The sequence below is a fragment of the Rhamphochromis longiceps genome, linkage group LG6 (assembly GCF_057381845.1).
Source record: "Rhamphochromis longiceps isolate RC_006_pf linkage group LG6, R_longiceps_female_GT1.1, whole genome shotgun sequence".
In the NCBI taxonomy this organism is placed as follows: Eukaryota; Metazoa; Chordata; class Actinopteri; order Cichliformes; family Cichlidae; genus Rhamphochromis; species Rhamphochromis longiceps.
The window spans coordinates 6503011-6643322 of record NC_140562.1 but is presented as its reverse complement, the minus strand read 5'-3'; the positions used below and the strand labels follow the sequence as shown (position 1 = coordinate 6643322).

The 140312-nt window shown below is 41.2% G+C and overlaps 12 protein-coding genes, 1 long non-coding RNA gene and 1 pseudogene across 18 annotated transcripts in view; 5 read left to right on the top strand and 9 right to left on the bottom strand.

Annotated features, from left to right (window-relative positions):
• The window catches only part of akt3b (v-akt murine thymoma viral oncogene homolog 3b), a 29023-nt gene extending 28062 nt beyond the window's left edge, over positions 1–961 (bottom strand). The window contains exon 1 of the mRNA XM_085409064.1: positions 621–961. The gene's annotated coding sequence lies outside the window, so the exon portion shown is untranslated. The remainder of the gene's footprint in view (positions 1–620) is intronic.
• A 13890-nt stretch (positions 962–14851) lies between these two features.
• On the top strand, positions 14852–16821 carry LOC146667362 (lysozyme C, milk isozyme-like). Its single transcript, XM_085409061.1, has 5 exons — positions 14852–15092; positions 15848–16048; positions 16233–16296; positions 16508–16552; positions 16681–16821. Exons 1-5 carry the CDS (start codon positions 14870–14872, stop codon positions 16748–16750), a joined length of 603 nt encoding a protein of 200 aa, XP_085265187.1. The 5' UTR covers positions 14852–14869; the 3' UTR covers positions 16751–16821.
• Positions 16822–17742: 921 nt separating this feature from the next.
• On the bottom strand, positions 17743–21459 carry smim28 (small integral membrane protein 28). The gene is made up of 2 exons (XM_085409063.1): positions 21331–21459; positions 17743–19964 (listed from the first exon to the last, which is right to left on the bottom strand). Exons 1-2 carry the CDS (start codon positions 21427–21429, stop codon positions 19551–19553), a joined length of 513 nt encoding a protein of 170 aa, XP_085265189.1. The 5' UTR covers positions 21430–21459; the 3' UTR covers positions 17743–19550.
• An 18334-nt stretch (positions 21460–39793) lies between these two features.
• On the bottom strand, positions 39794–43016 carry LOC146667360 (E3 SUMO-protein ligase KIAA1586-like; annotated as a pseudogene).
• ifngr1 (interferon gamma receptor 1) lies at positions 42989–53326 on the top strand. Of its 2 annotated transcripts, none has more exons than XM_085409060.1 (7): positions 42989–43297; positions 47927–48032; positions 48265–48449; positions 48540–48685; positions 49576–49762; positions 50831–50961; positions 51079–53326. In XM_085409060.1, exons 1-7 carry the CDS (start codon positions 43234–43236, stop codon positions 51445–51447), a joined length of 1188 nt encoding a protein of 395 aa, XP_085265186.1. In that variant the 5' UTR covers positions 42989–43233; the 3' UTR covers positions 51448–53326. The 2 variants fall into 2 exon arrangements, with proteins under 2 accessions (XP_085265186.1, XP_085265185.1); XM_085409059.1 differs by having other exon boundaries at positions 50828–50961.
• A 1612-nt stretch (positions 53327–54938) lies between these two features.
• On the bottom strand, positions 54939–64076 carry ltv1 (LTV1 ribosome biogenesis factor). The gene is made up of 11 exons (XM_085409058.1): positions 63908–64076; positions 63039–63170; positions 62514–62705; positions 62331–62418; positions 61280–61406; positions 60562–60790; positions 60302–60429; positions 58512–58654; positions 57125–57177; positions 56501–56701; positions 54939–55813 (listed from the first exon to the last, which is right to left on the bottom strand). Exons 1-11 carry the CDS (start codon positions 63908–63910, stop codon positions 55703–55705), a joined length of 1407 nt encoding a protein of 468 aa, XP_085265184.1. The 5' UTR covers positions 63911–64076; the 3' UTR covers positions 54939–55702.
• A 2154-nt stretch (positions 64077–66230) lies between these two features.
• On the bottom strand, positions 66231–77961 carry capn9 (calpain 9). Its single transcript, XM_085409057.1, has 20 exons — positions 77694–77961; positions 76766–76835; positions 76557–76675; positions 75736–75869; positions 75402–75570; positions 75213–75296; positions 74791–74876; positions 74124–74201; positions 73413–73573; positions 73062–73216; positions 72247–72455; positions 72021–72057; positions 71853–71933; positions 70368–70425; positions 68919–68983; positions 68577–68645; positions 68400–68478; positions 67652–67768; positions 67475–67533; positions 66231–67235 (listed from the first exon to the last, which is right to left on the bottom strand). Exons 1-20 carry the CDS (start codon positions 77865–77867, stop codon positions 67209–67211), a joined length of 2031 nt encoding a protein of 676 aa, XP_085265183.1. The 5' UTR covers positions 77868–77961; the 3' UTR covers positions 66231–67208.
• A 2325-nt stretch (positions 77962–80286) lies between these two features.
• Positions 80287–87458, bottom strand: taf5l (TAF5-like RNA polymerase II, p300/CBP-associated factor (PCAF)-associated factor). The gene is made up of 5 exons (XM_085409056.1): positions 87085–87458; positions 86470–86611; positions 85829–85933; positions 84525–85285; positions 80287–83303 (listed from the first exon to the last, which is right to left on the bottom strand). Exons 2-5 carry the CDS (start codon positions 86606–86608, stop codon positions 82506–82508), a joined length of 1803 nt encoding a protein of 600 aa, XP_085265182.1. The 5' UTR covers positions 86609–86611; positions 87085–87458; the 3' UTR covers positions 80287–82505.
• A 410-nt stretch (positions 87459–87868) lies between these two features.
• Positions 87869–104834, top strand: nup133 (nucleoporin 133). Its single transcript, XM_085409054.1, has 25 exons — positions 87869–88137; positions 88318–88433; positions 88623–88726; positions 89127–89360; positions 89698–89868; positions 90318–90473; positions 90595–90665; positions 91777–91924; positions 92235–92385; positions 92978–93132; positions 93344–93435; positions 96037–96200; positions 96411–96505; positions 96764–96988; positions 97067–97189; positions 97352–97451; positions 98270–98524; positions 98973–99106; positions 100595–100753; positions 102099–102234; positions 102580–102698; positions 103038–103118; positions 103221–103285; positions 104003–104091; positions 104588–104834. Exons 1-25 carry the CDS (start codon positions 88010–88012, stop codon positions 104722–104724), a joined length of 3408 nt encoding a protein of 1135 aa, XP_085265180.1. The 5' UTR covers positions 87869–88009; the 3' UTR covers positions 104725–104834.
• LOC146667355 (uncharacterized) lies at positions 90613–91755 on the bottom strand. Its single transcript, XR_014912047.1, has 3 exons — positions 91617–91755; positions 90804–91583; positions 90613–90749 (listed from the first exon to the last, which is right to left on the bottom strand). It is a non-coding gene; the product is annotated as an uncharacterized LOC146667355 (long non-coding RNA).
• Positions 104835–108715: 3881 nt separating the features above from the next.
• acta1a (actin alpha 1, skeletal muscle a) lies at positions 108716–113483 on the top strand. Its single transcript, XM_085409053.1, has 7 exons — positions 108716–108873; positions 110010–110149; positions 110352–110676; positions 112093–112254; positions 112406–112597; positions 112710–112891; positions 113003–113483. Exons 2-7 carry the CDS (start codon positions 110021–110023, stop codon positions 113144–113146), a joined length of 1134 nt encoding a protein of 377 aa, XP_085265179.1. The 5' UTR covers positions 108716–108873; positions 110010–110020; the 3' UTR covers positions 113147–113483.
• A 963-nt stretch (positions 113484–114446) lies between these two features.
• Positions 114447–124652, top strand: ccsapa (centriole, cilia and spindle-associated protein a). Of its 4 annotated transcripts, none has more exons than XM_085409050.1 (5): positions 114447–114552; positions 116870–116957; positions 118304–118698; positions 120165–120514; positions 120906–124652. In XM_085409050.1, exons 3-5 carry the CDS (start codon positions 118332–118334, stop codon positions 121083–121085), a joined length of 897 nt encoding a protein of 298 aa, XP_085265176.1. In that variant the 5' UTR covers positions 114447–114552; positions 116870–116957; positions 118304–118331; the 3' UTR covers positions 121086–124652. The 4 variants fall into 4 exon arrangements, with proteins under 4 accessions (XP_085265176.1, XP_085265173.1, XP_085265175.1 ...); XM_085409047.1 differs by having other exon boundaries at positions 120162–120514; XM_085409048.1 differs by having other exon boundaries at positions 114471–114552; positions 116893–116957; positions 120162–120514.
• A 478-nt stretch (positions 124653–125130) lies between these two features.
• cdc6 (cell division cycle 6 homolog (S. cerevisiae)) lies at positions 125131–130163 on the bottom strand. Its single transcript, XM_085409046.1, has 12 exons — positions 130007–130163; positions 128695–129072; positions 128231–128494; positions 127915–128114; positions 127522–127670; positions 126888–126994; positions 126619–126758; positions 126431–126531; positions 126179–126246; positions 125904–126082; positions 125598–125738; positions 125131–125463 (listed from the first exon to the last, which is right to left on the bottom strand). Exons 2-12 carry the CDS (start codon positions 129059–129061, stop codon positions 125371–125373), a joined length of 1809 nt encoding a protein of 602 aa, XP_085265172.1. The 5' UTR covers positions 129062–129072; positions 130007–130163; the 3' UTR covers positions 125131–125370.
• A 2642-nt stretch (positions 130164–132805) lies between these two features.
• LOC146667350 (uncharacterized) lies at positions 132806–139544 on the bottom strand. Of its 2 annotated transcripts, none has more exons than XM_085409052.1 (5): positions 138482–139544; positions 137899–138216; positions 136970–137062; positions 134859–134945; positions 132806–133983 (listed from the first exon to the last, which is right to left on the bottom strand). In XM_085409052.1, exons 1-5 carry the CDS (start codon positions 138573–138575, stop codon positions 133919–133921), a joined length of 657 nt encoding a protein of 218 aa, XP_085265178.1. In that variant the 5' UTR covers positions 138576–139544; the 3' UTR covers positions 132806–133918. The 2 variants fall into 2 exon arrangements, with proteins under 2 accessions (XP_085265178.1, XP_085265177.1); XM_085409051.1 differs by having other exon boundaries at positions 137899–138219; positions 138482–139543.
• Between the last annotated feature and the right edge of the window lie 768 nt (positions 139545–140312).

Here is a 140312-nt window from a genome sequence, read left to right as displayed (position 1 = left end):
GGTTGGCCTGTGATGGCTCGGCTGGAGGATGCGGGTTAGCCAGGGATGCTAGCTGGGGAGGGTGAGGGGGGTGATGCTAGTGCTAATCTTAGCCGGTCAGCCAGTTCAATGCCTGGCTAGCATAGCTGGCTAACTGACAGTCCGGCAGTCAAGCTGTTGGAAGTGGTGTTATTTCTCAGATGAAACCACTCCGGTATCTATCATCTGCGATTTTTGTTTGTTCATCCTGAACTGAAACGAGAGTCTGTGGTTTATGAAGGCGGGGGGCGCAACGAAGAGAGGTGGGAGGGGGGGAAACGGGAGGTTGGGGGTGTAGTTCATAAGGACGATGGGCCGAAGCCAGACGGCCGGTACAGTTACCATTACTGGCCCTCCCCTCCCTGCTGCTGCAGCAGCGGCAGCATCCCAGCGCCGCATCCTTCCCAGCCCGGCGAATGACGAAGCAGCAGCAGTCCGCTAACTGCAGCTAGCTAGCGTGCTAACCTCCGCTCCAGGCTCGAGAGAAACCCGCTGCCCGTGCCCAACAAACAACGACTCCCACTCCCCCCTCCTTATCACCCTTTTCACACAAACAACCCAAGCGTCCACCCCACACACATTATATCATATAATTATTTCACCTGGCAGTCGAAAAATGATAGGGATACCCCCTCCTCCTCCTCCTCTCCTCTGGGCACTGGAGCATCCGACGGAGTAACGTCGCTCAGTGTGGATAACAGGAGGACATCGATGGGTCCATAGCCGTGGATGCCGTCTCCAGACCGTTGAAGCCGTAAAGATGAGTTTTCGGGGGTGTATTGTTTTGTTTTTATATCCCAGGCAGACAGCGACTGCGGCGGCGGATAGACACACGAACAGACAGACAGACAGACAAACCCGCTCAACTCCGCAGCTCCGCCAGGAAACCTCGCTCGGCTCCGAGTCGGCTCGTCACGTTCAGCCAGATCTGACTGGGAGGACTCCTGCTGGCTTCAAGGGCTGTCGGAAATGTGATCTTTCTAAAAACGGTGACAAAAAAGTCGCAGCTAATCAAATAATTTGGGGTACTTTATTCTCGCCATTTAGTCGCAGCCACATTACTTAACTTGAATCAGACAATACTGCTTATGACATGTTGTTTAAGTGGGGGACCAAAACGCAATTTAAAACATAGATTATATTTCAGGAGCTTGGCTTATTTACTTAATTCAAATAGCTGCAGAAAAATTACATGTGAGGTTCAAAGGTAATTATTTATTTGGCATCAAATAATTTCTTCCTGTACTTTATAAGTATATGTGTTCAGATTCATTTAAAAGCTCAAAATGCTGCTTTTATGCAATATTTTTCCACATTCCACCTGCCTTATAGTTTATATATATTAAAATGCAGGTAGAAACAAGCTTTTACTCAAGTCCTAAACTTACATTTTAAAGTATTTATCAACAAATGGAGTCTCACTATCCATTTAGTAACCAATTATAGAATTAAACTCATAAGAAAACGGAAAATGAAACGTTTTCTTAAAGTTGTAAGTGGCATCTATTGGCTAAAAAGGGGCCATTCTTGGTGTGATTGAATCTCTTTGCTGGACCCTTGTTATGAAACCGTGGATAAACTCTAAAGGCGCTAAAATGATTTGAATCCTATTCGAATGATGGGGATTACGTTGTGGTTACAAAAACGTTTGTGGATTTCCACTGAGCTATTACTCGTAGTGTATTCTTCTCAGTACTCTAACTTTTTCTGCTTTATGTCATCTTTACCCTTTATTTTTATCTTGTGAAAACCCAGGTGTTTCAATTTTTGTTTTTGCACTTGAAAGAGACACTCGACTTTCCACGTTTGTTTGTTGGCTACATGTGTATGTGGTAAAAGAGACTTTACGAGGAACACGTGAATGCAGCATCTGTCTCCTCATGGCATCCTAGGCTTTTGTTGATCCCTGGCTTTTGTTCTCTCTCTCCCCTCTCTCTCTCCCTCTCTCTCTCGCTGTGTGTGTGTGTGTGTGTGTGTGTGTGTGTGTGTGTGTGTGTGTGTGTGTGTGTGTGTGTGTGTGTGTGTGTGTGTGTGTGTGTGAAGCGTTTGTATCTGTCCAGTTTCAGTTCAGTTATAATTCATTTCCTATGATTCACAGCAGATATAAGTGTCTTCTTTGTGTGTATATTTAAGTGTATGTTTTGCCCAACACAAAATATGTATTTTCGGTAATGTTTTGTTGTTTGTTTGTTTGTTTTGCTTTGTTGTGTTTTAAGAAAATGTATAGCAACCCCCCCTCTTTTCCTCCCCAGCCTTCCACTCAATGGCTGCTTTGTTTAAGGATCCGGTCCCAGTCTGGCTGTGGGAGTGATGCTCCTGTTGCTGGTGCTGGTGCTTTGCATTAATCAATTGGTGTCTGAAAGAACAATTCAGTCTCAGTCTCTGGTCTACAACGTCCATGAGGTAGTTTAAGGATATTGTTCAAAAATGAGATTTATTAATAGATGTAAATTCATTGTACACGTTGATTTTTTTTGTTTTTTATTGTTAGATCTCAGCACTTGATGCCATTATTATGATTGTGATTATGATGAAGATTGTTATTGTTATTGTATTAGCATATTTGTGAGCATATTTTAAATATTTTTGAAACCTGCTACAGAGCAGGTTAAGATCCAGATTAAAGATCAGCAGGTATGAAATTATCACCTACTGACCAAATAAATCTTCAGAAAATAGCATCAACATTCCTGGAAGGACCTCCAAACACAGAATACACAGCAAGGATACCTGTTCGACCAATAAAAAGGATTTACTTTTGATCTGCGACAAGTTGAAGCATCTCCTTTATTAGGCTGTGTGATAGTAAGCTTTAATGTTTAAATGGATTCAGTCTGAACTGCAGCCATCACATTACAAATAATAATCTGCAGTGAGAACGCACTTGGTGATAAAACTATTAATTGGAATTAAAATATTTATTGTGTGCACTAAATCGCCAGAATAACTAAAACATTTTCTGCAACATTTATCAGCATCATTTTAACAACAATATTGTATTTTACTGGTACATTTTTGTGATCTGTAGAGATTTATATCACCATTTGATAATATTTCTGCAGCAGGCGCCACTCATTGGGATCATTTTTTGTGGAAAACAAGTCATATGATCTGTGAAACATGCCTCTGTGACTGGTTAGATGATGTCAACCAATTACTTGGGTAAGTTAGAATAAGTGAAACCAGATAACACAAAGATACCCTAGGTATGTTGAATTCTCTTCGTCTGAACAAGTGTCAACTTCTGTGTTTGTACGCTCCAGGTATTATTCCTGTTTTGGAGATGTTAATATTAATTAAACTGAGGTCAGTTCAGCTCAGTTCTTTTAATGTAGCACCAGCTTACAGCAACATCCTTTCAAAGGCTTTATAGGGTAAACAGTGTGATAGCCTGTTGTCAAACTGTAGATAAGAAGAAGGACCAGAAGATATTTTCATGGAACCAACAGATGCTCTGCCATGACTGATTTGAGTAGAAAGAAAACAAACCGAAAAAAAAAGAAAGAATGAAAGAAAAAGTGAGACTAAGGACCAAACAGAAGACAAAAGTTCTGCCATTATAGCAAATAATCAACTGGAGTAGAAGTGCTTAGTGGACTGTGGGAGGTCCCAGCCTGTGTCTACAGCAGAATCTGATATTCTTTATGATAACCAACCCAGTCGCCATAATGTAAAAAAAAAAATCGAACCTCTGAACTGAAGATAGAAACATTGTTTTACAGGAATTTGAAGTTCTGGATGAATGAATGTGTGTATGCAAGATAAGATGTCCCACATATTTCTCTGTGCAAATTACTAGCAGGTCAAATTGGAACTACAGGTGTATGCATGTGTCTGTGTGTGAGCAAGTGAGGGAGTGAGAGAGGCAGAGAGAGATTAAAGTTGCTAGTATCAGCTTTCTTTGTTGCCAGAGCACTTAGTGTTGGGTTTCTCTGTCAGAGAAGAGAAACATAGGATAGGAAATAGTGAGCAGAATCGAGTGTATCTGGTCTCGGGTTGATAGGACGAATAGATGTGATGACTCTCTCATGTTAAGGTAAGGCTGCACGTCCTCCGCTGCTTTTTCAATTAACAAGGCTTTTCTTATGTAGGAAACATATTTCAAAGCCAAAGTTATTAAATAAATGAATTCATTATATTTTTCCTATTCTGTGCTTAAACTCACTAATGTGATTGTTTTTATATGCAGGCTTTGACTGCATTTCTTTTGCCTACAACTATACTTGGATTAAATATGCTGTACAAAATATAGTTATTAGTATTATTATTAGTATTATTAGTTAGTAAAATACTATATTTATATATACTAAAAATACGACACTATGAACATAACTAAAACAGTAACTTCTCACTAGCAACCTCAAGTGGTCAAAATAATCATTACCCATCAAAATATATTAGCACATGACACCAGAATACTGCACACATATATTACTTTAGAGGCTCAAAGATGACTGTATTTCTTAGGGTTGTCATTAGGCATGTTCACAGATTTAAAGGCTGACTGATGATATAGAAATGCATTATTCAGCAGAGATTATTGTGTCTCCTGTGTTTTCTTCAGGAAACTCTCAAACTTGAACTGTGATAGTGGATTCATTGTTGACCTTCACTGGGATCCATTGCAGACATTAACTTGGACAGTGATGGCAGGATCCGGTGTCGCTGTGAGGCTGCATGAGTTCAGAGAGTCTCACAACTCCAAAGAGCTTGTCTCACCAGCTATGTTAAAACCAAAGTGAGTGGTCACTCTCTCAAACTAAATCTGGATAAAGTTCTCAAAAAACACTCTGACCTTTTGCTTAAGTAAAAGTATTAATGCCATAATGTGTAAATACTTTGTTACAAATAGCCCTCAAATTTACTTATGGTATAAGTAATAAATGTAAATTATACTGCTACAAAATAAAAGAAAGAAATAAAAAAACTTGTTAAAAAAAAGTCATGCTTATATCTATACTGAACTGCGCATTGTGTTAGGAACGGCAGGATGGCATCGTTTGATGGAAATTAAAATGATCAGCCTACAAAGGGCTGAATTCACACACAACCCCTTAATTCAAAATGAAATTCTGATGTGGCAGGCTGGATCATTTTGCAGAAATTTCATTGCAACAACATAAATAACACTCAGTAGTTTGTCTGACCCTGACATGCTTGTATGACAAGCTAATAAGATGGCAGATGGTGTCCTGGTGATTTCTTCCCACCACCAAACCGGTCATGCTGAACCATGTGACAGGGAGCACAACGTTTTCCACAGTTTCTCCAGACCCTGTTACATCTGTCTTAAAGTGCGTAGGGTGAGCATGCGCTTATTTGTGAAAAGCACAGGATGCCAGTGGTGGATCTGCCGATTTTGTCTTCATTGTCAAATGCCAATTGGTCTCCACACTGCCGTGGATTGAGCACAAGGCCCCCAAAAGAATGTCAGGCAATTCTTTTTGAACAGTGTAAAAGTGTATATATGTAAGTTTCAAAATTGAAAGGAGAAAGACTTCAAAAAACCTTTCACATCTATCCTGCTGCAGTAGTGGAGTAACTATATATTTGGCTAACATCAGATCATTCTTGTCATAAAAGTATTACATTTACAGTAAATCCCAAATATATGCAGAAATCCAAGTAGAAGCAAATGCAGTCACTGTACTCGGCAGATAGCTTGGATTTGATTTCTCTATCTTGCTGGAGCAAAACTCTACTAGCCCACTGGAGAAAGAAATAACTACTGGCCCTATAGTTAGCTTTCAAAAATGTATTAGAAAAGTCTGTAACCTTATTGATTTCATGAACTTTCATGTGATCAAATGTAATTTTATTATTTTATATTTTTGGATATCATGATTAATGAAGTGTAGCAATGTCAGGAGTAAGAGCAAAAAGTTTTTCACACAGAATTTTGTTTCTTTTTCTCTACAGAAGATCACGTTTGGGGAGGAATGTGCATGGATTATATCCAGGACAGCTGGGCAGAGTACACACTATCCACTCCAAGGCCTGTGGGTAAGCTGGTTTTATATGAATCTTTGCTGTGGCGATTACAAGGGGTTTTTCCTGTATTTCATCAGTGATTTACCTTGTTACAGCTAAAAGATAAAAAAGAAGGCATAAAAGCTTAAAATGTAAAAACAGATGAAAGACCATTTCTGTGTTTTTTTCTGTCATTATTTGCAAAATAGTTATACTTACATTATTTATCATTCTTTTTTGTACAGCACTTGTATATAAAACATACATGTTCTCAGTTTCAACAAAAATAGGAAAAATATCAAATGGACAAGCAAACATTCGATCCCAGTGGTAGGTTCTAGTTGACAAACACATGGGAAAAACATTGAACAGTGATTCAGCACAAATATCAGAAGATCAAATATTCTTCGGTTGAAAAATCAGTTACACTGTTGGCCTCAGATCGGAGGAAAAGGAAAAACATAACAAAACAAAAATATTTGAGGTATTTTGAAGATGTTCATTTGTTTCTGACAATAGCTCATTAAAATGATAATATTTTACTCTTTTTTTGACAAAAGTATTTCCTTTTTTTGGCTCTTTTGCCATCAGAATTATTGTCTAAAGGCGAAGAAAGATGCCCAATGGATTTACTTTATCAAATGGACCATCCCAGCCTTGCTGAATGGTCTATTTGATTCACCTTTTATTGTTTATTTTATTTTCACTTGCTGAATATGGGACAGATTTGACTGGGGAAAAGAAAGGGGAGAAAGAAAGGGAAAGAAAAACAGCGGAGAAGAGGGACGGGGATAAAGGGAAAAAACAAAAACAACAAAATAAGCAGAAAAAAAATGCATATATCAATCACCTGGATCACCTGTTGAGAAAGAAAAAAGAAAACAAGCAGAAGAGAACAAGAGTAATAGAATAAACAACATCACAATGATATATGGGAATATGACAGTAAATACCAAATATTAAACATTATTGTGCAGCACATAAGATCAACAGAACACAGTGTGCTTTGAGGTAGGAGCCAAAAAGGGTGTAGTTTGTGGGTGTGATCACCCGTGTGTACACCTGTGAGCATGGACGCGCTTGTTTTTTTAAAAGGTTCCTTCATGTAATGATCTGCTAGAGGGTGTGGGGGGGCCACAGCCCCGTCCCCCAGGGCATGAAGCAGGTATGGAGGAGATCAAAACTCCAGACATCCAGAGGCCCCCAGAACACAAGAGACCAAGGAAGACCAACAGAGGGGCAGCCGCGCCACTGTCCCAGAAAGAGCTGAGGAGAGTCCCAGATGAGGGCTCACTCAGCAGCCGCGGAGCAGAAGCCAGGGGGAGTTGCAGTGACGTGCCCGTGAGCTCCGCCGGCAGCCAGCCGTGCCTGAGTGACCGAGCCCCAGGCCGAGAGGCCGAGAGGCCGGGGGCACCCCACCTCCGAAGTGGCCCGAGCGAGCCCCAGGCTCCAGGCCCCGACAAGCAGCCACCAAGGAGTGAGCCGGTGTGTACCTGGACGCCCATCCCCAGACACAAAGAACCACCAACGCACCGATGTCTGAGGGCGTCTGCCACTGGCAGGGGAAGTGGTGGTGGGGGGAGATAGACCTCCATACCTTGGAGGGCCTGAGATGTCCCCAGAGAGGTGGCGTCTGATACCCAACCTGACATATAGACACAGACATACAGGCACACACAGATACAAACATCCATTCCCACCCTCATGCTCTCATATGCACTTACTCCACACTCACCCAACGTGGAGACAGACATAAAGAGACGCTGTACACACGATCACACTCCCCAAGCGTACTCTACGAACCGGGTCTAGGTACCCTTGCCCCTGGAGGGGGGAACTGCACCCAGACCCAGGTAGTGTTAACCTTTTCCCTGGGGTGAAGAGAAACAGACCGCCCCGACTCCGCAGCAGCAGCAAGGAGGCCCCACATTCCAGACCCCAATCGGACAGCCAACTCCTCCTCCTAGCCCCCCCGCTCCAGCAAGGCTGCACACACGGGGTGTGTGAAGACTCCAAACCTCCCTCCACCCGCTCATTGTAGTGTTGATGCATGTGTGTTCTAAGGTGCATTTAAAACCCAGGAGGGCATGGAGCTACCTGCCAGAGAGCAGCAGGTAAGCGCATGGTCCCTCCTGCTAGCCCTCAATGTCTACGTGTATTTAAAATTGAGGGGTGGGCAACGACGCCAGGGGTGAGACGTACACCCTGATGGTCTTTTGGATTCCGTGTAGCGTGCCCACCCCCAAGATCCTATATGTATGTGTAATGAGAGTGTGAGTAATGTGAATGTTTTGGGATAAAATTGAGGCAGAGGCAGCCAGAAGGGGACAGAGGGGGGGATGCCTCCCCTGCACCCTGGTGACACACCTTTACCCCAAGGCCCTGCATGTGTGGGTGATTGTGGTGGAGCGGGAAGAGGGACAAAAGTATTCCTGAATTAGCAGACTATTTCAAATCCCCACATCTTAAAGTTCAAAGTTCTGTGTATTTCTATAGAATTAGTCCTCGATGAAACCCTGAAATCTTTTTGAGCCATTATATGGTCAAGTTTCTTGCATTATGAGCCCTTATTTTTCAGCATTCCCTTCAGACAGCTTTTTATACAGAAAGGTTAGGTTTAGTTATCTAGCTGGTCATTGTCTTTATTCAGCTTCAGTCTGTTGTCTTTTTATATTCTTTTTAGAAAGCACATGTTTTTCTGGCATGCCTCCCATGAAGGGTCCTGAAATCTTTAGATTCTTAGAGACATCAAACAGTCTGCTCTTGAGTTCAGTGTGTCTGACATAAACCACTTGGAGATGATCTTGCTTAGAGTGGAATAAATATAGCTGCCTTTTTGAACATAGCATTTTTGTTAATACTGTTTAAAAGTGTTTATGTATCTAAATATGTTTTTAAAAGGCCAACATTTTACATGTGATATTTACTTTTGCAGATGATTTATTTCATTAATGCAAAAGAAACATGTTCAGTTTTCACTGTTAGTGATTAAACTACTTCAGAAATATATAACTTTTATACTGAGCAATAAGTAATTTCTGCTACATGTATTTTCTAATGCTTCCATGCATGTAGTCTTAGTCAGGTAACTGTTGTGGTAGTTCTCTGTATAATGCAACTTCTCAAGTAACCCCTGCATCTTGAAAATAGACTCCAATTCCACCCTCTTGGACAGCATCAGGTGACAATAGTCGCTCTTTTGCTTTCCGTGAGACTGGAGCTAATGTGTCACCCCAACCAGAACCAAACATGGTGGAGAAAGGGGCCATTGCCTCCAGGTACACACCCCACACGTAGGGTGCAAAGAATTGAAAGGACACGCTAAAATCTGCTCAAAATGAGACCACCGTCTCAACTGGCCAGCTGTAGTCCAAGACCGTGGAGTCTGGACATTTCCACCTGAGCGGTCAGCCTTTGAGACAAGCAAAGCTATTATCAGTGACTTTAAGGTATTAATGCTTGTGTTCATGCTATTTTTCACCATGTAACAGCTATGAACACCACAGTGAACAGTCTCAGCACCTCCGTGCGTCTCCAAACCATCAACAGGAAAGCTACCAGCCGAGCTTTGATATTTGCACTCTGAGAGCTTTGAGTGTCCTTCGCCACAATGCGGAAGTCTGGGAGCAGCACCTTCCTTGTTCAGCCTGCCAGGATCATTTTCAGCTGTAGTGTGCCACTTTTAAATAACATCTAACTGTATTTTCTGCTCATTCATATTGTAAATGTGATATTCATGAATATGCAATCTTAACTTTACATGTCTGTCTTTGTTTTAATCCTTTTCTCCTGTGGATTGCAGTACATTACCATGTTTAACATTAAAACAAACTGAAATCATTCCAATAGACTTATTGCTTTTACTGCATTTTTGTAATTGGTGGTAATTGAAGAGGGCCACAGGTTTTGTTTTTCATGAAAGAATAGCTTGCACAGAGAGGATCACAGCATGGAGCCAAAGCAGGTAACTGGACAGCATTTCACTGCGTGAGCGGAGAGGTAAATTAGTCCAGGTAAGTCTGTCAGAAATGCTGTCAATGTTACTCCGTGATACTGGATTGGGAGGTGAGTGGAACAGCTTACTTTACATTGCAGAAGAAGAATCCAGGTGATGAAGCGGATGACCAAAGAGCGGGAGACCACGCCTCCATCCAGAAGCAGAACCATGCATGCCCAACCCAAGCCAGACCACGGAGAGAGTGAAACCACAAAACACAAGAGCAAACCAGAGCCCTATTCCAGAAAGCAGGTTTAGCTAACAACTCTGAATTTGTCAACTTAACCCTGAGATGAGGGAAAATCCAGGCTTTCTGTTCATGAAAGACAATTAACTTCAGCTGGGGTTACCGGGGTAACTGATTATCTTCACATGCCAGCTGTCTGCTGACCCTCCCTCTAACTTAAAATCAAATTAAAAATAGTTAAAAACTGGGGAACATTCAAGCAGATTTTTATCCAGTAATAGCAGAAACACTTTGTATTTGTTCAACTAAAGTACATTTTTATTTCAAATACTAAACCAACGCAAATTTTTTTCAAATTCAAATTCAAATTCAAATTTTATTTGTCACGTACACAGTCATACACAGTACGATATGTAGTGAAATGCTTGGACAACTGCTCGTGACCTAAAGAGAACAAAAAAGGAAAAGGCTATGAATAAGATAGGAAATAAATATGAAAAATTAAAAAGGGTAAATTTAACTAGGAAGGAATAAAATATAAATTAAGGTTAAAAATGAAATAACTGTACAACACAAATTAGAATGAAGGGTAAATTTAACTGGGAAGAATAAGATAAAATATATAAATTAAAGTTGAAAATAAAATAACTGTACAACAAAATACACAATATAGAACTATATAAGAATGTATGAAGAAATATAAATAAATATATACACAATAACAGCAGCGTGATTTAAGTAATGAAGTGAAACAATGTCCAGAAAGTCCAGTGTGTGTGTAAGAACTGTATGTGTGGGTCAGTACTGTGTGGTGGTGTGATTGAGAGACCGTATCGCCTGCGGGAAGAAGCTCCTCCTCAGTCTCTCTGTGTTGGTCTTCAGGGAGCAGAATCGCTTTCCTGACCTCAACAGAGAGAACAGTCCGTTGTTGGGATGGCTGAGGTCCTTCACGATCTTCCTGGCCTTGGTCCAGCACCGCCTGCTGTAGATTGAGTGCAGGTCAGGGAGCTCGGAGCGGATGGTGCGCTCAGCTGATCGCACAACCCTCTGTAGAGCTCGTCTGTCCTGCATGGTGCTGTTCCCGAACCAGGTTAAGATGTTTCCCGCCAGGATGCTCTCTATGGTGCACGAGTAAAAGTTCCTGAGCACCTTGGAGGGCAGTTGGAAGTCTCTCAAGCGTCTGAGGTGGTAGAGACGCTGTCGGGCCTTTTTCACCACGGTGTTGATGTGACAGGACCATGACAGGTCCTGCGTGATGTGAACTCCGAGGTATTTGAAGCTGTCCACTCTCTCCACTGGGCACTCGTTGATGACGGGGGTCTGGTAGTTCCTCTCCTGCTTAGTGCTGCTTAGTCCACTATCAGCTCCTTTGTCTTACTGACGTTTAGAAGGAGGTTGTTCCTCTGGCACCAGTTCTCCAGATTCCTAATCTCCTTCAGGTAGGCCGTCTCGTTGTTATCAGAGATCAGGCCCACCACGACGGTGTCGTCAGCAAACTTGATGATGGTGGTGGAGCTGGTAGTGGCCACACAGTCATATGTGTACAAAGAGTACAGCAGGGGGCTCAGAACACACCCCTGGGGGGCTCCAGTGCTGAGAGTGGTGCAGTGCATGAAGTCCTTCTCTGAGCTGCACATTCTCTCTGATGTGAATCAAAAACGGAAGCACTATGATAACACGTCTGTATTCTCATCAGGTCATTGGCTCAAAAACCTGTTTTGTTTTTAGCAATCCAGGTATGTGATATGTTCATACATGTACTGTCTGGCATGATCCTTATCATTTCTGGCATTAACTACTTACATAAGCACAATATCTTCTTTAGTGCAACAAAAGCCCCACATGATCCGTCCACGAGAGAAACATGTGCACTTCTGCATTCATGCTTTAGAAATGGATTCTATCATAAGAAAACACTGCAGGAAGTTACGTGAATCGCTTGTAAAAAAGCCATACAAATACAAGAAGTATTATATGTTTTACCTCTCAATATGCTGCAACTGAAAATACATTTATTTAGGAACTTTTGAGGCTGTTTGTTGATGGTTTTACGATTTGGTAACATTTTCATTTATCTTCCGTCACTCAGTTACATTTCTCAGGAGCAGATTTTGATGGCTTTCTTTGCATTTATTATATCCTCTGTTTGTAGTTTCTGTTTATACTCAAGTTCATCTTCTTGGTTCTGTAGTTTGAGTTGTCTCCTTTTGTAATTCCATTCTGTTCTTTCTATCCTGTCTTGCCTGTTTCTCTTCTGTCTCTCAGGTTCTCGGGTTCGCGTGTCTTAGTCTGGTTCTCAGTGTGTGTGTTAGTTTCAGTTTTATTTAGATAATCTCGTGTGCTTCATATTGAGTTTTATGTCTCCATTAACATTATTCCTGATTTTTTAGCTGAGTTCCCCGGTGTTTCACGTTACCTAGTATATATTAGCTCGCTCTTCACTCATCCATCTGTGTAGTGTCCATGTTCATATCTATGCCTCTTGTGATTCCTAGTTTTGATTATTTAGCGCCAGCTCATCTGACGTCCTTGTTTTGTGTTTGCTTTGAGAGTTTCTTAATAAATCTACCCACTGATTTTGCATTCCATCTCCTGAATCCCACATGGGGGTCCTTTTCCTGTTTTCCACGCTTCTGAACCAAACCAACATATGTATATACAGTACATATTATATAAATGTGGCAAGTCTGATATCTGCAGAAGTGCCTCCTGTCCAGAGGAGGTCGCTCTTTCTGTCCTAGTCAGGACAGGCCAGTCTGCTTTTACATCAAACTACAATGGAAAACAACCCAAACAATAAACACCATATACAGCATATAAGGCAAAACTGGGGCTTGTACAATTCCAACCAACGTGAAAGTCAATATTTAGTATGGCTGCTTTTATTCAGCACATCAACATTCAACACAGTTTTTTTCACACAGATCACCATTCTTTAGCTCAGTTTTGTAGTGTCATTCACACAATACTTTCATCAGCACTTTGCACACTTCCCTGAGCTTCCTTAAAAAAAAATTGTCTCTCTCTCTCTCTCACACACACACACACACACACACACACACACACACACACACACACACACACACACACACACACACACACACACACACACACACACACACAGCCTTTCCTCTCAAAACAATGTGCATATTTAATCATTCATCCAAATAACAATTTTACACTTCATTTATACATTCACACATTTATAACAAAAGACTGCCACTGACTGCCAAGGTAAATTATTTCTATTACCATATCACATCTTCACTTCATCTTCAAAACCTCAGTACCTAACTTTTCGACTAATTTAAAAGCCTCTAAGGCCCAGGTTTGCCCACCCTGCTGGTCAATTTTACCCGCTTCGGGAACGCCCTCACCGATAGCAGTCAAATTTCTAGGCCCTAATTAATTTATAAGCACTCCCCGCAGCTCAACAGGAAGCTTTTATATTTCATGCACTTATGATTGTAGAATAAGCCACTGTCAACCTATATAAACAATAAATTAACTTCACTTTGTGTGCAGAGTAAAGGTGAGAAAACTTTCAAAGACTTTTAAGCCCTTTCTAACATCGTACATTGACTAGGCTATTTTTTAGGTTGACTTTGTGTAGCTTGAATTTATCTGTCAGATCATTGTTGCTGTTTCGTGCGTTTTGTGGAGACATAACCGTGATGCTTGCAGTAAATTTTACAGTTTTCACAGTTGACAGTTTTTTCCCTCACTTGTTTTCTCGCTATTATTTTTAACCAATGACTTCCTTGTAGGCTTACAATGATGCCTGGGAAGAAATTATTGAACAGCAAACTGTGACTGTGTTCACGACAATCTGCTTGAAGGTTTCTTGACAAATATTTCAAATAAGCTTATTTTGTTTATCATGATAATCATCATCAAGCATTAAAACGTACTGCAGTTAAAGTCGTGAAAACCTGGCAAGCTTTTGTAAATTCGATTTTGGATGTTGACACATAAAGTGCATTCATTTTTGTTTCCTTTAAAGTTTCACTGACTTTAAAACAACTGATGATATTGTTCGTGTTATTTGGTCTGTTTACTGGAGGTAAGTTCTGCACAGCAAAATACACACAGGTCAGGTACCTGAATAAATATGCAATCTATGTCACGGTCCTGAGACTTTGACCCAGCATTTTGACTTTTGGACTGTGGAATATGAGGTAATGTTGCAAGTCAAATGAAGATGAGCACTGCTTGTATAATGTGTTGTACTTCTGGTTTCTTCTTTTTAGTCTCCTTCCTGAGTGAAGATGATTTGCTCTTCTTATGTTGCTGTTTTGCTGGACTTGTTATTGTTCTTCTTTTTGTTGGATATAAAATGACAGCTGCACTCAGGAATCAGGTGGCCTTATATTTAATACATTCTGTGGTTACTGTAGTAACACTGTGTGCTCAAACACCTGATCCTCTGAAATTATGAATCCTGATAATGTGATAATTCAGCTTCACCTCGTCTGTCCTTTACACTCTCAGCCAGGTCTTTTCAGCTACATGAAGGCATGCCCTATAAACAAGAAAAGAGAGTTTCAGGTAGACATATCATTTTCTTCCCACACCCTCTTTTGAGCTCAGAAGCCATGTGATATTGGCTGCTGGTGGGGATAACTATTGTGCTCCATTCAGGGAATGGCATTTATCTAAAGTGAACAAGAGATGGCCTATTGCCAGCGGCTCTGCAGATGATATATTCTAAGTCACGTATGCTCTTTGAGTCAGAGACGACAGATGAACTCAAGATGAGGGTACACAGAATATTTCTCCTGGTAGTGCTGGGCTGCAGCTGGGCCGGTGGACGAATTGTGCCAAAATGTGAACTGAGAGACCAACTGATCTGGGCAACCAGCAGCCTTCCACAGAAAGCAAAAGATTCAGGACTGGACAGTGAGAAGTTCGTGACCAAGAGTAAGTGGCAACGATGCACTGAAGTCTGCTTAGAAATGAAATAGATTTAATTTAATGGATTTATTGTATTTTAGGACTTCGATTTTATATTGATATTTGTTTTAAGTCTCGTATAGAGTCTTTGAAAGCTGATGAAATCAAAACATTAGACTTGTAAACAAACTGGCAGTATGACAAGAGTCATGCCTGACATCTTTTTTCTTGTATATCTTTAATATAAACAGTAATTTGGTGTTCACTTTAAATGGCAAGCTAGCCCAACTCACTCTTCTATCTTGCTCTTATGCTTTAGTTTCATTATTAAGGTACTTTAACTGTGGGCTCGACTCTGTTTCCTCTCTGAAATCCCATTTTAATGTGAACAACTAAGATCCGACGATTCACGTGAAATGACAAAGCAAACTCTCAGCAACTTATTAAGCACCACTGTGATAGCAAAGAAACATGCCAGATGGCAGCTGCTTTGTCATCTTTGAGAAGGATTCATATTGCAACAGGATAATGATCCCAAACACAGATAAATATTCTTCCTCCAGATCAACCAGATTAGTGGTAAAAATGTTAGGTGAAACTGGTTCGGGTTTGTTTAAGATATGTTAAAAGACATGTTTTGAAATGTTGGTGGTGCTAGGAAAAACTAAGTCATGGAATTATTAGCAACTTCTAGGAGCCATAAATATCCAGAGGAAATTAAACAGATATATGCCCAGTCGTTTGAAAAACATTTGTCAGTTTGCTTCTCTTTTCTTCTCCAGTCGTCTGTTTTGTGGAAAACGTATCAGAATTTAACACCAGTTTGGTCAGTAACGGGCTGAGAGACGATGGCATTTGGCAGAAGAACAATTCTTCTGGGGACTCGGACGACACACTCTATGGCATTTTCCAGCTCTGGGATCAGCTGGTCTGTGGTAACGGCACAAATTCATCACCAAATATTTGTGCGATAAACTGCATGGGTGAGTATCATTCATTACAGGCAAATAAGTACGTTTGTAGATTTTTAATATCTTTCACTTGTTATTTTCTTGAAATTTGATGGATAGAATATCAGATGTAATTGTAGCGTCAAGCCTAGACAATGTAAATAAACAGAATCTACATCTGAACTAGAAAAATGTTTGTTTCTTTTTCTCCTTCTAGACTTGATTGATGATGACATACAAGACGATGTCCGCTGTCTGATGAAGCTCTTCGTCGATCTGGTGTAGGTCTTTCTGTCTTTTCTATGTAATTTGTCGGTATGATGTCACAGGATGCAACGAACCAGCAAAGATCCACGATGACAACTGAGAGATTTTGTTGTGATCAGATTAGAAAGTTGAATGTTTTGTTTGCAACTACACCAATTATTAACAGAAGGAACCGTGAGTACTCAGTGAAATTCACTTCAGTGCCTATTTTCATGATTTCCACAGTGAAAAAGGTTTTGGGGCAGCCCATTGGAAGGAGCTAAAGAAAGAGTGAGTTATGTCTTTATCTGTTTTGAAAACATGACCTTTAAGATGAACTCGTTGCTCAGTGCATATGCTATTCCTAATAAATTGCAATATTTGAATACATAAACTAATGCAAATCTGTTCTCTTGCAGGATTAAGCTCATCTTGCAGGATAAGTGCAAAGATAAGCAAGCAGCTGAGTACTTTGCTGAATGCCATTAGTAATGAATCTTATGTTAACAGGAATAAAGTGATTTGTGAAAATAAAATAAAACTAAAGCATGTAAAGTAAAGATTTAGAGTTGTCTGGAAGAACTGAATTGAATCTAGGAAATGTGGATTAAGATGAGCAGTGTGAAGAGGAGAATACAGAAATGTTAACCAGTGACTTAGATAAGTAGAGATAATAATGTCCTATGGCACAGGTACTGCCATGGAGCAGCTCAAAGCACAAACAAAACAGTGAGACCACACAGATAATGGAGTTTTGAATAGCAACAACAAAACAATCAAATTCAATTACCATCAAAATATATGTGATGAGTTCATGAATGTGGTGAAGGTGTTAAAAGGAAGAAAGATGCTGTTAGCATCAAGCCATTTTTAAAACAGTCAGCCAGTAGGTGTACTTCCTTTAGGAACTGCCTCGCACACCCTGCCTGTCTCTACACAAAACCAGAAAGAGGACAGAGCAGGCAGAGTGGGAGCACTCATCACCAGTGTGAGGTTGATTACTAAACTTTAGCATCAGGAGACACAATATAGATGTAGGATGTACTCGACAAGTAAGATTCACTTTCAGCTTTGTCAAGAGCCCCAACAGTTCTAGCAGGACGGTGCAGAGCTATCCAACTTGTTCTTACTGCAAGGTGTCAAATACAGTCGGAGGCTGTTGGCCTCACAGAGACGAACAAGGTGTCCTTTAGTGTCAAAAATCCAGAACCATTTCATGTTTTTATTCACCCCAGTTGCTTTAGAAGCGCCAGTTAACTTACCCCTATGCATGTCTTTGGACTGTGTTAGGCTGCTGAAGTACTGGATAATATGCAAACTCCACACAGAAAGGTTGATCCCACCTTGATTCAAATGCAGGACCTTTTTGTTGGCAGGTGATAGCCCTTCAAGGGCTGTAGTTTAATTATTTTTGATCCTCAATAATGAAGACATCTTTTTGTTCAAACATGATATATGACGCAATAACAAATGCTAAAAACAATTCTGTGCTTCTTTCAGCCTGGCATAGTTACAAATAATACCGCTATCATGGTTTCATGTGCAGTGTTGGGAACATAAATCAGATTTCTACTAAAGATTATGACCATAACATGTGATCGTGTACATCATACAGTGTATTAAAACCATATTAGAGTAAGCAAATTTGTTGATGTTGTCATTCTGGCTTGTTACCACTAGAGGTCAGTCTTTGATGCAGTTTCTTTAGATTCTTCATCCTGCACTTCTACATTTGTCTTTCTCTCTGTTCCACTCTGTCCTTGGGGACAAGTCACACACATGTCACGGTCACATGTCACAGAGGGGAAAGAAAATCCGAAACAAGTTGAGAACACAAACAAGTGTATTCACACATGCAGTAAATGTCTTGATGCATGCTCAATCGTTCAGGTATAAGGAAATCCCAGAAAGTTGATTCTGTTTATCTGGAAGTAGCGTTTTCAGTGGGCGAAACATTTCATCACTCATTCAAGTGACTTCTTCAGGCTCCAGGTTTCCCCAATCTTATAAACACCACATCCAGAACACCTCGGATTTTGACTATAGAGGCAGATGAAGCAATGGTCTGGTACGACGTTACATCTCTCTTCACTTGTGTTCCAGTTACTGAAGCAGTGGAGGTAGTTTGTAAGAGATTACAGGGTGACCCCAACCTCAGCAACAGGACCACTCTCTGCACTTACCACATTTTTTTGCTCTTGGAACTGTCTTCATTACACCTATTTTAGAAATAAGGGTCAGTACTACAGGCAGAAACATGGCTGTGCCATGGGTTCCCCAGTTTCATCGATTTTGGCCAACCTGCAAATGGTACAAGTGGAAAAGGGGGCTTTGTTATCCTACCATGGAACACCAACAAGCTTTGGATCAGGTATGTGGATGACACCTGGAGAAAATCAAATCTCAGGACATACCACAATTCACTGATCACATTAACACGGTGGGTAAACACAGCAAGTTCACCAGGGAGGATGCAAAAAATGGCAGGTTGGCCTTCATAGACCGTGAGATTTACAACAGTAATGTGGACATTTAAAAGCTGATGTGTGCCTTAAACCTACGGACACGGATCAGTATTTAATGTCTGACTCTCATCATCCACTGGAGCACAAACTGGGTGTCATCAGGACGCTACAACACTAACCCTTAGTGATCCCTTGTGTGTCAGGAGAATCACACAATCACAATTGAGACGCGTTTTCTCTAAACACTGCATCTCTCTGGCTTTTAACTCTTTCGTCCTGACCCCAAAACAGTTAGAAATCCATAAGTTTCAGGTTTTCTAACTGTTAAACTGGGGTTAAACTGACCTCCCAGCCCACTGTTCATTCAGTGGTGCTAGTTTCAGTCGTTGTGCAAATGTATTGTTTATAAGGTTGTGTAAACCTGCAGTCAGCTGAGACTGAAGAAGCCTGGATAAATAATGAAATATTTCTCCCACTGAAAACGCTACGTCCAGATGAACAGAATCAACTTTAATAAAGACAGTAAATAAAGACCAGCATGCAATTCATATCATTTGTTCCCTTTAAGTCCAGTTTGGCTCTTGAACAGCTAGATGGTCCTTTCCAGTATCTGTTTACACTGGCATGTGGTGTGTTTGCTTTATCAGAGATTGCTACTGCCCTCTGCTGCTAGAAAAGATATTACATGTAGTGTTGAGGAAAAAAAACACACAAGACTTGATGTGTACTAAGATCAAAACAGGAACCAAGAGAAGCTAAAGTTTTCTATTGCGCTGGAGAGTTGGATGATAGTTAAGTTGGCTGGGTCTGGTTTAGGACAATTGTCACCCAGTGGATTTGAGCTCTGGACACATTTTTGCTTCTATATTTTCTATTTTTATGGACTCTACATCTTTGGAACTGGATAGGCTGGCAGCTCTGGTGATCTTGGTGAGCGTTTCCTCGTACGGTGGAGGCAGGTAGACCATAACAAAGACTCCATCGGATCCATCAGAGCTGGTGCTGGCGTGGCGCTCGGCGTTCTTGGTCAGAGAGGACAGAAACTCAACGCTGCTCTCTGCATCCTCAAGGTCAAGAGTGATGATGTTAGCCAAGCTTAGTTTACTGTGTGAATAACAGCAGTATATCAGACCAACCAGGACAGCCAGCAGGAGGACGGAGACAATTGGAAGGATAATGTAAACCACCAGCTCCACACTTTCTGGAAATCCTAATTCGAGTCCATAAAAACTGTTGTCCTAGAGATCAGCAAAGAAGAATTCATGATATATTTGTCAGCACTGTCAGAACTTCCATAGTCATCTATAAGCACATTCATGTAAGAGATGTGCAAATTAATGCAGATTGCTAATGATGTACAGGTAAGCATATAACCTTATACCCCCCCCCCCCCTCCCTCCCAAAAAACCCCAAAAGATTTTATTCACAATAAAACATTAAAAACAAATCAAATGTTTAAACTGAAAAAATGTACCATTTAACCAAAAAACAGCCCTCATTCACTAACAGTGCATAAATTATGTGTCAGAATGTTTCATTTACAAATTGTTGAATTATTACAGTTTGTATTTTATGAACAAATTTGTACAAACAAAAGGAACCTGGCTGTCTCGTAGTAGAATACTGCTACTACTACAACTGCTGTAATAATCCATCCAGCCAGCCATTCTCTTCCACTTATCCTTTTCAGGGTCGCCGGGGGGCTGGAGCTTTTCCAGGGCAAGAGGCGGGGTACACCCTGGACAGTTAGCCAGTCTGTCACAGGGCTAACACATAGAGACAGACAGACTTTCGTACTAAGATTCACACCTGTGGGCAATTTATAATAAGCAGTAGCTGTTTCTGCAGTGAGATAACATTGATTTCATTTTAGATTAAGCTGTCCCACCTGCACATCTGCAGTGCTGATCACTCATAACCCTGAGACGGTTTGATCCAGAAACAAAGGGTGATTCTACAGCCCTCCAGCTTTGAGGGAACAACGTGTGAAGAAACATGTTCTTCTTACGTCCACTCATAGTGTCCCTAATTCCTGTTGCCTCACTTTTTCTAGCAATTAGTTAATGCTGCCTGGATAGGCAACAGGAAAGTGAGGCAACTCTGCATTTCACAGAGTTACATGTTGGCGCTATATAAAATAAAATTGAATTCAATTGAATTGAACTGAACATATAACAGGTGAAAATTAAATCAGATTAACTGAAAAAAAATGAGTTGACTTAAATAAAAAAACCTTTAATTTAACTGTAGCATAAAAGTATTTATTAAACATAACAGCTGCAACTTTGAGCTTAATGTAAAAATCTGTTTCCTTAACAACCAACATCTGCTATCATCAAAGCAGCAGAGGAGCCAGTAACTCATCTTAAGGTGTTATGGTGTTATTCCAACAGATGTTGGCTCTGCAGCATCAGTGCTGGAATAACTCATATCTTAAAATTATAACATTTAATTTAAAAACAAGGATACACAAAAATAAGCTAGGTGAGAAATGTTTCTTTCATTCATTATTATTATTATTATTAGTACGGTAGTAGTTGTTGTTGGGGGAGCTTTAATATAAAGGATTAATTTGTCAGATTTACACAGCTGAACTCTACACACCTGCTGCTCTGATGTTGAAGGAGATCCTGTCACCCAGTCATACGACTCTCTGCCTGCTGGTCCAAACCTCATCCAGCTGCTATCCAGTAGCCCCCGCATGATGCTGAGGTGTGTGTGATTGATGTTGGATGGTGAAATATATGTTTACAGAGTAAAGACTGGCTCGAGCTGTTGGTCCGGATGTTTCGGGAGTAAACAAAGCTGAGAGCAGGGCGGAGATGGCTGCTGATTGGGGGGGAGGAGGGTGCTTGGAGTCCGGTGAAATGAGTAAAACTGGGGTCAAACGGTTGGTGGGAGGGGCCACATGCTAAGCAGCTGCTCACATGCTCGCACATGCAGGCTTTATACTCCAGCCGGCCTTATAAGAATATTAAGTATGAGCGTGTGTGAAAAGCTTGGTTACATAAAAAGGCGGGGCTTCACTTTACATCAAACCTCAGACACATGGACATAATCGAGAAATAAATCAATCTGAGAGTGAAGTTACACACCTGTTACAAACTATTTGTGTATTACTATTTATTGCTACAAAATGATAAAACATTCATGCATTTATCCATTTTCTTAATCATTTGTCCGAGCCAAGGGGTGCTTTTAGAAATATTTGCTAATTTAGTTAAAGTGTAAAATAGAATTCCCTTATTCCAAGTTTTGTCAGCCTTAATTCAGCCATTTTTACAGCAGTTACAGTTTTAAGTCTTCTTTGACAAGCTTTGGACGCCTTCATGTGGGCGGCATCGACACCAGCATCACATGTGAAAATCCTCTCAGAGTCTGTTTCAGACTTCACAGATGATAAGAAGTCTTGTGTCCCCTGGAGATGAAGCCTGACTTTCAACCCAGGTTTATAAATCCGCAGACTCGTTGCTCACTCTGGTTTAAATCCCCAACAGGCCTTCAGTCAGGGGATATAAAGCAGCCATCAAGCTCTGACTGATGATGGTGCTTATACAGATGAGCATGAGAGTGATCACTTTGAATTTAATACACCTGAGCTCTCTTTGTTCTAGAATGTCGTGCCTATGTGTTTATATACAACTTTTTTGGAGCAAAGTATCATTAAATATTCTGTTTCATTTTCAAAGAGATTTTCCTAGTCTGTCAATTCAGTTGAATTCAACTTTATTTAAACCACAGTCATTCACAGTTGCCTCAAGCCAGTTTATACCGTAGATCCTAGCATGATGGATGCTACAGAGTTTAATGAATAAAAACTTGGCGACAGTCTGTAGGTCTCTTCAGTATTATTAAGTAGTGAAAGTTATGAATTACAAAAGTATCCCATTACATTGTTACATTGTGACATTACATTATTATGCCTTTGTGTTGTCTCATATGCTACATGAGTACTATAGCATAGGTATAGAAGTACCACCTATGTGATAGATATATTAATAGATTTTATGTTAACTCATTCACTGCCAGCCATTTTCAAACGTATGCTTTCAATTGACGTCTATAGACGTCAATGGCAGTGAATGAGTTAATAGATTAAATATCCTAATACTTAAGTAAAGCACCTCAAGTACATAAGTAGGAGACTTCAACCTTAAAAACTCACCTGTGGACTCTGAAGTAGGAACTGACTTGGATTGGCAGGTTAATATTAAAATTAATATTAATATTAAAATTCAAAGTGTGTAACAAGGTCATCAAGAGGCAAGACTAGGAAATGGAGTCAAAGTTGTTCACACCTTCACTGATGTACATTTTTTCTTGCAAAGTGCAAGCACTTAGGGAAGTGTATTTGTGTATGTTTCCAGTTTCCTTGAGTATTAATCTTTCTGTTGGCTTACAGGAAGAAAGTGTTGCAGTCTGACACTGGGGACCTAAATACTTTAGTCCCTGATGCCAGATGGCAGGAGGCTAAAGAGTTGGTATGAGGCATGTGTGGGGTTGTCCTCAGTGCTTGTGGCTTTTCAGATGCAGTGTGTGTGAAAAAGTCTGCGATGGAGGGGAAAGTGACTGCATAAAGATACAACAAAGGAGGCACAGAACTGAGTGTGAAAATATTCACCTAACATACGGGTGTCTCATTTTTAGTAAACTCGTTTTGTTTGTTGATTGTGAGTGCTGTAGATTAAACAATACTGCACTCAATTACATTTTTTTTTTCACTTTTATTTGAATGGTGTATTTCTTTTCATTTAACAAATAGCACCCAGTAACATCGGCTGTCCCGCTGTAAAAAAAAATGCAGCTCACAGTGTTGATCAGTGATTTATTTACACATCTGCAATCCAGCTGTAACATCTGTGTAGAGGGAACCCGATGGGATGCTCGATGGCTTCTCTGTCGAAGGGTTTGGGGAGTTGAGGGTGGGGAGATTTAGCAGCGAGTAGGATTTGTCACAGCTGGATTAGTGATATGGGTGTGCAGAAGGCAGCTGTAATACAGGCTCACGTGGAGTGCCGAGTGGTCAGAAATCCAGGAGGCTGGGTTCATGCCTACAGAGGTGGAGCGAACAGTCATGGAAAGAGTAAGACCTGTTGTGACTGACACCACAGATTTTTATTCTTTTTGCCAACTAAATGTTACAAATCTTATTCTTTTTAATACAAAAAGTACAAATTTTACAGTTTTTTCTCAACTTCTTTAGCACAATTCTCACAGCAGTAATGTCACTCTCATTAATCTTAGTGAAGCTCATAGATCAGTTAAGGCAGTCTTCATTTATTAGGCATGTCTGTTCAGCTGCTTGTTAAGACAAATATCCAATCAGCCAATCAAGAATGAAATCAAGAGATGGCCAAGAAACCCTGCTACGTTCAAACAGAGCATCAGGAAGAAAGGTGAGATGTGTTGTGCTTTCAGTACATAGTTTGTTTGTAATGAGTAGTTATTTGAATTAGTGTTGCCTTCCTATCAGTTCTCTTATGACATCAACAAGGTACAGTCCCGATCAAAAGTTTAAGACCACTTGAAAATGGGCAAAAATTCATATTTTGCATGGTTGGATCTTAACAAGGTTCCAAATAGAGCTTCAACATGCAACAAGAAGAAATGGGGGTGAGACAAAACATTTGAGCCTGCAATTTATTTAAAAACAAACAAACAAAACAACAACAACAATTAAACTGAAATGGGCTGTTTCTACAGCTGATCAAAAGTTTAGGACCACACCTCCAACAATCCTGTTAAACGCAACAGAAATCAAAGTTTCAAACATGAACTCAGTAATCAGTAGCTCCACTGTTATTATTGATCACTTCAATAATTCCTTGTGGTATGTTTGTTGCAAGCATTTCCATGAGGTGAGTGGGAACAAGTGGTGAAGACGGTCGCACAAAGGGCATCTACTGTCTGGAACTGTTGTCCATTTTTGTAAACTTCCCTTGCCATCCATCCCCAAAGGTTCTCAATTGGATTTAGATCAGGGGAACATGCAGGATGGTCCAGAAGAGTGATGTTATTCTCCTGGAAGAGGTCCCTTATCCTGCGGTCATTGTGTACTGCTGCGTTGTCTTGTTGAAAAACCCAGTGGTTACCTCACAGACGAGGGCTCTCTGTCATCAGGGATGCTCTCTGCAACATCTGGACATAGTCACTGGCTGTTTGACGCCCCTGCACCAGTCTTCAGTCTCAGTTGCCATCTGATGGTTACGGGGCTGCAGTCGGCACCCAACAGCCCGACAGCCAATTGGATACTCCGGCTCAGTGCTGGTGAATTTTTTTGGGTTCTGCCAATTGACTAAGCGAGGCTGAAACCGAAGCCGGGGCTGGACTAGGCGAGGCTGAAACCGAAGCCGGGGCTGGACCAGGCGACGGCGTGGGTGTAGCTGAAGCTGGAACAGGCGACAGCGTGGGTGTAGCTGAAACTGGAACAGGCGACGGCGTGGGTGTAGCTGAAGCTGGAACAGGCGACGGCGTGGGTGTAGCTGAAGCTGGAACAGGCGACGGCGTGGGTGTAGCTGAAGCTGGAACAGGCGACGGCGAGGATGAATACACAGAGGCTGAAGCTGGACCAGGCGAGGTTGAATACACAGAGGCTGCAGCTGGACCAGGCGAGGATGAGGCAGCTGATGAAGAGGCTGCAGCTGGACCAGGCGACGCTGATGAGGATGCTGAAGCTGGACCAGGCGACGCTGATGAGGATGCTGAAGCTGATGAGGAGGCTGCAGCTGGCGAGGATGATGAGGCTGCAGCAGGCGAGGACGAAGCTGCTGCTGCTGCCGGCGGCGTGGATGAAGCTGCTGTTGCTGCCGGCGGCGTGGATGAAGCTGCTGTTGCTGCCGGCGGCGTGGATGAAGCTGATGTTGCTGCAGGCGGTGTGGATGAAGCTGCAGCTGGCGGCTGGACGGGCTCCTCGGGCCCTCCAGCTGACGAGGCAGAAGGCTGGACGGGCTCCTCGGGCCCCCCAGCTGGCGAAGCAGGAGGCTGGACGGGCTCCTCTGGCCCTCCAGCTGGCGAGGCAGGAGGCTGGACGGGCTCCTCTGGCCCCCCAGCTGGTGAAGCAGGAGGCTGGACGGGCTCCACGGGCTCCACGGGCCCCCCAGCGAAAACAGTCTCAGAACCAGCAGGCACGTGGGCCCCTGGCACACACAGGACTGAACCAGCAGGCACGTGGGCCTCTGGCAGGCACGGAACAGAACCAGCAGGCTCGGGGACCTCTGGCAGGGACGGAACAGAACCAGCAGGCTCGGGGACCTCTGGCAGGCACGGAACAGAACCAGCAGGCTCTGGGACCTCTGGCAGGGACGGAACAGAACCAGCAGGCTCGGGGACCTCTGGCAGAGACGGAACAGAACCAGCAGGCCCGGGGACCTCTGGCAGGCACGGAACAGAACCAGCAGGCTCTGGGACCTCTGGCAGAGACGGAACAGAACCAGCAGGCTCGGGGACCTCTGGCAGGCACGGAACAGAACCAGCAGGCCCGGGGACCTCTGGCAGGGAAAAAACAGGTAGCGCTGGCTTCTTTACATCCAGGGGGCCAGAGTTAACTGAATGCTGACATCTAACCTCTGGGGAGGCCCTGGAGAGAGCAAAAGTCTCAAATTTAGCCAGGTCTTGAGGAGCAACAAAAGTCTGTGTGGGGCTATCCTCCTCCTGAAAACAAGTGGGTGGAGATGGTGGCTGAGGAGCAGGCAGTGCTAATGGCTGAGGTGCTGGCAATACAAGAGAGTGCACTGAACTCGACTGAGTAGGAGACTGAACTGACTGGAGAACAGGAGGAGACTGAACTGGGGACCGTCGGGCAACTAACTGAGCTTCTGGCTGAAGAGGTGTTTGTAGCAAAACGTAAAGAGGGTGGTGGCCTATGTTCTCCTGAGCCTCCAGAGCACAGTTTCACCCGCTGGATGGGCTCAGAGAAAACAGTTTTCCTCGGGTTCCCCTGCTCTGAGTGGGCAGGTAAAAAACAGTCTTTAGCAGGCAGGCTGAGCTCGTCTGGGCTCTTAGCAGAAATAGGAGGCAAAGACCACTCGGCTGAGCTGCCAGTGGGGGGAAGAGCAGGCTGCACTAGCCCCATAGGGTCAGGAGACGCTAGTTTAGCAGCAACAAGCGCTTCTCTGGAATTTTTAGTCTCTGAGTTAACCTTCGCTTTATTGGGTATGGTTCTAAGCTCCAAAGGAGTATGAACAAAGTCCTTTAAATCCCCTGAGAGGGAACAGCCCCCCTCAGACGAGACAGAAAAAGTGTTCTTGTTACTCACCCCAGCCGGCTGCTCAGAAGTTCCCGAATCCAGCTGAGGTAAGGGGTGCCGGCGGCGTGAGCGGCGTTTCCTCCCAGACGAGGGAACAGAAGTGGCGGAGGGATGACAACTTGCTCCTCATCCTCTGACCACATCGCTGCCAAGAAGGAGGCCGGTGAATTTGGCTCGGAACAGCACGCGGAGGAATCCCGCGGCAGAGGAGTGGAGACGCCTCTCCCCTGTGACCGTCGCTGCTCCGTAGCGGGAAGCTCCGTGCTCCGCGGCTGCTGCTGCGGTGGCTTCAGGTTGGCAAACTGGGAGCGGGCAAAAGCCGCGAGTTCGCAAGCTTGTAGCACCTCCTGGGCTTCGTGCAGCTGGTCCATATAGCCCATAAATCCTCTTAGCTGGCGCAGGTGAGGATTTCCCTCCAGGATGGCTTTGATAGCGTTAATCCCAACCACCATAGTCGTAGTGTCTTTGGTGTGGGAAATCCGCTTCATCAAACCTTGGATGCGGGAGAGATCACACTCCCGGGACGAGTCCGCTGGGTCCTGGTTGTGGTCGCATCGTTCTGTCATGTCTGTGTGTAGGCAGGCAGGAAGAGAGGACCCAAAATGCAGGACTCACTGAGGCGGAAGTAATTCAAAACACACAGCTTTATTGCTGGTAAGAAGCAGAACAGAAAAACACTAACTAAACTGGAAGAACCGAATGAGTAGGCAGGAAGGCTGGCTTGCTGGCAAACGGAACACACAGAGGAAGCGAGGGTGAACAGACGTTAACGATGTGACACCGAGTAGGGGAAGACACAGACACTAAATACAAGAGGTGAACAGAGCGAAGAGGAAACAGCTGGGAGGCACGGCTGACGCTGATTACACTGACGAGACAGGGAGAGCACAAAGCTGAACGCACTGACAAAGGACACAGACCTACAAAATGAAACAGGAAGCACACGCCAGACAGAGACAGACTCGTAAACAGGCATAATGACGTCATGGACAAACAGAGGGACATACGGGCAGAGACGACTAAGCACAGGCAACCTAAACTAAACATAAGGGCAAGATAACAAAACCTAAACCAGAAATAATCATCATCGTCATCAACATCATCATCAGATAACTAAAGAATCAGAATATAATCGTAATCAAAACAGTACCACCAGAGAATAACTAATCCATAATGCAAAAATAAACCAAAACATAAGAAACTCAAAATGCTGGGTCGACCCGACCCAGGACCGTGACACTTTCAAAGTGTCTGACCTACCAACTAAAACATCCCCGTCTTAGCAAGTCACTTTGTCATTTGAAGACCTGGTTTCAGATACTGACACCCTTTTCAAAAAGATTATTTCACCAAACTGTGATTTTTTTGTAATAGGTAATGTGTTTAAATTGCAATGTTTGAATCTTAGATATGATCAACCTACCTCTATGAAACAGCTATGCACAACGGGCATCACTTGACCTAGCTGTCTTAGCTAATTATAGGCCACACCCCAATCTTCCGTTTACCTCAAAAATTTTTGAAAGAGTAGCTGTAAAACACCTGACTGATACTGTTGACCATAATAATTTATTGCAGTGAGGACTGCATGCTGTAAAGGTATTAAAGGTACTGCAATGCAGTGGTTTGATTCATGTCTATCTAATAGATTCCAATTTGTGCATGTAAATGGAGAGTCCTCTTCACACACTGAGGTTAATTATGGAGTTCCACAGGGTTCAGTGCTAGGACCAGTTCTGTTTACATTATACATGTTTCCCTCAGGCAGTATCATAAGGAGGCATAGCATACATTCTCACTGCTATGCAGATGACACTCAACTCTATCTATCCGTAAAGCCTGGTATAACACACACTAATTAGTTAAACTACAGGAATGTCTTAAAGATATAAAGGCCTGGATGGCCTCTAATTTTAGTTTTTTTGTTTTTTGCTGCTAAATTTAAATAAAACTGAGGTTATGGTAGTCGGCTCCAGAAATGGGCAACATGGTATCAAAAGTGTTGCTTACTCTTAATGGCTTTTGGACTCCATCGTATCTTGATCACCTTGTAGTACCATATCACCTCAGAGCACTTTGCTCTCAGACTGTGGGCTTACTTGTGGTTCCTAGGATATTTCAAAGTAATATGGGAAGCAGAGCCTTCAGCTTTAAGGCCCCTCCTCTGTGGAACCTGGAACACTTTCCTTTTTGACAAACCTAAAGTCAGGGCTGGATCAGGTGACCCTGAATCCACCTTTAGTTACTGCTGCAATAGGTCTAAGCTGCTGAGGGCTTCTCATGATGCACTGGTTGTTTCTCGTTCTCTCTTCTCTTTTCGCTCACCATACGTTTATACATCACTCTGTATTTAATTATTGGTTATTATCAATCTTTGACTCTCTTCCATAGCATGTCTTTGTCCTGTCTTGCTCCCCTCACCCCAACTGGATACAGTGAATGGCAGCCCCTGCCTGAGCCTGGCTCTGCTGGAGGTTTCTTAAAAGGAAACCCACTGTCGCCAAAGTGCTTTCTCACAGGAGGTCGTATTCTTGATTTTTACTCTGTTTTCTTTGTGTTATTGTAGGGTCTTTACCTTACAATATTAAGCTCCTTGAATTGAAAGCCTGTTTACTTTCTTTTAAACAGCAGCCATAAATGCTCAGTGGAGTTGGGTGAAGACTGCAGGCAGACCTCTCCACTCTCAAATTCTGTAGTCTCTAACAAATCCTGCTCTGTGGTGATGAGCATTGTCAGAAGGATAGAGTTCAGTCCCAAAGTTTGACAATATGGACTGCTGTCATGGTCCTGAGTCTGAGGACTCGATGTTTTGTGTTTCTTTATATTCTTCTATATACTTGTTTATTCTGCCTTGTCTTTTGTTTAGGTTTGCTATGTGTTAGTGTGCTTGTTTCATGCCTGCCTGTGTTCCCTGTCTGTCCATGGTGTCACTGTGTCTGCTCGTGAGTCTGCCTGCCAAGTTCAGTGTCCGTTCTGGTTCTGTCTGTTAGTTTCCTGTTTTGTTCTGAAAGTTCATGTCTCATGTCAATGTGTTCAGTTTTACCTTTCTCCTGTCTCGTTAGCCTAATTTCTCCCAGCTGTGTCTCCCTCCTGTTGCCCATTTCCTAATTACTCCCCTGTGTATTTAAGCCCTGTGTTTTCCTGTGCTCCCTGTCGCGTCGTACCCTCATGCTGTGTGTTTCTACCTGTAGCTCCCTGTGTGTTTTGTTAGAGTCTTTGTGTTCAGCAATAAAAGCTGCCATTTTGAGTTCAGTCCTGTCTCCAGTGAGTTTGCGTTTGGGTCCAATTCCTGCCGGCACACAGCCGTACTATGACAGACTGCCATTGGTTGCAGAATAACATCTCTATATCCCTCTGCACTGAGATTGCCTCCAATGATGAAAAACCTTGTTTTCCAGTGAAAGTGATGCTGACCCACACCATCACACTGCCACCAGCCTATTGGCCAGCAATCAGAATAGTGTTCTCTGTATCTTCTCCACATTTTGACTCAGCAATTCAACTGTCATTGGCAGAATCTGGACACACAGCTGAACCTCTCTCCACATGTTCAGGTTCCAGTGCACATGTTGCCAGAATCAGCACACCACCAATGGGCCTGACGGTGAAGGGCAGCCATTGCAGTACAATAAGACTGGAGGTTTGCTCTGTGCAGTCTTTTCAACCGACCTCTATTAAACAGCTATGCACCACGGGCCTTGAAGCTGGCAGTAGTTAAGCCGTTGCTTCAAAAGCCATCACTTGACCTAGCTAAATAGAGAGCCATCATCAATATTATTCTGTAAACCTTGAGTGCAAAGCTTTAAGAGACTGCCTGTGGTTCCTAAGTGCTGACAGGGTAAGGAAATGGTCTTCTTGTGGTGTGGTCTTTTTAAGATGCCCAGTTCGTGGCCTGTCTCTGATCTCCCATTTCCCATTAAATATAACGTGTCCTTCAATTTGGGGATGGTAAATAATGCTGCATGCTGAGTGAGGGAACAAGGACACACTGTGGAAGAGAGTGAAAGATTAATAATAACTAATGATTAAGTGCTGCGTTGGTTTAAACAAAGGATGTGTCTAAGTTGTCAACCAGTCAACTAGTCATCACCATTGCCATTAGTTGGTACTATGCCTAATAACTGTTTAATCTAATTATTTTACATTTTAATTGATTGGTCAATAATAATAATAATAATAAAATTATTTATAAAGCACAGTGAAAAACCAAGGGTATACCAAGGTGCTTGACAAAATAACATAGGAAAAAAGGAGATGGGAGAGGGAAAAGAGAAAATACCCAGCACGTATTAAATATGAAAACCATAACAATCATAATACATAAAAGTAGTTAACAAAGCATAACAGATAAAAATGTATCAACACACATCAAATACTCACAAGAGATTTTATATCCTGTTTATATCCTGTCTGGACAATTTTGGCTTACATCAATATATGGACGTTCCCACACACTCCAAAGGACACATTTTGGATCTTGTTTGCTGTATTGGTGTCACCCCTAAGAATTGTGCTGTATTGGACATGCCTTTTTCAGACCATAAATTAGTTTTATTCAATGCTAGTTTCCCACTATACAAAAATAAACAAAACCGCTCAATTACTTTTAGAAATATTAGGGGCATTGATCTATCAGCTCTTTCCCATGGCATTAATATATTTACCTACCACTAATGCCTCAGCTTCCATAGACGACCTGGTATCTCACTATAACAATGAACTTAATCAACCTCTTAGATACATTGGCTCCCCAAAAAACTTGAACTGTTTCTTTCTCTCGCTCTGCGCCATGGTACTCATCTGAACTTCGCCAACTTAAAGCTACTGGACGCTGCCTGGAATGTCTCTCCAGGAATACTATTCACAAGGACATGTATCTCAGTCATATACAACATTATAAAGAAGCTATTCATCATGCTAAATCTGCTTACTACACCTCTGTTATTGAATCCGCTGAAAGAAACACTCGCACTTTGTTTTCTACATTGCATAATATTGTTAAACCCCCAGATACCTTTGCCATACATGCACACTCTGTCGCAGTTTGCAACAAATTTATGGACTTTTTTTACACCAAGATTGAGAATCTTTACCAACAATTGCCCTCGTCCTGTGTTATGGTCAATTGTTCTATCTGCATTTTTTGTCCTCATTCTCTCTATCCAATTTTGAACTTCCCACAATAACTCAGCTATCTTCCATAATTACTAACTTAAAGTCATCGTAGTGTAAACTTGATCCACTGCCGACAAATCTTGTTAAACTCTCATTCCCATCTCTTGCCCCACTGATTGCTAATATTGTATACAATATTACTCATCTCTTATATCTGGTTCTGTTCCTTCTTCTCTTAAAACTGCAATAATAACCCCAATACTGAAAAAGAATGGTTCAGATCCCTCCAATCTAAATAATTTCAGGCCAATTTCAAATCTCCCTTTCCTAGCAAAAAATCTTGAAAAGATAGTGGCTGCACAGGTTCATCGTCATCTTACTGGAAATAACGTGTACGAACAGTTTCAGTCTTGCTTCCGTTCATGTCACAGTACAGAAACAGCCCTAGTAAAAATCACCAATGATCTTCCGCTTGCAGCTGATTCTGGACTTATATCCATCCTCATTCTCCTTGACCTTACAGCAGCTTTTGATACTATCTCCCACTGCATCCTCCTTCACAGATTAGCATCTATTGGCATGGTACAGTACTCGCCTGGTTTATTTCTTATCTCTCTGGCTGCTCACAGTTTGTTCAATTACTCCCTCACAGATCAGTATCTACTCCAGTTAATTCCGGTGTACCCCAAGGCTCTGTCCTGGGTCCTTTACTTTTTATCATCTATCTCCTACCCCTAGGTAATATTTTTAGGAAGCATAACATCCAGTTTCACTGCTACGCAGATGACACCCAGCTCTACCTATCCTCCAAACCCACAGCTACTCTCGCACCCATGGGTGCATCCATTTCAACAGTCAGAAATGGATGTGCACATCCATTTCTGACTGTTTAAGTGAAATCAAGGTCTGGTTTCCTCACAACTTTCTTAAACTTAATGGCAATAAAACAGAATTCATTTAAATAGGCACCAGATCAAAACTGACTACAGTTCCAACCAGTCTTTCGTTATCCATTGATAACTCTGGTGTCACACCCTCCCCTCGGGTTAAGAGTCTTGGTGTCATCCTCGATAGCACTCTGTCCTTCACAGCACATATAAATATTATCACTCGGTCTTCCTACTTTCATCTTCGTAATATTAACCATCTTCGTCCCTCACTCACACCAGACAGTACCGCCATACTTGTCAATGCTCTTGTCACATCTCGTCTGGATGACTGTAATTCTCTTCTCTATGGTTTACCTCATAAATCCCTCCATAAATTGCAGTTAGTTCAAAATCCAGGTGATCATATTATGTTCCACCTGCTCGTCTGACTACCATTGGACTTAGAGCCTTTAGTTGTTCTGCCCCGAGACTTTGGAATTCACTTCCACTTGCTCTACGGACCACACACTGTCTCACCACTTTTAAATCACGTCTCAAACCTCATCTATTTAGAATTGCATACACCTGATCTGTCTTAGGCCATTTTTACCTTGCTCAGTTTTTATATTTGCTTTTATACTTTTATGACTGTTTATGTCTAAATTTTATCTTACCATGTTTGCTATTTATACATTTTTCTTATGTTTTTTATGGTATTGTTTACGTGTTACTGTAAGGTGACCTTGAGGGTCTGAAAGGCGCCTATGAATAAAATGTATTATTATTATTATTATTATTATTATTATTATTAAATAGCTAGATGGCAACGCAAGATTAAATAAATGTCTTTAACCGTGATTTAAACAATGACATAAAGTCAGACACCCAGATAGCAACAGGAAAATTGTTCCATAAGACTGGGGCAGCTACAGCAAATGCAAGGTCGCCCCGAGACTTCAGCCGAGAACGAGGTTGCTCCACCTGGGTAGTTGGGTAGCAGATCTAAGTGCTCTGACAGGAGTGTGTAACCTAAGAAGTTCATTGAGGTAGCTCGGCGCTAAATTATTAATAATTTTGTACGTGCAGAGTAGTATTTTAAATTGAATACGGTACTTAACTGGCAGCCAGTGCAAGCCGGCAAGACCAGGAGTGATGGAGGGAAATTTCCTGCTGCATTCTGGACAGTCTGCAACCTAAGGAGAAGGGAGGAGGAAAGGCCAATGTAAAGAGAGTTGTAGTAATCCAACCTGGAGGTCACAAATGCGTGAATAAGTTTCTCCAGGTCTTTATGAGGAACATAGTGCATAGCCTTAGAAATAAGGTGCAGCTGATGAAAACTACACCTCACTACAGCAGACACTTGCGTGTCGAATTTAAACGAGCTATCCAATAATATACCCAAATTACCGGCATAATCAGAAGAGGAGCTAGCAAAGGGCATCAAAGCAGCACACAATTGGTCGCGGAGGATTTTACTGTCGAACACCACAATCTCTGTTTTCTCTTTGTTCAAGACAAGAGAATTACTCTTAAACCAATCTTTAACCCCACGCATTCATTCACGAAAATAATGAAAAGACACAGCAAGATCGTCAGTAATCTCAAAGTAAATCTGTATGTCATCGGCACAGCAATGAAAGGTAATATTATACTTATCAAAAATTGCTCCAAGAGGGAGCAGATATAATGAGAAGAGAATAGGGCCTAATACAGATCCTTGAGGCACACCACAGCGTACAGGTACCAAGGAAGACGAGAAGTTGCCCAAATTAACCGGGAAGGACCTGTCAGCCAGATAAGATTTAAACCAGTTAAGGGCAGTGCCTCTAATACCCACAGTATGCTCAAGTCTTAGTAGAAGAATGTTATGATCCACCATATCAAAAGCAGAGGAAAGGTCCAATAAAACCAGGACCACAGAGCGTCCAGAATCAGTGCTTATAAGAAGGTCATTGAGAACTCTAAGCAAGGCAGTTTCAGTGCTGAGCCGTGGCTTAAAGGCAGACTGAAATTTCTCTGCAATGTTGTTTGCGTCTAAATACGCCCGAAGCTGAGAAAGAACTAGTTGCTCCCGGATCTTGGACAGAAATGGAAACTTAGAGATCGGTCTGTAGTTCAAGAGATCATAACAATCAAGATTCTTTTTTTTTTTAGAATAGGCTGGACTACAGCATGCTTAAAGGCCAGTGGGATGGATCCAGAGACTATTCTTAAATTATTAAGAATAGAATGCTTGGTCCAGTTACATCAAAGCAGCCCTTAACAATGCGTGATGGGAGAATATCAAACATAGTATTGGTGTTTTTCAGTTGATCAACCAGCTGCTTGAGAGTCAAAAGTACCACGGGCTCAACTCGATGAAAAGTTGAATTACACCCAGAGGAAAAAACAGGACAAGAAGCAGATGAAGAGGAAGACTTTCAAGATGAAACCTTATCTAAAAAGAGAATTTGAAAACGCTCACAAAGAGCTTGTGAATATAGTAAAGGAATATCAGAACAGGGATTAACAACAGAATTAAAAATTTTAAGTAACAAAATTTTTTACTTAAAATTTGTTACTTAAAAACTAAGTAACAAATTCTGGCTCAGCATTAGGTCATTAGCCATTCTGCTCAGTACTAATGGTTAATGACCATTAGCCAGAATGACTTTGGGAGAAAAAGATGCTTTAGCCATTCTAGCAGCAGTTTGAAAATTTGAGCGGCTAGTCCGTAACATATCATAAGAGACCTGAAGTTTACCTTTTTTCCACCTTCTATCATCACAGCGACAAACACGTCGTAAGGCATGCGTAGTATTATTTAGCCAGCAATGAGAGTAGGTTCTAGAGCGCTTCATTTTGATGGGAGCAGGAGACTCAAGAATAGAAGAACAAAGAGCTAACAAGATATTACCATAACCATCAACCGAGCAGAGAGAACAGCAGTCAGGTACAGCCAAATCAGGGGTAGAAGAAAATAATGATAACAAAATATTAGCATAACCATCAGATGAGCGAATTGAGCAGCAGTCAGGAATCATAAATACCGAATCCAAAAAAGACACAGCAAACTTTGACACAGCTTCAGAGCTGAGTATATGTAGCAGACAAGAGGGAGCTACAGACTGCGGTCCCACGGCAGATAAACCAATATCAAAAATAACTGGGAAATGATCATTCCAGCGTCATTTATATCCTTAATACATATATCCATACGTAAAGAACAAGTCCAACATATAGCCTTTAATATGGGTTGGTCCATTTACCCACTGTAGGAGGTTAAAAGAGTCAGTTAAAGCAAGAAAGTCTTTAGCAAGCAGGTCATCCTTACAACAGATGTGCATGTTAAAATCACCAATAACAAGAACAGAGTCATATTTAATAATAATAATAATAATAATAATAATATATTTTATTCATGAGTGCCTTTCAAGTCACCCAAGGACACTTTACAATAGGATAAAACACATAATAAAACGATGACAAAATAAGAAAAATAAAACAAAAGCATAAAATAAAATTAACAAACAGTGGATTCACAGTGAATATGCAGATTTGAACAGATGGGTTTTGAGTTGAGATTTAAACTGGGGGAGAGAACCAATGTTTCTTATTTCTGGGGGTAGAGAGTCCCACAGCCTGGGAGCAGAGCAGCTGAAAGCTCTGCTTCCCATGGTGGTGAGGCGGAAGGAAGGTACAGCAAGCTGGATAGAAGAAGAAGATCAACGTGAAAGGGCAGAACAGGTAGTGCTTAACAGGTCAGAAAGGTAAGGAGGAGCGAGGTTATGAATGGCCTTGAAGGTGAGCAGAAGAAGTTTGAATATTATCCGGAATTTCACAGGGAGCCAGTGAAGTTCCTGAAGAACAGGGGCTGGAGCCGAAAAACAACACCCTGATAACGACTGTGTTTAGTCTGTTCCTTCCCATTCCATGCTAGGCCACCTGGGTTGGCTGGTAGACTGTTTACTTAGCCTGGCAGGGCGAAGGACACTGTCTCAGCTGAACTATGGACACGCATACACATACACTTACACTGATAAGCACGCACTCATCCCCCCTCCCTTCCAAACACCTTCGATGCTTGTTTCCTGCGGGGGAACACGGCGGGTCTGTGTGCCGTGCTGGAATGGTAGCGCTGTGCAGGGCGGCTGCTGTGTTCGCTTCGTATTACTCCTCACCCCCCACCCAATCCTGTGGCTTGTCATGTCTTTCACAAAGTTGTGCTGTGGACATTTATGTGCTTTTTGTGCAGAGGAGTTTTTTTGTTTCCTGTTCTCGTGCTGTCCTACCATGGAAGCACAGCATGAGAAGAGGTCTCTTTTTTTCCTCTTGTACTTTCCCATTGTTGTGTACATTTCAGTGTTTTTCTGTAACGCTACCGATCTCCGACTTGTATCCCCATCCACATAACCGTCAGGATCATTTAAGAAAATCCTAATGACTGTCTTACTGCGTCCCACCTCAGCAGCAATGGTGCGCTCTGAGAGACGCTGCTTATGCAGTTCAACAACCCGCCCATGTTCAAGAAGGAGAAGGGTTTTTGACTTTGCCATCAGAACATCATGACAGTGTGACTACCTTACAGAAAATGGCAATAAATCCACACTTTTGCACAGATTTGACCTTTTAAAGGCATGTGGTCCTAAACTTTTGATCAGCTGTAAAATAGCCTGTTTCAGTTTAAGCGTTTTTTTTTTCAATAAATTGCATGCTCATAAAAAATGTGTTGTCTCACTCTAATTTCTTCTTGTTGCATGTTGAAGCTATACTTCAAAACCTGCTAAGACTCAACCATGCAATATAAGATATTTTTTTTGCCATTTTTCAAGTGCTCTTAAGCATTTGATCAGGACTGTACATTTACCGAGAGGACTGCTGGGTAAAGATATCTTGGAACTGGATAACTGGATTTTTCTCATTTCAGACCATTCCATGTAAATGGCTGTACAGGAAAATCAGGCTGTGTGAGATTAACGATTCAATCCTCTTTCTTCCTTATTCTGATGCTCAGTATGAAATGCAGCAAGCTGTCTTGACCATGTCTACATGCTTAAAAGGCTTTGAGTTGCTGCTGATGCTCACTCCTTGGCGGCCGTTTATCGGGGCCTGGAGCCTGGGGCTCGCTCGGGCCACTTCAGAGGTGGGGTGCCCCCGGCCTCTCGGCCTGGGGCTCGGTCACTCAGGCACGGCTGGCTGCCGGTGGAGCTCACGGGCGCGTCACTGCAACCCCCCCTGGCTTCTGCTCCGCGGCTGTTGAGTGAGCCCTCATCTGGGACTCTCCTCAGCTCTTTCTGGGACGGTGGCGCGGCTGCCCCTCTGTTGGTCTTCCTTGGTCTCTTGTGTTCTGGGGGCCTCTGGATGTCTGGAGTTTTGATCTCCTCCATACCTGCTTCATGCCCTGGAGGACGGGGCTGTGGCCCCCCCACACCCTCTAGCAGATCATTACATGAAGGAACCTTTTAAAAACAAGCGTGTCCATGCTCACAGGTGTACACACGGGTGATCACACCCACAAACTACACCCTTTTTGGCTCCTACCTCAAAGCACACTGTGTTCTGTTGATCTTATGTGCTGCACAATAATGTTTAATATTTAGTATTTACTGTCATATTCCCATATATCATTGTGATGTTGTTTATTCTATTACTCTTGTTCTCTTCTGCTTGTTCTCTTTTTTCTTTCTCAGCAGGTGATCCAGGTGATTGATATATGCATTTTCTTTTTTTTTCTGCCCGTTCTGTTGGTTTTTGTTTTTTGCCCTTCTCCCCCGTCCCTCTTCTCAGCTGTTTCTCTTTCCCTCTTTCTTTCTCCCCTTCTTTCCTCCAGTCAAGTCTGTCCCGTATTCAGTAAGTGAAAATAAAATAAACAATAAAAGGTGAATCAAATGGACCATTATGGCAAGGCTGGGATGGTCAATTTGGTAAAGTAAATCCGTTGGGCATCTTTCTTTGCCTTTAGACAACAATTCTGATGCAAAAGAGCCAAACGGGACAGGCCAAAAAAAGAAAAAAAAGACAAACTGTGAGCAGCTCTGAGGGCAAAAAGGGATTTAATTTACCTACTAAAGTGGTCGATGAGTGCATGTCAAGTCAAGTTGCTTTTATTGCTTTTATTGTCTTTTATTGTGTATATATATATATATATATATATATATATATATATATATATATATATATATATATATATATATATATATATATATATATATATATATATATATATACAGTGCTTTAAGTGGCCCAAAAGAGGTGCCGGTACTCTATTTTTTTTCGCCTCCCCTGAGGTAACAACAACTATATTGAATGGGTTTTATATACAACAGTCAACAGACAACCTTATACAAAATAATAAATCATTTTATTAGTTTGTGGATTTGCTTGAGCTAGAAAGAGCTACTGAACATAAATAAAATGTGCAAAAAGGTATTGAAATTTTTTTTTAACAAAATGTACATAAAATAAATTATAAACTAATTTGTATTTTGCTCTCTCTTGAGTCACTGCTGCTATCAGCAGCAGCACTTGTAAAGTTTTTTGTTTTGTTTTTTACACAAAATGTATATAAAATAAATTATAAAATAATTTGTATTTTGCTCTCTCTCTTGAGTCCCTGCTGGTATCAGCAGCAGCACTTGTAAAGTGTACCTGCAGAGCTTGGTAGTTCTCCCATACTACTTTCACTGTTCTCTCACTTGAAGCAACCCAAACATAATAACCATAGAACAGTAGAACATAATCTTGAGTCTTGAAGATGGTTCATTTCTTTACCCCTGAAAAATATACAAAAGCAGATTCAGCAAAATACAATCACAGTACACCAAATGAAAAATGAGAAATACTGTACAAATCATTTTACCTAGAAAAGGCTCCAGCACGTTTTGGGCTCCACTTTCCTTTCACTTTGGGCTTCGCAGTTTGTGGATGCTGCACTTCTCCTCCCTAGTGCCAGCCATGTCTGCACATATGTTTGTGCGTTAAACTGATCCAAGGGTGGTCCGTTGCATTTCAGGAAAATCATATTTGAAAGCCTTTTGATGTCGAGAGAGTTTCTTTTATCTGTCAAAGTATCATTCATTGAGCTGAAAGCTCGCTCGCATTCACTTGTTGATACTGCAATGGTGTGGACAGCTGTAAGAAGCGGCTTCAGGGCTGCTGGTGTCTTGGAAGCTTTAAGGTCTTTATACTCCCTAAATCCTAGGACACTTTCCCTCTCCCCAACTCTGAATCTCTGACATAAATGTCTGACCGCTGCATCCCCATATTGAATATCTAGAGATGCAGGCCAGGAGTCAGACTGGAGGACCTTGATGTCTGAGAGGAGGTGACTATCTGTCTTTTCAGATGAGGTTTTACTGACATGCGAGGAAGTTGTTGGAGTCATCCTGCACTTAACATTTTCAGCCAGGCTATGGAAAAATTGGCCATGGTTGATTTTTATAACCCTCTGATTTTCGTGCAGGCATACATTTCTGAAGATTTTCTCCTTTTCAGCTTCAATGGCAGTTTGTGTGTAGGGACCAGGTGTGGATACCATTGACTCAAACACCCGGATTTGTCGGTCCAGCTGCCTGTCGGCTTGATCCAAAGTCATGTCCCGTCTCTGGAGCATTCTTGAGAGGTCACTGAGTTCTGTGAGAGCGTCATACATGATGCCAAGATTGACCACAAAAGAAACAGTAGTGAGAACATCATTGAGTCCTTTGTATTTTGCTCTCTCTCTTGAGTCCCTGCTGGTATCAGCAGCAGCACTTGTAAAGTGTACCTGCAGAGCTTGGTAGTTCTCCCATACTGCTTTCACTGTTCTCTCACTTGAAGCAACCCAACGCACTGATAAAACACAGCCTATCACAAGGAGACGTTGTCCAACATTGTGAGCACTCTCGGTTAACTCCCTTTGGTTTTTTTGGTGATGCATGGTAGAGGGAGTAAAGCTGATCTAAGAATATTTTAAAGTGGTTGATTCCTCCTACCTCCTTCAAAACATCACAAACTGCCAGTTCCAGTCTGTGATTGGAACAATGCCAGACAAACAGGTAAGGGAATTTGGAACAAAGCTGCGCAGCAACTCCTGCTTTCCTCCCAAGCATCACTGAGGCTCCATCACAAGCAAATGCCAACAAATGTTCCTGTAGGTAGTGAGGGTCAAAGCCATTATTATGAAGACATCCTAACAGTGCTTCAGTGATGTCCTTTGCTGTGGTCCCCTGCAGCTCAATCAGTTCAAAAAATATTGTGTCTGGATTTTCACTGGAAATAGCTGACCGCAGGCACACGACAAGCACAGACTTTCCACTTATTGTAGTGGATTCATCAATGAGCACACACAATTTTCTTTCATTCATCACTATGTCATTGACTACCTTCTTTTTCATTTCAGCTGCAATGTGATCCAGTATATTTGCACATGAGTTATTAGAGTGCAAAACTCTGCCCATCTTGACACCATTTAAGACTTGCAACTGGACATCTATTGGCATGTCTGTAAAGGGACGCCCATGCTTGCCAATCTTATAAGCTGTTCTAAACACATTGCAAGTTGAAGCGTAGTCAGCCTTTCTCATATCTTCAATGTGTTTTTGCATTGTATTTTGTGTCGCCTTCTCTTTTATTTCAACTGCTTTCTTGTGATAAATTGAGTCTCTGTGCTCTTTTATTTTTTTTCGTAGTGAGTTTTGTTGTGCAGCCTTGTCCCTTCCAAAAGACGAGATTAAGCACCCAGTCCACTCCTGCGACACTCTCTGCCCTTGCTGCATGTCCACGCGAGCACAAACTTGACTACACACACTACAACCCAACTTTTGATTTCTGCTGATCAGCCACTTGTAATTTGTGGAGAAATACCGGACTTGTGCTTGGGACCAACATTCTGGCCACTCATGCTCGCTAACGCGGCTGTTGTCATCGGTAGAAATGGTGTCATTCTCGTCCTCGTCGTCGCAAAAAGTGCCGTCGTCCGCGGCTGCGGCACTAGTGCAGCTTTCATCTGACCTGCAGCGATATCATTCTGGCTTGGTGGGGTGTCAGCCAGCGAGTCCTCTGATTCTGACCTTGTTCTTTTACTACTCAGAGTCTGAAGCCAGGAGAGCATATTAAGTGTTCATTGTTTTTGTATTTTAACAGAGCAGCTGTTTGGGCGTTTTACACAACCTCTCCGGACCACGTTGAGTTGTTGACATGACAACGGCAAAAGCGACGCATGCGCTTTTCACTTGTAAAACACATTGGTGTATGGGTAATGTAGTCTCTGCTCTCGGTGGGACGAATTAGGAAGCGTGCTTGTGAAGGGCGCTCTGAAAAGCGGCAGCGCAGCCAAACGATTATAACAGATGTGCAAATGAGAGTACCGGTACGCTAAAAGCACGTTCTGGGCGCATGGAGAGGTGGCGGTACTCTCAAGAGCTATATTTAGAAGTGGCGGTACTGAGTACCGGCGCGTACCAGCCCACTTAAAGCACTGTATATATATATATATATATATATATATATATATATATATATATATATATATATATATATATATATATATATATATATATATATATATGTGTGTGTGTGTGTGTGTGTGTGTGTGTGTGTGTGTGTGTGTGTGTGTGTCTTTCTCAGTCCGCTTTGTGTTGCTGACATGTAATTGTCTGATTCATATTTTGCATCAACGAGCTGCATATACTTCTGTGGACTTTTTGCCTGTTTTTGCACATGCACATTTGCTGTTTTGATTTCAGGAATTCTCTAAAGTTTCAAATAAATCCGCTACATTTCACTTCTATGTCTGAACTTTTTTCTTAACTTTTTTTTTCTCCACAATAGGCATTTTAAAAAAAATGGTGCCCAAGTCTTAAAACGTTGTTGGTGTTAAAATGTTTTCATTCATTGATCGGAGAGCTGATGTGAAAAGGGTGAGTCTATGTTGTGAAAAATACCTGAGTTATGAAAACTGTTTTGAGAAAAACGTGTCAAGTGATCGAGAAAATGTGTGCGCTGTCTAAAGCTTTTGTTTTGAAAATACAAGTGCGTCTTCCGTTGACGTCGCCTAGGTGTTTTCCAGGTAAATTTGGTCGGTTGTACGCGCTTAGACACATGCCGGAGTAGGAGCTGTTAATGATGTGAGTCCGCTGATATCAGCAGATTTGTGGTGAAATATAAAATATTTTTATAAGCTCGCAGATGAGAAATTACACGTGTTGTTGTGACAAGTCTGTTTCTCGATGAGGGCAAGTTGACGTTTTATTTGCCTCCTGGGCTCTGAAGAGGAAGTTTAATTTAAATAGTCGCTATCACAGCCTCGAGGTCGGAGCGATGTCTCTGAGCGATGAGTTGACTGTTCTGTTCCTTCTGATCAGCGGGGTTTCTGCTGTGATTGGTATGTAGACCCTTTTAAGTACTTATCTTAGAATCACTGTTTCTTCAAACCTTGGGTTCAATAAAATTGACAAGTTTATACACCGAAGAGTACATACAAAGTTGATCTGTTTTGCGCTGTTTTAAGGGCAATCATTAATCATACGTTCACTTAATAAAGTTTTATTTATGTCACCATGTAATTTAAAGTTCCTGGCATGTGTCTAACGAGCTGAGCACAAAAGGAGAAAAAACTGGTAAAATGTGGACATTGTTGCACGTGACAAAAACATGGTGATAAAAGTAACAATCAAACTGCTACAAATATGTAAAGACTATGACTTAAAAGTTATTACAACACCCAAACGACGTCAAGGTTAATGAAATTGGCATGCTAAAAGCATAGGTAACGTGTTTATGCAGTGTGCTGTCACTTTTCTAATACATTTGAATAATCAAACACTTTATCCTCTTTGAGGTGAGACATTTGACCAAAAATCTAAAGGAAAATCTTTTATTAAATGAATTCAATTTAATTGAACAAAATGTTACACTGGTCTTTAATGTCACCTGTTGGAGTTTTGGACCTCTCCCCCTTGATTTCTAAGATGTTTGAGGGTTTTCTTACGTGTGTTCTCCTTTCCAAATTTCCCCAACAGTGGGACTTGTGTTGACCAGGCCATTCCATAACCCTGAATGTATTTTTTTTGTTGTTGTTGGGAAATTAAAATGGGAATTTTGTGCTGTTCTTGAGAGCACCTCATCTATTTGACAGGTGATCTCTCATTATCCTCAAACACTTTCTGACATGATGTATTCATGGTTAAGGGAATGACTGCAAGCTGTCCTGTTCCTAAAACAGAGCATTTACAGCCCTACCTTTGACTCGTCTGTCCATAGCACATTCTGTCACCACACCTGGTCTTTTCCTGTATGGTTGCTGGAACGCTGTAGTTTTCCTCAGAGTTCTTTTTGAATAGCAAATTTTTCTAGTGAAGGTTGGATTCATGCCCCTTTTTTCTGTGTGTACTATTACTCTAACAGTTACAGAGCTACCTGTAGATGTCTTGCTGACATTTGAAGCTCTTAAAGATTTCCATTTCCTTCAAGCATCTGCTGTTCTGATGAGTTTGCTTGAGCAAGCAATGCTGTTCAGACTGGACGTCTTTTTTTTGTCGTTGTTGTTGTTGCCACGCACCCTTTCTCTGGAAGACTGCTCCAGCCATTATCTATAGGCAGTACAGTGTCCGTGAGATGTCGTTATTATTATTTCAAATCACTGTTTCTGGGAACTCATCTCCAGACCTGCTAATTTTGATAGCAGAAGCTAAGTTGATAGTGATTTGTTAATGATTTAAGGAAAAGGTGGGTGTGGGTGTGGGTGTGTTTGGGAATGTTATGTGTTTTTAGACTTTGTGATACTATGAAAATATAAAGTTATAAATGTGATCAAGGTCCAGGCTGCTGCTGAGGTGATGTTCATATAATTGTGGCCATTTTACAATCAGTTTAATTAGTAATCAGGTAGCTCTGTCCCTGCTTGCTTCGAATCTTTTCACAGAAACTTTTAAGAACAGTTTCATTTAGTGGAAAACCTTTTGCTTAAGTTGTCATTTCCCTCTCAGATGCTTTGTCGTTCTATTTATAGGAACACAGCTAACCGGTCCTGTTGTGGCGCACTGACATTCTTCAATGCTGAACCACATATCAGCTAATTTTGATCAACTGCAACACTAAACTTCCCTTATAAAACAAAGGTCAACTATGGGCACTGTGAGTGTTTGCAAACTGTACTGTGAAAGAGGGTGAGGTCTTGATAAACCTGCTCTGTCTGATAAAGGACGGTACCAGCTACAGTGCGTATTCCACAGAACTGAACAAGTCAGTTGATGACACTCCTCTGATGTCCTTGTCCTCACACTTTAATTCATCAAATCAAATACGTGTATGTTTGTTTGTGGTTGGTTTGGTGGCGTTCATTGGAATTTCAAACATTGTAACTATTATATGACCAACCCAGGTCCATCAAGAAAAATGTTTTCTCTGAAAGTTGACCTGCACAAACAATCTGACCTCCACCACATCCTACACATTTGAGATGAGGTTGTTTGGCTGTGAACTGCAGTCATTAACTTTCAGTGTGTTCACATCAACATCACTTTATTGTTTTTCTTTTTCAAAGAGGTCTCAAATATCACCTGAAATGACAAACAGCAATGTGGCAAATTCTTTGATTTAACCTTGTGTTGGGCCAAGTCATCATCAATGATGACCGCAAAAAATACCCTCTGACCCTCTGACCCTATGGTATCAGAATATGTTTGTTTGTGTTGTTTTTTTTAGCTTTTAAAAGGTTTAGATGTAAGGTTTACAGCTGCACTTTAGGGCAGTAGTATGAATCAAGCAACAGACAGCAGACAATCTTTAAAACTGATCATTTCTATAGTCGTCCAACTTTCTTAAACACGGGACCGTCTCATGTTTCCACCATCCGTCAGACACATGAACTCTGTGCAGGATTATTAAATAACATCTAATGGGATCGGAAGTGGCAGGTTAATTCTTGCCCTTTTGGAATGATTCATTCATTTAACTTTAGCTGTAACAACTCATATTCCTAGATGTACAGTAATTTCCCATAATAGCATGACAGAGTTCTACTACTTTTAATAGGAAATAAGACAGCCCCCAACAAGAACTCTAACTAACAGTTCAATCCTTGGAGAGAAATAGTAAAGCTCTATTACTTTTGGATTGTTCTTTAGCCTTCTACACAGTTTCACCTCAGACGTCTCTCACAACATTTAAACATTTAGAATAACAATCTCAAGGCCTGGATTCTTGACTTTCTAACTAACAGGAATCTGAGTCCAGATTAATAGAACTCGTTTCAATCAACTGGTTCCCCACAGGGATGTGTGCTATTGCTATTATTTATCCTGTACATAGCTATGTGCCACAGCAGGTATGGCAACAGGATCATGTTAAAAGTATGCAGATGACCCTGTTGTTAGCTGACTCTAGGACAAAGCGATCAGCTGCTGCAGAGTCCGTGATGGCTTTGTGAATGGTGTGATGAGTTGTACGTTCAGGTAAACATATTCATGACAAAAGATGCCGTTAAATTTAGAAAATCTACACAACAGGTCAAGTTAACTGAAGGTCAACTGCACACTTAACTTTGAAGCAAACGCTGCAGCCGTGTGTGTATTTATTCTTTTTTACGGCGCCTGACACCTTTGATTGTTGTCTGTGGCTGTTTTGAAAATGAGCATTTGAAGATGGATGGCTCATCTACTGCAGATGGAGTCAAGGAGCTTGAACCTGAGCTGTTGTCCTGAGAAGCACACACTCGCGATATCTTTCAACAAAGATTATATGATTTTGCAAAACGTTCAAAGACTGATAAGTTGTTAATACCAGCAGTGAACACAATAAGCTCTAAAGATTTAGCAGTTTATACATTTTGGTTGGAACCTGATGTGGAAGTGTTTGATACTGGCTGTAGTTCTCCAGTCGCTAAACACTTTCTGCAGTGTGTGTTTCCTCTGGACTGTAGTGCCGTTTATCTAACTAAATTACTGTTGTGTGAAATTTGTATAAAAACGCATAGAGATGATCTTTTCTTGAATATAATTAGAAAGCCCAAAAAAAAAAAAATGTAAAAGTTTCTGTAGTGCCTACTTTCTGTGGTCCACACAGTGTCATTGTTTTGGTTGGTAGTTATGGACAGCATCATGTTCCTGGTGTAATTAACTTTCACTATTTCTGCTTTAAAGTTATCTTTGCTTTCCGAGTTTGGTTTTCATTTTGCATGGATCAGTAAAGGCTTTAATGTAGCTTTTCCGCCCACACCAAACGTTTTTGACAATTACCTTTGGATCCTTGTTTTGCTTAAATGTTGATGTTCACGCCCTTTAAGACTCAAAACAGGTGAGACAGATACTGAGTAACAACGTGAAATGCTGGAGAGAAACCAGAAAAACAACAGCTACATCTGCCACTGTAAGTTTACCTTGAGACAGAGTATGCGTTAACACTCCCTCTCTTGTGAAATCCGACACAGGAGCAGCGGCACGGTAACTGCGTAGACTGTTCGTGTCTGTGCAGATCTGATTGGCTCCAATGATAAATGTGTTTATCCAGCTCTGACAGCACGTATGAAAGTTGAAATTTTAACAAATGTTTTCTTTGGTGTAAAACTAACAAAAAAACCCAACTACATCCACCCCGCTAACAACATCCACCCCGCTAACAACACGCAGCAAGCAGAGGTGTGGATATGATGAAACTTCAGTTCCTGTGTGCAAATTTCCCAGAAGAATTTCCCAAACAAAACAAAACAACATTGTAGGTGGCAGATTTTTTTTTTTCTTATGTCCCCTCAGCTCTGAGGGTGTAACCAGGCAACCCTATAATGAGGCTCGATTACATGATTCAACCATGTGGGAGGGCCACTGATGCAGTCAGGTGTTTCTATTATTGTGTCCACCCCATTTATAGTAATGATGGTAAGCTGAATATTTCTGTCCTTCATTTCTTCGAATTTCTGAAAAGTTCCCAAAGAAAAATAAAGTCTGACTTCTGGTGGAAAATGCTCTGAACAGGATATATGAAATAAATGTCTCTTTCCTCTTTTTCTTATTTGCAGTTTTACCTCCAACAAATGTAAGAGTGAGCTGCCAAAATGTAAAGGTCTCTGTCCGCTGGGATTACAGAACCCAACCACAAATCTTTAGAGGAACCCTTCATCCATGGTAAGAATGAGCTTTTATAATACATTATGTTCAAACTTATTTGGATTTTACTTTGTGTGATACAGGTGCCTAAATGCACTGCTGTGCTTGTTCTGTTGCTTTGTGCGCTCCCGTTTGTCAGCATTAGACTCTGGAAAGACTTTTATTTTTGAGAAACTTAAACTTTCCTCCACTATATTTAAAGTATTATTCATGGGATTAATCTGTCTTTGTTCTTTTGTTTTTTATTTAGGAATTGTACATTTGAAACCACAGATCACGAGTATGACCTGAGCAACTGTATCTGGAAATCTGGGGATGAGAGATATCTCAAGTTCATGTATGTCAGTGTAGCAGCTGTACAGGGAGGCATCAAGTCTGAAGCTGAGAAGTCAAATACTTTCTCCTTTAACAGTTTCGTCACAGTCGACACAAAATGTAAGCAATGCTGCTAGTAAACATTTGCAGAGCCTGGTTTAAGTGAGAGAGATGGAGATTAAGCTTGGATATCTCTTCTCTTCTTCTTAGGTTCTTTAGAGTTCCCTCCTGTAGAAATAAAACTGAAGGAGAAGATGTCCACAGTAAGTTTCCAGAATCCCCTCAAGTTCTACAAAGAGATGGCACAGAAGGACACGCGTGAATACCAAATCGACTTTACAGTTAAAAATGAACAGGTAAGGGGTGGCTGGCATATACTGCTGAAAATTGTTGTGTGTTTTTATGTGTTTTGACAAATGAAACCGTGATGATACTTATAAGATGTAGTGATTTCATTTTAAACCTTGCATATTCTTTATGAGGAAGAAAATGAATCAACACATTAATAAACATGAAAGCTGCATGCTGCACGTGTTTATTGGCTATAACAGAATACAGAATTCCCATGTTCAGTCTTTTAGTTCAATCATTTGATAAATGTGCGATAAATGCAGGCTATCTGCTCTCTAAGTGAAGTGTATGTCAGTATAGCAGCTGTACAGGGAGTGAAGTGAAGTGAAGAAGTCACTTGGATGAGTGACGAAACGTTTCCCCCACAAAACGCTACGTCCAGATGAACAGAATCAACTTTTTGGAGATTTACTTTCCTGGATGATTGAGAATGCATCAAGACCATGATAAGGCTCAAATGTTTCTCTGGGTCTGTACAGATGTTTCTTTTTCTTATTCCTGACCAAAATGAGTCTTGATAGTGAAGATTTTGATCAAATTCACATCCTTGTGCTCTGGGAAGCAGTTATGAGTCTGTAAGATCATTTTCAGGAAGCTTTTTGGGACGCAAAAAATATTTTCGTGTTTTTTATTGCAGACAAAAGTTTGCTGGTTGTAAACTACATCTGAAAAATTTAGAAGTGACAATATTAACTGCCTCCTGGAAATCAAGAATAAAGATGTTGTATATTATATAGTACTTATTTAATACCTGGAGCCAGATATGAGCATGAGCAGTCCACCTGTTGGTAATAACGCACCAATGCGCTACGTGTCACAACCACCATGATCTGCATTATTTCTGTTAATTAACTTGAATAATCAAGACATTAATAAATTCCTCTGTGACTTTCAGGGAGAATTTACAACGTCATGCACAGATGAAAAAATCTGCCAATGTGATAATGTGTCATTCAAAGAGGGTGTGAAGAAGTGCGTCAATGTGAGTGGAACGTTGTTTGTCGGGGTCGGTGCTCAGCAGGTGGAGTTCAAGGAGACAGAGACATGCACGATCTGGCCCTCTGCAGTATCACCTCCCCAACGTAAGTGTTTTTATTTTTTGTTTTTTATTGGCGGTGTGGGACAGAGACGAGTGGTTTTAGGATCAACAAAGTTGAGAAACTAAAGGCACAGGCACATCTGTCAACAGGAAGTAGTTCAGTATTTGCACAGGCCTCATGCAAACTCTGGGTGGGAACTCATTCATTCTATTATTGCAATGTGACTAAAGGTCCAGCTATTCATGAATTATTTTTGTACCCTTAGCGATTTGCATCTCATACAATATTCAGATTGTTGGGATACAAACACTGAAACACTGATGTATGTAAACTATATTATTATGGTGACGCCTAACAGTGTTTACTGCAAATGAATTTCACTGTTTACCAAAGTTTTCATGAAGCAGACCTAGAAGGAATACGTCTAAATGTTGGGGAATATTATACTATATTATATATTTAAGGGCATCAGATTTGCATAAAGAGAACAGGTTGGCTGGTTGGGTCACGTTTTAACTGGTCAAACTTTAATGTAACTGCTGAGATCTGGGGCTTGTTTTTTTGTTTTTGGTGCTGTACTGGTGTGAAAAATGGTCAGAATTTGCTAGCGTGACTACATGTTAAATAGATTTCCAAAGGACAGTAAATTTGTAGATAAAACATTCTTTCAAGTAGTGTCCGAGATATTTGAATGCTCTGCGTCTGTGAAGGTTCTCATGCTCTGCGTTCAGTCATCATAAGGCCATGGTTTCTACATGATTAACTTGATGGGAGGGCATTCAGAAGAGAAACACCACAAAAATCAACATAGAAGCTTGAAAATATCCGCTGAGTACTAGAGTTAGGGGTGCAGAATGTCCTGGCAGAACACGTCTCTAATTTGTGAGCACATGTCCTGAGCATCTGTTGCATGTGATCGCACAGCAAGCATCTCATTGGGGTGGTAGATCTATAGTAACTGCAGGCTGAAGATGTTTAAAAATGCAGCCCTGTATGAGTTTATGGGTTGGATTTGTAAATTAGAACCAACTGATGTCGTTTTTGTTTAGTTTGGTTTTAGCTTTACTTTGTGCCTGAATTAACCTTTTGTATGTTTTGTTTTTTTAGCAGGTTCCAATGAGGTGATACTCGCAGCTGTGCTGTCAGCCTTGCTTTTATTTGTTCTCATTGTGGTAACAGCTTGCATCTGTAAGCTAAAGGCATGGACATTTAACCCCTCAGATACTCTACCATCATCTCTGGTAAGGTGTCAAATAAAAAACTAAACTAAAATAAGCAGATCATGATGTTGCTTTAGCTGTTTTTTGTTTTTTTTTTAACCTTGTGCCAAATGCTTTTTCTGTTCCTGTACCTTGCAGAAGGACAGTGCAGGGAATCAGAGCAAGCATCCAACCAACCCAACCAGACCACACATTAGTCGAATCTCTGTCAAAAGCTTAGGCAGCAGTCAGGACGACCCCGAGGAAACTGTTCTTCTCAAGGACACCGGTCAGTCTGCAGACAACAGCAGTGCTGGCTCTGACTACAACCCTAGCAACTCCTGCTACGCAGAGAGACCGCATTTGGACAGCAGCGATTCTGACAGAAGCGGGACGGATGATGACTCTGGAGATGACTCGGTAAAGACGGAGTGTGTTTCAATTGAAGAAAGGTCTGCTTATGACTGCCCACATGTGATGATGGACATGGGTGGTGGAGACATGGTTACAGGTTACACTGGGAAGTAAGTCATGACTCAGAGGACTGAAGCTGTTTTTTTGTTTAAACTCAGGTCATCAAAGGTTACAGTCTAAGCCCACCTTTGGAATGTGAGTTTATAACAATATGAAATCTTCACTATATTTTTGCCTTTTGAACATATTCGGCCAGTGGTTAACACTGCACTGACAGACTTGGCTGTCTCAGGGAAGCAAGCTGGACATCTTTGTCTTCCAGCTGTTTTCTGTCGGGTTACAGAGGCAGCTAGCTGGATCTCTGCTGGTTTCTGCCCCTGCATCAGATACAAGGATAATAGGCAACTTTTATATACCGTCTTTTAATCTCTGCTTAACATGTATGTCTATATATAAAGTGATCCGCCACAATATTAAAATCACCTGCCTATTATTGTTTCGGGCTCAGCAGTGCTATGTGACAGTGTTTCCTTTCACTGTGGAGTGGAGCTTCTCTGCATTGTGCTTTTTTCGCTACATGCTGCAGAGAAGTGATCAGTTTGGACGTTTTTCAGTGTAGTGAGGTGACTGACTGATGTAGATTAATCCAAAGGAGGTTGTTGGAATATTAACTACTACTTTGAAAGCAGTTGCAGTGAAAGGTGCAAATATCTACTGATTGTCAGGGGCAACCATATTAACTAATCTAAACAAATATAATGTATTTGCATCTTTTTGTATTGTGCTCTACAACAATTGCTTCCATTCATTTTCTAAATTTGTGTTGGGGCTTATCAAAGCAGCGTCATAGCGTGGCTGGAGCCTATACCAGCCGACGGTGTGTGTGAGACATTTGGGACAGGGGCGTCCGTCCATCTGTTCTCTTAACTTTATATCTAAGACAATGGAGCCTGTCTGAGACTCACCCTGGGGGAAAGTCTATCACCAGGCCAGTGGCTCAAATAAAACCCAACTATCTATAACAGGGTAAATAAACATGATTGTTTTTCTGTCTTTTTGTTGTATTGACCCTTAAACACTCTTAAAATGCCTTAGAGCCATTGTAAGGGTTTTGCATGAATAGTCAGAGATAAACCAGCAATTTTCCACACCTGACAGCAGATCTGCAGGTGTCACAGCTACCTTTCAATGTTGCTGACGGTGCCACACCTATGCAGCCGGCAAAACCTGCTCTGTAGGCCATGGGTTAGTGCCTTTGTTCTGCTTGCCTCAGAAGCACGCAGGTTTGTTGTTTACTTCAGGGTTGATGTTTTGTTTTTTTCTATGATGTGGGAAGTGTAAAATATTGTTGTATTTTTGTACAGCTTATATGATCACATTCTCTTTAAAGGTCGGACACTGGAATGATTTTTTAAGTTTTTTATGTGCATTGACCAAGAATGTTTGCTTCCAGCATCACTAATAACATGAAAACGTATCAAACATGAGTTTTTCCTCTGACTGAAACATTTAGGCCTGCTCTCAGCACGCGGTCCTTTATTGCATAACAAGAAGGAATGTAAACACATTTTGTCCTGTGGGGATCAGACGGCACGTTAAAATCGGCAGGAACCCGGAAAATTGCTTCTGTCTTGTTTTGATCATTTATTCAGAACTTTTATGATTTTATCGCCAGCAGTGACGACTGTTTATGGCTGGGTGTGACTTGAAGTGTTCCAATACAAATCAAATGTAAGGGGATGCATTACAGGTGAAAAGAAGGAAAGAATTTTCTAATATAACTATTAATCTTCCATTGTGGATTACTTAAAGTAAGAATATTTGTAATATCTATTTTCTGAAATGTAATGATTTTGCATTATCATACATATTTCTTCCACGACACGATCCTGACCAAATACAGTGCTTTTTTCATTTTGCTCATATTTTAGTGTAAATGCTGTCGTCAACAGTTGCCATGCTTTTTAATAAATTGAGTGAAGTGCTGCTGAAGTGGACATTTGAACTGGCCAGAAAATGTGTTTTTGTATTTTTTAGTTTTTGTGAAGCATTATTTAAGTTTATATAATATCACATTGAAACTTGCCAAGATAACTTCTTCGATTATGATCCAACCAACAAAAGTAAGAAATACTGGTGTTAAAGGCAACATGTAGATACATCAGTATTAGGCTTTTGGTTGCTGTCATGTTTTATTTTACCTCAAGTCATATATTTGGATAAAAACAACAAGGTTCTTACTTGCTCACTAAGTTACAGGCATAAATTGCAGGGTACAATCAAAGATGGTAGAAAACACATAATCCTGCTAATTAATAGACTAATAAAAAAATTGAACTACTACTCCAAACTGAAGCAAAAATGTCTTGAACAGCAAGCAATCATTTCTTTATATGTTTAAAATTCTTCAGACTCATGTATTTTAGATCATGGTTCATTAAAGCCTTAAAAAGGCAACACTATTCAAACAACTTGGCAAAGAAACCATTTAAAACGTTGTCTAGGCACTAGTAAGATACTTTTTTTGCACCACTCAGGTGATTTCCTAAGAGCCAATAACTTGCCATATTTCAGCATGATGTGTTCTTGGGGAAAAAAAAAAAAATACCCGCTCCTTTTGAGAAAACTGAACAAGTTTTTCTCAGTAGCAGGCCTGAAAAGCTTATCTGCAGATCAGCAGATGAACTCATGTAAAAGTGATGTGGTAGTTCAGAGCAGGTTAAACTGGTTTGCAGTTCAGTGGTGACGTTTACAGTAACAGTGCTGCGTGGTGTTCACTATCAGTGTAACAGGGAACATGTAAATTTTAACTGATTATTCAGTCGCCTTTATGTATAAAGACAGCATGATACATGATCTGCTCTAATCCTGTTGAAGTCAATTAAATCTGGATGTCAGAGCAGCACAGCTCAGCTGATCACAGCCTGCACTGGCCCTGTAGAAATAGAATCAATAGAAATTACTGCAACTTAAATTAAGTGATTGTTTTCTTCCCCATACCCACTTTAACTCCTGACTTTAGTCATTTTTCTGTTTAAGTATGAAGGCAGAGACACACATCTACAAAGAGCCTTTTTTTAATTTCCTGTTTTTCTCTGCTTGTGCTTCACAAAACTTTACTTCAGGCTCAATCTCACATTCCACCAGTAAAGATGTGAAATCAACGTAGCGTGGAGAGAAGCGCGTTTCCTTTATTGTTGCAGGTTAGGTGTTTAAAGTGACCCTCTAAATTGTTCTTGTTTGTACTCCACCTCGTTATCCTTATTTGTTGCTCACAGCTCAGTTTAGACACGTGGCTAGCAAACAAGTTGCCATAGCAATGTTAGTAAAATTTGTGCTGGAGCTGATCCCTGGTTTGCTTGATGGGCAGGCCGCCTCCAGCTGCCTGCGTCAGAGCTCATCTCTGTTTGAAGAGGAGGACAGCACTTTCTCCTGTTTCAACTACAGAGCTTCATCAGCCCCTGCTGGTGATTAGTTGGATCTACAACAGCACAGAAGGACTTAAGTCTTGTGTAGCAATCAGTTTAATTCAATTGTATTGATGTTTTTTCTTTTAATTATGCTAAATGTGTTGATATCTCAGCCCTTCAGTGAACACCAATGAATTAGTACAAAATGTAAAGTTTATGAAATGCACAAAAGATAAACATCTTGTATTTACAGTAATAGTTTAGAGATGTTATTAAATGTGTATCTTAAGTTTGTGCACAGACACATAAGCTTTATCAATGTAAGCTTATTTCATAACATCATATAGTGACCAAATTACTACAATTATAATCATAAAAATGCTCAGAAACTACTCGTACAAACTCGGCTCTTCAGACCGGACACATCTCATTCACTATGAGACAAACAGGCCCATAAGAAAGTAAGTGTACAACTAAAATGCAGACCTGTTAAACATTATATACAGTGAGTTTTTTTTAAATTGATGATAATAACCATAATAAAATTAATATTGCTGCTTAGATATGATTAACACAGAATCAGCCACTGAGTCATCCACCTTATCACCTGTGGTAAAAGTACAGCATGACAAGACTTACAGAAAGAATCTCAGAAACCTGGATTAAAGTACTTTTAATAAAGGCGCAAAATTCATATTTGACAGGCATGACTGAAGCGTGACAGCCTGTCCTTCAGTATTCCTTCGACAGCACGATATCCTGAGCCGGATTACTGGAGATGAAATTCAATTTTTGCTCTTTCCTGAATGAATTGGATGATTTGGGGAAACCAATACTTCCCAACATCCCCTCAGACCTCTCATTTGCCATGATTTCCTGTTCTGGCAGCTCCACTGAGGTGAAGAGCAACATGTGACCAGTTGAAAAGTCAGTGTCGGCACAGGCCTGGCAGGCAGCTGCTAAAGCTTCAGGCCTTGAACATTTGTCCTCAGGTTCAACATCTGCTTCTCCTGTCGGGCTTTTTCCTCCTTGAATGCCATTTTATTGGCTTTCTTTTCAACTCTTCTTTCCTAAAGAAAAAAAAAAAATACAATAAAATCAAAAATATCAGGAATCAAAATGTAAAACTGATATTCTACAAATCTCTTCATGGCATAATCACAGCTTCCTTTCTGTGGGAAGGCTTTGTAACATCACATATTTCATCATTAAAATAAATAAATAACTGAGCCTAGTCAGCACAGGATAGCAAAGTATTTACCCCAGTTTGCACTTGGATTAGACTCCTTTCAATGACTTCTTCAGCTCGTTAATCTTAGGCTGGGTTAAAGAATTAGACCTTTGTCATTCTGACTGTCAACAAATTCCAAGAAAAGAACAAAACCAACATTGACTTGGTCCTCAATAATCTGTCTCCCCAAACAGGCTCCTCGCTCTCAATTTTTACAAACACTTCATAAACACTTGGTCTAAAAAACAGCTGGTCAGTGTCGTTTTATTCTGTTAAAAGGAGAATATTTTCAGCAGTGTACTAATCCACATTTGGGGCTCAGCAGTACAGAGAGACTAGGTCAAAATTAACTCGTGCTGATGATGGAGACAGACAGCTGATTTTAGATGGTGCTGAGAGGAGTCGTCTCTGATCCACTGTCACAGCAGTGACTTCAGATACAGCTCGCTGACCTGCTCGTATCAGGTCACAGGTGCTGTGACTTCATCATTTGGTTCTAAACAGAGGCCGGGACAGACTTCCTCACCTTACGTTCTTCCTTGATAGCCTGTTTCCTGGCCTTCCTCTCTCCTTTGCTCTCCTCTTTGCTTCGAGGCTGAGCGGAGACACGAGGCAGGTCTGTGTCGTTAATTCTCGTCATGCGCTCTGCCTGCTTGGCTGTGAGGCCTCTGGCTGGGAGCACATCTAGAGGGATGCCCGTCTTACTGGAAACACGGATCGGCTTTGGCTAAAGAGAGAGACAATTCAATTCAGACCACACGTGAATAAACATGAATAATAAACCTTAAAAAAATGACACATTTTCTAAGCGTTTTATAAGAGCCTATCCCAGCTGTCTTAGAGCGAGACAGCTGGGATAGGCTCCAGCACCCCCTACGACCCTGAAAAGGATAAGCAGAAGCAAATGGATGGATTCATAAGTCACATTACTGACAACAACAACAGGATTAAAATGAAATAGATTCAAGAGTTTTTCAGAATTTTGAAGGTCTGACTCTGATTCTGGACGAAGTGTTTTCAGTGGAGAGACCACTAAACGTTTCTCGCTACGTCCAGATGAACCGAATCCACTTAATAATCAGGAAGATCGAGCATGCATGGCTATATTCTTTAACATTTGTAAAAACAAAATCCAGTCTTTGTTTTTTACCTTTTGAGGTTCTTCGATGACTTTGGGTCTGTTATACATGTTGGAGTATGTACCTGGAGGAGAAAAGAAATGGATCATCTGTAGAATAAAGATATTTTACACTTCCCACCACTACTGAACAATAAATTAAACCAACACCATAAAGTAATCTCAACAGTCTCAGTTTGTTGGAGCTGCACTCATCCATAAAGGATACAGCAAGACTTCCAAAATAATTGTTTTATACTATTTTGCACAAGTCTGTAGATTCTCACTGTTGTACCATCTCAGACCTCCTGCCAGTGATCTGAGCCAAAGGTCTCATATTAAGACCTGCCACTGATTTTCAGTCCAGTTCTTGTGTACTTTGGCTTTTCTTCACATTTTTTGACAGCCATCCTTCCACTGAATCCAGTTCTAATGAGGCTAAAAACTAGATGCTTCAACATAGGAGCCAGATGCATCATTCAGGCCTTTGTTGTGCTGTTGTTTCCTTTGTTGTCCACATGTCCTTTTCCCTTAACATATTAAAGGCACTGCTCACCACACTGTGTCATACCAAGTTTTGGCTGATAATGCTTTGAAAATCACGCTGCCGGTACAATAAATATTATTTTATGCCTGTCAAACTTATCTATGGCATTTTTGTAAATGCAGCTAAAGAAATGGGAAGTTGTTTCTTTGAAAAGGCTTGTAGTGATTATATCTTTAGGCAAGAGGCAACATGCCTAAAGAGATCATCTGAAGCAGTTTTGTCATTTCATTCCTTCAGTTAGAGGGATTTTATAGCCTTCAATGCTTCACAGGTCAGTGTTAAATTTTCTTTTTTTTAAACCACCGGCACGTCAGCAGGGCCATTTCACAGCTCCTTTTAAATGAGTGTAACTCTGTTACAGGCAACATTGAAACGTGTCAGTAAGAACAGAAGCTGAGCTTTACAGGGATATTTGGTTTGTCATGGTAGCACAAAGCATTCACAAGGTAGTGCTGTCTGAAGACAGATTGATTTTGTCACTTTACAGCCAAACTTCTAGGTGGATTGCATCACCTGGGTGATAAAGGGTTCAGAGGCTAAACACAAAAAAGACATTCCTATGAAAATGCTCATGTATGAAAAACTAAAGAAACACTTTGAAAAAACCATCAGAGAATCAGGAGAACTTGAAAAATTACATTAAAAAAGTGGACGTGAAATACAAAGAAATGAGGGCTCAAGACTTTTACGCAGTAACATTCTGCATTTAAATATCTCTGGAAAGACGAATGTGTTTGTTTGTTCTCCCGAACGATGTCACAGATCAAGAAATCTGTTTACAATGTTAAAAACTTGGATGAATAAAAGAGCTCAGAATAAAACTCAGTGATGAGATAAAAATAGAACTTTACATAACATGATATAAAAACTCACTGATGATTGTTTCACAGTCCCACTTCTCTTCTGGAGCTTCAACAACAACGGTTTCCATCTCTTCTTCTTCTTCATCCTCATCTTCCTCCTCCTCCCTCACAACAGGAAGCTCTTTGGGACCTAAATCTTCCGGCCTCAGAAACCTGATCCACAAAACAGAGGGGAAAAACCCCACACACAATACAGGGAGTGCAGAATTATTAGGCAAATGAGTATTTTGTCCACATCATCCTCTTCATGCATGTTGTCTTACTCCAAGCTGTATAGGCTCGAAAGCCTACTACCAATTAAGCATATTAGGTGATGTGCATCTCTGTAATGAGAAGGGGTGTGGTCTAATGACATCAACACCCTATATCAGGTGTGCATAATTATTAGGCAACGTCCTTTCCTTTGGCAAAATGGGTCAAAAGAAGGACTTGACAGGCTCAGAAAAGTCAAAAATAGTGAGATATCTTGCAGAGGGATGCAGCAGTCTCAAAATTGCAAAGCTTCTGAAGCGTGATCATCGAACAATCAAGCGTTTCATTCAAAATAGTCAACAGGGTCGCAAGAAGCGTGTGGAAAAACCAAGGCGCAAAATAACTGCCCATGAACTGAGAAAAGTCAAGCGTGCAGCTGCCAAGATGCCACTTGCCACCAGTTTGGCCATATTTCAGAGCTGCAACATCACTGGAGTGCCCAAAAGCACAAGGTGTGCAATACTCAGAGACATGGCCAAGGTAAGAAAGGCTGAAAGACGACCACCACTGAACAAGACACAAGCTGAAACGTCAAGACTGGGCCAAGAAATATCTCAAGACTGGTTTTTCTAAGGTTTTATGGACTGATGAAATGAGAGTGAGTCTTGATGGGCCAGATGGATGGGCCCGTGGCTGGATTGGTAAAGGGCAGAGAGCTCCAGTCCCACTCAGACGCCAGCAAGGTGGAGGTGGAGTACTGGTTTGGGCTGGTATCATCAAAGATGAGCTTGTGGGGCCTTTTCGGGTTGAGGATGGAGTCAAGCTCAACTCCCAGTCCTACTGCCAGTTTCTGGAAGACACCTTCTTCAAGCAGTGGTACAGGAAGAAGTCTGCATCCTTCAAGAAAAACATGATTTTCATGCAGGACAATGCTCCATCACACGCGTCCAAGTACTCCACAGCGTGGCTGGCAAGAAAGGGTATAAAAGAAGAAAAACTAATGACATGGCCTCCTTGTTCACCTGATCTGAACCCCATTGAGAACCTGTGGTCCATCATCAACTGTGAGATTTACAAGGAGGGAAAACAGTACACCTCTCTGAACAGTGTCTGGGAGGCTGTGGTTGCTGCTGCACGCAATGTTGATGGTGAACAGATCAAAACACTGACAGAATCCATGGATGGCAGGCTTTTGAGTGTCCTTGCAAAGAAAGGTGGCTATATTGGTCGCTGATTGGTTTTTGTTTTGTTTTTGAATGTCAGAAATGTATATTTGTGAATGTGGAGATGTTATATTGGTTTCACTGGTAAAAATAAATCATTGAAATGGGAATATATTTGTTTTTTGCCTAATAATTATGCACAGTAATAGTCACCTGCACACACAGATATCCCCCTAAAATAGCTAAAACTAAAATCAAACTAAAAACTACTTCCAAAAACATTCAGCTTTGATATTAATGAGTTTTTTGGGTTCATTGAGAACATGGTTGTTGTTCAATAATAAAATTATTCCTCAAAAATACAACTTGCCTAATAATTCTGCACTCCCTGTAATCAAATAGATCATTTAAAGCCACACCACTAAAAGAATGAAATATCACTCACTCCTTCTCTTTCTGTTTGAAGTAGTCTTTGAGGACTTCATCCAGACGAACACTGTCTGGTTCGATGAACCCTTCCAGCTCAGCGTTGTCCAGCGGACCGATCTCAACATCATCAAATTGTTCATAAAACTGAAACGGCACCATACAGGAAGTGTGAGCTCTGTTTTATCTCAGGTGCTTCATTTGTCACTGTACTTTTACATGAAGATGGGGAGAGTTCCTGACAGAGAAAAGACTCCATACGAATGCAAAAATGTTCACCTTTTCAAAGCGGTCGTCCAGCAGGGTGAGCTGCTCGTTCCTCCTCATCACAGACGAAGTCAGCGAGTACTCAGTGAAGCGACTCTTCGTCTCCTCGTCCATGAACAGAAACTCTCGACCTCGGCCGTCCCCTTCCGCGTCCTCGTTGCTGGAAAAACCGCCTTCAGAGTCAAAGTCGCCTTCCTCATCTGTGTCCTCCCACTCGTCATCATCATCGTGACCGTTTCCTCTATCACAGGTTACACAAATACAAACAATTACAACAGGATATGACAGAATTTTTGCAGCCCCGGGGCTGAGATAGATTTTGGTCGCCCGACCGGAGATATCGCTAGCACCGGGACGTTGGGCTAGCGATTTTGCGAGCCCTGGAACAAAATGCGTTTTAGCAGTAAGGAACAGTGAGTCTCTGTCTTCCTGTTTTATTCAAAATGAATTGAGATACAGCTCAAGTTTTAGAGGTGTTTTGATGATCAGAAAATACTTTTCTGATTGTGTTATAAAAGTTAAGGCACCAAAAGTCACATTTAAACAATGTTGCTGTAGCGAAAATGAATTTTTAGGCATAGAAATCAGCCTTGCAGTTACAGTTTCATTCGGGCTTTACAAAAGTCTCTAAATGTCTAGAATCACAAATCTGGAATAATCTCGTTTTTTAAAAGATACAAAAATAACCTTTGAGGAATAAAAAGAAAATTTTGACTATTGAAATTCTTACTCCACAGCTCCAGTCCCACTGTTTGCTCTGATGATGAAATCATCATCCAGGATGTTGTTGGGGTTCTGAAAATCAAAGTCATCGTCGAGCGCAGCTACAATGTCCGGATCCATGTCGAGCCGGGGTCCTGGAGGAAAGTGTATAAGACAGTTTCACTGTGACGTCAGGAGCCGAAGGTTGGCTTTAGGTTGCATCACATGTTAGAATTAACACATTATCTTTAATATGAAACAAAGTATATTTATGTAAATGTTTATATTATTATAGTGAAACAAAATATCGATGTATTGAGCTCTACGCTGTGCTCACTTTACTGCAGAAGCAGAAACGGGTCACGGAGAGGGGTTTGTGTTGGTGTGTGGGAGCTGCAGCCTGTAGGTTTCTACTGTTAACTGAAGTTATGAGACTGTGTGTTTCAGATCAGTTTACAGAGTAAAATAAAAGTAAAGTAACGAGTAGTATAACGACCGTCTTTCTCCAGGGAGTAATTAAGTAACATACTGCATTACCTTAAAGTATTCCATGTATCATGTGTTAGAACTTTATTTTTATCAATGACCAGAACAAAGAGGGGAAACAGCAGACAACATGTAATTAATTTGCATGAATGTAATGTCTTTCATATGTTGCTTAGAGATGGCGGCGACTCTCAAAGTGGAGCCAACGAGAATCGATAAGAGATATCGATAATGGAATCGGAATCTCTAAATTCTTATCAATTCCCGTCTCTAGATATGACACCACAAACTGACTCCCACCACATGACTCATTTTTGCATATTGTGTTGTAATTTGCATGTTTGACAAGCACGGCTCTAAAACCTGCTGTTCTGCTGCAGGACCCAAATCTGCTGATGAGACGCAAAATTTCAGTTTTGTTTGGTTTTAGAAAAATCTTCTAAATCGGGTCACACAGTAATTAGTGTGGCAAATCTTGAGCGACAACATTCAGACAGTATTTAATGATGATTTATATCCAAGTTATTAAGATAACTATTATTTTAGAAGCTTGATAAAGGTCCTAAAACACATTTAAGTGATGGGCTGTTTACCTGAAATGGGAGCAGCTTTGTTCAAAAGTCCCACCTTCTCTTCAAACTCTGAGGCGAACACTGAAGAAGGCAGGTTGATGGAGGCGGCCTGCTCGTTGAACAACACAGGGATCATTTTAGATCAATTCCTCAGAGTAACTAGATGGTGCACAAGTCTGTTAAAAATGTTTCACAGCAACTCACAGGATTGTCCTTGTGCACGGTTTTTTCCCCCTCATTCTCCTCCTCTTCACCTTGGAGGGAAAGAGGCTGTCTGTCAGAGTACACCAGCTCAGATGGGCCCGACGCCTCCTTCAGGTGCTGAAGGTAGTTATAATCATCATCAAAGAATACGCCAAATTTCCGCTGCTCCTCACGCCTCTTCTCCGTTTCCACCTAAGCAACAACAAACACATGATCACAGCATCACATTAACGCGGCATTTCTGAAATGAAGTGAAATATTAGCCACCGGGTTGTAGCCCCTTTAGTTTGACCAAAGGAAATCAGAGCAGAAGAACGTGATTGGACAAATACAGAAGAAGAAATAACAACTCTAATTATGACAAATGACTTTGCTGATTCCTTTTTCATTGTGAAGTCCTGAACAGTTTAACCCCCTTTAGGGTTCTTAAAAACCAACAAAAGCTAAAATCAGCTATAAAATCATTAAACACACATCCTGTGAACATGAGTAAAAAGACTTATGATCAGAACAGCAAGGTTGTACCTTTGTGGCAGGCAAGAGGACATGCTGTGGCGCTTTCTCATCTGCAGCCAGAGGGTCCTTTTGACTCCTGTGGACGAGGTGAAAGGTCACAGCCTTCTTCTTGTCAATAAATGCCTTCTTCTTTCGATGGGGCTGAAAGAAACAGAAAATAAGCCAGAGAGAAACTTTGAAAGACTTCTGAAAGCCTAAATGCGCATTACTCAAGACCACTTTCAACAATACAACAAAGTCTGGCTGATTGGAAACAAAATATAAATAAACTAGAGCTGATTCAATGCTCAGTACTGTATTACAATACAAATACAACACCGTGGGGATCGTCACGCAATAGTGTTCTCAATAAGCAAACGTAACACGGATTCCTTATGGCTGACGCCATGGCAAACTTGGTTAAATTGTCAAAAATCAAAACTTAAGCCATTTCCTTTGTTTGTTTGTTTTAAAGAATAGTTTTTACTTCAGTCAACTAATATGTTTCCCCCCACCTACCTACCTACGTTAAGTTTTTAATCCTGCTGTAGTAAACACCTATAACAACTTCGTTTTGTAATGTAGTTGCTAATGCTGTGTGAGATGCCACTTTACTACTTACGTCCAACTGTTTGAGCAGGGTACAACAAACGCTGACAATGATTTTAGAGACTCTTTGAGATCATTTGAGTTCATGGGTAAACTCTCTAGCTCACATGAATAGGATTAACAAGACACTTTTCATTTAACTTACTTTTAAGTTTTCAATGTCTACTTCTAATTATAAAGCTATCACAACCTCTCGCTCACCAATTTGTTTTTACCAGTTTCTTGGGGAATTGGCACGTTAGCCACTGTTAGCTAACAACATTAGCTGCCGTAGCCTGGCAATATCTTACCATTGTGTTATAGAGTCTCTCCTGTTTTCCGACGGGTCAAGCGAAAAGGTCTTCAAATCTCGATTCACGGGTAGCTGTTACAACATGTAACCGTTTAAGTGCTCACTCCTTCTCCGTTGTTTATACACGCTGCCTTCACCTTCACCACGCTGATGCTACCATTACTGGAAAGAACCATTAGCAAGACTAAGGGGGTTATAGGCATCGATATGAAAGCATTGATATGCTACGATGAGGTTTTCTTTCCCACAAAAAATAAATAATTTTGTAAAATATTTAAAACTATGTTTATATTTATAATATTATTCGTGATTCCTGCGTGTCATGTATGTGTAATTTAATTCCACGACATTATGGAGTTAGTATATTCCAACAATTTTTTCCCCATGCAACTTTATTTATATAGTGCCGAAAAACAAAAATATTTTTCGGTCCTTTAGGGGTCGCCACACCGTATTATGTGTTAGTGATGGGCAAAGGAAGTTTTTATGATACACTGAAACGTTCGAAGCAGAATTGTATCAAGGTTTCAAAACAGTTTCACGTGTCTCCACAGTGACATCTGCTGGACACAATGTGCAGACAGGCGTTCTAAGTGCACTTACATCAACAATTATGATTAACACTTGTTCTGGAGAAACCACCGTACAAGCAAAAAAAGAAAGAAAGACAGAAAAGAAAAGAAAAATGCTGTTATCGTTGAACAATTCGTTTCAGCAAATACTATTAAATTCTCATGTTAAAATACAAAAGGCTTTTTCATGTACTAAATAATTCAGTGCAACGCAGGACAAACCAATTTATAAAGAACTTTTTTTTAAAAAAGATGGCTATATCTATTGATGAACAGGTTTTCAGCTGTTTTGAGGCTGAGCTGTGCTCCATCCTTTGTTCAGTATTTGAATAATCTCCACCTTGCCTCGGCTCCAAACCATACATTAGGTTTCACTACCGTTAAGTAAACCTGCTTTTTCACTCTTGCTGCTGTCCTTCTGTAACCAGTCAGCCTTGGCATTATTTTCTACCTGTACTCTCTTCTTCAGTGTCTGTTGCTTTGTGTGGTTGCGACTCTGTCTCGCATACTTTCACATACGCAGGTATGCTTCCATCTTTTCCACTACAGATCACAAAGCCGTCAAACATCGTTGTCAAGCTGCCTGACCTCGTCTGTCAGCCTGTTCATCACCACTGCAAACAAGAAGTAGCTCACAGCACAGATCCCCTTACCAACCTAGCGGTCACTTCTACTGTCTCGCTGTCATCATACATGTCTTGCACCATCCTCACATACTTCCATACATCCTCATGCCACTGCTGACTTCCTAAAGCAGCTGATTTTCAAATGAAGGCACAGATATGCCCTCAGTATGTCTTTAAAGTTCTTTATTTCTTTCTTGTGTATAAAATTATTGAGGAAACATGAATGAGACACATTGTATGCATTCTCCACAGCTCCACTGTAGTTAATACTATAAAGTAATATTTTTTATTGTATGTGTGTGTGTGTGTGTGTTTCAGCTGAGTCATATTTCAGTGACTGTTTGGTTGGTGTGACCACACCTTCATTCAGTTCTACACGTACAGTTTGAGTCGTTGCGAAAGAATCCAAACAACACAAGAACTGAAAGCTGTCACTCCACTGTCACAATATCTCACACAAAAGAAGTAATGTCTACTTTTTAGTAGAAAAAAAAGAAAATGTCTCATGTAAGCACTTAACATCACAGAGCACGGAGTGTTTTGCAGTTTTCTTTTTTGTTTGGTGTCTTTAAGAAAAGACAGAGAAACCTTGGCTAGATCCAGTCTCTGTGCACCAGGAGGTGATATTCCACTTCCCCGGAAATTGTTTTGATACAAGAATCGCAGTGCAAACATTTTTGTTTTAGATCACTCTGATATTTTTCCATGTCTTATGTTAAACATTACTGGTTGTCAATCAGCAATTTTTGTCTTTCAAAACTTATCTCTACCCAATTTACACTCCAGGCATTTTTTACAGTGATTTTCTTGTATTAAGTCTTTATTATATTGATCAGTTTGGTGGTTCTCTCTTCAGTGTTAAAGTAAAAAACAAGCACATTTTGTGTCCTGAATAAAATGTTGGAATGTTTTAATTTGAAAACTAAATGATCAGTGTGTATGTTTAATTGTAGTTTTCCATGTGACGTCATAGAACAAGCTTGCCACGTAATCCTGCACTAAATATCAACAGCTATTTGTATAAATCTATTTTATCAAATTACTAATGCAACAATGCTAAAGTCCACAAAAACAAGTAGGCCCAAAATCTGGCTTGAGTAGTCCTCCAAAGAAATTCATGAAAGAGAAAACACAAAAACCAAGTTTTATTTTAAAATGATTCCCACTCAAGCAGGGAGCAATAAACCAACAGAAAATAAACCAATACTTTGTCCAAAAGCTTAAGTCAACAAAATTTAGTTCAAGCACTATGACAAAGCATGCTGCAAATGCAAGTTTCTGCTTTTGCTATCCGTGAAGTCATTCATGTGCAAATTACATTCTGCTGATGTGAACCGATCTGATTCATTACATTTTTTCAGGGGTGGAACCCAGTGATGGCCTTCCTGTAACAGCTAATTTTCAAGTTTAGGCACAGACAGGTTCATTCATTAATAGCTGCAGTTAGCCTTTTTCACTTTTTATCATAATTAAGATAAGATGCAATCAGCTAACAGAAAAAGGGCCTTAAAAAATCCTCAAATTTTTAAGATTTCTTCGGTGTCACAGCAAAAGGGAATTGACAGTAAATTTGAGTTTTTTTATGTAAACAAAAACAGGACGCATGTATAAAGGCACTCATGTTGCTGCCACAGTGAAGTGAAGTTGTTAGTCAAGACAACTTCACGTGATTGCCTTGAAAGTGAGTGTAAGAGGATCAGTTGCTCCTTTAATTTTTTAGTTTTCTCAAAACTACTAAAAGTCAGACTGATTTGCACAAGCAGAATTCGACTAGACGAGTGTGAGATTGATGCAGACTTGCCAGGCAAACACTCTCGTGCACTTGGCTGCTTTACAGACCCAGCTGTTAAAGTCCTACATTTGAGCTCACAGACTCGTACCATGTCAGAGGCAGTGAATACCTACAGATGGACCCATGACCAAAATTATAAACCACTCCCATTCAAAAACATTTGAGCTCAGACAGTGTTTTCACATTACATTTCAAATAATAATAATAGCACAGAATCTGAATCATGGCGAAGTTTAATATTCACAACATTGCTCTTAAAGATGATCTGCTGCGTTTTGTTCCTCCGCTGGTATCCGTTTCAGTTCCTCCTCATACGTTCATCGACAACATCAGGAACTGTGAGGCAAAGAGGAAAAATTGTAGTCAATGTTCACACGACCGGCAAAAGCATGAAGGCTGTGAATGCTGCATCCTAAATCTGGTTAGTTATTGGGAGATAAAGGAAGCATAAAATGTCTGACAGCCTGACTGTCACGGACCTGGATAAACAGACGCATCAGGTATGTGAGGTACAGTACAGTAGAAGATACAGTAGAAAAGAACTCAGGATTCACGTTTGGCGTGTTTGTGTTTACCTGCATGATGTTCATTTGCACTCGTCCCCTGTTGAATTTGTCCAGAGCCTGGAAAACTCCTGGATAAAAAAACACAGCAAGAAGTCTTCTGTCTGATCTTTATGTATTTTTGTACTTATTGTGATCCTTGTTTCCCAAAATGTAAAGCGATCTTTTAACATAGTGTTTTGTACATACTGAACATGTTCTCCAGACGGACAATGCAGGTGAGGTAGTCATCAAAGTCAATTTCGTAGTTCTCGTCAGCAAACCTCAGCCCCACCAGCTGCAGGAGCGGGTTGTTCAGTTGCATGCCTGCATTGGCGGAAAAGCAGCAGTTATCTATGAAACTTTGATGTTCAGATAAAAAAGATTTAGACTCAACTTACCAGAGACTCAGGACAGGCATTCTTATTAGATGTAGTGTTAATATTCATTAAAATCATTATTGTAATGTTTGCAGTGTTATAATTACTGCTTTGATTAAGAACACACTAAAAATATACTGCTATACTATATCTACTAACATTTTTAATAATATTATTATAAATAATAGTTACAGGAAATGTAGCTGGTGATATTACATGTACATCTTATGAAACAACTTTATTTGAAGTGCAAATTCAATGAGTATTAAAATAGGACAAAGGTTTGTTCAGTCACAGAAACTAACAGGTGAAAACTGAATTCGTCAAACAGAGTTTTATACATACATGTATACACACGATTAATGTGTCTTGAATCGTCTTGAAAAGCTGAACACATTTAACTGGCACGTCACTAATCCCCCTCAGAGATATTTACACTGGCAGATTTCAGCAGAAAGCCAGTATCATCAATAAGGACCACTCACACCCTCGACACTCGTTTTTTCCCTTCCCTCTGGTAAACACTACAGGTCCATCAGGTGAGAGAGAGAGAGAAAGACGGGCTTGGGAACTCTCACCTGCGGCTTTGAGAGCGCCACGAAGCTCATAAGATGACATCTTTCCTGACCGGTCCGTGTCAAAGGATAGAAAGAGCATCTGTAGCAACGGACGTTTGTGGTTAATAGTCTGAGCAACAAAGAAAAGTGCTCCTCCAACATTTCATTTACAGTTTTTCAAGATAAATCAACACCTACAATCCACTTCTTCAATTTTTCCCAGAAGACCTTAAACTCTTGGAACTCTATCTTTCCCGTGTTGTCCACCTGGTTTACTGTGTCAAGAAAAAACCTAAGAAGCATTGTGGAAAATAGCTTACCAACAAAACCTTCTTTCTATCACATATAAACAAACACACACAAAATATCAACAAAAAATATTCGATAACTTTGTCTTGTGATGGAATATGGACATGCTGGCATAAGTATCACTATTTTAGTAAAGCACCCATTAGGGCAAACAAAGTACGCATGGCTTAATGCGACAACTTATGTAACACAATGACAAGCATAGAATGAGTCAGTAACTTGAAAGGATACATCCATAAGATTGATGATACTGTGACAGGTGCTGAGACTCAGGCCATCAAATTTGATCTCTTTTCCTGAAGATAAAGGATTAAAGTGGTAGTGATGCAAAAAGCATGGCTACATGTAATAATGCAACACAAAATCCGAAGTTTATGAATCATCTCTGACCATTAATATAAGGCATCAAGATGTGAGGAGAAAATGTATACACTACACAAAAGATAAAGTATTTTGCTATGTGATACTGACCTCAGGTGTTTTAAATGTATTTAGTTCAGTCTTCAAATGATGTTTAACATATTTACAACAGTGTGGCTTGTTATTGTGTTGTTTTTGAAAGTTTTTTAGTTGCTATTAAGCCACTAAAACCTAACAACAACATAAAAGTTATTTATTTTTGCCACAGTATGTAATCTTACTTGTGACACTTTGATTCTTGTGTTGGAAAAATCAAATGTAGGCTGATTAACCTCTCCTTTAGATATCGCCCTAAAACAATCTGTAGGAAGGAAATTGGCTTTTTCTGCTTGCTTTTCTTAAATAAAAAACTCTTAGTATTAGCTTCACATGGTCATGGTTCTGGGTCATTTGACACAGCCTTTTGAGTTTATGGTGTTTTGTGATTTCTTTGTATTATAATGCTTTAGTTTGCTATTTAGTATTGAATAAGTCCTGGTCTGCTCTGTTTAATATTTATGTAATATTTCTCTTTTCCCGTCACTGTCTCATCCCTGTGTCTCCTGTCATGTTCTCTACGGATGTTTCCTTGGTTATGTCTTTGTCTCCCCTTCCTGTTTACATGTTTCCCTCCTTGTGTTTCGTTACATGTCTCCCTGTCTGCCAGGTGCGTTCATGTGTGTTGTCCATAGCTGTCATATGCTCTGGATTTGCTCCTCACTTATGTCTGTGTCTCGCCTCCTGCTTCTACTTCTCTGTCCCCATGTCAAGTCCACACGCTTAGTCTCTATGTTTCCTGTTTTATTTTGATAGTCTCATGTTCCATGTTCAGTGTGTTTAGTTTTGCTTCCCCTGTGGCATCATGTTCATTTGTATCAGCTGTGTTCCCCATGTGTTGGTTTTTTATGTCTTGTGTTCCAGGAATCGATGCATCTCAAGTCTAGGTTTCAAGTTCAGTGTGTTTTCATGTTTAATGTTAACTTTCTTTGCCCTTTGTTTTGTGTTTTTCTACCGGCCCTATTAAATGACTATCTGTTAAAATGAAGTTCTGTTCCACGCGTCTGCTTTTGGGTCCACACCTCATCTCCATACAGTCTGCATCCGCGGACTGTGACACACATTCTAGGAGAAATTACCTGTACGTCTGACTTTTAACAGGCGAAGAAGTTAAGCTGCAAACATCACACATGTAGAACTTAATTGCAGGAGATATGATGACTGCATGAAATGCAGAAAATGGACTGAAAAGTAAACAAAAAGCAGAAACTTTCATTCACTTACTTCTGCTGAGAACACCATTCAGCATCTCCTGAAGCTCTCTGACAGAAATGGCCTGATCCTGTAAAAATTACAAAGTGGAAGAGATCAGTGAATTCTGACTAAAGAAAATTGCAAAAAATAAATAAATAAATGAATGAATAAATACCATGATGGATGCAGAAACAGAAATAATCATCATTTGCAGATCTGAGCTTCTTGTCACGAATATAACCAGCTCTTTTCCAGTATGTTTATATTGTTATCTTAATATGTAATTTTTTCATTAAAAATAGATGTTGATAAATAAATCAAGTAAAGCTCATAAAATTGTTATAATTTAGGTTTTTTGTTGTTTTTCTGCAACATTCATACTGCAGAAAAATCATCATTATTCTTCTTTCTTTTTAAGCAGCTGGCCTTTAATTGTGGTTTGGAGCTACGCATATTGTTTATTGTGGGTATTTTTTCACAACAGCTGTGCACTTAGTGTACTGTAAAACTAAAACAACGAAGGCTCAAAATTTCATTTCAAAATTCCAGAAATGGTAAAAATATTTGTGGAATCATAACAACTTGAAGCACTTTAATTATTTAATTAACCGCTTGCGATAAACCCAATACAAAATCATACATCGCCTTTATATAGCTCCTAATGTCTTGCATAAGATTGCACCTCATATTTCCCATCTTTGTAGTAAATGTCAAAAAGAAACTGGCACTTTTTTTCATTACTTTTGGGAATGTAAATTAATCAAAAGATTTTGGAGCTTCATTTCTCAAGAACTAAGTAATATTTTTAACAACCTGATTCAAAGGGACCCCGGGTACTTTCTTCTTGGCCTACCCTCAAAACAATTAACATTGAATCACTTGCAGCGCAAATTATGTCACAAACTATTGCTGGTAGCTAGGAAATGTATTCTCATTAATTGGGTTAAGGACAAACCTCCCTCTGTGACGTTGTGGTACAGAGAATTATTTAAAGTTATTCCTGCTGCTATTTTAGGAGGAAATGAGGGTCTCTTTCTCAATGTTTGGTCCCCTTTGCTTTCTTATTTGCCAAATGATTTGTCCCAACTGTTGAGGGGGGGGGGGGGGGGGGGGGGGGATTAAGATGTTCTCAGTTAAATAGGAAGCAAGTGTAAAGGACAATTCATTCTTGGAGTTTATCTTTTTCTCTTTCTATATCTGTGGGTAATTGAGTGAAAATATGTTTTTTTGTGTGTCTGTGTGGATGTGTTTTTTTTCTGGGGTGTTTTTTTTTGGGGGGGGGGGTTTCTTTCTTCTTCTCTGTTTGGTTGTGTTGTTTTATGCTATTCTTGATAAACGAATAAAAATTGTATATCAAAATTTTTTTTATTTAATTAGTTTTCATTGTAAAAAGGTGAAACTTGATTTGAAAATGTACAAACTAGACAAACTTGCTCTTACAAAAACACTACTCATCTGTACAAATGAAGGATGCTGTAAACACTGTTACCCCAAAGCCGAAGATGCTTTTCTTACCGAGCCAGCCAGCTGTTCAAACAGCCTTCTGAGGCCTTTCTCCTCCTTTGTCTCCTCCTCTGGAGGGCTGGGCATGGGTGGCTGATGGAAACAACACAGGCTCAGTATAAACACATTCAGCTGCTTGATTGACTGAACAGGTAATTGGGCTTCTGGTTATCTACTTACGTCTGGCAGGTCGGCATCAACTTTGCTTCCCATCTCTCTGTGAAGAAAAGGCATAGTGTAACAGTTAGTGTAAGGGTTGAAATGAAATGAAACCCCCCAAATTTTGTTTAATCAGGTTATTAAATAACTATTCCTTGATACCCAAAAGTTTTCTTTAGGTTTGATATTGCTTTAACTTTTTGTTTGCTCTTTTAGTTTCACTCCAGAACCAGAGCTGCACACTCACAAAGCTTCAGCCTTTGTCTCAGAGAAGACACGAATAAGAAAGTCAGCCTCGTGGTGGGGCTGGAAAGTGGTGGGAACCAGCAGGTAGTTTCCAGGAGGCAGCGTGAAGCGTTCTGCCACCTCCCGCATGTTGATGTAGGTTCTGCTGCGTGCCTTGGATCCATTGTAACGGAAGAAGTCTTTCCCCACATGGTCCTCGCCCTCTGGAGCCTGAACAAATCGGGAGAAAAGACATTAAATTAAATTTGTAAGTAAATTTGTAACAAAAGAAGAAAGTAAGTAAATACGAAGGAGCGAGACAGAAGTGCAAGGCTGACCTTTTAAAAATATAACATATTTTGAAATGCAAAGAAACTATATCACTAATAAAAAAGACACATCCGTTTTACCAATGTCCCCAAACTTTTTATCACTAAGAACTTCTTTAGCAGATGGTGCTCATCCAGTGAGTTTGTGTCCGAATGGTCATTTCTGGTGCATTTTTAAGGCTGTGCCTTCTCTTCATTGTCTCGTAACTCTATCTTCTTGTGAAGAGATATGAAATGCTTAAACACATTTATATTGGACAGAAGAAATACATTACTGTAATATTTAACATGTGCTGAAAAAAGTCTGAAGTTTTTGCTAATATTATTGCTCATCTACAAATATCTGTTTCTTTGACTCAGTTTATGGCTCCTTTAAACTAATGCCAAGACTCAGTCTTTCAGAAAGGGGCTAGTAAATGTGTTCTGCAAGGACCAGCACTACGCCCCATGCTATTTATGATAACATAAAAAATGGTTAAAGTGCACAGTCTACAGTGTTTTTCCAGACCTCATACACAGCAAAGCCAATGGTCTCCAGGTCCAGGCCTTCTTTTCGCAGTTTTCGTCTGTTCTTTTGCATCAGCGCGATGACCACACTGCAAGTATTATCACCATCAGCATCGTTCAGCAAAAGCTTGAACTGAGGGTTGGTCCAAAATGTGTCTGCAGATTAGAAATGTAGAACTTTTTGAGAGAGCAGTTTGAGATAGAAATGCCAACTGAATCCTGCATTTAAACCAGTTCATGTCAAAATATAAATACCAAAAAAGGAAAATCCAATGAAATCTCTAAGTATGCCTGACGCTTTGCTGAATTTGTTTGTCTGAAAATTTTTGATTTGTAGATGTATTGATCTCACCAATGTAGTTCCTGCAGCCTCCAGCAGTGGAACCCCGAATCCAGTTTCCCTCAAACACATTGACTGCCCACTGATGTTTTGTGTCCTCAGTCAGGGAGTCAGGACTCATGTTGCAAATCTCCACTTTGTCATAGTTCCTCTTGAAGTCCTCAAATTCCATCCTGGAGTTGCAAACAGCAACAACATTGTCACTCCTAAACTAGCACAGCTGTACTGTGTGTGAATTTTGGAAAAATTCATCCATCTAATCATTAGCAAGGCTTAAAGTTAGGACCACGGACTCTTTAACTGGGCGACAACAAAGTCTGTAGCTGATAGCTGGAATCGGCAGAGATTAGCTGGCTCAGCCTAAGAACAGGTAAACTTGATACAGCGAGGCGGCAACCGGGATTTGAGCCAAAAACATTCTTGCTGTGAAGTAATAGTGCTAACTATTGCACAAGAGTGTGAAATTTTATAGTTTAAAAAAAAGCCTGGCTGAAGTTTGTCAACAATGCCTGAAACTCATTTACGTTAATTTACTATTTTGTCCAAGTCAGAGAAACATGAAAATCTATGGCAGTTCATTTTTGCCATTTTGTTTCATTCCACTGCTACATTCATATACTACATATGCAAAAATATTACACGACAATGTGAAGAACAATTTGGAGACTGCTAAGCATACTACACATCTTAATCTGTAGTTTGAAATTTATTATGTGGACTCACCAGAATTCACCATCATCTGCTGAATTCTGCATTATGCGATTTTTTTCTGCACTGTCGATATAATTCCACTCTCTGGAACTGAAAAAAAACAGAGGATCTGTTACAACGTTAATCAGAGAAAAAGTCCCACAATCAAAATGAAAACTATTCAATTTTCTTTGGACAATTATTTTCCCTTAAATCTGTTGAAGATCAAACGTGGAGTTACTGAAATTGTCTAAATGTGAAATCTGGGAAAGTTTCAGATATTTGAATAATATTATTATGTCTGTTCTCTTCCTGCTACAACTAGTCTTAAGAGCTTCCAATGGCCCTTTGGCACCTGAGCGTCTCAGGGGTAATTACCGCTTTTTGGTGGCCAAGTCAATGATGATTGCATAACTTGGAACACAGAAGGACTGAATGAATATGAAAACAGAAACCAAACATGTAAAACATCTGCATATAGACACAACTTTTTTTTACTGTTCAATAATAGGCTGCAGCGGTCGGACTGTGAACCGTATTCAAAGTAACAAATATATGGTTTGACTATAGACTAGAGATAAACTACGAGGACGACTCTCACGCACAGACTCTTCAAGGAGACCTGCTTTTCACGTGGAAGAATGAACTTTAGACAATATGTGTAGTTTCAAGGTCAAAATAAAGTTTTCTTTATTCTTACTTATCACTCCAGGCACCGTTCCACTCAACCTGTCCCCAGGGGTTTCTAATCCGGACCAACTTCACCTTCTGACCTCTGGCATTCACCTAAAAATCCAAAAACAATATTCTGTGACTACATTGTTGAAAAGTATATGTTCTACCGTTTTTAAGTCTGGCTTTTTATTTAGATTTAAACTTAAATGTAATTAATGTGTCTTTGTAGGATTTTAGTTGTTGTTTTTATTTTATTTTTTTAAGCCATTGTGTTTAAGGTCACTTTTTAAAGATCGAAGTTTCATATTTACAGATGTACAGTTGCATCTTTTAACAAGTATTACAATTACCTGAGTCTGTAAACTTCTAATTACGATTATTCAGCAACAAGTGGCTTCCTCTCATTATTCTTACATCTGCTGCTGAGACTGTTACTGAGACTTTTACCTCTTCTACACCTGTGATGGAGTATGCATGTCCTTTCACCAGGCCTGTGGAAGTCTTGGCCTCTGACTCTGCAGAGCTAGTGATCTGAAGAAAACCAAAGCATGCAGAGAGAGTTAAAACACAGCAACTGAGCTGATATGTTGAGTAAACCTCGTGGGCAAAAATTTAAAATTAGATTGTTTATTTTACATCAATAGAGCATCCCATCATTGAGCCTCGGTCCAGGGCTTTCTTCATGATATTGAACAGGTCTCCTGGAGCAGCCTTGGTCTCATACATTTCACCCACGCCACCAGTAAAATCCTCCATGGCCTCCATTGTGCTGCCACCCTTCAGGGATTCATAGCTGCCGTTCAATCTAAAATAAACGAGAGAAAAAAATGTCCTAGTGTTTCAGTGCATATAATTATATATAATTGTATTTATACAATGTTTCTTTAAATAACCTCTTGTCACATGTTTAACATGCATGTGACAAGACGAATGGAAAGATAAAATATTAAGAGGAAGCAAGTGATGTTACTTGGCGTAGGCTTTCTCCAGCAGCGCACTCCAGAACTCGTTGCTGGAGGCCGAGTGGAGCATGATGAGTTGATTTCTCACTGTTGGCAGTCTGTCGTCCACAACCACATCGAGCCATTTGTTGTGGTTCCAGAACTGAGGGACCATCAGAGAACATGTTACAGTGTAACTAACAGAGGAACCGGTGAGTTTACTGCCTACACCGACTTCACACAAAGTGAAGACAATGTGTGATTACTTAAAATAATCTCACTTGTAAATCTGTTTCTGTTTGACTGAAATGTGTTTTTTGCTTGCAACACAGTATAAAATGTAAAAAAGACATAAACATTTTACTCTTCCATGAATAATATGAGCTCGTTTTGCATCTGACTGTTGGGGTTGGGACTGAGGCAACAAAAGGCTTGAAGAGTAACGGTACTGAAAAAAGACATCTGGAGGAACATGGTGGAACCCATTCTTTTGAACGGGTTGGGCACTGCATCTTTTTTCCAATACACCCGCCTGCTTAAAATGTACTGCAAATACACTACAGGCTGTGTTTTAACACATTATTGACTGAACATTTTGCCAAATGATCAACCAGTCAAAAAGTGTTTAACTTTATGTTTTCTGGCGTTCTTTTAATGTCATCGGCCTTTTGTTGCAAGTTCTGGAGTCGCTGAAACAACAATTTTTAAAAGAACATTCAAATGCATGACGCTTCTTTAAACGTGCTGTCATCCTGGTTCTTTTTATCCCTTATGTGTTTGCTTATTCCAGGAAATACTGCAGTGTGTAAACATCTTTGTACAGTCTGTTATTATGATCAGAGAATCCTACCTGGAAGTGAAAGATACCAGCATATCTCTGATTAAATTCCTGGTCAGGTGGGACAACTCGGGCCAGGGCTTCTTTTTTCATAGTCAACGAAGCAACGGCTGCCAGGAGCCAGCAGTCCCCTGTGGAAATAAACAAGTGCCACATTAATAAAACCGTGACATATGTGAATATTCAAGATTTAAAAGTAGTTAAGTAACTTGAATACCAACCGAGCTGTCCTTGGCAAATGTCTGTTCTGTCTGCGCCATCTAAGATGAACTTTGGGTTTTTGCATATCTCCTGTTGAAGGGTCACAAAACAGGAAAACAAACTGGTCGGTTTATTTTTTTAAATGACAGGGGAGACCGGTGTGTTTGATAGGCGTGTTCACATTCCAAACATATTAATCGGCTGGTATCCCAGTCAGTGCGCACAAAATACACAGCACACAAAGCACACACCCAGGACAGAAATGTGTAGTAACTGTAACGAGCATGAGCTGTGAGTTCGACAGGTTGCTTAAATCGGGTCAGCTCTGTAGGCGTGTTAACAGGTAAAGATTTTGGAGCTGAAGTGTACGATAAGAAACAGTACCCCAAAAAATGAACGAGAACATGACATAGTTTGAAGCAAAAAACTCATAAATGTCTCAACATTAAGTTTATCAGCAAAAGCAAACCTCTCACACGCCGTTGGAGCAGCTGCAAACCAGCCCACTCCACTTTTACTTCAGAAAAGTTGGCTCAGAGTGGTACAAACGCCTGCTGCACTCAGCTATATTTACACAGCTCACCTGCAGAACTGGTTTTGCTGCTATAACTACAAGTATTTCATGACTTGGTTTAGGTTCAGAGTAATAAAAACAGAGTTTTGATCAACTTTCACTTTTTGAATGGAATCATTTCAGTAATTTGTCGTCTAATGTCTTCAGTGCCTTTGCAGTCACATGGACGGCTGTGGACATGCAGTTCGTGTAGTTAATGTAGATGTATTTGAATAGTAAACATGCACTTTTTAAGGGTATGAAAAAATCACCAGATAATCGTTAGATGAAACATACTGAAGTCACTCAGTATTTTGAAATTCATGAACAGCACATGTGCATCTAACAGATTTCAAGAGCTCTTTTGAGTATAAGAATGCTCAGTGCTCACATACCGTGGGCCTCTTCCATTCAATGTGGACAGGAACTTTCTCGCTGAAGAAGAGAGAGGAGTCCTTGGCAGGGAAATCTGGATCCTCAAACAGGACTCCCTTCATGAGACATTCATGTCTCAGCTGCTCAAAGGATTTCCCATCTGACTGCGTGTTCTCCGCCTGGCTTGTGGACATCTTCTCTTTTGGGAAGAATCTCGGCGAGTGGAGGAGAAGCAGGTGAGGTGACGCGTGATGGAGTGCTGCTGAGTGTTTGATGCAGAGACAAGTCTGACAGGTGGGTAGGGCTGGAAGGTCCACACCCTCCAGACGGAAACTGGTTTGTCCTCCTGCGGCAGTGAACCTCACCCCTCGTGGCTCACACTGTGCCGTCTGTTCTCTTTATCTATTTCTCTTTTTTAAGAATTGTCCTGCCAAACACTGGGAGAAGTTATTCTTGACTATTTTGCTGGAACTGATAGCATTGATCTTTGCCTAGCATCTAACTGGGATCTGTTAGACTTGTAGAACCAAACAGAGGGAAACTGCTTATTTTGCCATTAAACTTTCACAGTGTTGAAAAATCAATCAACTTAAATCAAATTTGTGTCTGCTGGGACTTTTATAAGGAAATTACTTGGCCTGGATGTACTAGTGCAACATGGCTTTCACGTGGAAACAGAGAGAGAAATATTTTTTTAAGTGGGCAGGGCTGAGAGCACAACTGATGCCTGTGGTGTTTTTTTTTCTGTGACAAATCATTGAAGGACAAATGGTCACCCCTATCATTTATTTACGCCTAACAAGCTTTTTATGGGTTCTCAACTGAAAAAAATAACTACAATTCAACTAAATTGTTGATAATGCTCGAATGTCACACCACAGATTCCAAGTAAAGCAAAAGAAATAATTAAATAATGCGGAGCAACCACTGAGTGATCGACAGTCGGTATCAGCCTCAGTGTCTTGTCATTTCGTGTCTCTGGCCACTGTAACAGGTTTAGAGATCAAGGATCTATCTGTCCCTCCCTTTTTCTCTGAGCAGTGCAGACAGATTTAGGGTGTGCCAGCATAGTATCTGCACCACCCTGACCCACAGCAGTGACACTTCACACTGTCAGGTATGACATCCACATTCCTGTCCCACAGTCACAGGATTCCTCTCATAGCTGAAGAAGAACTTGCACTGAGCTGTACTCTTTTGGGTTACTATTTAATCAATGTACTTGTGACCTTAATTACACAAATAAAATTATGGGTGATGTAGTTTTGCAGCATCCTCTACCTTCTCTTTGTCTAACTCCATCAGCTGTACTTGGTTGTATTACTTCAAAAAAGTAGCAGTAAGAGGTACAGTTGCTATTTAGGCCAAGATTTACAAGAACAGAAGCATCAAACATATGTAGTAAACCGTCGTAAGAAAAAGTAGAATATTGGTCATTGTTAATATCTTTTAGTGGGGTCTGACTTCTCTTCTCTGAATAATGTAAATTTAATGTCAGAATATTTCAGGACTTGCTCTGCCCTCTGCTGTCATCCTTACATTCACCTGTAGCTCAGGCGGCAGAGCAGGTCAGCTGCTAGTCAGAAGGTTGGCAGTTTGATCACTGGCTGCTCCAGTCTGCATGGGCCTTGGGCAAGATACTGACCCCAAGTTGCTCTCCAGTGTATTGGAGTGCGAATGTGTGTAAAGCAATGAAGCATAAAAAATTGTGGTTGTGTGGATGAGACACATTAGCATGCTTTGACTGCTAGACTGTAGAAAAGTGCTCTATAAGAACCAGTCCACCTGCCGTTTACCCAGTTTTGGTGCACAAGTTAATTCACCTTTTATCACAGTAGCTATGATAAATATAAGCGAGCCAGTGTAGGTTTCATGTGCATCTACACATACATATGTGTAGATCAGGGGTGGCCAACTCCAGGCCTCGAGGGCCGGTGTCCCTGCAGGTTTTAGATGTGTCCTTGATCCATCACAGCTGATTTAAATGGCTAAATGACCTCCTCAACATTTCTTGAAGTTCTCCAGAGGCCTGGTAACGAACTAATCATTTGATTCAGGTGTGGTGAACCAGGGTGTTATCTAAAACCTGCAGGACAGCAGCTCTCGAGGCCTGGAGTTGGCCACCCCTGGTGTAGATGCACGTTTGTATGTGCATGTGGATATGTGTGAGATATGTGCCTTCGCTTGTTTTTGTTATGTGGATTTCTCCTAAATGAAGCACGGTGCATTTTAAAATGTGCTATACAAATCAAATTAGCATTTCTATCGTAGTGTGCAGCCTTCGCACCAATACAGAAACATGTGAAATGTTTAAATACAGCTATTAACGCAGCCAGTAAAATAGAAAGGATCAGCACTTTATAAATTTCAGTTGTCAGGTGATCAAGGATGACTGGGATGATGCTAATTCTGAGGTTTTTATAATAAAGTATAATATGTGCTTAAGTACTCAGAAAGCTAAGGATTATGGTTGGATTCTTATATGACGTATTACTTTTCAGTGTCCTTCATTGTTCATCAACATGATACAACAAAAAAGGAATGAAATCTGACATTGTTAAAAAGAAATTGTTATTTCTTGTTTTGGACTACAAAGGGAAACAGAAAGCTTGGTGACCACCAAAAGAAAAGTTCCAGGCTGGATTTATGAATAACACATCAAACCCTAACCAGACTTTATATGAAATAACACAGGCATGTGTGTATTACCAGGAAGGCCCCCCAAAACTTACAAAAATAATGTCTATTTATAGTTTTTATGAATTGCACAGTTAGAATTTTTTTTTTTTCAAAAAATAAACAAACCAAAAAAACAGCCTTCAATGCTTAGAAATGAGAGTTTTTACACCCACAGCTACAGCGGGCACTCAGACACGACCTGCTGCTGTAGAACAAGAAAGAAGTTTTTCTGCTGTTAATTCACAATAACTTGCTTCTCCCTGAAGAACCTTTCAAACGTAACAATTTTTAAACTTGATAGGATTTATAAATGTCTACCAGCAGTCCAAAAGCCAAACACGATATCAGTTCCATATCTCATTTCACAACTGAACAGTGGAAACAAAAACAAATATAACAGTTATTCCAGCAACATAGTTACCAACCAGTGATGGACGTGTGAGCCAAACAGAACACTGAACGATGTGCTGGAGACGACCTTTAACAGTCCACAATCAGTCCAGTCTCTGCTGCCAACAAGGAGCAATATTAGGTGATTATGTTGAGTGGCTTCAGGATGGTGACATCAAATCTCTTTAACCTAATACATCTTAGAAGCAATAGTTGCCCTCAGTGTAGATAGACCTAGATTAGTTAGGAAAGTTATTAGCAGGAGGCCTGATAGTTATTTACTGGAAGCATCTACCTACATGTTAAAACACACCGAGCAACATTATCTTTGTAACGTTCATTTTGTCAATATTGAGCACATCAGCACAAATAAATCAGCAGACTTCTCATCTTCCTAAATCAGGTAATGAGACAGTTGTGAGAGGACATGAACACAGGTTAGTTTCCTTTAAAAAAAAAAAAAATACTACAATTACTGTGGACATTAAACTTTCTGAATTAAGACAAAAATGCAGAACAAAACTACCATCTGAAAAGAACTACACTCTGTGAGCATGTGCAAATAAATTTCACTGTCACCTATGGTGCAAGGCGCTTTATAGCCAGCTACCCCAACTTATTTTGGTCCCATGTATGCACCTCAGTATACCAGACTCTATATACTAAGTGCATGCCTGTGTAAAAAAAGCTTTAATACCTTCAAAGACACTGATACAGTTACTGCACTGAAGACAAACTTGGCAGGAGGTGGTTCTATTCAATGCTCTTCTGATGACCATTTACTTGAATTACAACGTGGATTCGACTGAACTGAAATCCATTTTACTGAACAAAGGTACGCTATGATGAGTGTAAAGAATCTGTGCCAAATGGCCATGTGAAGTAACATGGATTCAATTAGTGATAAAGAAAATGTGGATATATATATACTTTTGTTTGGTCCTCATCTTCACTAAATTTTACACATCATTCATTTTCATTTCTGGTTGTCAGAGTATTCAGTCACTGCATTTAATTTTGTCAAAGATCTTCAGCAATTTCCACATCGCCCTCAGACCTGAATGCTCTTCTTAAAAAATGTAATTAATTTGGTTTAAAATGTAACAAATGCACAGCTGCACTGAGACCACACAGAGTGGTTTTCTTCTTCTTATTTGCAGTAACAGCATTTTGCTTTGTATATTCTTTACAAATAAATAATATCTGCCCTATTCCTTTTGACTAAAGAAGGTAGCATTTGGTTCATTGTGTGAAGAGTCAAAATACACGTCAAACACCAGAAGCAGAGCTTGAATTAGCAGCGAAAGCTGATAAAGAATTGTGACAGATGGGGGTTGGGTTTAGGCTTCGTCTCGCTGCCTAACCCAAAGAAAGCCGGGCAATGTTGAACGCACTTTATTGTACACGTCTCAGGTTTGAAATATTAAAGTTTCCTTTTGGGATAAAGCTGCCTGATAGTGTCAGTTATTCCAACAGTAACAATATTTCCTGAATTTACATCACAACAGAAAAACAGAACTTAACAATTTTTAGATCATCAGTTAAACAAGAAACTGGGAGATTCTTCAATATTGACATACCGTGAATTCACTTTGGTAATTTATTTCTTTATTTCCAAAAAAAAAAAAAAAAGCCAGTTCATGAAGAATGAAATTTGAAGGAAAGAGAACAAAAACATGTATCTCAGGATTTGGCTCCTGAGTTTCAGACACAGGGAAACATTCAGCTCTCGCCCAAAAGAGCTCCAGATGTGACGGCTACATCTACTGCTCTGCTTTCTCTTGTGCGGTTCCCGTCACCAGCAGCAAGTTGCAGGCCATAAACTGGACATTGAGCACGTTGCTGGTGTTTCCAGTGTACATTCCCACCAATTCGCTGGACGAGCTGTCAGCTGACGTCCCACCGTGTGAGTTGCGGATGTCCCACACCCGCACTGAGTTGTCCATAGATGAAGATGCCACTAGGCTGCTGTCCGGACTGAAGGACAGGCTGGTGACACTATCTGTGTGTCCCCTTAGGTCTTTGAACAAAGTCCCAGATGCCAAATCCCACAGCTTCACCCGCTGGTCTTCACCAGCCGACGCCAAGTACTTGCCATTCGGTGAGAAAGCGAGTGACAGCACAGGGCCACGGTGGCCCGTGAAAAGGCGAACAGACGCCCCCTGCTGGGTGCTCCAGAGTCGCACAGTCTTGTCTGTGGAACCGGTGGCTAAATAGTTGGAGTTCGGGTGGAATTTCACACAGTCAACATCAGAAAGATGCCCTGCATAGAGCCTCAGTGGGTATGTCCGGGAGAACGTCCAGAGACGGGCGGTGCGATCGTGAGAGCAACTGGCAAAGTAAAGGCTGCAGGGGCTGACGTCCACATCCCATACTGGGTAGACGTGCCCCTGGTAGAGCACCGTGTTGGTGAAGCTGCCCAGGTCCCAGTAGCGGATGGTTGTGTCTTCAGAGCACGAGAGCAAGCCGGAGCTGTCTGTGAGGAAGGCGGTACGAAATACTGGGCCACTGTGACCTCGCAGCGTCTTTATCTCACTGCCTGAGCTGTCCTCTTCATCTACCTTGGAAGAAATGATGAAAGGTTACATGATTATACCTGATTTTGTTCCTCTGCAGCTTAATCTAAAAATAACATACAGCATTTATTTTTACATTAAAAATCTAAATTTGCTAAACAATTTAATCTTTAACTCTGCAGGTCTTTTTAAATCAGAGCCACCATCTACAAATGAGACCCATCTCATTGCTAGAGATCGGAATTGGATCATTTTCAGTGCACCCCACCACAACAATGTTTCTAAAAACAAACCTAATCAGACAGTGACATCACCGTCGCCCAGATAAACGTGGACATTTTAAAAGGAGCTGAAGTGGCTAAAGTTAAAGCTATCCAGTGCGTAGAGGCCGCCATAGGCTAGCAACCTTTGTATGTGCCAGCAAAGGAAAAAAACAAACAAATTCAAAGCAGTTATGAGTTCAGTTAAAAAGAAAGAAAAACAAAAGGTCCCTGTTGTCTAATGAATTTATAAATATACTGAAAAATAAACTATATAAAGCTGTTGCTCCTCCTTTTGTTTGGCAAGGTAAAACTCATTTTAGCATTTCTACCTCCTTCCAGTAGCAAAGCACTTGGTTTCAGATGTTTCAGTGAAAGACGATCTAACTAACTCCAGCTTTGGAGAATAATATTTGGGACAATAATTTCTTCTGATATAATATTTGTCAAGCATTTGCATTGAAGACAAACTAAATTGTTTGTATCTGCTGTGATTTATGGTTCATAGAAAGAAAATCAATAACAGCAGGTTACACATTTTAACTTAGCAAATTGCAATTGGTTCAGCTCTGCTCACTACATCTTCCCTTACACACCTTTGACATACCTGCTCCACCCTGCCTCTTTTCTTCACCTCTCGTGTCTGTTGCTTTGGAAGGTTGCCCTCAGATATTTAAACTCATGTACTCATGTCAACGTCCACTCCTTGTGCTTTCCAACATCTTCCTCTCATTCACATACATGTAATTTTATTTGCAACTCTTCCATCTGCACCCTACTCTCACTACAGATCATAATGTCATCTGCAAACATCATAGCCTGTCCATCACCACTATAAACAAGACTTCACCACCGTGTCTCTGTTCTCATGACAACCTTTGTCTTGTCCTCAGGATTATTTTCTCAGATTTTGTACACCAAAAGAAACACATGCAAATTTTAAAAAAAGAAAAAGAAGATATGGAAACAATTAAGGTGAAGACTTCTCATAACAATGTCTACTTACTTCCTCCTCCAGTACGTCACATGCCAGGTGGATGTGTGACACATCAGCCTGATGGGGTCTGGCCTTGAGTTTTCTGGCACGGAGGCTCCACAGCTTTACCGTGGAGGTGTCAAATCCACCGGCCAGCAACCGACTGTCAGCCGAGACCTCAGCAGTGTTCAGCATCTGCTCCGTGTGGTGGAAGGCGTAAAAACAGACAGTGGTGAGTGACGGTGGTCCCTCGCGGACTTTCTTGACGCAGTCCTGCAGAGCCTCAAGGGCTGCCTCATTCTGTGGGATCCCTGCTGGGACCTCCACCCCATCACCACTCTCTGTTCCATCCACTCCGGCCCAGGAGGAGGTGGAGTTTGGAGCAGCTGTCGACCCGCCAGCAGCTCCATAGAGCTGGTAATCTGTCCGCCTCAAGGCACTGACCTCCAGCTGCAGGTGTGTACTGAGGATCCTACAGAGGGCGCTGTTGTCCTCACTCTGCAGGTAACGCAGCAGGTAGCCGTAGGCTGGCTCCGTCAGGTGAACCACATATTTGTGCTCTAAGAAAGCATTCAGCTTGGGGTTGGTCACAATGTCTTGTGCACTGAGGACATGGCGGAGCTGCTCTATGATGGTACGCTGCTCACTGTCCTGAAGAAAGGCGCCATGAAAACGACTGTAAAAACCATCCACAGCCCCTTTCAGTCCAAAGCGCACCATGTCCAGGTGGAGGTAGACGAAGAGTGGATAGAGGACACTGCTCACCTCTTTAGCCCAGGATATGTCTGCTTCTATTTAGTAGAAAAAAAAAAATGTATATTTTTTAGGCTTTTGTAATCAATAACAACAAAGGTTAACAATATCGTAACAGTTCCATCATCTCATTCTCGATATCCATGTGGAGCTGTTTGTATAAGCCAATAATAATCCATTTTGTTATTCATGCCCTTTCAAAAAATAAATACGAACATAAATGTATGAAAGACAAATGTTAAACCCAGTTTGTAATCCATGTTTCTCTCTTAACAGTCAGGACAAAACAATGTGGACTCGCACAAAAACAGCTTAAGAAATGTTGACAAAATGAAAAAATATCAGCCCTGGATGGTCAATAATACAAAAGCACAATTGTCAGAGAAAATAAAAATATTTAAAACTGCAGCAATATGTCATCTTTCAGAAAGAAGCCCCAGTCGTCCACAACCTTTGTCTCTTTCTGCTGTTTAGGATGCAGCTTTACCACTACCTAAAAAACGTGGAGCCGAGGCATAAACTTTGGGAACAAATACAATTATAGATGTGCAAGTCTAGACTCAGTGATGTAGAGCTCATACCTGACAGGAAGGCGCGGAGCTTGGAATACTGAATCTCATACTGCTGTGGGTCATACTGGCATGGTGCAGCAGAAACGACATTGGAACATCCTGACTCCGTCTGCACTGCTCAGACATAGAGAAAGAAGATAAAGAAGAAACCAGGAAAACTGTTAATTACAGAGAATATTGCCAGTCAAAGGGTCAAATACATTACACTGCATTATGAAAATAGATTATTTATCTTAACCAATTATCCTAGGGACACAGGTGAGCTGGAACCTATCCCAGCTGTCTTATGGTACACCTTAGAAAGGTCACGAGTTTAACAAAGGTTAAAACAAAACAAACAAACCAAGACAAAAAACACAGTCTCACAATCACTTAGAATCACCAGTTACCTAACACGTGTCTCTGCACTGTGGAATTAAACCCAAGCAGGCCCATGGAGAGCATGGAAACTCCATATAGACAGCTCTAGGCTCTACAAGGTTCAAGCCCAAAACCAAATCCATGTTGCACTGAGGCGGCAGTGCTAATTTTTGCAGTGAAGCCAATCCTGTGGTGTATGTGTGGTGTTTTCGTGTGATCAGTCTTTTCTCATAACTATGTGGCTGTGCGATCTATTAATTAGGCTGGAATCATCATCATCATCATCTTACCCGTGAGACTTGCAGCCATTTCTTCGGGGGACTGGTAGAGCTTGGCTCCTTTCAGGGAGCCGTCAGTGTCCACATACTGCCTCCTCTTCAGGTACTGAGCCACGGCATACTGGATCTGCTCAGTGCGAATCCGCTTCATGACCTTACGAGCACAAGCTACAGTGTCAGACACCTGGCACTTTTCACAGCACCTTCTCTCGCTCATCCACCCAACAAGTCGGAAGCATATAGTAACTGTTTTCGTGCTCACAACGGACTACAAAATACGATACATGTCTGTGACTACTAAAAATTCTCATTCATCATCTCCGTGGTCAAATTAAACTTCTTGAGCACAGCATCACCTAGTAGCTAATTACATAGCAAAGCAACGCTGGCGTGTTTACGTTACAAGCATTACAAAGGGCCCAGCTAGCACAATAAAGATACGTGCCAACTAACGTGAAAGTCAGCAAAGAACTAGGCATGCAGTGTAAAGCTGTCAAGTTTCGATAGTAGAGGAGGATGCTTACACCAAGCTAACTAGCTAACTTCCTGATGCTAGAAGTGGGCCTGGCCGCTAAACTTTTAGCGGGATTAATGCCTTACCATCATTATTTGGACATTGCTACTTACTGCATAACGTGTTGCTGTCCGCCTTCAGTTACTGTGTCCAAAACGACCGCTTTTAACGCATCACTGTATCTGGCTATAACTACTATATCAACGTCGTTCGCTGCCGCTCTATCGTGGTTATCCAACCCTGTCAGACTCCATCAAATCATGCTAGCTAAAGCAGCTAAGCTAGCTGGCCGCTCTCATCTTTAATCAGCAATTCTAGGTGTCGTTAATCTACTGCTTTCGCCTGGCTCCCGTTTCAAGCTCAAGGCTAAATCTATAGATAACAGATTTCCTGAGAAGAAAAAAAATCTTAGAACACAGTTATTAGGTTGATATAATTTTTGTAGTTGATAAAAGTCAGCTACTATGACGAGATGCACTGAATAGTTTGGAGTCTCCTAAAGATCTGATGTCATCTTGATGACATAAATTTGTGTTTGTTTTATTTTATAAATTTATATGTAAGCTTAAATTTACTGACCCAGAGGCAGAATTGTCTCTGCCAATCCCTGCTGTACAGAAATCTGTGTGAAAGTGCACTATTAAGTCACTAAATTAACTGTGAGTTAAGTATTTAGCGTACTTAACTCACCTTTTAAGCCCCTTAAAAACGTAGAATCAGCAGAGCGGAGTAATTTAAAATTTTAATTTTAATTGGATGAATGTGGCCTACATGAAAAAGTGTGTGTGGGGGTTTTTTCATATAGTCTGACTGACTTACCCACACAATAAGACTTTCCTCTGTGAAAGTGTTGCAGTTGTAAAATCTCGTTTTCGAGTTGTAAATAAAGTTTTACAAAATAGGCGGATGACGTTTTAATCCAGCGACTGCACCGCGCGCTGTTTGGAGAGTTGTATTTGGTGGATCTTTCGTGTGAGCGCGCTTTTCAGGCAGGGTTGTAGTTATCACTGTTGAACAGTTCGGGGTACCACCGCAGGCATGTTTAGCCCTCGAACCGCCCCGGGCTCCGGCCGTAGGCAGCCGGCCAGGACCCCCGGGAGGAAGAGTGTCTCCGGTGCGGTCCCTGGCCTCCTGTTCTCCCCGCGCAGGACGCCGTTGTCGGCGAGGTGAGTGTTGTCGGATCAGATTTACTCAATCGGAAGGCTCCATATATATGGCAAATAAAGACAATTTTACAGATTTATAGATGATGTTCTTTCGTGCTGAGTCGTCAGTGCAGTCTTGGGTTAACTGGGCCCATCAGACTGTAGCTACAGCTGATTGTTCTGAGTTTGTGTCATCCCCAGATCAACACCTACCCGAGTGCAGAGCCATGCAGGGGCAGAAACTGTTAACTATGATGTGCAGACCTTTGGCTCATCCCTCCCCGTCAAAGTTATGGAGGCACTGACGATGGCTGACGGTAAGAGAAACCTTGTCTTCTTTCTGAGAATGAAAGGTGTGCGTGTGTAATTTTATGAGCTTCAAACTAACATATTCATTTTCTATTTTCTTATATAGTTGCTCTCTCTTCTCTTTATGTTTCTGGTTGTGGGAGAGTTAGTAGTTTCCACTAAACATTTGTTTTTCATGTTCTTATTGGTTACTCTAGCTGATGATCAGATCTCAGTGAAGGTGTGTGAGAGCGGCTGGGCCTGGATGGTTTGTGGAGAGAGTCTGATCATCTGGAAGATCTGCCAAACTGCTGTAGCTAAGGTATGATCAGGGCAGACATTCTGCCTGAGTTTAAAATTCACTTTAAAACTACATTTAGACTAAAATTACAATCTAAAAATCATTAAAGAGTTATTTTAACATGTTCTCCAAAATAATGCAAGCGGCGTGAGGCCTTTTTTCCATCTGTAGGATCGACAAAGCAAATAATTATTCACTGATCATTTATTTCATGTGTCTTAGTTTTGTTTAAAGAGACTGGGTACAGTAACATGTGGTAAATGTTTCAGCGATAGAAAGATGGACTTTTTCTTCTCTCACAAAACCTGCTTTCTTATTCCGATATTAGATGGAGTAAACGATGAATCAAAACAGACTGAAAGTTCACAACGTGCTAAGCTGGCAGCTTTAAATTCACAAACTAAACTGTGTTTTCCTGCAGGTCTCAGTTTGTAAGGAGTTGCAACTGCCCAGCAGTGAGTACAACTACACTGCTGACCTTGTGGCTGTGACTTCCACTGCTCCCCTGGAGATGGCTGCTGTTCAGTCCATCTCTGTCTTGGCGGTGGCTGCAGAAGGAGCGGTTCGCTACTGGCCCAGCCTCTCCCAGGAGGGCAACTACACAGAGACCGATGTGGACCTGGGAGATCTGTGCAACTTTGTTGTTGCTGTCAGAGTAAGTAGGGTTCTTCAGTTGAAAATAGACGGTTTTGCTAACGAATTTGTTCCAAAAAAATCTCACCACTGACTCTGCCAAATCCAAAATACTCAAATATTTTTGAAAAGGGTCCCAAAGTACAATCACATCAAACAGTATCGCTCCAGAAATCACTGAGGAGTAATGCTGCTGTCCACGGTTTATTCACTGCATACCTTGAGATATCTTGAAACATTTAAACACACGTAATAAAGCTGGCATTGCACTTTATTTTGTGTAGATTTGTAAGGAACAGGATTAAATCAACAACATATAATTTGACCTCTTTGTTTCTCACTTCCTTCTCCTTTCTCAGGGTGGAAGCTTTGTCTTGTCCTCAGTAAAGAATCAGCTCTTGAGAGCAAGTGCAGATTCTTCTGGGAAGCTGCAGTGCCGAGCTCTGCAGCAGGGTCAGGGCATGCTCTCTGGCATCGGACGTCGTGTCTCCAGCCTGTTTGGCATCCTCTCGACACCATCCAATGACACGGTGAGTCCTGTTAGGAGAGTCCACTGCAGAGTTTCATTTATTCTATCTGTACAACTCTTTTCTATCTTATGCATTTTTAATAATTAAGACTAGTCTGTGTACAGTGTTATTATTTTTCATCTATTGGTGATGACCTTTAAATACATCGAATAGTGTTGCTCTGAGCTTGACTCTTTCCCCATTTTTTACTGTCACTCATAGATAATCTGATTATAACCTGCTAATTACTTCCTCCATGTGTTATTTGTTTGTGTTTTATATTAATCAAGTTTTTTTAATCAATTTTAGCCACAGAGAGAAATGAGTGATTGCTTTTGATTCCGATTCACAAATTTCTTAAACACCCTTTATGTTTTAAGTCTATCAGGCTGAATAGTGAGGGCAGTTCTTCTCCAGTGTCAGTTTAGTTATCTTCAGTGTTCAGAGTTCTGACTCTATTACTGCTGCAGCTCTGCAGTGTGCTGTGGGTGGGGGAAAGCAGCTCCCTGTACACACTCACTGATTCCAGTCTGAGTAAATGGGAGGTCGACGACAGCTCGGAGCACCAGATCCTCAACTGGGACGCGCGCAGAGTTCTGAACGAGAGCATCACAGACGCTATATGGGTCAGTATAAGCAAACATGTGACCTTATTTATTACAGATGAAGGGTTTTTTCCTGTTCTGCACTGTAGCAAAGAAAACTAAATAAATAAGATCCAAATGAAAATGATTTCCTTTCCTCCAGGGGTCAGAGAGCAACTATGAGGAGATGAAGGAGGGAGCAAATGTGGCATACCTGGACATGAAGCTCAGCCAGTGAGTGTGTGATTAAAAGCAGCTTGTCTTTGGATTCACAAAAACCTGAATCATTTTTGTCTTCTTCTTCTTCTTCTTCTTCTTCTTCACCTTCACCTTCACCTTCACCTTCACCACCACCACCACCACCACCACCACCACTAAAACATGCCGCATGTAGGATTGCATGTGCTAAAGCATGGTAAAGTGTTAGAGTGACCAACCGGCCTCTTGTTTTGCACTTGTTGACTTGTAAAAGTCTATATGACATTTTTTATTTCACGATTCATTAACCACACAGAGAAGCCATCGTTTGAATATGTTAACGTTTTCTTGAAGCAAACAGTATTATTAAAGTTCTTCATGACTGGACCGAGTGTCCTCTTTTTTTGGAAACCAAAATATGGTCGCTCTAGCGTTAGCATACTACGGCCAAACTGAGCTAGCCACCCTGTGTCGCTCTGCACTTCAAAGATTAATCTCAGAATTTAAAAAATTATATTCAATACATAAATATTAAATGAAAGATGGATTTTATCCATTCAGTCAATAAAAAGACTTGTTTTACACTTGACCTGATGAATGCAAAAACAAAGAATTACCAGATTAAAAAAATAAAAAATTTAACGGATTTTTGTTCCCAAGGAAAATGAGAGCCACATATGAGGATATTCGTTTAAAATTTTGATAGAAGAGTAGCAGTATAATGTCCTCGTAAGTGGACATCAGGCCCTTGCAGTATTTTGGTCTAAATAACCCAAGATGTGATGTCCACATATGTGGACGCCAGGTCCTTGGAGGTTAAGGGGCGGAGAGGAGGACGCTGCTAATAAAGTTACACAATTACACAGTGAATTCGCGTTTATTATGTTATTTACAAAATGCCACCATTTTTGTCTTGGTCGTATGATTTTATTTTGTTGTATTTATCCGCGACACCTTAAAGGCCGGTCCGTGACAATATTGTCTGACGTTAAACCGGTCTGTGGTGTAAAAACGTTTGGGGACCACTGTCTTAGTCGACAGGTTATCTTGTGTTTATTTGTTGCCTCCATGTTCCTCTATTATTCGCTATTCCTCTTGAACTTACTGCACCCCTGGCTGCACTGAGCTACACTCTGTGTGCTTTCAGAGCCGGGTTGGTGGTTTTGGCTGCAGCCTGGCACCCGTCCGACACTCCCTGCCTGGCCTACTTCTGCCTGGTCACCCTGCAGGACAACGGAGCCACCATCTCTGACCAGTTCACCGTGGAGGTCACAAAGTACAGCTCTCCCTTCCAGGTCAGACCTGAAGCTGCTACTGCAGCAGTGGTGTTTTTGTGATTTGATCTATTAGAGGATCAGTCTGGTCATTCTCTTCTTGTGTAAAAGCCTGCTCATCAAGAAGAGCCTGATAATTACAATCCTCGATTATAATTATTAAAACATTAACCACTTTGAGCAACGCAGAAGAGTGGAACTGTCCAAACAAGTGACAGTGAAACTACAGGACATTGTAAAATAAAGTCCAGCATTTACAGTTCCTATTATAAGAGTGAAGATATTTATGCTTTTATTTTGAAAGTCTTCAGTTATTCTGTTATTTCCTCAGAACAAGGAGACGCTGCAGGCCACTCGGCTGGTGTTGCCTCGTTCCCCTGGCTCCACAGCCTTTCTGTACACTGAGGACGTAGTGTTCGCCTGCTCAACAGGAACCAACAGGGTCGCAGTTCCTGATGAGAAAATCAGCTTTAACTCACCAGGTGGGAAAGTTGGAGCGTTAGAGCAAGAACGCCTTCATTTTGTCACTATTACTGCATGTAATAGTCAACGAAATTAATACTGTGGTCAGTGAATAGTTTGTTTTTCAATTAAGTTAAATGAAATTCCTGATTCTGTGGGATAAACGTCTTTTGGCGTTGGTTTGAAATTCAGTTACACAGAAGTATTGAATGTGTTTCAAAAAATTAATTAAAATCTGTAACATCACTGAACAAAGTTCTTTTTCATAATACAAACAAATTTCACCTGCATCTCATTGCCTCCCAAAAATCTATAACTGATCAAATTCATGTTGCTTGAATAAGTTAACTTTATCATATTTAACAGGTTTTTGTCCACTGTGTTGGTGTAAGAGGATTAAACTGTACGTTGCTTCGAAGACTCAGATATTCCTAAAAGATAAAATTGTTCGAGAATGTTTTGGTCAGGGATGAATTAAGAAAAACATATAATAAAGTATTTGTAAAGGAATAAATAATTCACTCGACTTGTTCAATAGGCCAATAAATGCTTTCAGTTTAGATCAAATCCAGATGAGTGATCTGTTTATGTTGGTGGCCTCTGTCTGTGCAGGTGATGGTGTACGTGGAGCAGGCTGCTGTGCCAACCTGCCGGTCTTTTTCTCGCAAAACAGCGGTCTGGTGGCGGTGGTGGCCAGAGAGAGTGCCTCCATCCTGCCAGAGACCATGGAGGACTCGCTGTGCTCCTCGCTGGCTGCGGCCCCGGAAGTAAGTTTCAAAGAGAGCCGTCTGAGCGATGAGACTAAGAACTTTCTTTTTATGCCAGTTTGTGAGACTTCGATCTTTCTCATGACTTCTGCGTCTCATAATTATTGACACAAGAAATCCTGAGAAGGAAAATTATAACTAAACTAACACGTGATTATCGTGATTGTGGGTGTTGCAGTCATGCATTTCTAATGTTGAATTTGCATCAAAGGTGTCGGCCATGGAGACGCCAACCCGAGCCGAGCCTGTAGCTCAGGAGGACAAAACCAAACTCCTGAAGGCGGCCTTCCTGCAATTCTGTCGGTACGTCTTAAATACAGCTCACATCTCCTTTGAAAAATATTTTAAAGAATAAAAATAATAAAGTGCCTTCATAATATTAGAAAAAAACAAGCTGTGGAAGAGAGCCAGAGATTAATAATAACAAATAATTAAATGCAGAGAGGTGTATAAACAGAATCCCCCAGCAGCCTGGACCTATTGCAGCACAACTAAGGAAAGATTAGAGGTCACCTGATTCAACCCAAACTATATGCTTTATCAAAAAGGGCGTTTTTAGGCCAAATCTTAAAGGTAGAAACAGTGTCTGTCTGCCAAATCCAAACTGACAGGTGGTTCCACAGAGCAGGAGTCTAAAGGCTGAAGGCTCTGTCTCCTATTCTACTTTTAAATACTCTAGGAACAACAAGGAAGCACGCAGACCAAGAGCAAAGATTTTTATTGGTGTGATACGGTACTAAGATAACTAAGATAAGATGAGGCCTGATCATTCAAAACCTGCACATGAGGAGCAGGATTCTAAATAAATATACCCTGTCAGTACTCTTGCTGAGTGCTGAGTACAATAAGCTCTTTTCTGAATTTAGAAGCAGAAAATTAGGTATTGAGGCAACTAATTGGTGTGTGTTATCTGACTTCATGGATAAATGAAGTTGGGCGTCATCTGCATAGCTTTTCTACGCTCCTGGAGTCCTCAAAGCGCTCTATACAACACGCCACATTCACCCATACACACAAGCAGCTTTGTCAGCGCTTTAACTAACATACACTCAAACATCAGAGTGAGCAGGAAAGTGCAGGAGGGAGAGGCGAAGAGGCCATGCTGCTAGCAGGTCGGCTGCGAGTTCATTTAAGCTTGCGAATGCCTAAAGCAGTGAGTGAATACTGAAAAAATAATCAGCGTGTGAATCAACAGAGAGTGTGCTTTAGATAAAACGTGACGATTCCACCGTGGCATACAACATTATCTGTAAGTCTGTACTTACAGATAATGACACAGATAAACTCCACATAATCACCACTGTGTGCTGGAACAGGAAGAGCCAGCACCAAGTTCACTTATATATTCTGTATCAGGTAAATACAGAAGTGACTAAATCACTCTACTTTTTGAGAATATTGTTTTTGTGAATCTCTGGCCAACATCTGTGAATCTCGGACTCCCGGACCATCAGCACCGGCTCCCCTCAGGGCTGTGTTCTTTCTCCTCTGCTCTTCTCCCTGTACACAAACTGCTGCACCTCCACCCACCAGTCTGTCAAGCTAATCAAGTTCGCAGATGACACCACCGTTATTGGACTCATCTCGGACGGGGACGAGTCTGCCTACAGGAAGGAGGTTGAACGTCTGGTGTCCTGGTGCAGCCACAACAACCTGGTGCTGAATGCCCAGAAGACAGTGGAGATTATTGTGGACTTCAGGAAACACACAGCTCCACTCCCCCCCATCATCCTGACTGACACCCCCATCACCTCTGTGGACTCATTCCGCTTCCTGGGTACCACCATCACCCAGGACCTGAAGTGGGAGCCCACCATCACCTCCGTCATCAAGAAAGCCCAGCAGAGGATGTACTTCCTGAGGCAGCTGAAGAAATTCAACCTGCCAACACGGACGATGATGCAGTTCTACACTGCAATCATCGAGTCCATCCTCACCTCCTCCATCACCGTGTGGTACGCTGGAGCCACTATCAGGGACAAACAGAGACTGCAGCGTGTTGTGCGCTCTGCTGAGAAGGTGATTGGCTGCAGACTCCCATCTCTGCAGGACCTGTACACCTCCAGGACATTGCGGCGTGCAGCTCGGATCTCAGCTGACCCTTCTCACCCTGGACACAGTCTGTTTGACCTGCTCCCCTCAGGCAGGAGGCTCCGGTCCATTCGCACCAGAACCTCTCGCCATAAGAACAGTTTCTTCCCCTCTGCTGTTGGACACATGAACAATAACCACATGACTGTTCCCACCACTAACACATGACCCTACGCTGTGTTCACTGCATCATTCCATGTTTGGCACTGATCACCACCTGCACTCATGTATATATCTATCTACTTAGCACTTTTAATTCTTATTCTTATTTTTATATTTTTATGACAGTATGTTTGCACTGAAGCACCGCAGCAATTTCCTAATGTTGTAAACCTGCTCAACATTTGGCAATAAAACCCTTTCTGATTCTGATTCTGATTCTGAACATGTTTGTTCATTTTTGTTGTTTATCAAGTAAAAACATCAAAGCTGCGTTTCTCTGCATCATGTTGTGTTGAGTGACTTGGCTGTTGTAAGCTTCTGATGAATGTTGAAGTCTTATATTGAAGCTCAGGGTCTTTAATATGGGCAAAAGGAGTTATCATTCACACTTTCTAGCCATAATGACCGGTCATCTGTAAGTGAGTAAGAGAAAAACAACACATTTGCTTTTCTTTATAGTTTGTTTCTGTGTGTGTATAACCTGGTCTGTCTGTTGCTATTTGCTGGCTGTTTGGGGGCAGGAGCTGTGTTTCCAGACTCTGTGATGGGATTGTCTGTGCTTCCTCATTTCTCTCTGAGCCCTTAAAAAGCACTGAGAGGACAAGTCTATATTCCTGTAACGTCCCAAACTCTTCTTCTCTCCTCTGTCAGTAATGACCTGGTCGGGGCTCAGACCGTCATAGATGAGCTGTTCCCAGCTGACGGCGATGGGGAGGAGGGAGCTGAGCTGGACACCATGGTGACTCAAATCAACCTTGATTTGGTGGACGATTACCCGGCCTCTGACCCTCGCTGGGCCGAGTCTGTCCCCGATGGTGAGCTGAGACGAGAGGAAACAAAACACAAAAAGTTATTAACCAACCAATGAAAAGCTGTATTGTATGAAACTAGTGCTTGTAAGGTTTCGTCCTCTCTGCAGTCACTGTACAGTTCTCACGTAGCTGATCGGACTTTGCATTTAATGTGTGTGTTGGAAAAAGACTTGAACTGTTTTGTTTTTTTTCTTCTCTCTCTGGGATTTGAAGAGAGCGCTGGTTTTCCTCTCACTTCCCTCATCATCCTTCACCAACTGGAGGATAAGATGAAGGCCCATGGCTGCTTCATGGAGTTTTTGCTGCAGGTAAAGAAACCTGCACTTTTGCATGTGTGCACACACTCAGAGTTCACTTTATAAGGCACACTTTAAGCTTGTTGGTGGAAAATTATTAAATTAAACTAGATTAAGATCAACTTGTACATTAGATTGCAAAGGTACTTTTACTAACATACAAACAGGGCTGAAAATAAAAATGTGATACAAATCAAAACTCAAAGGCTGAATTTAGAAATGCATCAGTCCAGTTGCCTCTCAAAAGCCGCCATCATCCTCTGTTGCCAGGTTGGACTGCTGGACCGACTCACTCAGGTGACTGTACGTTCATCTCCCATGGCAACACGCCTGCTGCTGTGTGAACATGCGGAGAAGTTGCAAGCAGCCATGGTGCTGAAAAATCACCACACCAAACACTCTGAACTAGTGAACCGGGCCATCAGCACGGCGCTGCAGAGGAACAACACCGCCGTGCCGCAAAGCCTCACCTCTGCTGACGTCTTCTTCAGAGAGGTTTGAGTCTCTGGCAGCGAGAAGGTATCACAGTTTGTTTGTGTAATAGATGGTCATTGGACTGTTGTGCTCTCACAGGTCTCTCAGATCTCCTTGGTGTTCGACTGTCTGCTGGAGGAGGAGGAGCGGAGTCTGAAGGAGAGTCCAGTGGACTCGGTGCAGTGGGCCGAAGTGGTCCTCACAGTCAACAACATCATCAAGGTAAATGTGTGCTGTTTTCTTTTTTATTTACTGCGGTCACGTTAAAACTTAGGCTTCATTTTTAAGTGTATGGGTAGTCTTCCAAATGTAGTGTGTGTGTGTGTGTGTGTGTGTGTGTGTGTGTGTGTGTGTGTGTGTGTGTGTGTGTGTGTGTGTGTGTAGGACATGCTTCAAGCTGCTGGTCAGTACAGAGACATGAAGGCCTCCATGTACAGAGCGTCTGAAAATGCTGCTGCAGAGCCTGAGTACATCCCATGGACAGGTGACAACATGAAGCTTCTTAGATTCACTTGGTGTCAAATGTATTTTGATGGACACTCCAGTCACGTGCAAAAGCAGACTGAGCACAGAACCGTGGCTCTCACAGGCCTGAATGTGCGCTTAAGGTCATTTATAATTTTAAACTTGTTTGATCTGCTGCTCAAACAACCACCAGCATAAATTTTGTATTTTATTATTTATTTGTTTTTGTATTTTTGTAAGTTTTACAGCTTTTCTTACTAAACAGTTAAATGACAGAAAAGCACAGAGGGAGTTTCAGTGGTCCGACCCACTTAAGATCAAAGTGGATGTAATATGACACCATGCTTTAGTCTAATGTCATCGAAATACTGCAAAACCTGCCATACAAATTCATGGCAGTAAATTTGGGCACTAATACCACAAAGTTTACAGAGTGGGTATGGACAGGAAAGCTCAGTTCTGAAAGTTTTCTGTTGGGAAATAAAACTTTGCTGTTTAAATTTACCAGCTACAAACTAAGAAAAAAATAAGAGCCGAATATGATAAATGTCCTTATGTATTCACAGTGAAATGTAATTATTCTACATAGGACCCTATTAGTGTATGTTGTTGTTCAGTGTTTGTAACTAAATCACTTTAGCACTTCATCCAAATATGCATTTATGCTTATGTAAACATCGTGACTTAAAATCCCCTCTTAAACTGAAGAAGTTTGGTATCTTTCTATTTCAGTGCTGTAAGAAACTGAATGTTTGAATGGCTCCGTGTCTGCACTGTGTGTTGGAGCAGAACTGATTATTAACCCTGTTTTCTTTCCACCTGACCTTGCTTATGCAGCATCAGGTGGCGTTGGCGGCGTTCGAACAGTCCTCTCGCGCCAGCACGAGATCATACTGCGCACAGTGTACCCACATGCTGACTCAGAGCTGCGCAATGCCCTTTGTGAGCAGCTGGTGGCGCTGTTGGATATCTACTTGGGCAGTTTTGTGGCCCAGCTAAACTCCCTGCAGCAGCAGAGGACCCAACAGGAGCGCTACAACAGCTTGGAGATGGAGTACAGCCAGCGGCGCTCCGAGCTGCTCGCACCGCTCTGTAAGTGGAGGATTAAAATGTGATGGCTGTGAATGATCGAGTCTTATAGATTCACAGAGTAAGATTTAAATCTTTAACATTAAAGGGGATTGTTGTGACATTTAGAAATTTTGATTTTTTTGTTAAGAGTTTTGTTAGATGAGTAAAAATGCTGTAATAAAGTATTCCTTTGGTAATTCCTCTTTTGTATGAAGAAATAAATTTTCTTTATTACAGAAAAAAAGCTTTGAGTGCTCAAACTGAGTAGAAAGCTGGTATATTATTAGCTGTCCAATTACAGGTTGTTGCAGTAAACAAACTATCCATCACGCAAAGCTCACACACAGGCATGTTGTAATCAGACACGTGGACACTGCAAACTGAAATGTAACGTCCATGTCTCAATGTTTATGTTTCTTCTGTAGGTTTTTCCTTTCTGTTTATTTATTTTTATTTTTTTGCGTTGCAGTGGAGCTCGGTCAGTACCAGTGGGTGGCAGCGTTGGCTGAGAAGTACTGTGACTTTGACATCCTGGTTCAGATGTGTGAGCAGACAGACAACCAGAGCCGCCTGCAGCACTACATGGCCAAGTTTGCAGATCAGGTACACAAAAACTCAAAGATTCCTCAGCTGCTCTGCACGAGTTTCCCTACATGTTATTTACCTTTTTTATTTTTTTATTTAGGATGTAAGGATACAGTGTTTTACGTTGTACAGGATTGTAAAGGCACTTTGAGGCCATTTTACATTTTAACCCAATAAAAACTAGGCTCCTCTGACATCTGGGCATCCAAAAAGCTAACCCTGACTCCCAAGGTCCAACTGTCCGACTCCAACATGAAGTCAGTACTGCTGTACAGGGCTGAAACCTGGAGCACACACAAAACCTCAAACAGAAAAACCCAGACATTCCTAAACAGCTGTCTGAGAAGGATTCTCCACATTCGCTGGCCAGACACCATCAGTAACGTCAACCTATGGGAAAGAACCTGTCAACTCCCAGTAGACAAAGAAAAGATGGTGCTGGGTAGGGTACACTCTACGCAAACCACCAACCTACATCACCAGGCAGGTTCAGGTGGAACCCTCAAGGCAAGCGAAGGAGGCGCCGCCCAACAAGCACCCGGCGACGACACCTCGAGGCAGAAGTGACAAAGACGGGCTACACCTGGAGCCAACTAGAAAGAATGGCTCAGGACGGTATTTAGCCCGGCCCCTACCCTGGAAGGGGTGACGGGCAGCAGTAGTAGTTGACTGTATCTTTTATTTAGGCTTAAAAATATGCAGCCATCTGCTAGTTTGTTTGTTTTTAAGTTGATTTCATTGACTATGAATGTAGCCTAGTTGTTGGCACCAGACCTGTCACACAATCCTCTCCAGAGAATGCTCCAAAAAAGAGAAAAATCCCTAACAAAGGATGTATAACCAGTACTATGTTTAATTTTATGTTTATTTTTTCTATATTGGAGAACTAATGGCTCCTTTAGTGTGTTGTGACGTACTGACAAGGGCTACAGTCCTAGTGTAGCAAAGGACCAGATACACACAGGCTTGTCAGGCTTAGGAAATGCTTTTATTTTGCTTATTCTTTTCAGTTCAGCGCAGGTGACTCCAGCAGCTCCTTCTCCAGCTTCACACACACTCCTCTCCCGTCTGTCTCCGCTGTCGCTACATATAAAAGGGGAGAGAGTCATGTCTCTCGAGGTGTCTCCTCTGCCACCTCGGCGCCCTGAGAGCTCACTGTACCGCCCCTCCACTGCAGCGGGCCAGAGACCACGCCCCTGCCACACATATGATGATTGACTAAATTGGCATGTTATCAAATTCTGTCTGGTTATCATGAACTGCAAATTTAAGAAATGTTATTAACATCATCCCAAAAGAATAATAACAATCTCTCGGGCTTTCTTTTAACCTGGATAACTTTGGGTACATTTACAGATACATCACCTTTCATCAGCACTTAAAGAAAGGTGACGCACATACCTGGAAGGAGCAGGTGTCTGCACAAATACCGGATTCTATCGAGAACTCAGACCAGAGTATATCAGTAAACACTTTAACGTTCTCTTTGTACCTTTACTTTTGCAGAACTTTTCCGACTTCCTGTTTCGTTGGTACATGGAGAAAGGCAAGAGAGGGAAGCTGCTATCCCAGCCGGCCGCTCAGCACCAGCAACTCGCCAGCTTCCTGCAGGCTCATCAGCATCTCAGCTGGCTGCATCACATCCACATCCACGACTACCAAAGTGTATGTTTAAAAATAAAAACGCACACACACATTTACAATTCTGCTTCACAAAACCAGCACAATACAATTTTCTATGAATTTTTAATATCCCAACTAAATCCTAATCTGAACCCAAACGTTTTTTGGAGGGGGGGGAGGGGGGGTAACCATTTCAAACCTATCAGGACCAGTCAAAATCTGGCCAACATTGTAGCAACATGATTTTCTCAGTCTAACTCTGTCACACATTAATAAACACATCCGCCTTGCTCTATTCAAGCTCATGTAACCACACGGCTTCCTAGTGTCCTTACCTCCTTTCCTCTTTCCTTCCTGTTTTTTTTTTTTTTTTTTTTTTTTTTTTTGTACTTTTAACCTTTTCATATTTTTTCTTCTGCTGTTCGTTCATCGCTTGTGCACTTCAGTCTTTTCACTACCTCTGGAAATAGCATTTTTCAAAAATACTGCAGTTTTGCAACGAACAAAAATATAGGGTCATTGTTTCCTTCCTTCCTTCCTTCCTTTCCTAACCGTCCTGCTGTCTTTCCTGTTAAACACACAGTGTGTGGCTGTTACAGTGTGATCTACGATGGAAACACAAATTCAGTTTCCTTCCGTTTTCATTTGAAACCGTTGCTCATAGAAGACAAAGCACAGAAGAAAGCATCCTGTAACATATCTGTTACACACTCACACTTTCTAAAGTTTCCTTCCTGTTTGCAGTTAACAAACACAAAGTGAAACCACGGGCACACATATATCTAAACTGAAGAAGACTTCCTCTTTTGGCCTCACTTGTCAGTAGAAATCCACTTTGACAAAGACACGTTCGAGGCTGTAAACTTCACTGTGTTATCCTGGTTGATACTGTTTTGGTTCCTCTTTTCCATTTTAACTGTGATAATGAATGTGCCTGGTAAGGTATTTAGCAGACAGGGATCTGTTATTCTCATTTCAACTCAGTTTTATTATTGAATTCTTTTAGAACAGCTTTTCATGGTTCACAGTTCTGAACAATTCTTATGTATCTCATGCTGGGCCTTCATGCAGCTTCTCCGTTCATCCTCTGACTGAGATGAGCAGTTTTAGCTCCTCCCTTTTTTTAGTCAACAAAGTATTGATCACGTCACCCAATTGTTTAAGTAAATATAATTCTAAAGGTGCTGGTGACGTGAAATTCTCACCACATGTCAGTAACAACCCACGCAAAGAAATCAATGCATAGATGTCCATAAATTATGTATAATAATGAAAAGTGACATTACTCTGTTTATTTGAATCAAGCTGTATCAAAGTCTTAGTTACACAGATCGATATATTTTTGGTGTGACGATGTCGTGGCTAACGTGGTATTTCACGTCTGCAGGCCCACAGAACTCTCTACAGCCAAGCCAACATGGAAACACGTTACTTTGTGAAAAAGAAGACACTGCTGGCTCTCAGTAAGCTGACTGCACTAGCGTCTGACCTGCCGGAGGACCAGCTCTCCAAACAAATTGATGGTAAAAAAGCGCACACATTGCTGTATGCATGCAGACCTCCCTGCACCTCATAAACTTCGTTATCCGTGGAATTTTACTGAATCGAACCAGCATTTTAGATCATTTTATTGACACAGATTCTTAGACTGTCAGTGAATAAAAGTTACTTAGCTGCTACAACAGTGGTTGCCTTGATCTCATAGTAATTCAGAGAAAAGTTCAGAGTGTAAACTCATTCATCTTTTTCTTACTAATGAAAGGGCATGATAAAATCGCCATATAAAGGTACATGTATTTGTGGAATGGCAGGTGCTTTGTAATATGTTTTGTAAGTAGACTTGACACTGTCATTCATCTGCCAATCAGACATTGTGGAGCAGGAGCGCTTCCTGCTGCATCAGGAGACTCTGCCTCGACAGCTGCTGGAGGAGAAGCAGCAGAACCCCGACACCATGCCTCTGCTCAGTGCTCACAACCTCATACAGGTGAAAACACGTGCTGCTTGTTTGTGGATAATTTTCCCGAGTGAACGAAAACTGCTTGTTAACTTAGGTACAATATTTAAACAAGATCATTTCAGTTGCTTAAATGTTTTTTATGATAACTGTATTGGTGTCTGCGGTTCCAAATAAAGAACCTGTTATTGGATGGATTAATGAAAGTAGATAAAAGTAGTATAGAAGGACCTCACCTTAAGACAAAGTGATAATCATAGGTATGCAGAAAAGATCAGATCACATTTAGAGAGGGTCAGAAGAAAATGATTCAAACACTGAGACTGAACAGCTTCGGTGCATTTCCTTTTTAACTCTCGTCCTCTCCAGCTGTACATCTGTGATGACAACAGGCGAGCCAACGAGTACGATTTCAAAAAGGCTCTGGATCTGCTGGAGTACATCGATGAGGTAGCTGCTAGCGTTTGTTTACAGCACTGGTGCGTTTGAGGCTCAGTTAGTCGGTCTCTCAACTTTAGCAACTTTAGCGGTTTTCTTGCTTTTCTGTTGTAGGACGATGCTGTGGACATCGACGCACTCAAATGTGAGATTTTCGGCAAAGCGCTTAGGAGAGACGAGTAAGATCCGTCATGGTTTTTTGTATACATTCAACTGGGACTTTGCTTAAATTAAAACTTTTTCGCCTGGTATTTCTCTAATAACATGCAAATAGTTTTCTAGTAGTGAGTAACCTATGATTAGCTGAATATACGTTGTTTTGTTTTTTAGAGCCTTTCAGCCAGTTTCAGGTCACTGTTTAGCTTTAAAGCCACAAATCGAGTGTTTGGATTCATTCTCAGTTTTCTAGTTTTCAGCAATAAGACCGTGTGCACATAAAGAGCCAGACATTTCCCCCTGAAGCTGGTAGGGGCCAAAAACAGAGCAAAAAATTAATTAATATTGGACTCTGCCAGATGATCAGAAACACGGCTCTAAATGATAAAAAGCTATTCTGTTATTTCACAACTGATAATATTGTTTACAGCTTGATTCCTCCACCGCCTGCTGTTAAAAACACGATGTTCATGTGAAATACCATTAGTAGTTAGTAGAATAATCAAAAAATACAATCTTTGGAATTATATACCAGCTGTAAAGGATATAAGTGTTTTATTGATATGCCAGGAAAGATGGAGTGTCAGTGATTACAGTTAGTTTGGATCAGTAAAGGAATCTGGAAAAAAAACAGAAGTCAGTACTTCTGTGTGTGTTGGATTTGTAATGGTTGATTTAAATGCTGTGGGTATCTTTATTGTTTTTTTTGTTTGTTTGTTTGTTTGTTTTTCCACCTCCAGCTGGTCTTCTGCAGATGGGAACGACGACCCTCTGGAAGCAACAAAAGACAGCATCTTTGTCAAGATCCTCCTCAAACTCATTCAGGAAGGTGAGAAACATTGATGAAGGCTTGGTGGATTAAAGAAATATGGGGAGGGGGTTCAAGCGTATTGATGGGAAAAATGGGTTTAAATGACACACAAGTTATCCCTATTATGTCATGAGAGCCCCTTGTTCAACTTAAATAGCTGCGTAGGCTAATTCCATATAGAACTAGTTTATCAAAAACTGTGCACAATACAACTGAACACTTCTGTACATGTGATTGTCAAAGTTAGCAAACATTTGGTTCTGGCTGGAGGGAGTCGGGCTCAGCCAGTAATCCCAGCCGGCTTAGTTTTTACTCTTCTACACGTTCTGTTGACGGCTCTTCTAAACAGTGGACCACTCAAGCCCTCCCTTTTTTTTGAGTATATTATGAACAGTCATGAGCCGAAAGAATTCAGTTTTCTTTATCTGTATGGTCATCAAATCATATTTATCCTTATATGAAAAATACACTTGTAATTACTAAACAGATGAACTCTTTCTTCTGTATTTTCCAGGCGTCTCTCTGCAGACCTATCTGCCCGACATCAAAGACCTCCTGGAGCTGGATGAGCTCAGCAGTTTGAAATCAAAGCCATATTTTGAATTTGTCCTTCGAGCTAATTATGAACATTACCTTCAAGCCCAGATGTAACAACCACCAAACCCACCAGTGAAACATTGTGCGATTCAGCTTTTCTTTGCATTCTACTCACTTTTCTTTAAATTGTGCTCTTTTCTAAATAAATGTGTTGATTTTGTGTACTTTTCTGTATGGTTTCACTCTCCTACTATTCCTCAAAGACGCACAGCTGTGACACATTTCACTGGCTTCTGTACATATTTGGAAAAAGAAGTGCTGCTGTAAAGAAAATAGTTGTTTGTTAACAGGAGAGACAAGAAATCCATATCGTGAAGCAAGACATGATTTCAGTTCTTTGCATCAAAGTTGTTTTGCTTTTAGAGAGAATGTATGACGGCTTTATTAACATTCACCACGTTTAGAACACATTTGTCTTATGACAATGAATCAAATTTGCTCTAATGTGTGTGTTTTGATTCTTAGTGGATACATACAAAAGACACGTTTGCATGCTGTAAGTTTGCACCTCCTTTTTCTAAGGAAGCCGTCATTTATAAGGACACTCGTGCAGAGTACAGAGAGATCCTCCTGAATGCAGCCATGTTTAGTGTGACATACCAAGTAAGATCAGGGTAGGACAACCTACCACAAACAACTTAAATAACCTTCCAAGTAAGAAAACAATATGACAACAGTTCCACAAAAGTAAAGCTTTCACTTCCTGCCTCTTTTTGTTTTTGTTTGTTTTTTTACTTAAAAAGTGACACAGACCTGAGCCTCTGAGATACTGGCTCGAGAAGCTGCCCTGTACTCATCAGGGCTTCCTCCTGTTGGGCGACAAAGAGCAGATGTTTGTTATAAATAGATCTGAGCTCCTCTAGCTGGTTGACTGCCACGCTGACAGAGATCCTCCGCAGTGATCCACTTTCACGGCTACACAGGCTACAGGCAGCTTTCAGGATCCAGCGCTGCTAAATATAGTCACAGTAGATTAGATTGGCACTAGAGCTGTACATAACTGTCAATTTAGTTTGTATGACTCTAATCTTTCCAATGTTATAGGTAATTTACTTTTTATATTTTCAAATGGAGAATGATAATCCCAGAATAATTTACAAATGACTTCATTTTATTATGGATTTCAAATGGTTGATAAAAGAAAAATGTATTTATTATTGTAAGAGAAGAAAACAGGCACTATATGTTTAAGGCTTAAAAAAGGAAGATGGTAAATTCAATTCAGTTTTATTTATACAGCACCAAATCACAACAGTCACCTCCAGGTGCTTCATACTGTAAGGTACATCCTACATACAATCATATGACTCCCGATGAGCAAGTATTTTGGCGACAGTGGGAAGGAAGAAACCTCCAGAAAGAGAAATGGGAAAAAATAGTATAAGAAAACTGAAAGAACAATGTAGTTACATTGTATTCTACTTTCAACTGCTGTAGATACTGGTTCCATTGGACATTTGCATATTTGAATATAAAAGGTTCAAACTGTATGTAGTATGAAACAGGGTGAACTATTCCCTCGCCACCAGCTGCTGTCTTGCACACATGCTGATGCGTCATTAACAATAATCTGTTCACCTTAATGATGCCTTTTCTACATTGTTCCCCTACATACATGTAAAAACTGAAGGATGTGCCCTAAATATGTTTTGGACTTTGCTTTTAAGGGTCAATGTTTGTCCCATCACTGGACACTATCAGCCTTGATATTTTTAAATAATCAGTGTTATGTCATATAACATTCAATCTGACTGCTGTTTTCTGGGAATGTACGTCTATGGAATAATTTCTCCTGAGTTTTCAGCTCCCAGCATTAAGTGTTTGTACTTCAGCTCCTTTCATTTTTTCAGATGACTTCCTTCTATGCATGTTATTTACCTGCTGTTTCTGATTTGATGTACCAACTTAAACATTTCAGTTGCAACTGTTCGCTTCAGCTGCTTTCAAGCCATTTGGTGCATCTTTGTGTCCTCATTTTTAATGTCAGCCATTACTGTAATAGCAGTAGTATTTGAAAATAAAGACATTTACAATATGCTTCATCAAAATTACTTTATTTTTTATGATTACTATATATTCTTATTTATCCCCTACAGTATGGGGTCAGCACTCATATTCTCATTTAAGCGCTAATGTGATTCCCTTAATTTCAGTAAACGACTAAAGTAACACTTCGAATGATTTTAAAGGACTTTTCCACAAATCCAAGCAGTTTTTTGGAGATTATGTATCTGAATTTCAGGAGCGGGACCACGCCTCCAAACACGCTCCTTCCAGTTATCATCTATACAGGTTCCCCCCAGTTCTGCAACTGTTCATTCTCGTTTACGTGCCCCACCCTCCCTCCCTCCTTGTTCTCATTTCTTTAACTTCACTTCTATTTAGTACATGGGGATCTGCCCGGCCCGGGAGCCGTCGCCAGTCCCCTTCGAGGCCTTCCCCGAACCGCAGCTCAATTCATGTCCAAGCATCACCTTTACCTACTAAAATGCTGTCAATCCTAAAATGAGGACATGGGCCCAGCTAGTGAAATGAATTTTTTGGTCTTTAGGTGTTCTACTTTCTGGTCTTATTAACTTGGTAAATGGTAAATGGCCTGTATTTATATAGTGCTTTTCTAGTCCCTAAGGACCCCAAAGCGCTTTACATATCCAGTCATCCACCCATTCACACACACATTCACACACTGGTGATGGCAAGCTAAACTTGTTCAGTTTATCATCGGGCTCTTTTTAAGAAGTAGAAAGCAGGCAGTTGCTATCAGCTCTGTGGTTGTATTAACCATATTATATTTATTAAAGGCAAAACCATTGCTCCATATTTTGATAGCATCTCCTATAGAGGAGTGAAGGTTTCTCATAAAGTGTCAAGAGGCTGGTTTTGACCTTTTGCCTGCTGCTGAGGCAAGTCAGAAAATAACTTTCTCAAAGAATAGAACAATATTAACCGTATTAAAGAGAGGCATGTCTGTCTGAATATTGTCTGTAAGAGTGAAGGCATTTTAACACCAAATGTTTGAGTGACGTCGTCTTCACATTTGGACTCATGATTACAGTCTTGTGTCAAGTCATCGTCGATTTAAAAACTGGCCTCACTCCCATGAATCTTGACACCTCAGCGGAGCTCACTTAACAGTTGGATAAACACAGCCGGGACTATTGGCTCAGTTTTTGTCCCTCTGAGGATTTTTGTCTCAGTTTGCAGCTGTCCAGAGAGTTGGAGGTCCCGGTCTTTCTTGTTTTAAAAAGCAGAGCATGAATGTCTGCTGCTTGTACATAGAAGTTCAAACTGAAAAACACACCTCGGAACAAACTCGGACAAATCTCAGGCAAAAGCTGAAAATAAATCTCTAATCGTAATGACAATGATAAAGTTTTTTTTTCTAATATGAATTGCCCTGAGTTGTCCTGTTAAACTTTCATTTGGGAGCATCTCCAGAGGTAGAATGGGTCACCGGCTAATCCCCAGCTTCTGCAATCTGTGAAGTGTCCTCAGATGACATACTGAACCCCATATTGCCCCTGATGCGCTCATCAGTGTGTGCATGATAGCTAAAAAGTGCTTTAAGTGCTTAGAGTGGCGTGTGAATGGGTATCAGAGCATTATGTAAGTGTAAAAGTGCTGTGAGTGCTCAGTAAAAGTAGAAAGTATTACACTTCTCATTTAATGTGCTGTTTGTTTTCTGTTTTTTTAAACTGTCACTTTCGTTATGCCTTCACTTAAAACACAAAAAAGTCATTCCTCGGTTAAAATACTAATGAGACATGAAACACTAAAAAATGAAAAGGCTTTGAAGTACTGAATGGTTTGTGTGCGTGTACTGTGCGTGTAAGTAGCAGCAGTTATTCTACAGGTGACGGTCGGTGCGTCGCTCTGGTCTAGCTCCATACACGGGCTCGTGCGCTCCGCGGCAGCCTCGCGGGGACTTCCTCTCCATATATGGCCCAGCTGGCCCGCGAGGCTCTACATGCATGCATGCGACGACCCTCGCGCGCGACCAAATATGGACGAAGGGCCAGTTGAATTCCTATCGAATACTCGGACATTCCAAACTACTGTCTGCTGAGGAGGAAAAAAGCTCTCCGGGTGGTATGGAGCAGAAGGCGTATATAAGGACCGTGGTGGTCGTAGCCTGTCACCCCAACACCAGCTGGAGCAAGCAGCCAACAAGGTTCCCTCAGTGACAGCCTGAGACACGCAGAGGTAAGCGGCTTGGAGGAGAGAGGTTCCCTGGTGGAGAGAGGGTTAATAATTGTAGCAGTAGTTAGGTGGAGTTACTGTTAATGGAGACTGCCTTCTTGCTAGGTTAAGTGAATGAGACAGATGGAGAATAATCTGGATTTAATGGTTAAGTGAAGGGAGCTGGCAGTGAACCACAGTCTGCTTAAGCTCAGCTTTTGTTGCGACAGGTAGTTAATGGAAAGACTGGGTTGTGTTCAAATGCTGTTAGAGATTTGTAACCCTTGTAACTTTAGCTTGGAATACAATGTGTATTTTAACATTTTATGATGAAAAGTGATAATAACAAATGCTGTAATGAAACTGACATGTCTATTCGTTTACTAATATTTATCATAATTAGTTACAAGTACGTTAGTTGACACTTATCAGCACATCAGTGCTTTTTGCTTTAGTTTCAGTGTTTACTAGTGAATAGAAAACACTGAATCCAGCAACAATACATATACTTTTTAAAGCAGCTTTTGAAGGATGATTCCTTTACAAGGGCACTATAATGCATATCAAGAAAAGACAACACCACATTTTGAAGTTTATGGGGAACATTTGAAGGCATCATTAAACTAATGGGGATTTAATAGCGTTTCTGTTTGCAGCTTAGTGACTTTGTGTCCTGGCAGGTTGTGTAAATTGTTATGACACAATCTAAACACTGGAGGCCTGAGAGAGGAGACGAGGAGAAGTTATAGTTATTAGCATGTGATTATTTATGAAACAGAACAGGGGAGTCAGTGGTAGTAAAGCACAGTGTCATACACTTTTTTGGTCATTTAGTTTATTGTAGTGTAATAATTTATGTTTATTATATAACGAAAGAAAGAAACCAAAACGTTATTACAATTAAAAAACTGCTTGGAATTAACATCAACCTAAAGCTTTCAGATTAAAAACAGCAGGCTGTTGAGTTTTTAGTCAAAATTAAAAAAGGCTACAAAACATACTCAACAAAGTGACACTAGTATTAGCGTTAAAAAAATTTGTCTATTAAGAGAAAATTAAATGAATATCTAACATGCAACTGGTGCTTTGTTCAGTGTGTTAAGTGCTGCTGAGTAATCCTGCTGTACAGAAATTCATCACATTTGACTTTCCTCCTCCAGAATCCGCAGACATGTGTGACGACGATGAGACCACCGCCCTTGTGTGCGACAATGGCTCCGGCCTGGTGAAGGCTGGCTTTGCTGGAGATGATGCTCCCAGGGCTGTGTTCCCCTCTATTGTTGGTCGCCCCCGTCACCAGGTATGCAAGGGCAATAAATTTCACAAAAAAAGGAAACTCATTCTTGCTTTTCTTTTTCTTATGTGCCTTGCAGTGTATCTTAGACCTAGTTCTTTACAGAGTAATTGCTGTTTGAAACTCTTGGACTCATATTACAACAAATTAAATACAGACATCAATAAATATACATTTCAGACCTAACTTGCTTTCCTCCCCTCCTCAGGGTGTGATGGTCGGTATGGGTCAGAAGGACTCCTATGTGGGTGATGAGGCCCAGAGCAAGAGGGGCATCCTGACTCTGAAATATCCCATTGAGCACGGCATCATCACCAACTGGGACGACATGGAGAAGATCTGGCACCACACCTTCTACAACGAGCTGCGCGTAGCTCCTGAGGAACACCCCACCCTGCTGACTGAGGCCCCCCTGAACCCCAAAGCCAACAGGGAGAAGATGACCCAGATCATGTTTGAGACCTTCAATGTCCCTGCCATGTATGTGGCCATCCAGGCTGTGCTGTCCCTTTATGCTTCCGGCCGTACCACTGGTGAGTCTGAGCTTCACAGAAATACAAGTTTCCTTGTCTTCAAGACAGTATTTCTTTCTCATTTAAAAAAAAACTTAAGGTCTATAATGTTTTGGAACAAAGCCACAGTTTTTTGTAGTTTTGCATCGCTACATCGCCACAGTGCATTGTAAATAAAACAATCAATATGTCATTGCAGTGCACACTTTTAGCTTTAATTCAAGAAGTTTTCCAAAGTTTGACATGAACACTGTTTATGCACAGTGCCCCATTTTCAGAGGTTCAACATTAATGACACAAACTAACATTAATTTAAGTATAAAGACACTTTTTATTACCTAATATTGCAACAACTATCTACCTGAAGTCCAGAACCTACGGACATCACCAAATGTTGTGCTTCCTCCCTTGAGTTCCTCTGCTAGACCTTTACTGCAGATGCTTTCAGTTGCTCCCTGTTTGGGTTTCTCTGCATTCAGTTTTGTATTTTATAACAGAAAAGCCTGCTCTGTTGAAATCAGGTGACTGAGTTGGCCATTGAAGAATATCTAATTTCTTTAGCTTAAGTAACTGTTGGCTTGCTTTTGCAGCGTGCTTTGAGTCATTATCCATTTGCTCTGTGTCTGTCTGACCAGCATTTAGCTGAATATGAGCAGCGATTATAGCCTTGTAAACTCCATCATTTATTCTGCTTCTTCTATCAGCAGTCATATCATCAATAAACACTAGTGGCCCGGTTCCACTGGCAGCCATACATATCCATGCCACAACGCTGCCTCCACCATGCTTGGGATCATCATTAGTTTCCCTCCTATCATGCTGTCTCTATGACAGGTATATTTCAGTGGTATAATGGCTTTACTCACTTATATGAGGATCATATTTAAAATTACATTAAAATTACACTGAAAAGCTATAAAATACAAATTCAACACTTTGAAATAGCTTCCGATGTTATGAATTCTTCATTTGTGCCAAGGGAGCAGGCCTCAACTTGCCATGAAGCTGCTTGTCAGTCAAATTTCCTATTAAATCTGCATCTCTGAAAATTGGAGACTGTGTATAAAATGGCAGTAATACTTCAACAGTTCACAGAAAATCTTTGTAAAACCCCTTGAACTAAAGCTGAATGTCTGCACTTCAGTCCCAAATGAATTGCAGAATGTTTGTCCCAAACATTGTGGAATGCACTGTATTGTTGAAACAAATAAATGATTACTACGCTGCTTTTTTTCATTTTGTTTAGTTTCGGGTTGATTTTTGGGACAAAAAAGATACATAAAAAACTGTCTTTTAAGCCTTCCAGTGAAAAAAACAAATGTGGACATTAGAAAGAAGCAGTGACTGTTAGCACTCTGCGCCTTTTCATGTGACTCATCACATGCGTCAGGTAGAAACCTGTCAGCTTCTCCATAACTCTTCTGTTTCTGCTCTCAGGTATCGTGCTGGACTCTGGTGACGGTGTGACCCACAATGTACCCATCTATGAGGGTTACGCTCTGCCTCATGCCATCATGCGTCTGGATCTGGCTGGTCGGGATCTCACAGACTACCTTATGAAGATCCTGACTGAGCGCGGCTACTCCTTTGTCACAACTGGTAAAATAGCACAAAATAAAACCAAAATGGTTAAAACTCAGGACATTACGTCCTTTCGCTCACTTGGATAAAATTATTTTATTCATCTTTCATTTATTTATTATTCTACTCTGCAGCAGCTTGAATTATGACCTTTGCCCTCTGTTTGTAGCTGAACGTGAGATTGTGCGTGACATCAAGGAGAAACTTTGTTACGTTGCTCTGGACTTTGAGAATGAGATGGCAACCGCAGCCTCCTCCTCCTCTTTGGAGAAAAGCTATGAACTGCCTGACGGTCAGGTCATCACCATTGGCAATGAGCGTTTCCGCTGCCCCGAGACCCTCTTCCAGCCCTCCTTTATCGGTGCGTAGCATCAACACTATTCATCTGAGACAGTGTAACAACTTTCCTTTGAAAGATCACATTGTGATTTCATTGTGTTTAACCTGAACCTCTCTGCTGTACATCTACACAGGTATGGAGTCCGCTGGTATCCATGAGACAGCTTACAACAGTATTATGAAGTGCGACATTGACATTCGTAAGGACCTCTATGCCAACAACGTGCTGTCTGGCGGGACCACCATGTACCCTGGTATCGCTGACCGCATGCAGAAGGAGATCACAGCTCTGGCTCCCAGCACCATGAAGATTAAGGTACAAAAGCAACACTGACTGGCACAAGATCACTCACCTTACATAATATGACAATGATATCTGAGGTGCAGCAGGCAATAAAATTTGTCTCATTTTCTTCTACTTGTGCAGATCATTGCTCCTCCTGAGCGTAAATACTCAGTCTGGATCGGCGGCTCCATCCTGGCCTCTCTATCCACCTTCCAGCAGATGTGGATCAGCAAGCAGGAATACGATGAGGCCGGCCCCAGCATCGTCCACCGCAAGTGCTTCTAAACATGATGCGTCCAAAGCATCAGGTTCAGGATCCAGAGCAGTAAGATGCTGCTGTCCTAGAACTGTGAAACTTCATCCTCTCATAGAGAGACCTTTGACTTCCACCAGCGAGGATCATGTCACATCTAACCTGTACATAAGTTATTTATTTTTTCTTTTATGTATGTCCTGTTTCAAATGTAAATGAAGATTGGTGTGCATATATGAGAGTTGGCTTCGAGGTATGACACACACCAGCTCGGACCAACTACATTTAAAAAAATCAAAGAAACAAGAACAAAAAGACCAAAAAAGAAACAACCCATCAAAGCAAATAAAAGCCAAAGATTTTTTCCAAGTGTGACTGTGTTGTCTGCTCATTCTGATTCAGAACATTTGTGGATGTTTGTTCATTTTATTTTACTGGTCTTTTGGATTTTTCCATTATATTCTGAACATTATGACTCTCACACAAGAGACTGCACATAAACTTTGTTTGAATAAAATCTGTAAACAATAATTTATTACCACATGTATCAACCCTAACCTAGTCTACAATTTACATACATGTATGCGGCAGCATACCAAAAAAAATTAAATAAATTTAAGTCATCCAGCTCCAAACACAGCAGTGAAACATCACTGATAGTAGTCTTTATGAGGTGTTTAAAGCCTTGAGACAAACACAGAGTTCAAGTTCAAGAGCTGAAATAAATCCAGTAGTTAACCAGGCTAAACAATACGCTGACTTTCTTCTCACCCCAAAACAAAGAGAATAAATATTGTCTTGGATACTGAGTGACATATTGTAGTTTCTACAAGGTGGTAAAATAGAATTACATTCCCAAGTTCCTATTTGTAAAAGCGAAAACCCAAACATCACTGGTTAGGCTGTGGTCCTGGCCCTACAAGAGACCATTTGTAAATAACCTTTTATTTAATTTATTTAGGGGTTTGTTGTTGTTATTGTTTTCTCCTCATATCTTGACTGCTCTGATGGAGACAGAACACGCATGCGCGGTCTGGTGGAAGCGTCTTAATGTAAAACCACATTTCATTTCATATCAGTCTAGTACTGTTATACTTTAATCCAGACAGGGATAAATAATAGACGAGCTCCGGATGTCCAGGATATATATTTCAAAATAAAGCTTCCGACCATCTAAACTGAATGGTTTTTGCCTGAAATCAGCCTGAAAGCTATAACATGAGCAAAGTAGAAGATTTTATCTTGAATATCCTCTTGATTAATCACGTCCCTGGGATGTTTTAAAGCACTTGTTTGAAAACCAAAGCCGGAAGTTGTATGTGCTATTGCTGCTAGCTTTCTAACTGAGCTGGGCGTTTGGTGCCAGTAAGCAGAGCGATGCTCGCCTGCTGAGAGACGGGGTTTAAATCAATCGGAGTCCCCCTGGTACACAGACTTGGTGAGTACATATATTCCTGACTTTAATGCCCAATCAGACTTTAGTCGTCAGCCTGAGCATTGAAATGACCCCGTGTTTACAAACGAAGCTGACCGCAGCGGGCAGGTGAGGCGAACGGCTGTGAACATGGCTGTAGCCTGCTTTCACTCGGTTTGGCATTTCAAACCTCAGGTTTACACACTTCATTGCGTTTATTAACTTCAAAATACGTCGGAGCTGCAACGTTTTGCTCTGCTGTGTGTTTACAGACTAAAATCTTTAAAAATGCTGCGAGCTGGGGTGTGACTGACAGAGTGAAAGGCTTTATAACAAGACAGTGTGTTTCAGTTACAGAAAAACACATCGGGAGAAATGCAGTAATCAGACAGTGACAGGATAATATACACTGAACAGGTTTTGTCCTCAGATCGGATACAGGCTTAAAAAAATCAAATATTGGCTTATTTTTACTTTGAGTAACAACAAGTGTTAATGTATAGAAAGAAAAGGAAAGTGCATGTAGGCGTGTAGACTGAAATAGACTGGATGTTACTGGTCGTGTGGTGTGAGTGAGTAATGGCTGTAGTACAGCTAGTTGTAAAGCTGTAGTAAGCCTCAATCCTCCCTGCTCTCAGGGTAATCTGATGTGGCGGGAGGTGGGCGGGGCTTACAGGTAGACTACACCTGGCAGAGGTACGTCACCAGGTTTTGCAGGTGAATCTCGAAAAAAAACCAAACAGAAAATGTAAACATTTAATAGGTTTTATGTTATGTTACGTTATCGATATATTTTTACTGAATATGGCCAGAGCTTTAGATGAAATCAAGCGGTAAAGCGTTTCCTGTGTTATAAATCTTTTGTTTGCATATGATGCATTAAAAAGAAGTCCCAGGAAGAATGTCAGTGTTTGCATTCATGCTTATTAAAGGTCCAGTCAGATTTAGTGCTAATAACCTCCAATGGTTTTCCCTGATCTGTGGCTAACAGCAGCTGCAGACGTGGATGGGTGGATGATGGTATCATGGCTGTTTTGCAGTTTTTGACAGGAAAAAAATGCTTTGATGCATGAAAGACAATATTATTATTGTACGTTCATTTTGTTGGACTCAATTATTTTATGTGTTAATGCATTCAAGCCAAACTGCTGCCTGTCCTGAGTCATTACCAGTCCCACGGGAGGCTCTCCGAGGTTCATTCCACCTGGGTTGAACTGAGCATCAAGTATCTGGTGCTGACTGTTTGGCATCGCTACTTGAATTCAATTCTGAATGTATTACGTACATGGTATCACACATTGTATATCCATGTATAATGGCTGTTGTAAATTTAAGTCTCTTTGTCATTAAAGCAAATGTTTATAGTCGTCCCTCTGTCCTTCTGCTAAGGGGCAGTATTCAGAAAACACAGTGACAGCTTTGTTAATGTAGCAGCAGAAGAACAGACTGATCAAACCCTCTCAATGGAAATCTGAACCACAGTGAAATGCGACACTGTGTGTTGTGCTGGATGCAGCACAGGGTTAATATCCACCAGAGCTCTGAGCTGACGTGGAAAGTAAAAGAAAAAAATGGCAAATAGATAATTGGGATGCAGCTTTTAATTTACCTTTTAGTGAAGTGGATTAAAACATTATTATTCCATTAACAGTGGAATAATCCTTAAAGGTACTTTTTGTAATTGCCTTCTGCAAAATTCAACTCAATGTTTTTGGATGCTTGTTGGTGTTCCTACTGTCCACATGCTTGTAAATAAAAATGTGTTCAGGGTTACTTGCCTGGTAAACAGAGGTTCCCTTTACTCTAATCAGCCTCTTCTGCTACACATTTGATATTGTTTAGAAAGTACAGCCAAGCAAATAATGCACATTTGGGATATAAAGTTAGTGTTTTTGCATCTTTACAGTCTGTTGTTGGCTGCAGGGCTGCAATGATTCATCGAGTAATTCGAATAGTTTGCATAAATGTTTTGCTTTGATGCTTCGTTCAGTGCCTGGCTCTGTAGTGCACAGATGTGTTAAAATGTGTTAAACAATGTAAACGTGAGTGTTTTAATGTGGATCGTACTACAATACGCAGATGAACTGTTTACTTATAATTTAACCAGTCTGGTATGAGACTGGTATTACAAAGCCTGCCATCACATTTTACATGGAAGCATACCTGCAGCAAACACGGGTGAGTCTAAAGAGGGGTAAATACAGTCGATGGTTTAAAACTAGTTATTTTGCAATCATGTTTTTTGTATCGAGCCTTAAAAGTTTCATGGACTTGATCTCTCAATCAAGATAAAGCCTCCCACTCTCAACAGCACTTCTCATTCCACTTCATCTTCACCCAGGTTTTGTTCTGTTTACCATTCAGTCACCACTAACCATCTGCGGTGGCTGTAGCTCAGGAGGTGGAGCAGATCATCTACTAATCGCCAGGTTGGTCCGGTCGGCATTCCAAATATCCTTTGGGAAGATACTAACCCCAAGTTAATCTCCGATACATCCATCGGAGTATGAATTTGTGTGAATGTTAGAAAGCACTTTCAGCATAGAAGTGCTTCTATGAAGTGAATGAGGTATGTTATATAAAGGTCCATTTACTATTACACCACCTAGAAACTAGCAGGACTTTGTAGAGCAGCCCAGATATTTCTGTATGTTCCCCAGGAAAGGAACTTTCCCGACAGGATGTCTGTTTGAGGGGAGAGAAAAAACTCAGTGTAGCTGCTTCTGAAAACTGGGGCATGGCTCTTGATGCTCATTGGTTAAATTCTTGTCAGTAACTGTTTCTTTGAAAGTGCAGCCACGTAGAAGAACAACAAACAGCAGACTTTTAACATTAGTATGAACACTGCAAAAGTTAAAGAATGCTTTGCAGCAGAGTTGCTTTTTATTTTTATTTTTTTTGTAGTGTGAAAAATCATCATTTATTATGCTTTAAATAATTTTATGACATATTTATTCAGGAGTGACCAGGATTCATGTTCTCTTTTTTGATTTTTCTTTCTCATCTTCTTCATCCGCCTCCTCCACCACTAATCTCTCCTGGTCATCTCTCTCCATCCCTTCCTCTTCCTCCTTCAGCAGTTTGATTTCATTCTCACGTCGCAGGAGTTTATTTGCTCAGTGTGAGTCTGCCCACGTTAGGTCCACTTGAAACAAAGTTTCACTAACAGCCCGTGAATAGTGGTGAACAGGAGCTAACAGCAGTGCTTATTGACAGAAAATCGCAGCTCACCTCAGTATCACTGACGTCGACTCGCTGACAGTGTAAGGGATAATATTCAGGCCGAGTCAATATCAAAATGTAATAAAAATCAGGTAAATACCAAAATTTTGTAGGGCTTCAGCTCTCATCCAGTATAATGTGAGAGGTTGTTGACAAGATGATGATATAAATCGCATGAATGTCAGGATTACACGTCACAGCATCAGTAAACAAGTAAAGGGAAAGTGTTTTACTTCCTCTGATAGAGAATATACCCTGTTTGTTTACTCGTGGTTGCCATAGTTAACTGCCTCTTCATAATGTTTAGTGGATTTTTAGGCTTATTAACAACAACAACAAATGTTGAATATGAAGCTGCCAGGCAGGAAAAGAGGAAAACCAAAGAAAAGATTCATAGATGTAGCGAAGAACATGCAGAGGATTAGTGTGAAAGCAGAGGAGGCTACTGATAGGAAGAGACTCTCAGTGGTGACTTCTAATGGGAGCAACAAGAAGAAGACGACCAAAGAAAAGATTGCAAATTTGTTTCAAACTGTATTTTGTCTCCTTGCAGTGATTGGCACCAGGCAATAACAAGAACCATGGTGACCAAGAAAGTGAGGACAGAATATATGAAGAAGTTCAGGGACCCCAAATGGGAGACGTTTTCTAAATGCTATGAGGACTCTGTGAAGTACCGTCTGACTCGCCGGGTGATAGAACACTCCCACAAGCCCTGGTTCTGGGAGGGCTGGGACAGCGGCTCTGACTCCAGCGGCTGGTCAACACCAAGGCTGACCAGGAACAAAGTGGTTCCTCTGTCTCTCCCGCTGCCGCCCACATCCTTGGAGGTCAAGCAGAGGTTGTTGGAGTCAAAGACCAGTCCTGTGCAAAAGCCAGCGTGCGAGGATGGAGAGACTGACGTGGGGGACCGGGACGCTGCGGTTGTAGATGCGGCACAAACCACAGGTAAGAGAACGGGTCACCAAGCAGAAGTTCTAAACATATGCTTGATTAAGTTTCTTAAATGTGATTAGGCGCCGCTTCTCTCCCTGGTAAATGTTTTAAACATATCGTAAAAATTTCTGCTTTGGACAAGACATCAATTTGGTTTCTGAGACTTTGTGTCATAGCAAGGGTACATTTTCCAGAGAACTGCAGTTTCTGATTAATATTCTTTCAATTAACTAACCAAATAAACTAGAAGTAGCTCTGATAATAACCATGTCAATCATGATGTGGCAAAAACTGCAGTTCCAGAAGTGGCCACTTGAGGCTGGCTCCAAAAGTGAGTTAGTGTCTTGTGTTAAAATGTTAAAACTTCACAGCTCTCAAATGATTTTTTACTCCATGGTCCATTGATCAGTTTTTTTCAACTACACAGTAGGGAAACTTTTTTTTAGATAGATAATTCTTTTGAACAATGGCTGAAATGTAGGCGTGGCCATTTGACCTAGCCATGGAAGTTTCAGTTACATGTCTTGTCTCTGCATCATAACTGTACAAGTTAGGCTCAGTTTCCTAGTCAAGCCTTCTAGCATTAACACATAACAGCATTCCCAGTCTCTCATACAAACATGGTCTCTTCTCAAAATAAGAAATCCAAACCCATCAGGTGGCATCACCCACGTCCCTCTCAGGTACTGCTGTACCACGAGGGCTCAACATTGTTTGATCCTCGGCTGTTCTTTGTGTTAGCTTGTCAGCAAGCAGCATGATGCTTATGGTGCACATTAGACCTGCTAAACATGAGCTGCTTAGCTTCGTTGTTGCAAGGATGTTGACATGTGGGTCAAAGCCCTGCTCAGTGCAGCCTCACAGAGCTAACCTTGTTTTACTCTTCTGACAGTTGATGATGATGATGATACTACATTAACTCAAATGCAGTGTATTTTGTCCTGAAATGCACAAAACTAACTGTAGGAGAAGAAAGTGACCATGTTTGCATTTGTGCTTCAATTTCACCTTTTCTTTTTTAGTCTTCAGAAACAGTTTGTAAAGATCTAACAGATGGTGTTTTTTGTGAACCCTTTGTAAGCGTCACTCTGACAGTACGAGGCACAGAGGCTGGTTTACCTCAGGAGACAGCAGTGCTATAAACGTTTGGACTGAAAGTTCAGCAGTCAGATGGGACTGTTGTTGCTGAGACACTGAGCTTAAAGATAAAGGATCCATTGTGTGCCTTTGACATTTGTGATGTCTGCATTTCAGACAGGAGAGTGCCAGGAAGCCTGCTTATCTCTGAATTTCACAGTCACAAATAATTTCATATAGATTGAGTCACAGCAGCGCTCTGCAGGGTCACTGTGGAGCCATCCAGCTCCATCGAGTGGTTGATTGGTGTATTGGTTTAGTTAGTTAATCTGTTTGTTCAGTCAGCAGAGCTCAGTGGATATTTAAACGATTTCACTGTTTCCTGTGTTCTTGTGAAGCAGCAGTTGTAGAAAATGGTGTGAATGAGGCCGGTGGCAGTTCTGTGGCGGTGGCTCCAACAAACAGCGCACCCTCAGACGACACACCGACAGACAACGGGCCAGCCGACTCGGCGTCTTCTGATGCGGAGCCAGTAAAGCCAGTATCCCGACGGCAACGCCGCCGCCACACGCCACGCTCTGAGCAGCCGCACCGAGACAGTTCCCAGGATGACAAACCAGCCGTGATCCGTAAACCGCCGAGAGCAAAGAGCACGCCGGTGATCAGCACCAAGGAGAAGGAGAACCACAGACCGTCCAGCCGGCTGGACTGGAGCGAGAGACAAATGGAGGTCAAGAGGACAACCAATGATGTGAGCGCTGATCTCAGTTGGGATACTGCAGCACTTTTAGAGCCTTTAAAGCTCAGGGCTCATGGCAACAACAAATATACTTTACTCTTATGACCACTAGCAACTTTTCAGAATTACAATCAATAATTTGACTGTTTTTAAGTTATACGTTCAGATTTTAAACACCATTATATCTCAAGAGACAGACTTGCTAACTAGAAAAAAACACGTAGCACATTACCAGCCTTTTTCTTTCTCGGCCCGTCCTTGGTAGTGCAGGGGTCCTGCAGCTCGACCTCATTCACAGGACAGCAGAGAAGTGAAACGTGTCACCGAACACGCAGCAAACATGAATAATAAAACACCGGTGTAGCTTTGGGAAATGACTCCTCTCTCTGGTTTCTCCTCACAGAGTCACACTACTGATGCCTGCGTTCAGACCCGCAGGGAGTCTGACAAGCGGAGCTCCAGGCTGGACCGCCGGCGGGCTCGATCGGCTGACCTGGAGAAGATAAGACGCTCGCAGCCAATGGTGGTGGACGACCGCTGGATGACAGAGTACATGCGCTGTTTCTCCGCCCGGCTTAGGTAGAGATGGGATCCACCTAGAATCCCTAAATACCAAGTTTCCTTACGTGCAAATATCAGGAGGAAATCATTTCTCATTTTAATTAACAATCCAGACAGAGAACCGTGTTGCCACAAGACAACACCGCTCGCTGCGTTGTCTCCTTAGTTGACAAAGAAATAAGAAATAAAGTGAAGAAGTGGGACGAGCTACTGTTTTCGATCCAGTTGATAAAGTTCTAAATAGTTTATGAACATCAAGTTTACAATTTTACCTTTCTGTACATGGGTCGTTACAAAAAGTACCTTTTTTATAATAAAGATCAGAGATTAGATTCTTTTAACAGATTTGGGACTATTTTACGTATATCTTTGGGATTTCAGTAACGAAATGACACGAAACAAATCGAATTAACTTAAAATTCATTTAATTCGCTTCTCTCTGGGATCTTAGATAACTTCTCTCAGTTACTGGGTGAATTAGCGCTTGAGCCAGGAGGGTGTCACTGCTCATATGAGAAAGGGACAGTGTTACACGAGTGTGTCTGATCACTGAGCAGCGGAGTTATCAGCTAGACTGCAGCGTCCTTTGGAAGATGTTTGATGTAAGATGTGCCCTTACATCAGCGTTTATCTGCATTCACGACCTTGCTGCTTTGGCTTCCTGATGGAGACAAAAAGCTCTTAAAAGCAGCTGTAGCAGAGGACGGACACAGCTCGCAGCTGTTTATGGCGCCCCCAAGTGGTCAGAAGCTGCAGCTTTAAGCGCTAAAATGCTCCAACGCTCTTTTTTTAATTCAAGATATTTTTATTGAGTATTTGTGGATATAGTTTACAAAGAAAACAAAGAAGGCGGAAAACACAAACTGTTTACAATGAATACAAAACAGACATGTTGGAACATTGTTTTCCTCTCTTATTATTTACCAAACAAGCAAAAAAAAAAACCAGAAACAGAAAAATAAAAAATAACAAAATAACAAAAGCCACAACCCGGGAGGGATTATGAGCTTCACGTTCCCGTTAAGACATCCGACCACTCTGGAGAAGCAAATCCGTTAGTCAGCTGGAACATCCTTAAGTTGAAGTTTAGAGAAGTTTTCCAGAAAGAGACCCCAAATTTTATCAAATGTGCCCTTTTGGTTCTGGGTGGAGCAGTGGATCTTTTCCAGACTGAGACACGACATGAGATCAGCACACATCAAAATAGCACGCCTATCCAAGAGGGAACCAAAGGACAGCACCCTGCGCTTTGCTCTGGGAATATACTTATCATCCTCTCCCGCTTTACCACAGAGAGCAAGTAGGGGTTGAGAGCTAGTTTCAGGCCGGCAGCCTTGTTCAAAGTGCAGAAAACCTCCCAAAAGTTTGCCAGGGCAGGTCCACCGATGCTCTTTGTAGTTAATTTCATCTATGCAATAGGTGTACAGAACATTTATTATGACTTGTGATGGTATGCTATAGCCTTTCCCACGTCTTCACTTGATGCCACATTACACGGGATTATTTATGACGAACTAACGAGACAACAGGAACAGTGTTGTTTTGCTGCAGCATCCTGTCAGAGCGAATCGCTGCTGTCGAGAGAGAAAGAAAAATACTGTCCTTAGATTTCAGACTAAAGACCATTCATGCAAAAGTTGTTAACCATCACCTTTTGTTGTTGTTTTCCCTACGACAGTAACGATCGGCTCTGCAGGAACAGTTCAGATTTCTCTTTCTGAACACTTTCAGATGAAATTGGCTGAACTGTGTTTCTCTGGTGTTGTTTTTTGTATGAGAATGAACAATAAAATGACTCGTTCTTAGATTTTCTATACATGTATCTACAAAAAAACACACCCACGTCTCTTTTGAATGTATTTAGTTTCTGCTCTTCTTTCATTTAGAGCTCATGTTAAACACACATTCTGTTTTCAGCTCTCTCTCATGAAGCCAGCTGTGTGTTTACACCTCAGAGTTTGATCGGAGAAAGGCCCAAACTGGAACTTTTGATATCTGTGTATTTTGGATATGAGGACTCGAGCTTAGATTAAAAGAAGTTAGAAACACATGATATGTCAAATAAAGCTCAAATCGAAGGTATTTTTACAGAAAAGGTTAGTTTATTAAATTGTAATCATTGTAATTATTTAGATCAGGTAACTGTTAAGCATACAGTATATTTATTGCAGAGTGTAGTTGGTGTGTTTTCACCTGGGGCAGCTTCTTTTTTTTAAATTGATTTTTAATCAGAAATAACCTGAGTGTAGTGAGTGTAGTGAATACTCCACAGGAAAAAAGCTTTTAGGGTAATTACGCAAAACTAGATGCTTCTAAAACTTTTACGTGAAATGAGGAGCAGCCATCATCGCCGTACTGCTGTCTCTCTTATTTTTTTAAAGACAGCCAGAACGTATCAGAATTCCAGTTTAAAGTTTCTGCGGCGTCCTGGTCCACCAGGCCTGAAACAGACCTACATGTTTCCATCAGCGTGAAGAAAAGCACACGTGTTAAAGCGTTCTGAGTTTGTGGCGTCTGTTATTTGTTGATTTTAACTCAAGATTGTAAACACACTGTGAGGTCATGGCTGCGTCTCGTGACTCAAACTGAGGGCTAATCGTCCTTATGTACCAAGTTTACAGCTTTGCACTCAAAGAATGTTTGTCGTTTTCACACCAACCGAACCTCTTCACTCTGAATGTTCACAGCCCTTCGTGTTTGTCCTGACACCACAGGAACTTTAAAAACCAGTGTTTGTGCTGTAGGTGGCGACGGAGATGTCCACACGCTTTACTGAAGTAAAAGCACTAATGGTTAAAAAAAAGACTCAGTCGTGACTAAATGTTTTGTTGTGTAAGAGTAGCAAGTATGGTTTTGCAATTAATATGTTTGCCTATTGACTAACTCTGTTAGAGCTGTGAGTGTATGAGTGCTCAGGGTTCAGAAAGTTGTAAAGCTTCATCCATGTGCTCAAAACATGTTGTATCTAAAGTGCACGAGCGTTTGTTTCTGCGTTGCTTCAACCTGAATGTGTTCTCACTGTCGGTCAGCGTGAACAGTCAACATCACTGACAACAGCAGCTATCAAGTATAACCCGAGGCGTAACGTGATGTTATAACTGAGGGCCCTCAGAAACCGAGTGAGTGCAAACACAGCTGTTAAAGACCTCGGAGTGAGAGTGGGTAAACGTACCTGTAGAGCTGCTGTGGATGCAAAGGTCCTGCTTTGGTTATTTATCTTCATAACGCATTTTAAACGTATGAATGTCGAGACAATCACTAGAAATGATTTGAAAGTGGAAAAAACTAAATATGTAACACTTAAGATAAGCTGTCGAACAGAGTGGACGTGGGTGGAGAAAATGTTGCTTTGTCTGGTTTACCAGCAACAGATGAGAAGGAATGTGCATCACATGTCGGAGTATTTAATGCTGTCGACATATTTCGCCCACTGTATTTGTACTTAAAAACATGCACAGGCTATATTTTCATTCACTTTAATGCATTGCTGTGAATAAATTATTTGAACAAAACCTGATTTGAAGAGTTGATCTTTGAGCCTTCGTGCTTTGTTAACCATGTCTTGTAATTTCACCTGCATTTCTCCAGGTCGCACGGCTGAAAACGCTGCTTATCTTTGATTTCACTTGTTTTACAACTTAATATTCGCTGAGTAAAATTACACAGATATCTTTTAAGCATCGTGTATTCAGGGGCTCCACAGCTTTGAGCTTTATTCTGCTGATTGGTGGACAAAGATGTAAAGTCTCAGTGAAAACTAACAGCATCGTTAAGGAAATCTGTGCAGACAGAATCAGAATCCCGTTCTTCATGTTTACGCTGGAAGTATATGCAATATTCCACGATATAAATGGAAGTATGAAATCAATAAAATCTTGTTCTGCAGATTCTACACATCACATTATTTAACTTCTTACACCCGAGCTGAGTAACTTTACCTAAAACCTTTCAAAGTGCCTTTGGAACAACATCTACAGACTCAGCTGATTTCAGTGAATGAACATTTGTCCTCAGTTACCAGCTCGAATATAGTGCGAGCATTTCAATGCACCGGTGACACAAGCAACAGCAGCTAAAACAGCTTCACTTTTATTCAAAGCTTAAAGAGGTTTCAAAACTGAAACGATTCATTTGATGTAAGCTCAACATTCTGAACTCAACTGAGCGTCATTAAAACTACAAATTCCCAGCAAAAATGAGAACCAAAAAACGTCTTTGAAGAAAAAACAAAACAAAAAACCCCCACAGAACATTGGCTCATTGTGCAACCTTAAAAATGAGTCTTTAAAAGAGGAACGATCACAAGATCACGAGGGGAGTCCTGCAGCGAGGATGCTGCCCAGCAGCGTTCGATCCTTCAGAGCGTTTTCGACATCTTTCTCCTCGATCTTCAGGAACACCTGCAGAAACAGACGCTTTAATCAGCCACGTTCCACTCGGTGTCTTGTTCCCTGATAACCCCTCGAGTTTCATTTTTAAGCAACAGAGGTCGAACACTGCACTGCAGAGCATTTCCTCGTGAAGCGTCGGGTACCTTAGTGAGACGAGCCTCTTTGGCCTTCTTCAGGGCAACGATCCCTCGACTCTCCAGCAGACTGCAGAGCGACAAACACTCGCCCTGACCCACTCCAGACACCTGCCTCTGAGCGCACAGGCGGCTGTAAACCTCATGGAGCTGAAACACAAACGCCCACGGGTCAGGAAACACCACCAGTCTAGAAACAGATTTGTATTTTCTCTGGCAGAGACGGAATAATTACGCATTAATGCAACAAGTTTCCTGATTTGCCACGACAACACGCCGCTAAAATCCTTTAGCAAACTAATATCAGCACCTCACCTTTCCCAAGCCGATCTCTTTGCTCTTCCCATAGCGGATGAGCAGCAGCAGGCAGCACACCAGCAGCTTCTGCTGCAGGGGGAAACTCTCTCCCTCTGAACCGCTGCTCTGAGACGCCATGCGGTCGCCGTAGACCTCCGACAGCACTCTCGCAACCTGCGGCAGGCTGACCCGGGACGCTGCAGAACACACAGTACAGGAAGTTTCCACCAATCAGCTGCCGTGTGACTTCCACCATCATCAGTTTTAACTCAAGAAAACATTTCACAACTCACCTTTACTTTCACCCTTTGGATCACTTGCTTTTTTCCTCTCATCAGACTCCACAATCTCAACTGCTCTCCTGAAATCAGCAACCAGAAAATCGTTTGAATGACATTTCACAGAAACATCAACTCAAAGAATCTGCACGAGGTCTCCCGAGAGCAGAAACAACTAAAATGCCTAAACGAGTGCAGAATCTAAATGCAAACACAGAGACATGATTCCCTAAAAGGTTAAAGAAAAAAACAAGTCCAAGCATTCACCTGCAGATGTCCAAAGCTTTCCTGGCGTCTCCCGACACAGCTGAAACTTTCCTGGCACAGAACTGAACTGCAGAAGCGTCGAGGAGCCCTTCAGCCGAGGCCTGAGGAGAAGAAGACGCGGCGCTGATTAAATAAAAGTGATCTGTAAGGTTCCAGCTTAAGCTCTGAGTCACACAGACCACATTTACCTGTACAAGCCTGTCCTGTACAATGGCCGTGAGCTCCTCCCGGCTGTAGGGAGGGAAGTGCAGCAGCAGAGGGCGACACTGGGGACGAGCCTGCAGTCTGGGCAGGATCCGGTCAGTCAGATCCAGAGCGTTTGCAATACCTGCAAAGACATCAGTGGTCAGCATGTAGAACAGGTAGGATTTTTGTCAGAACACTCTGCTTTCTGTCTACAGGACACACAGATGTGAGATCTGGTGAATTTGGGATATTTGTTGAGTCGAATACTTACCGATGAGACAGAGGCGAGACTTTGGCAGGTACGGCCATTCAAAGATTGTGTAGAGGACATCCTGGGCTTTGCTGTCCAGCTGATCCATCTCATCCAGAACAAGAAGCCTTAAAGGGGAAAAACAAACAAACAGACCCAATCAGTATCTCAGCAGGCAGTAATCACAGCTATACTTTCAAAACATCCCAAAAAGGACTTTCAACCAGCAACTTTTTTAAAAGAATACCTTTAGTGGATAGTTTGCTCGAAAGTTCTAAAAAGCCACACCCTTTAGTCATCTATCATATACTTCCTTTTTCAAGTAAATGTGTGATAAGATAATGATAATTGATTTCATCTATATAGCGCTTTTCAGGGCCCTCAAAGCGCTTTACAATTCCACTATACAGTCACACACTGGTGGAAGCAGCTACAGTTGTAGCCACAGCTGCCCTGGCGCAGACTGACAGAGGCGAGGCTGCCATATCGGCCCCTCTGGCCGTCACCAGTAGGTGGCAGGTGAAGTGTCTTGCCCAAGGACACAACGACCGAGACTGTCCGAGCCGGGGCTCGAACCGGCAACCTTCCAGTTACAAGACAAGCTGCCAACTCTGAGCCATGATCGCCCCAAAGGATTGAGGATTTGTTGACTCACACAGTGGGCCCCGGGGCTGTCAGGAACCTCTGCAGTCCGTTCTGGCCACCAGATGCCTTCAGTTTGTCAGCCAGCAGTGGGAAGACTGCATGGGAGCTCCTCAGACTCATGCAGTTCACCATCACCGTCTGTACTGACGACAGCTCAGCCTGAAGGGACACAAAACGCAACCAGTTACTGACAAAACTTCAACCCTGGCTGTTACATAGACAATCAGGGGACAGGTTATTAGCCTGCACTCAGACTTTAAACTTGCACTTTAAGACCCTCAAACTCTGGAAATGAAGCCTGTGGGGTGCTGCTCAAACTCGAATCTTACTGCAGTAACTGAAAGTCGCCAGCAGGTGTCCCAAAGCACTAAACATGACAGACTACAGACTCCTTCACGCTCACCTTCATCTCCTGCAGCACACAGTTGAGGCAGGCTGTCTTGCCTGTTCCCGGGGCTCCAGAGATGTAGAGGCTGCCGGGAACATGCTGAAGCACTTTGTCCTCCAGGAAGGACCGGATGGACGCCCGCTCGGCCTCTCTGGACATAAGGCGCTCGGGGATGGCAGTGTGGAGCGCCTGCTTCACACTCTGAAGCCTCATCTCTGGAGAAGAAATGGTGATAATGTAGTGTAATATAATATAATGTAATATAATATAATGTAATATAATATAAGTGGGGAACAAAAAAAGAAGAAGAAAAAAAAACTAGAGTTCTTACTTTCTCCAAACAGTCGAGCAACGGGTGGCTTCTTGTTCAGATTTTTATGGATGGGGCTCCCTGTAGGCGTTTCTTCTCGTTTCGGAGATGATTTGGCGGTGGAAGGGGGCGTCTGTTGCCCCGAGGATGGGATCAGCTGACGACGAGCCTGCACCGGTGAGTTCTCATCAAAGCCGAGTTTTCGTGGTGAGGCCAGGCTCAGCTTCCTCTGTTTTGTAGGTGAGCACTGCAGGGAGGTGCCAAGGTTGCAGACATTGTCATCACCTTGATGGAGAAAAATGAGAAGTGCTGTTATTTGTTATGACTCGAGGCTGGCTTTTTAGGATCTGAAATTTTAATCCTGAAGATTCACCATTTAAATTCAATTCACATTTTTTTTAGTCTAGAGGCACTGAAGGTTATTAGTACACAGAGCTGCATGAAGTAGTGGAACAACTGAAGCTTTTGAATTCACCGTTCAATACCTGTGCGCTTTCGAGGGCTGAGGGGGATCCGGCTTTGGAGACGAGGGGAGGAAGGTGCTGGCGGCTGGGCTGATGTGCGTCTGGGTGAAAGAGGGGACGAGAGGGCGACTGGCCGCGTTGAGGAGAGAGGAGTGGGCTGGTCTGTGTAGCGTCTGGGGGACAGTGGGGTGGACAAGTTAATGGGACGTCTCGGGGAGAGGGGTCCGATCCGCGTCAGCCCCGGGGCCTGAGGTTCAGGCTTGATTGGTGACACAGCTGGGGACTTCTGGGGCTCCGGCTTCTTGGAGCGGGAGGAAACTCTGGAGGATTTACGTCGAGGGAACTGAAGTGTGGGCTGAGCTCGTCCCTGGGAGCGTGTGCTGGGCATTTTGGATTAACCTAAACGAAGACAACATGTTTAAGCACCTAAATATGACACATGATTCAGACATCATTTAATTATTAAAAAATAATAAGAACCAATGTTTTGTTTGGCTTTTTTATATATTTATATATGTATGAACAGAGCCGTAGCCAGAATAATATGATCAGAAATATATGTGAAGATTAAACACTGATGGGATTTACGATGAAGTGCGTGTTCCTATTTGGAAATACATAAACATGCACTTTTGTGTAAGGACCACCAAAAAACAAGAAGACTTTCGACTGATTCACAGGCAAATTATTACTAAGCCCAAATTTCACGACTGTAGTTTTTGAGTGGAAATGTCTGCTGTGGGTCTTGAAAAACGGGCAAAGGCATTTCAGAAACAATCGTGTCCCCAAATAAACCTTGCGTTCATTGGTTGTACAAATCTTTTCGCATCCCTCCACGATCTGCTGTCCTATCAAAGTCGTTTAGCTCAGTTGCTCCAACATGCTACTCAAACACGAGCCATTAATCGCGTAACTTCATGTTAAAATTCAAAATCGCAAATAAAATCGTAGCACTGCGCCTAGTACTACACTAACAGCGCAAATTACATTTGTTATATCGCGTGATTCCTGAGCTAACAGTTACCTATAAACAGGAAATAATACAGTGTGCTCCACTAATGGCGCCAAACAAAGGCCTCGGCCTTTAAATAGCCGAGTTTCCACTTTGACCGGACAGGTTTTTAATCTAAAATATATCTGGAAGACTAAAAATGACTCCGAATGCATTTGTTTGCAAATACAAGCAAGCGTGTAAAGTTAACAGATATTTTTAAGAGTAGTGGCAAACCTACGCTGAAGAGTAGACTACAGTAAGTCAGCTCTCTTCCGCCCGTCCAGTATCAAATGTATTTTTCTTTTACGAGTTAAATGAGCGTGTTGGTAACAAACGTACCTCTTAAATTAAGTTGATAGAAGTCCTCTCGGTACAACGCAAAACGTGTTTTCTTTTCTCTCTGGCCGCCCGAAACCAAAGTTGCGCCGAATCTCCCGCAACTCTTTCTAGATCAGCTGTCTTTCCCGCCGCTGCCCTCTGATTGGCTTAGCTGAGTGAAGCTCATTGGCTAAAGCGTTACGGAGGATGTTACGTCAATGTTACGTGCCCCAGTCGGTGGCGGGAGTTTGAACACAGAGTACTTTTTTGGCGCAAAGTTCCCGGGAACTTATACGTGTCCAAATCTGGCATATTTACCTGTTTCTCCAAAATAATTTACGTTATGGAAATAATCAGAGTAAACCATTTTAACTACCATGTCACTGCACTAAAACAATGACACAAAGCATTAATAATATATAAAGCATATAAATATATATTTAATACATAAAATATTTTTGGGACATTACTACAAAGACACATTTTGCTCCCGATTTGCCATGGGCATTTTATTGTTGCCTTATTCAGAACTGAAGATAAGTGTTGATTATCTTATATCCTTTCGTTAAAGTGGGGAATGGTGGTTAGCACTATTTTCTTACAAGGAGGTTGGGTTTGAATCCAAGCAAGGGCCTTTCTTTGTGGAGTTGGCATGTTGTCCCTGTGTCTGCAGGTTTTTTGTGTTTTTTTAAATACACTCACCTCTTTTTACTGCCCGTGTGTTTATATACCTCTGGAATATGTTGTTCGATTTTGTCTTCTCTCTCCCATTGCTACTTTATCATCCCTGCTCGCCCCTTTTTTATGTCTTTGCCTTCACTCTTAACTGGTTATGGCAGATAAAATCATCCCCGAGTCTGGTTTTGCTGGATGCCAAATACCTTCCGATTGTCATTTTCCCTCAACTGGACTCTTTACCTCACAGTAAAACAAACCCCAAAGCAGCTTCTGTTGTGAAATTAAAAACAAAAAAAACCACCAAATAGAAAAGCCCGATAAAATGAATACAACATGAAGCCACAAACAGCTCTATAAGAGCAAAAAGACAAATTGTACACATTTAAAATAAAGGAAAAGGGTTAATAAAATAACGAGCTCAGTGAGCTCAGGTGTTTATCTAAATAAACACCAGTACCGTGGGACGAGGTTCTGTTAGACTGAAGATTAGCAACAATTCATTTGTTTTTGAAGAATGCTGACATTGTTACAAGTCTCGCTTATAAAGCACAAATAAAACAAACACACACACCAACAATTTCTCTAAGACTTTAAATGGATTAGAGAAACAGATGGAGGCGGCCAGTGCTCGACTTTCACTAGACTGTAGGACTGATGGAAACTGCCTGGTTTTACCGCAGCTTTTAGCCATCGGTGAACAACTCCAGTAATTGGGCAACAGAACTGTTTTGCTTTCAGTCTTGTCAACAAAAGATAACTGCACCCATGCCAAACATTTAGCATGCTTACTCATCAAAAGACTCGGGGCCCCTCATTCAATAAAAAGTCATACATGTATATGCAGCGAGCAGTGCTTATACTGAAAATAACCAGACATAAATGTGTGAGTAGCTTCATTGATTTTCCCCAATCTTGAGCGAGTGAAGTGACGTTCAGGAGGTTTCATCAGCAAGTCAAGTTGTGTCACATTCAGTATCATGTTTATTGATTTAATCATCACAGTCACCTCTCTCTCACTCACACACACACACACACACACTCATTCATCTGTTTCTGTGTTAATGCTTTACAGAGCGATGAAAGGTAACATTTATAAAACATTCATAAATACAAACTTATTCATTCACATTTTCTTTACATTATTGCTCTAGGAAAGGTCATCTCTCTCTCTCACACACTCACATAGAGCTGGGCGATATGAGATTTTTTCATATCACAATATGTTTTTTTCATTTCAGGCGATAACGATATCTATCACGATATAAGCCAAATAACTATATTTGTAAGATTTAAATGTGCCGTTGCTCACAAGTAAAATGTGAAATAATCAGCAGCTTGTTTTTATTTAAATATTTATTTCCCATAATAAGTTCAACAGGGTAGATGTACTTAAGGAACATGAGACTTTTTCAGATAAATAAAGGCAAATATTGCAAACTACACAAAAGGCAGCCGCTAAAGCGTTTAAGTTTCAAAATAGAACAAACGAAACAGCCTAATTTGTCAATTCCACTTAGAAACAAAATATTAATTCTAAAAATAAATCTTAGTTTGTTTTACAGAAGAACAGACAAAACTGACTAACTTTTGTCAATATCAAATAAACTGAGAACTAAAAGGAAATTCTCAATCTCTCCTTGTTGTATAGCTGAGCTTTTCAAACAGTTTTAACAGTTACTTTAGTCTGACAAAAGCCGAATGACGAATTAGCGCTTCCAGTCAGAGACTGAGGCTACGTCCACACGTACACGGGTATTTTTGAAAACGGAGATTTTCCGTTTTCGTTTTAAAAAATAATCCCGTCCACACATAAAGGCAGAAATGAAGGAAAACGCTGCTATGAACATGCCAAAGCAGCAGGTGGAGCTAGATTCCTAACCGTGCAGAAATGTTGGCCAATCAGAAGTCTAGAAGCCTCGGTGGGAAAAAGTAAACAAAGCTGGGGCATAGAAGCAGAACCGAGTCGTATGTGTGGACGGACAGTAACTGTGTGTATATGTAAGCATTTAAACACTGCAGAGAGTAGAATTAACAGTATTGTAGAAATTCATTTCACCGAAACAATAACGTGGTGCACAGTGTGACGCATGCACCAGTTTATTGTATTTCCAGACTTGCTTTCGGCACATTTACAGGGCACGCTACTCTGTTTTTTGTCAGACTTGAAATAGCCGAAATACCTTCACACTACGGAACTTCTATGGCTCTTCCGTTCGACAATCTCTCCGGCGTTGGAACCATCATCTGTTTTCTCTTCGGTCACGCTCGGTTGATTTTTCTAGTCGGCACACTCATTTCCTCCATTATGCGCTGGCTGCTTCCCAAACAAACACACGTGCGGCTTGGCACTTGTGCTGTACGTAACAAGTCACGCGACGTGACGCTGCGGCTGTGATTGGTTCGGCTCTGCGCTGCTTAATTTGGATTGGCTGACCTTTTTTTTTTTTTATTTTTTATTTTAAGAGGACAAGAGCGGCGAGGTCTATCGCGATAGCTTAATTTCTCTATCGAGTAAAAGTTATATCGCGATACATATCGTTATCGTTCTATCGCCCAGCTCCCCCCCACACACACACACTAGGCCAGCCTCGCAAAGTTTCAATGTACAAAATATATGTGCAAATCCAATGAACCCACATTACATTCACAGCAGAACATAAACATGAGTTTAAACTGAGAAAGTGTCATTTTCAGAACATTAGCTCATTTTGACTTTGATGGAAGCAGCAAAATGTAGGACAGATAGATGTGATAGCAATATGAAAATCATAGGTGACATGTGAGTTCAAGTTTTCAGAAAATTTGAACTCTGACCTTAACCTCCCACATATGTGAACATGATTATTTTGGGTCGTCTAGGCTACAGTTCCTCAATTTTGCTGTACAAAGCCTGATATCAGATTCTCAGAAACTACATCAGGTTTGTTTTTACATTCACCAGGTCTCAGTCCAAATAACAAAGACAAATTACAAATTCATCAAATGAGAGTTTGGGTCTTAGGAGGTTAAGGACAAGGTCAGAGATTCAAACTCATCTGAGAGGCACCTCTGGCATCACTTTGTCGTCGTGTTCTAGACTCATTGTGTTCACATGTAAAACCTCATTTACAGCTAAGAGCTTGTGTTTTCTTTACACATATAAAACAATTTTTTAAAGTTTAAACATTTGACACACATTCTATAATAAACCCACATCTTATGGACAGCACATGAGATTTGTTAATCACTGCATTCTGCTAAATTTCACAAGATGGTTTAATTTTCAGTGCGATCATCATTTGGTGGCTGGATCCATCCTCTGCACCGTCTCACAAAGCCCTCTGCAAAAAACAAATACTTTTTATGGTAGAATATGAAGCTGATTGAGGGTTTTTTTCCTCCAAAACTTGATTCTGTTCATCTGGACGTAGTGTTTTGTGGGAGAAACGTTTCGTCACTCATGCGAGTGACGTCTTCAGTCTCAGCTGACTGCAGGTTTCCACAAATCTTATCAACAGCACATTTGCATAATGACTGAAACCAGCCCACTGAGGGAACAATGGGCTGGGAGGTCAGGTCCTTAATCTTAATTATGCAAATTCTCATGACCACTGATCAACAACCACTGACCAGAACCCACTGATCAATGGCCATGGGTACCATTCACAGAGAGTTGGGGAATGGCTGCAATCACAGCATTGTGAGATGGTGACAGATAAACCCTCCTCGATTCAGAGATGGTCTTTCCACGTACTGTTTATGAGATTGGGGAAACCTGCAGTCAGCTGAGACCATTTCTCCCACTGAAAACGCTACGTCCAGATGAACACAATCAACTTTTGGAGATTTACTTTCCTGGAATATTGAGAATGCATCAAGACAAAGTTTGTTTGTTTGTTTTAAATTAAGAAACCTAAACAAAAGTTTTACTAGACGAAAAAAAAAAACACTACATCAATTACTTTCATGGTGAAAATGTAAATATACAGTAATGATTATAACACAGTCTACATTTTTACATTGATGAGAATGTAGGATGTGAGGATCCTACACTGAAAAAGACGGCAGAGATAAAGTCTGGATCCAAAAACAAGCAAGCAGGAACATTTATATGACCTTTGATTTAAGAGATGCATCAAGTTTCATCATCATCCAGCTTGCTGACAAAAGCAATGCCTAACTGAGAGGTTAACCGTTAGACTGACCACCAACTTACCGAGCTTTCCAAGCAATCCCAGAACAATCAAGAGAAGAGCGACGCCGCAAGAAAGAGCAATCCCAATGATAAGCATCATGTCACCACCTAGAAGTCAGAGATTGAAAACAAGGGTCAGTTTATTCCAACATCATTCTTTAATATATCCACATGACACACAAGTCACGCAAGTCCTGCGGTGAAGGGAAGGTCAAACCACAGATGCTCTCATTGGTCAGGATTTGAGATTTCTGTCACTTCTGCCTTGACTGTAAGAGTTCAGATTACCATGCGTGATGTGGACACCTCAATTTAAATGAGGTCATTTTTAACCGACTATCAAATGCAGCAACTAACGCAGCAGTTTTTTTTTTATGCACTTAACTCAATTATGCTGCATTTTGGACCTGGTTTAATCAACCACACGAATTTCATGTTCAGGTATTTTTCTAACCATCTGATGTTTGAAGTTTAAAAATCAGCCACAAGTTATAATGCTTGTGTTTACAGCAAGGGTGGGAACTCCAGGCCTGTCCTGCAGGTTTTAGATGCGTCCTTGATCCATCACAGTGGATTCAAATGGCCAAAATGCCTCCTCAACATGTCTTCACGTTCTCTAGAGGCCTGGGAATGAACTAATCGTTTGATTCAGGTGTGTTGACCCAGGGTGATCTCAAACCTGCATGAGGCCAGAAGGTCCCCACCCCTGGTTTAGAGCAAAAAGTGAGAAAACCTAAGAGCGTTGTTCATTTTCACCCAGTACTGGATTGCCTAGACCACAGAAATCTAAGTGAATACTTGTTTTCAAACCTCAGGCAGTCCAGATAGGTTACAAACTGACATAATGCACAGCAGCCTAAAATCTAAACAGAACAGGTCATTTTAAGGATACCCCACAGATCAGGCGTGAATGAACCTGAACTTCATGGCCTTGCTGGGCAAAAATATCAGTAACACAAATATTCACACTAAGCAAGGCAAGTTTATTTATATAGCACAATTCAAGGTGATCCAAAGTGCTTTATAAAGACGTTAAAAAACAAAAACAAATAAAAAGCACGATTTAAAATGAAAAAAAGGAACAGTAGATAAAATCAAAACAGATAAAATCAGTAGTTAAAATGTTAGTTTTGAAATTTAAGCTTAACAGTGTGGATTTGGTGCTTTATTCAAATGCAGCTGAGAATAGGTGAGTCTTCAACCTGGATTTAAATAAACTGAGTGTTTCAGCTGATCTGAGGCTTTCTGGGAGTTTGTTCCAGATATAAGGAGCATAAAAGCTGAATGCAGCTTCTCCGTGTCTGGTTCTGACTCTGGGAACTGATAAAAGACCGGATCCAGATGACCTGAGGGATCTGGAAGGTTCATACTGGGTCAGGAGGTCACTGATGTATTTTGGTCCTAAACCATTCAGAGCTTTATAGACCAGCATCAGAACTTTAAAGTCTATCCTCTGACGGACAGGCAGCCAGTGTAAAGACCTCAGAGCTGGACTGATGTGGTCCACTTTTTTGGTCTTAGTGAGGACTCGAGCAGCAGAGTTCTGAATGAGCTGTAGTTGTCTGACTGATTTTTTTTTTTAGGTAGACCTGTAAAGATGCTGTTACAGTAATCAAGCCTACTAAAGATGAATGCATGGACTAGTTTTTCCAGGTCCTGTTGAGACATCAGATCTTTTATCCTTGAAATATTCTTGAGGTGATAGTAAGCTGACTTTGTTATTGTCTTAATGTGTTTTTCTAAGTTTAGGTCTGCATCCATCACTACACCCAAATTTCTCGCCTGGTTTGTGGTTTTTAGATGTATAGATTGAAGTTCTCTGGTGACCTGTAATTGTTTTTCTTTGGCACCAAAGACTATTACCTCAGTTTTGTTTTTGTTTAGCTGGAGAAAATTGTGGCACAACCAGTCATTGATTTCCTTAATGCACTCAAGCAATCTCACATTTTGTGAAATCACATGAGGAAAAAGAACAGCTTCATCACTGATGTGTGTATGCAGAGCCTGCTATTATGCATACTGTTTCACTGTCATGATTTAATGGATACTTAAAAGAAGTGAGCAGTCATTCAAAGGTTTTGAAGGTTGTGTCTCAACCAAAATCCTCTGGAGAAGAGCTCAGAGTAACTTACGTGGACCGACTTTCTCCACCGTCGTGTTGAGAGGAGCTCCAGTTGTGCTGAAACCATCCTGCCCCTTTTGCTTTTTCAGTTTGTCTTTGGTTACTGTTTAAAATAAATAAATAAATAAATAAATAAAGAAAGAAATAAATAAAAAAAGAGAGAGAGACGTTCTCGTTAGCAGTGGTCTCCAACCTTTTGTGCGTCATGGACCGGTTTATGTCCGGCCTTTAAGGTGTTGCAGAGAAATACAACAAAAATAAAACCAGTACCAAAAAAAGGACGATTTATTCATAACACACGGGAAAAGACCCAGTTAAGTTAAAAAACAAAAAACCCACCAACACCAAGCCTCAACTCTCACAGACCGGTACCAAACGAGTCACGGACGAGTACTGGTCTGTGATTGTTGACCGCTGGTCATTAGGATTCACACCACTAAGAAATAACCACAGTCACACATCTGGAGCTGTGCTGTGTCCAGGTTCAAGTCTTATATGTTGGGGTCGGGCATGAAACAACTTGTTCAGGCCTGTCTATGACCTGCATGGTCACTCACTGCCTGCTGTCCCATTTTAGACATGCACCCCTTTTGTGAGATTTGGATGCATCCCATTACTAACATGTACTCTAGCCTCAGGCTAGCCTCAACAGGTTTGCATTACAGACAAATCCACAATTAGACTACTTTCATGTTCACTCACTCACTCACACACACACACACACACACACACACACACACTCACACACACACACACACACACACACACACACACACACACACACACACACACACACACAAATCATTTTCAGTTTTAAATCATGTTATTCTATGTTTGCGTTTCCCCAAGTGGAAGATCATTTTATATCATTAAGTAGATTTCTTCATTACATTCATATCAAGTACATCAGACAACACAAACTATTACTCAGGTCCTTACCATTAAGTTGAACACTACACTTGATCCCGAGGTCCATAACGAAGCCTGTGTATTCTCCACTGTGGGACATCTGCACTGAGGGGATCCACAGTGTCAGACTTCCTCTGTTCAGGTCTTCACGTCTGACTGTTGCATCCATCTCTGCATCATGCGACTCCTGTTGGTGTCGATAGGAGTAGACGACCACACTCGGTTTGGTTCTTGACCAGTCCACGGTGAACGCAGACAGGTTGACAGGGGGGACCACATAAAACGGGAGGATGACATCATCACCTTCCTTTGCTTCAATTTCCGTAACCGGGCAAATGGCTCGAGGTTCTTCTGGAGAGAAACAACAACTTGAGTACCTTTGAATTAAGGTCACGATCTCATACCTTAAAACAGCAGCTGTTTCAGCTGAACACTGCTCCTGGACCCGTTTTATACTTGAACATAGAAGTTATGTGCTGTCCCCCGAGAATAATCAGCGAGTTTGCTCAGGTCACACACGCCAAACGGCTTTTCCTAAAAACAACAAGTGAAGAGCCCGCCCTGCTAATGCCACCCACGAGCTAAACAGCCAGCAAAGTGCAAGTCAAGTTACCCTTCAGAGCTCCATCAGATGACGGAAAACACACAGCTATGCATGACATGAGGAGGAGGTCGCGTGGGGCACAAAGACGAACAGATGATCTCATCTTGTTTCACAAACCGGTTTAGCGCGCGCGACTTCATTCAAGATCGCGCAGCCTGAAAGGGAAGTTACGCCAGCAGCCGGCGAAACCTACGTCAGTCTTCCACGACGTGCCGTTTTCACACTGACCCATCAGCCCTCTCCTAAAAGATAACCGGACCAATAACTGACCCCGCCTCAGCCGCTTACTTCCAACACCCCGCTTTTGGTCCGGTGTGTAGGAGTCTTTCAGAAAGTACACACCCTACTGTACAAAAGTCTCGAGCCACCGATCATTTCTGTTTTGAACGTCAGCTGCCGATCGTGTGGTTGTCCTGCACTGCTCGTGTGTCTGGGATCACTGCCATGCTGAAGTCAGATGGGTCCAAATCAGTCAGCGCCTTTCTGCCACTCCTTTTGTTCTGCATTTGTCCAGTTGCAAGGACACACTGCACAGCATGATGGGATGATGGCACTGGTCTTGGTCTAATAAGTCTTTGAGAATGGCCTCGTCGGTACAATCACGCCTGGTCAAGAATCCAGCGTCCAAAATGTTTTTTGAAAGACCTTAAAATAAAACTATTGCTCAAGATGACTTAATACATTTACAACAACATCCAGATACTTGGGGGCAAAAGAATCCAAAACTTGTGGAGTGGTTCGTGACTTTCTGCACAATGCTATGCAACAGTGCAAAAACCAAACAATCTGTTCTCAGCTGAGTAAAGTATATTCAAAAGACCAATATTATCTTCTGACCTGATCCACTCGATATCCCAAACCTTTAGAGAATACTTACTGAATAACCTGGAGTCTTCACTGTCATCATTACTGGGAAGCTACCACACGAGGCTTTGATAACAGTTTAAAATGTTGACCGCAAAAGTTCACAAATTAAGAAACTCTGATTTCCTCGCAAATATTTATTTGTCTCCTCGCCATCAAAATATGTTTTGAACAAAAAAATTCAAGCAATACATGCAACCAATTAAACACAAGCATGCAGGAACATTGCAGACTTACATTTACAAAGATAACTCACACATTTAGGTGGAAAACAATTAAAAACACGTTACCCAGTGCACGCAGAAGAACAACTCTCCCTCCATGTTACACGAACACATGACAACGCTCCTCCCCCGACTTCCTCGTCCTAGCTGAATTTCGCGCCTTTTAGAAAGACTCCGAACGCTTATTGGCTGACTGTGGCGCGTACTTACGTCGTGGACGTACTTTTTGGCGGAATTTTTTTTCCAAAGAACTTTATTTAAAACACGATTGGACAAACTGCTTCTTTAAGAAGTTTCCCGTTCACGGAAAAAAAAAACATTACGTAAATCCACCGTGCTCGTGTACAGAGAAAAAAATACAATCTTAAAAACATTATGGAGGACGCTGTATATTCAACCAGCACATCATGATTTTTAGCAGATTGTTTGTTCTGCCTCTCAGAGTCCCAATTCATTTTTGGAATTTAAAACATAACCAGTAAGTCACTCAGTGATTGTTCCCAGATCTGTAACCATTAATTTACTTAAAAGACATCAAGGCCAAATTGTTGAACAGAGGGACAATGTAGTTAAAACAAAAGAAAGAATAAAATGAGTTAAAATGTTACAAGACATCCATAAAATAAAGTAAGCATACGCTTATATAGAATAGAATGCCTTTGTTGTCACTATACAGATGTACAATGAGATACAGAGCATCTACTCAGTGCAAACATGTAGAAGGAAGGGGGGGGGGGCACAGTTTATGCATA

Coding starts and splice junctions, on each gene's coding strand:
- taf5l (XM_085409056.1), bottom strand. CDS start 86,608: ATGAAGCGGATTCGCACTGAGCAGATCCAGTATGCCGTGGCTCAGTAC. Junction 85,934..86,469: donor AATGGCTGCAAGTCTCACGG/GTAAGATGATGA, acceptor ATGTCTGAGCAG/TGCAGACGGAGTCAGGATGT. Junction 85,286..85,828: donor GCTCCGCGCCTTCCTGTCAG/GTATGAGCTCTA, acceptor TCTACTAAATAG/AAGCAGACATATCCTGGGCT.
- nup133 (XM_085409054.1), top strand. CDS start 88,010: ATGTTTAGCCCTCGAACCGCCCCGGGCTCCGGCCGTAGGCAGCCGGCC. Junction 92,386..92,977: donor AATCAGCTTTAACTCACCAG/GTGGGAAAGTTG, acceptor CTGTCTGTGCAG/GTGATGGTGTACGTGGAGCA. Junction 97,452..98,269: donor TGAGTACATCCCATGGACAG/GTGACAACATGA, acceptor TTGCTTATGCAG/CATCAGGTGGCGTTGGCGGC.
- LOC146667350 (XM_085409051.1), bottom strand. CDS start 138,575: ATGAGATCATCTGTTCGTCTTTGTGCCCCACGCGACCTCCTCCTCATG. Junction 138,220..138,481: donor ATCTGATGGAGCTCTGAAGG/GTAACTTGACTT, acceptor GTTTCTCTCCAG/AAGAACCTCGAGCCATTTGC. Junction 137,063..137,898: donor GTGTAGTGTTCAACTTAATG/GTAAGGACCTGA, acceptor TATTTTAAACAG/TAACCAAAGACAAACTGAAA.
- LOC146667362 (XM_085409061.1), top strand. CDS start 14,870: ATGATATATTCTAAGTCACGTATGCTCTTTGAGTCAGAGACGACAGAT. Junction 16,049..16,232: donor TTGTGCGATAAACTGCATGG/GTGAGTATCATT, acceptor TTCTCCTTCTAG/ACTTGATTGATGATGACATA. Junction 16,553..16,680: donor TGGAAGGAGCTAAAGAAAGA/GTGAGTTATGTC, acceptor GTTCTCTTGCAG/GATTAAGCTCATCTTGCAGG.
- ifngr1 (XM_085409059.1), top strand. CDS start 43,234: ATGTCTCTGAGCGATGAGTTGACTGTTCTGTTCCTTCTGATCAGCGGG. Junction 43,298..47,926: donor CGGGGTTTCTGCTGTGATTG/GTATGTAGACCC, acceptor TCTTATTTGCAG/TTTTACCTCCAACAAATGTA. Junction 48,033..48,264: donor AGAGGAACCCTTCATCCATG/GTAAGAATGAGC, acceptor TTTTTTATTTAG/GAATTGTACATTTGAAACCA.
- cdc6 (XM_085409046.1), bottom strand. CDS start 129,061: ATGCCCAGCACACGCTCCCAGGGACGAGCTCAGCCCACACTTCAGTTC. Junction 128,115..128,230: donor TGCTCGACTGTTTGGAGAAA/GTAAGAACTCTA, acceptor TTTCTTCTCCAG/AGATGAGGCTTCAGAGTGTG. Junction 126,995..127,521: donor ACAGCCCCGGGGCCCACTGT/GTGAGTCAACAA, acceptor TTCCCCTTTAAG/GCTTCTTGTTCTGGATGAGA.
- acta1a (XM_085409053.1), top strand. CDS start 110,021: ATGTGTGACGACGATGAGACCACCGCCCTTGTGTGCGACAATGGCTCC. Junction 110,677..112,092: donor TGCTTCCGGCCGTACCACTG/GTGAGTCTGAGC, acceptor TTCTGCTCTCAG/GTATCGTGCTGGACTCTGGT. Junction 112,892..113,002: donor CCAGCACCATGAAGATTAAG/GTACAAAAGCAA, acceptor CTACTTGTGCAG/ATCATTGCTCCTCCTGAGCG.
- ltv1 (XM_085409058.1), bottom strand. Junction 57,178..58,511: donor GGACTGTGAAACAATCATCA/GTGAGTTTTTAT, acceptor TTTCTCCTCCAG/GTACATACTCCAACATGTAT. Junction 55,814..56,500: donor CTATCAAGGAAGAACGTAAG/GTGAGGAAGTCT, acceptor TTTTTTCTTTAG/GAAAGAAGAGTTGAAAAGAA.
- smim28 (XM_085409063.1), bottom strand. CDS start 21,429: ATGCGGGGGCTACTGGATAGCAGCTGGATGAGGTTTGGACCAGCAGGC. Junction 19,965..21,330: donor CTTCAACATCAGAGCAGCAG/GTGTGTAGAGTT, acceptor GCTGATCTCTAG/GACAACAGTTTTTATGGACT.
- capn9 (XM_085409057.1), bottom strand. CDS start 77,867: ATGTCCACAAGCCAGGCGGAGAACACGCAGTCAGATGGGAAATCCTTT. Junction 75,870..76,556: donor CTGGTATCTTTCACTTCCAG/GTAGGATTCTCT, acceptor ATGGTCCCTCAG/TTCTGGAACCACAACAAATG. Junction 72,058..72,246: donor GAGACAAAGGCTGAAGCTTT/GTGAGTGTGCAG, acceptor TTTTCTTCACAG/AGAGATGGGAAGCAAAGTTG.
- ccsapa (XM_085409047.1), top strand. CDS start 118,332: ATGGTGACCAAGAAAGTGAGGACAGAATATATGAAGAAGTTCAGGGAC. Junction 118,699..120,161: donor AGATGCGGCACAAACCACAG/GTAAGAGAACGG, acceptor GTTCTTGTGAAG/CAGCAGTTGTAGAAAATGGT. Junction 120,515..120,905: donor TCAAGAGGACAACCAATGAT/GTGAGCGCTGAT, acceptor TTCTCCTCACAG/AGTCACACTACTGATGCCTG.